The 144,179-nt window shown below is 41.3% G+C and overlaps 5 protein-coding genes and 2 long non-coding RNA genes across 8 annotated transcripts; 3 read left to right on the forward strand and 4 right to left on the reverse strand.

Annotated features, from left to right (window-relative positions):
• Positions 1-4,870: 4,870 nt before the first annotated feature.
• Positions 4,871-12,155, reverse strand: si:ch211-220i18.4 (SRSF protein kinase 3). The gene is made up of 12 exons (XM_053425463.1): positions 12,109-12,155; positions 10,484-10,587; positions 9,719-9,827; positions 8,874-8,961; positions 8,600-8,687; positions 8,262-8,368; positions 7,408-7,576; positions 6,965-7,041; positions 6,396-6,503; positions 5,732-5,801; positions 5,463-5,555; positions 4,871-5,055 (listed from the first exon to the last, which is right to left on the reverse strand). Exons 1-12 carry the CDS (start codon positions 12,153-12,155, stop codon positions 4,871-4,873), a joined length of 1,245 nt encoding a protein of 414 aa, XP_053281438.1.
• A 3,272-nt stretch (positions 12,156-15,427) lies between these two features.
• plxnb1a (plexin b1a) lies at positions 15,428-80,128 on the reverse strand. Its single transcript, XM_053425464.1, has 39 exons — positions 79,845-80,128; positions 51,829-51,914; positions 50,148-51,021; positions 49,711-49,953; positions 48,422-48,604; positions 45,520-45,648; positions 43,606-43,706; positions 42,929-43,061; positions 42,631-42,787; positions 42,399-42,507; positions 41,479-41,587; positions 40,382-41,164; positions 39,181-39,279; positions 38,854-38,976; positions 38,041-38,134; positions 37,731-37,900; positions 36,773-36,924; positions 36,582-36,687; positions 35,555-35,691; positions 35,288-35,461; positions 34,304-34,526; positions 33,968-34,210; positions 32,742-32,918; positions 31,836-31,984; positions 30,856-30,956; positions 30,522-30,739; positions 30,044-30,222; positions 28,497-28,563; positions 27,829-27,975; positions 27,292-27,466; positions 24,959-25,062; positions 24,724-24,808; positions 23,785-23,957; positions 22,201-22,361; positions 20,843-20,990; positions 20,434-20,498; positions 18,455-18,530; positions 18,245-18,319; positions 15,428-17,881 (listed from the first exon to the last, which is right to left on the reverse strand). Exons 3-39 carry the CDS (start codon positions 51,009-51,011, stop codon positions 17,777-17,779), a joined length of 6,537 nt encoding a protein of 2,178 aa, XP_053281439.1. The 5' UTR covers positions 51,012-51,021; positions 51,829-51,914; positions 79,845-80,128; the 3' UTR covers positions 15,428-17,776.
• Positions 80,129-81,955: 1,827 nt separating this feature from the next.
• On the forward strand, positions 81,956-96,311 carry zgc:171775 (STKc_p38 domain-containing protein). Its single transcript, XM_053423821.1, has 12 exons — positions 81,956-82,189; positions 84,816-84,945; positions 86,212-86,270; positions 86,552-86,663; positions 88,335-88,364; positions 89,235-89,282; positions 89,386-89,500; positions 89,606-89,677; positions 91,769-91,848; positions 92,016-92,094; positions 92,791-92,964; positions 93,153-96,311. The coding sequence occupies exons 1-12, from the start codon at positions 82,056-82,058 to the stop codon at positions 93,212-93,214; spliced, it is 1,095 nt and encodes a 364-aa protein (XP_053279796.1). The 5' UTR covers positions 81,956-82,055; the 3' UTR covers positions 93,215-96,311.
• Positions 95,813-101,415, reverse strand: LOC128441738 (keratin, type II cytoskeletal cochleal). Its single transcript, XM_053423820.1, has 9 exons — positions 100,740-101,415; positions 98,580-98,788; positions 98,403-98,463; positions 98,194-98,289; positions 97,861-98,025; positions 97,619-97,744; positions 97,238-97,458; positions 97,055-97,113; positions 95,813-96,900 (listed from the first exon to the last, which is right to left on the reverse strand). Exons 1-9 carry the CDS (start codon positions 101,259-101,261, stop codon positions 96,623-96,625), a joined length of 1,737 nt encoding a protein of 578 aa, XP_053279795.1. The 5' UTR covers positions 101,262-101,415; the 3' UTR covers positions 95,813-96,622.
• A 2,999-nt stretch (positions 101,416-104,414) lies between these two features.
• Positions 104,415-105,399, forward strand: LOC128441740 (uncharacterized). The gene is made up of 4 exons (XR_008338757.1): positions 104,415-104,471; positions 104,729-104,803; positions 104,976-105,107; positions 105,194-105,399. It is a non-coding gene; the product is annotated as an uncharacterized LOC128441740 (long non-coding RNA).
• Positions 105,400-107,064: 1,665 nt separating this feature from the next.
• LOC128441737 (keratin, type II cytoskeletal cochleal) lies at positions 107,065-118,417 on the reverse strand. 2 transcript variants are annotated; one of them, XM_053423818.1, is made up of 11 exons: positions 118,390-118,417; positions 112,785-112,822; positions 111,877-112,647; positions 109,777-109,985; positions 109,600-109,660; positions 109,391-109,486; positions 109,058-109,222; positions 108,816-108,941; positions 108,435-108,655; positions 108,252-108,310; positions 107,065-108,097 (listed from the first exon to the last, which is right to left on the reverse strand). In XM_053423818.1, the coding sequence occupies exons 1-11, from the start codon at positions 118,406-118,408 to the stop codon at positions 107,817-107,819; spliced, it is 2,046 nt and encodes a 681-aa protein (XP_053279793.1). In that variant the 5' UTR covers positions 118,409-118,417; the 3' UTR covers positions 107,065-107,816. The 2 variants fall into 2 exon arrangements, with proteins under 2 accessions (XP_053279793.1, XP_053279792.1); XM_053423817.1 differs by lacking the exons at positions 112,785-112,822; positions 118,390-118,417 and having other exon boundaries at positions 111,877-112,740.
• Positions 112,628-116,455, forward strand: LOC128441741 (uncharacterized). Its single transcript, XR_008338758.1, has 2 exons — positions 112,628-112,707; positions 115,637-116,455. It is a non-coding gene; the product is annotated as an uncharacterized LOC128441741 (long non-coding RNA).
• Positions 118,418-144,179: the final 25,762 nt, after the last annotated feature.

Here is a 144,179-nt window from a genome sequence, read left to right on the forward strand (position 1 = left end):
ATTGACCAATCGTCAAAGTAAAACAGGAAATTGTGCAACACAAGAAACAACAAGACAATAACAAAACTGTTGGCATAATCCTTCAACACATGCTATTTTACTTTAGATCAAAACAGGCATATCATGTAATTGTTTTGTGGACGTTGAGGTCTGAAAGGAGCACCAAACTCAAACAGTTTGTTTGAAAAATGTATTCTGCATATGTAGAATTTGCAATTATATACTGTGCACAAATGACACTCAAAGACCAGGGAACTAGACAAAACCCTCTCCTTACTTTCATATCAACCACACCGACCTCCACTCCCTGTGAGAGCCACCGACCAGCGAACACCCTGAAAGAGTTCCTGTGTGACTATAGGGGTTGACGTGGAGGCAGTGGTAGTTTCTAGCTGGAGCCCCTTGGCCACCACAAGTTCCTTCCAGAACCTTGATGTCCCGGTTTGTTTTCTCTCCAGTCAGAGCGTGGTGGTGTGTCGGCTGGTCAACGGCCAGAGTCTGTCAGGAAGGAAGAGAGTGTCCGCAAACTCTCCTGCGGTCAGTCACACATCCAGTGAAGTCCGCCTGTGTTTGTGTGTGACGCGGAGAGATAGAGCAGATTCCCCTATAGGTCGAGCGGCACTTGTACTCCATCCACACACATGCAGTTACAGCTGGAGACTTCCTGACTTTGCCCTCAAGTATGTGAGAAATGTTTCCACATGTATAACTAGATGTACACTGGTCAGCCACAGCTTTAAAACATTGACCTGACTTAATGTTGCGGCTGAGCGATGTTACATACAACTTAAAAACATGTGCCTGTGATGAATACTTTTTGGCTATATTGTGGTCTTTACTTCATGCTATTTGTACTGCAGCCTATACAAACAGCTAAAAGCACAAAATGTACTGTCCATTTACTCTTTCCATTCCCTTGATCTGTCTCGAAGTCTGTATTAACAGGAAATAGATTTTTATGTTTCATGCATTTCTGACGCAGTTTCATATGGCTCAAGCCAATTTCCTACATCTGCTCAAAGTTTTGTCTATACCTAATAATTCCACCAATGTCTGTCATGTTTGAACTGGTGATTTGGACACACAATTTCTTCAATACCAAACAATTACATAAAAACATTGCCTTGCAGTAAGTAAGGCCTGGACAGTGTACTATCAGTCAGTCTGTGCACTGAGTTGAAAATGTCTCCTTTTACATCCTCAGATAAACTACATTAGTGGACGGCAACTGGCGGATAGCGTTTCAAAAGTCGGATTAATGTCCTGCCAGATCATTTTGATAATTTCATTATTTCACCATATCAAGCTGAGACAGACATTCACAGGTGTAATGAGAGCTGGTTTCTGTCATGGCAACAACATTCATAAAATCGTTTTCTCTTTAGGAAATTGTCTACGAAAAAAAGCATTATTCATTGTTGCTGCAATGCTTAAATCGAGGGGAATTACAGAGCTTTATTTTGAAAAGTTGTGAACTTTGGTCTGAAGATTGTGCCAATTGTTTTATATATCTCTGACACATGAAAGACGTGTATATAAACTACAAATGAACAGTAATTAAAGCAAATTGTGTTTCATTTTATGAAAAACATTGACTTTAAAAACACATAATCTGGTTGATCATATGCAACCATTATTACCACAGGCCAAGCAAACAGCCCAATCCAAATAGGAGTGTTTAGAGCAGAAACTTGCTCTAGTACTTTGACAATGTCACCAGTCAGGAAAGGTTTAACTTTAAAAGGTTTATCTTTAGTAGTAATAGACAGAGAGGAAGGGGAACATGTGTACAGTGTGTTCAAAAGAAACAGTTAAAATTAAGGTTGGTTTCTGACGGACACAGATACAAAGAAGTGCAGCTGGTTTGAGGCCAGCGCTGAAGCAATCGGCCGTCCGTTTGGAGCACCCACGCTGCCTTACACAGCGAGTCAGGCCCAAAAGTAATATTTAGTGATGCATGGGTACACAGCCAAACTCCAAACACACCTCGCTCTGAAACAAAAGTTGGACGCCGGAGAGAAACCAAAGAACAAAACATGTGGACTCTTTTTTTTTTTCCCTCTTCTTTTCTTTCTGCCCAGTAAAGATGTGAGACTATAAATATTAGCCTACTACGATCTACTGGGCGATCACAAGGATATTACTGGATTTGACTCGACAGTCACGCAAGATTTAGTGACGAAGCCAGCAAATTTTTTAATACAGAGACGGAGAGATTGAAAACGCAGGCTGGAAGATAAGACCATTGTGTCTTTACATTATTTTTTTCACCATGTTGCATTCAGTGAGTAACGTTCACGGATGCTCTCTGTCGCTGGTGTTTGCTGGCTGCTTGTCCCTCATCCTTCTGTTGAGCAGCAGATGCTCAGAAGCGTCTCTATACCACAAAAAAGGTAAGAATTTGTTCTGTTTCTCTCTAAAAGGATCTCTCTGAATCCCTTCCACACCCTGGCCCCTGGGTTGCTTGTTTTGCCCAGAGAGCATATATCAACACTTTCATTGTGATTTATAGCCTCAGCCATTAAACCGACCCAAACTGGCTGACCACAGACTCTGTCCTCCATACCCTGACCTTGCATTCAGCCCTGTGGGGCTCTCCACAGCAGATCAGTGTGTTCCTATTGATCCCCTCCTCGAGGTGACAGAACTGCCCCATGAGGAAAGCTCCTGCAGCCCGCAGGAATGGGAGGAGAACTTGCTGTGGCTGATAGATTTAGCCATTAATGGGCCTGACCTCGTGCACCAGGGCTTTATGTATTCTGCCAGAGGGACGGACATTTATAGTCTCTGCAAGGTTTCGATATAAAAGACGCACATAATCACCGAGCAGGTGGAGTGGAGAAGATAGCTTTGAGAAACTGTATCGCTCATTTCATTTTGTTCACAGGCATCTGCTCATACAAAGACAAGTTCTACAAACCAGGAGAATCTTTCCGCCGAGGCTGTGACAAGTGCTTCTGTCATGACTCTGGATTTTACTGCTTTGCGTGAGTAGACTATTAAAATCAGGTCATAATAATTGATTTGGGTTATATAAAGCATTGCCTGTGGGCATTCAAGGGTTTTTCATGGATATCTCGCCTCTACTCTCCTCATCCCCTCGTCCCCTCGTCCCCTCGTCCCCTCGTCCCCTCCTCTCCTCCTCTCCTCCTCTCCTCCTCTCCTCCTCTCCTCTCCTTGCACCCTCCAGGCCGATGAAGCCCACCTCGTGGCCAAAGAAGTGTCGTCTGGTCAGGACGCAGTGTGGTTACACAGTCGTTTATAAAGAAAACCCACTGGTGGTGTGCCGAGCCTACAGTTGGATAGGATGACATACTGGGACATCTAACTTTAAATGATTTAAATATGTGTATAATATGTATGTGACTTTTGGACATAATTACCTTAATGATATGTTTGTAAAAAGTTTAAGTGACGACAAGTCAAATCATAATTTGATACTTATGGTCTTAAGATTAGAGTGTCATCTTTTGTAGATTTCTTGGATGACAATGTTTTGTTAATTTTTTTGTTCAAGTGTTTTTGTTAATAATTCAAAGGTCGGCACAGTAAAGTGTGGCACGGCAAAGCACAACACAATTTTGGTCTGATGATCATTTTATCAGATCTGATATTCACATCTTGATGAAGAGAGTAAACATGAGCAGCAGCACATACTCCCACATTAGTGAGATGTCGGACCCTGATGGGTAGCACACAATTTATCTAATCTTGGACGGATGGAGGTTGTCAGGCAGCGGGTCATATCAGCCTCACAATATGTCCGATGCATGTTAATGTGTATTTAAACACATTTAAATTTGTGTAAAAAAATTGGTTGGAAAATAAATCAAAAATTGGGTCGCGGACCCCCTGTTGAAGACCTCTGGCCTAGACTTTATATTGCTTGCTATTGAAGGCTTATCGGACATAATAAGTGAACTACTTCAAGAGTTGGCAATGTTTTCCATAAAGTTGTTTTTATTTTTAACGTTGTAGTCAGCACCAGCATAAGAGCTTAAAAATCTCTGTATGGATTGAGTGAACACCTCTCACAACACTGTCATTTCATCCACTGTTTACATGAAACTTTTGTTAAGTGCGTTTGTTAAGTTTGATCTCTTTAGCTTCAGTCAGGTTTCAAATATGATCAGGAGTTTTGTTCTTAAAGCAGCAGGAGGCGCCCTGACACAACATGTTTGATCCTTTATCCCTTTATGGAATATTTAGTGATACTATTTTCTTAAATAAAACATTCTGAGGAAGTATTTATTATGACACCCTTAGTTTGTGCTCGTACACATTTAAAATCCCTCTAATAAAAATGTTTTCACAAAAAAGTGTTTGATCTGGGTTCATATCAATAAAATAGATTTACAATAGACTTCTAGTTGCGCTGTAATTATTCTGTCTTTATCCCTTAAAGCTGTTTATTACACTGTACAAAAGATAAACAATAAATCGAATCATATTAGTGACATTCTCTTATTTGTTTGGTGACATTCAATTTGACTGAATAATACAGTAGCTGCGCTCAAGTTTGCATCAAACTGATATTTCCACAGTGGCTCACAGTGTCATAAGAGCTTCTACTTATTGGACTCGATAAGGTCAAACAATAAAATTTAGCGACACAAAAAAATATCTAAAAGTATAATGCGTAGCAGGGCTTCACTGGAGAGGAGCATCTTATTCCTTATTCCTTATTATTATTCCTTCCCTGATGCTGAGTAAGGACAACTGAAGGAATTCCAATACCAAAGCAACAAAAAAAGTGTTTTCTAAAAATTCAATGGTGGCCTAAAATGATCCAGTTCTTGCTGTTGACAGCATCTGGCTGTGAGGACTGTGGATAGGGATGAGGCCCACATGACGGCCTTCCACTGGCCTATCAGGAGGTCAGCCAGGGGTGGTGAAGGCACTCTGCAGCAGTGGCCCTCTTCTTGGGATGATAATCCAACATGGGAAGAAGGAATTCAGAGAAACCATGGGCCTCCTCCAACCGGAAATGGTATTTTTCCACGAGAACCTCATAAAGGCTCCAGAGCCTCAGCGGACCGACACAACGCAGGTCACCTGGTGGGGAAAACATTTGGTTTCACCACAACTACAAATGCAAATGCAAAGCCTAGCACATAGATCCCTAAATATGCAGGATTTTTTTCCTCAAGATCCATTAATTATTCCCAGAGAAAACAGTGAATTTCTTTTTTTTAAAAGACCATCCTGGATCTGCCCCTTGTCTGGAGCTGCACCACATTTTACTTGGTTGTTTCCTGACCAATACCACATCTTTCTACCAAGTTTCATCATAATCTGTCTGTAGCTTTTCTGGTAAGCGTCCTCACAAACAACCCAACAAACAAACAAACAGGGGTGAAAACATGACCTCCCTTGCACAGGTCATTATAAACAGATTTGCAGTGAAAAAGATGAGTGGAGTCGTACAACCTAACCAGGTCCAAAATAAGTAGGAGTCTCACCTCGGCGCCCGAAGTAATCTGCTGAGTATTTGCCCGATAAAGCAACAGCTGGTGGGATTTTACCCAGGAGCTCCGTGATCAGGGCTATGTGGTCTGAGAAGGACGTAGAGAACAAACACATGCATGAAAGCTCGAGACACTTGATGCTACACTACACACAAGCATGCACTGCTAAGCAATTACAATGCAGCTACAGTGTAATCTTATATAATCCCGTGCCAGTACTTGTCACACTTATGTTAATGTCGGCACACTGTAATAGAGTTTACCTTCCTCCAGGGAAAAGGACTCGCGGGCTTTGGGTTCAAACAACGTGTCTCCAGTGACAAACTCAAATGCCTGAGAGAATTATGAGAGAAAACCAACGGTTAAGATGTGTGGCCTTATTAATCATCTATAAAGAGGAATGATCTCAACCATGACTGTTGACCCCATGTTTTGTTTGTTTATGTCTTTTGTTGCAATCTGTATCAAAAGATTTAGACTACAGGATTTAGTATGGACATCCATGATTCCCAGAGGGTGACTCCTAATAAACGTGTAGAAACTTTTCTATAAATTTCTTTTTTCATGCTCATAACATAATAATCCCTGCAGATATGAATACCTTTATTTTGACACCACACCCTGGTCAGTCATTACATTTACTTCACCTTAACTGTTATAAAACAGTTGAAACCTATTTAAGAAGCTGGTGCTCTTTTCAATTAGAAAAGGTGAAATACGGGGTTCTTCAAGGCTCAGTGTTAGGTCCATATTTGTTTACTTTGAAAAATGTAATCTCTCCAAAATATTAGAACTAATGCTGTTGTTTGATTATGCTAATTTGCTCTCATAAGAAACAAAGAGTCAAAGCAAACATTTAAATACTGTATAAAGTTAGAGTTTACTGAATCAGGCTTCGCATGTCTTTGCATGGTTTTTCCCTCTTACCATGCAGGCAACACTCCAGATGTCAGCAGGCGGACCATACTCAGCTCCCAGTAAAACCTCTAGTGAGCGATACTGTCGCGTCTGGATTTCTTCACAGAAATGTTTGTACTGGGCCAAGAAAGAAAGAAAGATAGAGCAGGAAAAAAAGATAAATTGTAGGATTTCATTTTAGTGTGCGACATCTCTGGGTTTCTAGCTTTAAAGAGCATAAGCATATGAAACAGTGTATTCTGAACATATGGGTGAACGCTGTGATGACTATAAACCATCCCATTGGAATCAAGGGGCATTGCCTAAATCCACAAGAGGCTTTTTCAGTCACTATTTTCTGCTTCATCTTCTCACCAAAAGCAATGAGACTTCTGTAACTTGAGGTTTTTTCTGTGCTTTTCTCATTGACAGCTACCCAAAATAATTGCAATGGTTTCCATCCCGTTTGTTTTGAGAACAGCTTCTTCTATTCAACAAACAAATAAACAAAAACAAAAACTATCACCCACTATTAACACTGGGCTAAGGTGATAAATCAAGCTTTACAGTGGCCGTGTGTAAAGTATAGAGCTACTGACCACCCAGCAGGAGCTGCCCAGGTCAGCAATCTTCACTTTAATTTCCTTCAAACTGAAAGGGTTCACAGGCTGCTTCTCTGAAAGAAACAATAAATCATATAGTACAACATCTTATTCATTCCAAGAGGAATGATTTGTGCCACATTCAACTATTAGTTCATCTGTGATATGTCTTTGCTTGAGAACAGGTACAATTATTCTGAAAACATTTACTTATATCTAACTAACATATTTTGACCTAACATTTTAAATATATCCAACACCTTAGTGCTACACGCAGCACATATTGTTTATTAAGTTTATACCATTACATTGGAATAAACCAACTTTGTAATCTGCTTTGTAAACATATTTGATGAAAACATCGTGCAGCTCAATATTAAAACCAGAGAATATGCTCTTAAAGCCTCCAGCACTTGTAGCAACAACAAAACCAACTGTGCCTGTTGACTTGGAGGAAGACTCCTTCCCAGTCAGCAGGGAGGAGGAGCTACTGGCCCCTGCTGGTGCGTTTTGGGACTGCTCCTCCAGGCACAGCATGATGTTCTCTGGCTTGATGTCAGTGTGGATGATTTTACACCGGGTGTGCAGGTAGTCCAGGCCTTGCAGAACCTTGTGAAAACACAGAAGGGCTATCGTGATGTTTCCTTCTGTAGTTTCATATTAAGTATAGAGACACAACAGTGTTATCAATCTGCTAAGGGCTGCTGAGGTGATGAGACCAAGTACACAACATCCGGTTGGTGACGCTTCCCGGTCAGCTCTCTCTCTCTCTCGTTGGTGCAATTCTCTTTCTGACTTGATCATTGTAAATATTAAACATGTATGATATTTATGAAAAGAGATCGGGAGGTTTTGTAATTATTGTTTTGTAAACCCCTCACACCTCAGGATATTTGGGCAGATAATCAGCACCGATTGCTCTCTGGAAAAGACCCCTGTGAATGTCCGAAAGGGCAAATCTGGTCTAAAATTGGCCCATTTATCCTCTAGCAACCATAACCTAACCCTAGTATGCTAATTACTGTATTTTACTAAGTGTAGTATAATTTATAAAATTTATCTTTGGAATTTAGATTTAATTCTAAATTATGAAAGATATAATCTTGTGCAGCTAGGTGGTGCTTCTGCATTATAATATATTTACTAGATTTACAAACAACCAGCATCCAAAGATAGATCCACTCCTCTTCAGTGAAATGCAGCAGCCTCTTGGTACAATTAATGTCCTGCTGCCAATAGGATAATATTTTCATTTGGGAGGCTTTTACTTTTGTTAACAACTCTTGTACTTTACCTGAGTAAGAATTTGTTTGACCCACAGTCGTGACAGTCCTGGATCCCCAAAACATAGCTGCCAGCATCTGAGATCAGGCCCCAGAAGCTCAAGCACCAGGCACATATCTAACCACCCGGTGTTAAGGTCAGAAATACAAACCAAACCTATGTATGATGTAATACTGTAGTGTATCAGTGAGCAAACATACAGAGACACTTGTTTTACTAGATGCATTTACTTAACGCTTGCGTCTACAGTAGACACACGTGTACTGTACACAAGCACACACCTCCGAGCATTACAGCTTCTCAGCACTCGGTGTCAGGTTTAGAAATGACAGGCTGTAAAAAGGATACGGACCCCGTTGACCCCAGCCAGCTTGAAGTCATCGAGCAGCTGAACTATCCTTGGCCTGGAGGGATGACGGCTCGTAGGGCCACACGCCTGATGACAGAGAGGAGGAGAGAAAGGAAGATGAGGACGACGATGAAGAAGAATAGGGAGAAATACAGAGGGTAAGATGGTAGGAGAATGAGGAGGAGCATAAGGTGAGTTATTGGCATGAAAGAAAAGCAGAGAGGGAGTTAGGCAGAAAGATGTGTTAGAGTGGAGAAACACAAAGTAACTTACACATCGTAGGAGAGCCAGCTCATCCTGCCCCGCCTGGGTGAAGCCTGCTCCACTCTTCAGCACCTTCACAGCTACGTGTCGACCCAGCCTGCTGACATAGACACCACATCAGAATACAGAACCGTCCACTCTGCTGAATCCAAGAGGAGCTGGGATGTAGAGTCATACAAACATGTTTTACATCTTGATCACTTTAAAATCTTTCACAGGAAAAAAAAATTACAATCACTGCAATATACAGGTCAAGTTCAACTCTTTCTCTTTATTCATGGAAGGGACTGTACACGAATATCAGAGGGTGAAAGGAGGTTAGAAAGGTGAAGGGGGTTGTTATGTATGATACAATCGGATACAATCGGATACAATATGGTAGGTACAACCTGTTACAATGCCATATGATTTGATATGATATGGTACAGTTTATGATATGTTATCAAGACTATACAATACTGTACAGTATGATACAATCCAATATGTTACTATACTGATCAATAGGAGACAATATGATACAATATATGTTACGCTAAGGTACAATATGATACTTTTTTGATATGGTATGACATGATGAGATATGTTATCGATATGATACGATACAATACCATATGTTACACTAAGATGTGATGCAATACGGTATGATGTAATTTTAACTTTTCTTCTTTATTTTTAGTAGTCCATACAAGGTTGCGAAATTAAATAAAACATATGTACCTTTCCCCTCATTAAGGATTTCTTTTTCTAAAAAAAAAAATATATAAACATAAATATATATACATCTTTTTTGTATTTAACATACAATTGGATACAGCCCCTGTCCTCAGCCCTAAAGGTAAACTTAATAGCCTTACCTGTTGTCCAGACACAGCCAGACAGTGGAGAAATAGCCCCAGCCAAGCTTAGACACCACCTGATACCTTCTGTTGAGGGTGTCACCGATCTGGACAGGGTGGTACCCACCTGGGGAGACAAGAGACAGCCGAAATAGAATAATAAACCAGGCAGAATTATTTTGCTCGTCAATATGAGACTCTTTAATTAGCTTTAACTTTGACCACAGGGTGTTTCGCTATGTGACTAAAATGTCAAACCTTTTCATATACTCTTTTTTTTTTTTTCTGTGTTTGAAGAGTTGTTTTCTGCCATTACAGCTTCCTCTTAACAGTACCATATCTGTACGGAGTGCTACATTCAAATCTGCCAGTGGAACACGGAAAAAAATGATGCATGACACACCTGGACCAGCCCCATGTCCTGGAAATTGCGGGAGATCTTGAGGTTGAGTCTCAATTTCTATTAAAATTTAGCCTGATATAAGTTTAAGTTTAAAGAAATATGTACCACATTGTGGTTCAAAGTAGTACACATGTATTGTAGTACTACATTGTAATAAAAATTTGCAGCTGACCAAAGACTCTCTTATGATTATGATTATTTATTTTAGCATTGCAATAGCACTACAACTCTTTGGATGCAATTGATATGTCTGACATGTCATGTATGCCGTAGAATGAAGAGGTGTACAGCTGCAGTTGCTTGTAAGGCTGCGTGTAAAAGGTGAAAACGCGATGAACACATCTGCAGATGATAGAGTGAGCTGAGAGACTCTTCCGTACCATAACAGTATTCTCCGGGGTCCTCGGACTCCAGGCTGTCCTTTGGGTCCAGCTGCTCATGGCATCCAAGGGCTTTGAAACTATTAGATGACCCAGCTTCACTCCTACACACACACACACACACACATGTGCACAGGCATGTCACGTGAAAACCTTGGTTCAAGTCTTTAGTTTAACTGCCTGTACAGCAAGTGCATGTGAGTGTGTGTCAGTGTTGAGTTGCTGGGGGCAGCTGGGAGAGTTGAACTACTTTTAGAGTTTCCCATAGAATCAACCTGCCATGGAAACTTGTCCTGCTGCCTGGACAAGAGCACGCAAGCAGCGTCGGAAGTTGCACTATTTCTGACTCAGCTCTAAATCATTTTGCAGTATGTCCTCTTGCAACCTGATAACTATGCAACCCAGCTGCTTGGATAATGAATGGACTGAGAGAGTTTGCACCACGTCATGTCTGAAAATACAGACCGCAGGTCTGATTTCTGTTTGGCTGGAGGGACACACTTGGGAGTTTGACGTAAGGTTACGTTTGTTTTAAGATTCACTGTAAAATGTCTAATGTGAAGACCTATCAAACTCTGAACTACCATTTAAGTTACCTCCATGATACCTAAAATAATGCTGGTTCTATTTGTGCACTGCGTTGCTCAACTAACTGCTCTGATATGCATCGCTGTGACCTTGGGGATAAAAGAAAAATGTTTCCGAGCATTCTGATGAGATCAAGCCAGAATATAAGGCGCCAATGACACATTGAATAAGCAAGAAGAACTGTCTCCTTCATTTTGAGTCTTGTTCACAGCTGGGGACATTTTATGCACTTATTCCCTCTTTAGTTTAATAGTTGCTTCAAGTGTTTCAAGAGGATTGTGTAGGTATCTAGCTACTAATTCCTCAAATGTATGTCTATCTGTCTATCTGTCTATCGATCTTGCTACCCATTCAACTTCACATTTCACATGCCCGAAAAAAGTCTAGTACCAATTTGGTGTGATCTGCACACTCAATACTTTCATCATTAATAACAATTGAATAACAGGTGACCAGTGCTCAGTAGCAGTCAGTGGGGGTGTGGTAGAGGGCCTTCAGTCTGTGGACCAGGTTGAAGATATCTTCCTATACGTCCTCAGATAAACTACAGCAAAAAAAATTAAAGCATCGGACTGAGACACGGACAAACAGGACAGGTACTGATCTTTGTCATGACAACAATGATAGAATCACTTCCTGTTTGGGAATTTTAAAACTAAAAAAATTTGATTTGTTGCAAAGCTTTCCATCAAATTGATGAACAGAGCTTTTAGTAAACTTGGGACTGGTGATTGTGTCGGTTGCTTAATTCACTTCTGAAATTGAAAAAAGCAAAATTAGCAGCAGTTCAGTAAATCATTGAAATGTATGTATGAATCACAGAAATGATATGTAATGAAGAGAATTCTGTTTTATAAAAAACATTGAATATAAAATGTCGACATTGCTGATAAACCAGGAAGGATGCACACAACGTCTTATAAATTCACTCTGCACCATAGACTGTTTATAAAAAAACGAATGATAGGGGAAAATTCTTAAACTGTAGCTTTGGAGCATTGACACAGGACGAGAGAAGAGATTATTATATTACTCACCTTTGCTGCTGAGCAGCTGTATCAGCTGAGTGGCGACTCCTCTGCATGGTGGGTTTCAGCCAACCCAGCAGATACAGTCTGCAGAGAGCTGGTATCGAGTTAAACAGAGGAAGATATGTGTCGTCTGCAGAGATCAAATCTCAAAGTGAAGAGAGAAACAAATGCAGTAGCAGTAGTGTATGAAGCTGCTGCACCTTTTAATGTTGTCCACTTGAGAACAGTTGAGCAGGTTAGAGAAATTAGGGGGAGGGTCCGGCTCGATCTCTCAGGAGACTGGGAACTGCAGCAGTAGCAGTCAGCAGGATCTAAACATGGAAATCCCCAACAGCCTCCTAACTCACTGCCTATCAGGCCTCTACCTGCTCTGCGATGGGATTCACTCCTGGTCTGAGTCAACCTGAAGCTCTACTGTTTCCCTCCATCTGGAGTGCTCTTCCTCCACTTCTGCTTCTCACTTACTGTGGGAGAGCCACAGCAGAGAGCACAGGGGCTGAAGATGAGAGGAGTGTCGCGTGAGACCCAATGGATTGAGGAGGTGAGGGAGCGACAGCTGCTGAACCTTTTCTCCCACCCTCGTCTCATGGGGAGTTTGGCCTTTAGGCCACTGGGATCAGAAATGACTAAACCTGGCTCAGGAATGATCTCAGTCTTACAACACAATATAAAATATCACAACAAAGGTTTTCATGGGCATGTTACCCATGATGAGGTGTGAATGTGTTTATATGTATTTATGTGATTACTGTAACCTGAAACCCTTAGTTTACTTCAAAAGCTTCAAAGAGAGTTTAGTGAAATAAGAAATATGTGGTTCTAAATAAACATCTGCTTTAACCTCCATCGTGCTATTATGTGTGTGTTTGTGTGTAGGTGTGTCAGTCAATCTATCAAAATGAATATTTATAGCCCATGCTCAAGAAACTGCCATTCTTTCCATAGCCAAAACCTCACTGTTAACACTCCCTCTCTGACATGTCCCACATTCTTTAGATACCAGGAGAGGGGGCAGCTGGGTAATAAAGAAACAAGTTTAGATAGATAGAGGGAGAGAGAGAGAGAGAGAGAGAGAGAGAGAGAGAGAGAGAGAGAGAGAGAGAGATAAAACACTGATGATGTTGAAGGAAGAGAAATGAGAAGTGAGAAGGTAATATGTGTGTGTGTGTGTGTGTGTGTGTGTGTGTGTGTGTGTGTGTGTGTGTGAAGGGCAACTCAACCTCACGTGAATAACTGCCCTCTGTCAGATGACATGTTATCACAGGTTCTTATCTGGGCCCTTAAACTCTCCTGACCTTAGACATCACCATAGATGGAGTGGCGTTACCTTGCACTGGGGCCATGATGTTATATATATATTGATACAATAGGACAAATTAAACCTACATTGTCTGAACTTTATATCTGCTGTCGCAATGTTTTTATTTATTCACCAACCCATTCACCAACCTATTCACAAAGTACAATTAAGACCTATATGACCATGTAAAAGTGGGCGGGTACAAAGTGCTTCTCCGAAAGTAAATACAAAATATAGATTAGAAAAAATAGAATAAGAAAATGAGCCGTCAAATGTAAACAACAACCCAAGAACAAAAGGAGGTTGTAAATTAACATTTATACACACACATGCACAGACTCCCCCTGACCTTCAGTTTGACCTGTCTGACCCCACACAGACTGAAACCTGACCTGCATTCATTTGCTATGATGATGCTGCTCATTTCTACACTAACCCTAACACTTGAACACAGACATCACATTTCTCATTAAACTATTGCAGAAGGGTTTATATTTCATAGATCACGCTTCAACCAAAGCACACACACAGCGATCACATGGTACTCTGGATGGCAAATGATGTGTTTAGAAACAGTTTATGTCTTCTGTTTCTGACAAATAACAGCTGTGTCTGGATAAAACAGGCCTTGGAATGTGAATTATTTGATAAGCCAACAGACCTCAGAGTGAGGCCCACACCAGTGTGAGGTGCTTATATGTCCAGATTTATAGTCTGCTGTGAGAGGTGATGTGCAAACATGGAGTTCCTCCAGTCAGGCTCCCTGACAACAGGAAGTATTTAACAACTTGGCTGACACTAAGCGAGTAAGGAGCTTTTTTCCTATCGTGTTCGAGTGCATGGTCTTTCAGTTTAGGCGCATTACTTGTTGAATTTATCAAAACCTGCCCTTGTACTCAACTAGCCCCTGTTTGCACTTACATTTGCTGAGCTTCTGCTCAACAGTGTGTTTGCACTCAGATAAATTGTTGCTCGCACGGATTTCCTGCCCTCCAGCTTCAGCCCTTCTCCACACTCGTTTTTTTTTTCTGTGCGCTCGTGAATTTTCTACTCTCAGAATTCTCCTCTGCTCCTGGATTTTTTTGTGAAACAACCCTCTAAAAACTCCAAAACAGATAGAATGCCAGTTGTAGTTTTGATCAATGGTCAACAGTGATGCCGGTAACGCGCTACTTAGTAACGCGTTACTCTAATCTGACCGCCATTGAGGGCGGGAGTGGATGAACCCTGTTAAAGAGTAACAGCCCGCACGGGACACTCAGAAGTATAACGAACGCAAACGGGCCAATTGAGTGCAAGGGAAGGGTTTTGATGAAAAATAATACAAAATCTGAACATAAATTCATTAAGTCATAATCTCAAACTGAAAGGCCACACTTTTGAATAAAGATAGAAAAAAGCTCCATAAGCATGAGTTTCAATTGGTGTCAACACACAGGGTTAGTCTGGAATTAGTCATGACTCACATGAAATTAACCAAAGATATTACTCGCATGATGTGATAGCATGGATGGTCTTATTTTTCCTCTTGTGAGTGTGTTACTGTTGTAAGAATTATTAAATCTGCAGCTTTGAGTAATTTTGCAGCTGTAAATTTTTCTGTAAACAGACTTAACTTCAGCCCGGTTGCAACGTATGATAAAAACTCACTCTCTCCGTCAGTAAATCTACGGTGGCCAACACATCTCACACAAGCTCGTTAACTGTAAACCATATGCAAAGGCCACAACACAACTGCCATAGCAGCAACACTAATGGACATGCCACAGCACAACTGCAAATGACACAACACTAACGCAAATGCCACAAAAGCAAAAAGCCACAACACAACTGCCATAGCCACAACACTGATGGAAATGCCAGAGCACAACTGCCATAGCCACAACACTAAAGCAAAATTTACTACACGAATGCAAAAGTGACATAACGGACACAACCACAACGGAAGTGAGTGACAACAGATTCTGACAATGGCACAGTGACACAATCTGCTCAGTGTAGCAGCAGAGTAACTTCACACATCTGTTTACACTGGGACCACTTTATTGCATCATATTAAGTTGTTAATAGGTTCATCCTATCAATTAGTCAGAGATCAGCAAAGTCATGATTACTGGGGTGTTACTGGAGTTTGTTACTACAGCACAGAGAAATGGTAAATCATCAGAAGTGAGCACAGCAAACAATCTTGACAATCTTTCTTTTTAATGTACAACTTTACAAATCATATTCCTCTTCTCCCTCTAAAATGGATGCAACATATAAAACTGAAACTTTGATTTTGACTTGACTTGATCGGCAGATATAAACAAACCATGAGGTCCAAAGATAACTTTTTACTTTTCTTTAAAGAAATAAAAAAGAATGCAGATGTAACATCTGAAAGAGAGGGACATGAAACCATTATTATGTTTTATTATTATTTATCTATGTCTGAAAAATGATAACAAACAACATATGCAATAAAATAAATAGACAATAAATTAAATTGAAAAAAAACAAAAACTAGGAAAAGTCTTTAATGGCAGAGAAACTGGGAACAGAGGCACCTTTGTTTATTCGCCACATTGACGGATTTATGGTCTTGCGAGAAAATGAGCGACTTTATTTTGTTTAGGATTAAGAATAAAAGCTTTGCACTACTAAAATCTGCCATCTGCTCTCACTTCTAATACATGAATGCAAATTAAAGCTCAAAATAAGGGCACATCTTTTGTTGTCAGTGTGAAATGTTTTTGTGAAAACCAGACACCTTGCAGCAGTTCTGCTAACAGACGCTTCCTTCATTTACTTCACCCTGAAAAAACCCCCAGACCTTTACACCGATGGCTCTTGGTCACAATTACAAACTAAATATACACGTGGAGCTGAATCAGCTGCAAAACAGACAAGTGACCACGAGGAGGAGCTGACCGTTCACTGGAGACGGAGCTGCGTGAATAAACGTAAATCCAAAGTTACAACGTATGATAGACAGTAACAAACATGTTGTAATGAAATATGAAAAAGATCAGTCCAAACTTAAATTAAATAAATTGGACATGGCAACTGAAAAGCATCTACTATAAAACACATATATGAAATAACTGTAAACTTATGTTGTTAGATTCAATGTTATTTTACCACAGTAACCTTCGGGATTTATGATTCATCGGTAAGAAAATCATATTTTCCCACGCTTGTCTAATGTCATATTTTTTGTACTGATACCGGAGTATGTCTGACACAATACTTTAATTGGCAGAGAAAGATAAAATAAACAATCTGGAGTCAATTTCTTTGTGCATTATTATTTATCTGTGCATTTATCTCGTAATAAGTCAGGCTTGGTCTTTTGTGGGTGATAAGATCCATCGTTTTTCACGTTTATGGTGGGAAATGATTGGTTTTGTCAGCATGTTGTTAAAGTTAAAGATTGCATGGTTTCCTTCAGGACGGATCAGTTCATGAGTGGAGAATGAGCAGCTCAGCCAAACTGTCTCAGGTCAAACATATAAAAAAAACTTTCATCAACAAGGAGAAGATTCACAATAGCAGTGGGTCAGCGTGAGAAGAAAGCTAGATGTAGCAGGTCCTCACAATAAAGTCAACTCTGGTTTTCAGTTTAGACTACACAAGGCCAGATCTGTTAATTACAGTAACTAGTGACAAGATTAAAAACTACCTGTATTCTGGAAAACACTTCCACGAAGCAACAAACTGTCCAACAACAGCTGAGTGACCTCACAGAGTAAGACTTGGTAGAATGATTTAAGGAAGTTAAAAGCAGAATAAAAAAAGGCATTCTGACAGTGTCATTATCTGTTTCATCCATTGTTTAAGACTTTTCACGTAACGTGGTAGAAGTTCCACAGTTAAGTTAAAGTTCGACTCCTTCTTTCCCTTTTCCTCCTCGTTCCCGGGTTTTCCCAACCAGCCCATCCGCAGCGTCCGTTCCTCAGCTCTAAAATAAAAACCCTGTTGTGAACATGTTCGCCATGATTCATGGAGTCAGAGGAAGAGGGGAAAGATCTATGTTGATATCCGTCTCCGTTGAGTTTAAAGTCATCGTGTGAAATCCTTACGAGGAGAGGTGTCAAAGTTCAGAGGAAGTTTCTGTTTCCATGAGCTTCAGTTCCCATTTTGTCCTTTTTTTCTCTTCACAGCTGTGCTTTTTAATAACTCCCTTGGAAATGTGTAGGGAGTAATAAACATGGCTGGCGTCAGTGATCCTCTTCAGATAATTTCTCACTTCACATACAGTCAGTACGTCAGAAATGACAGAAGAATCACAAAATGTGCCCTCAATGTCTTCTTCTAACTTTTTCTCTCCAGGAGACAGATCGTTGTTTCACCACTGTCCTCTCCTCAAGGTTATAGGAAGAGTCCATCGAGTCACAAGTCGGTGACTTTGTTTTCTACAGCGGCAGCGATCTGCTGCAGCCTGTAGCCAAGCTGCATCTTCTGAGCCGTGGGGTCCTCTTCTAGCGCTGTGATGATCTGACAGGAGGGAGGAGAAGGTGGATGAAACTCTGAGCATTTTTAGATTTCAAAGTAATAGTGTGTAACTATCTCAATGGAGGTAACCCTTTGCGTCACTAGCGGAAGTGAACGGCTGAGGGGATTTAAGGGAAATCTATACACCTGTTCAAAACCTCCTCTTGTGGAAAGCCAATCAGAGCTTGGCGACTCTTAACTTAGTCTGACAGGCTCTTTAAAATACATCCCAGCACATTCACCAAACTGAGGGTCAAATAGTGACATATTTAACAAATGACTGTATATCTATTGCAATATCAGCATTAAATGATTTTTACATGTAGACTACAGTAAAATGCTCTCTAAACCTTTTTTTTTACTCACTTGATCATAGTATTTGTTGATGTACTTATACAGCTCGTGTAAAGCCACCAGGGAGTTGACCTCAGCAGCGTAATTCTGTTTTGGGGAAGTAAAAACAAGAGAGGTGAAGAAATGTTTTGTGGAAGTTAACCAGATGGAAAGATCCACAAAATGTTTGTGTGTTCAAAAATGTATTCCTATGAAAGAGGAAAAGGGGAGTGAGAAACATACATGGGAGAGTTCTGCTAGAGTGGAGTTCATCTCCTGGTCACTGGCAGAGATGGTCTGACGTATGTCTGCGTAATACCTGGAGAGAGAGGGAGGGAGGGAGGGAGGGAGAGAGAGAGAGAGAGAGAGAGAGAGAGAAGCAGGGATGAAGTTCATGTAATTATTGTCGAAAAGAAAACAACAAAATAACACTTTCTGTACTTTTATTCTTTTTTAACAGTGTTGGGAAGTAACAAAGTTCTGATACTTTGTACAGGATGTAAGTAAATTTGTTACGGGTATGTATTGAGTATGAATTTTTGACAACTTTCCTATTGTTAAGCTCAACATTTTACCACAAATATTTGGACTCATCTCCTTAAATTTTCAAAACATACTCGTTACTTTGGTTTTAATTTATCTGAGAGGAGTTATCTGTTTTGTATCATTGAGCACGACCTTCCTAACATCATGATTTCAACAGAAATGGAAAATAACACCAGAATGAGCTGTAGAGGAGCGGCTCACTCTCAGTGGATTCATCACTACAAGCGACAGATAACATCGCACATTCGAATTTCTTATTCTCAATAGAAAATATTCATTAGAGTAGCAGTTCTACTGTTGAAATGAGGTGCTGATAATAAAACAGACCATTGATAAGGAAATATATGAGGTTAATATTTCATGTACAGATATAAAGCTGCCCTGGACAGAGCAACAGGGCTATGACAGAAGTTTATTTGAACACACTTTGAGGACACTTCTACATCAAGTTGAGAAGGTCGACTAGTGGAGGTCAAAGTCAATATTGTAAGTTACTTTTGAGGATGTTAATCAGTCAGTGAAATCGCTAATCATGTTTACCGTCCCTAAACCTCCATCTTAGCAGATTGGACATGGGCCAAACTAAAAAGACAAACTTCTCATCACATAACATTTTCTCATAGATGATTTTTGTATTTTAGGTTCTTCTTATCATACTGATACATTTTGGGAAGTTTATCATTCCAGTAGGTTGGGTTCAGCCAGTTATTTGATGCTGTGAAGAAACGTGAAAAGGGTGAAACTTCATGCCTGACAGCTGAGACGACACACGATTGGTCGACACCAAAATCACTACTGTGCAGACTCTGGCTGCACAAACGTAAGAAGTTAAAGATGGCAGCACCCATATTTGGGATATATACATATATATATATGTATATCAAAAAATTTTAACAGGAAAAAATACTTATTCCCCCGCACCACAGGACACAAATCAAAGCATTACTAGGTTAATTGGGTAGAATCCGCTCTTCTAGTCTTTCAGCAGCTGAGACCCACAAAGTAATATTGGACTCCTTGATACCAAGGACACAAGCAGTGAGCAACTCCAAGTAAACAAGACCAAGGAACGCGAGAATCCAGTTGCTTACTGATAGTTCCCATATTTGGGATATTTTAGCATATTGTTTGTACAATGACAGGAAGTGGAGACGTGTCTTCCAAATTTATATAAAGTCTTATTGGAAAAGGTGTTAAGTAAAAAAAAAAATTCTACTAATAATTTGTGGCTTTAAGCAAACACAATTGTTAGGTCGGGCACAAGACATTTATTTATTATTCCAAGATATAAAGGGCGTGGGATTTTATTCACCACTTTAGATCCCTTTATCCCCTTCCATGCATTGGTCTGATGAAAAAGAAGTGTGAAGGCTTTTTATGTTATGAGTCACTTAAATGGCTTTTAAAATGCACACATTCCTTACATTAAAGATCTCGTCTAGCGATGCCTCGATACTGGTGTAATCTTCAGCATTTAATGTGCAGCAGACAGCAGTAAGTGCAGCAGTCTGCTCTTAGACCATCCATGCATGGGAGCCCTGCAGGCTTAGTCTACACTCTGTCTGGCACCGACAGATTGTCCTCGGCCCTGCTCTCGTTCCCTCCTTCCTCCTCCCCCGCCCTGGTGTTGTTTTATGCCTGAGGTCAGCGGGGCGCACTGGCTGCCGTACTCTTACCTCTCCACCATCTGTTTGTAGCGTGGGATGTCTCTGGCATACAGCAACTTGTTGATGGGAGAGTCCTGTGGGAGGGAGACGAATGGAGAAATGTCTTCTGACTATTACATAGAACACGTACTCCAATTAATTCTTACATTTCAATTTGTATTATTAAACAATAGTAATTACCAGACATTATTTACATTGTGATAAACGACCATTAACTATAAGATGTCATGTTCCAATCACTTCTTTTATCCATCCCCTGCACAGAGATATGGTGATTCATGTTGTATGGTCACGTTCATCATAAAGTCATCTTATCCTGCCTTCTCTTTTGGGGTTTGTATATGTAATAGCAGATCCCCAGTGTTCCCAGTGAACAGTATTCTATTATATTGACACTGTTTTGGCTTTGTCAACTCACCCGCCCCAGTTTGTGGTCGGCGATGGTGCAAGAGTCCATGAAGGTTTGGGCAATGACGGACAGCACAGCATCCACATGGTCTGAAGTCTGCACGTCAAAGATGAACTGTGGGTTCTTAAGGATGTTGATCCAGAAACGCAGAGGTAAACTGTTTGGACAGACAGGAAAGAGGGTGCACGTATAAGTAGTCATTCCAGCCAAAACATATTATTACATATATTAAGACAAAAATGAAGAATGTGGCTCATCTTGTTCTTATACTTTAGTGTAGGTTTAAAAAAAAAAAAAAGTAATTTCATCTTCTGGCTCATCAACACCACATTCTGAGGATTATGCAGGACACTGTCTATTCCACAGAAAGAGCCACTATACTAGTAAATTGCCTCTTTATTGCAGGAGGGAATGTTTGGTCGTGGCCGACTGCCAAGCTGTGGTTGGGTTACATCTGTGTAGTATTCAAACAGAAGCTGCATCCTTAAAGACCGATTTTGTCACAGTGCTACAACTAGAATGTACTATTAAAAAGGTTCCTTTAATTGTGCCAGACAAATATGCAGGATCCTTCCCAGCACAATCTATCCCAGGTTTCATTGCGCTTCAGTGACAAACGATTTTTCCAAGAGGAAATGGTGCCAGCAAGCAACAAGACGTCCATTGCTTGAGTATCACGCCTCAATTCAACTTTACAGCTAATGACACAAAAAAAAAAGTGGCATTTAAATATTCTGGGCGTTTCTGACTTAAAAGTTGCTAGGCAATAGCACTAAGGGCAAAACAAGCTGGTGACGGTGATCACGGAAAGCCTCCGTAGACCACACAGTCATATTTCGGTTTGGCTACACAGGCCATGAAGGCTGCTCTCTTCATTGACTGCGTGCTCCGAAGGATTCAGATCCTGAATTGAGACACAGGTAATCAACCTCTTTAATCCAGAAGGTACAAACCAATCTACGTTGAGCATGGGTCCTCTTCTTCCTGACTTCTGCCCATTTCTTAATTTTATTTTCCATTGTTCTTGTATTACTATTGTATTTCTCATTTAATCTGGATTTTATTCTTGTAATTTGGGCCCTAATACTGCATTGTATGATAGATCCAGGAACCCCTGATATATAAAAATACATGACATATTAGACACATTCTATAATATACCTGGTGTCAAATGAAACGAACCTTGTGTTTATATATTCCAACTGTTGTCCATATGTTCAGTGTGAGTCAGATGTTCTTTGACCTTTGGATGAAATTACCCTTGTGTGTGTTTATAACATTTCTCATACAGCAGAAGTTGGCCTGTGTCCCCTTCCTCTCGTACCTTCCTTACTTATGGTAGCCTGCTGCTGCTGCGGGCCGTTTACCTGTTGGTTTTCCAGATGTGGATGGTCTCGGGGTCCGTTATGTTGTGCTGCAGCGCCTGCTCATCCAGCAAGTCGAAAAAGTATTTGACAGCCAGAGGTACGGGACGACTGGTGCTGAGGATCGCAGTGAATAAATCATCCACAAACTTCTGCAGCGTTCCCTGAGACAGAGCAGAGGAAGACGAAGACATAAACAAAATGTGAAACAAAGATCAGGTGGTTTCTTTAAAGGAGCACTCTGCTGATTTTACACATGACAATTAGTTTGTGAAAATGTTTTCTGTGGCTCTGGAGGAACTTTGTCATGTTACCCTGATGATGTCATCAACGTTCAAAGTTTATATAGTGGATTGTGGTATGGGTTTTAGAAATATGGGTATTTTTCGAGCAGGGTCTAATATATGACACTTTCCAACTGCATTATGGGAAATATGTATTCAGTGTTTTTGGTGCTTAACCTGACACCAGACACTGAAATTGGTATATCTCTGTCATTCCTCTCACATTATTTGTGTACAATACATATTTTTTCGTAGACCACTGTAATGTTTACACCACACAAGAAAAGTTTGCAAGAAAAGTAAAAAAGATATTCATGCAATATATTAGGCCAAACGATACAGGAAATTAAGTTTAATACCAAATATTTTGTAAATCATGTATCTTCTAAATTGTTTCTTGTTCAAAATAGCACATAGGCTAATTTAGAACCATTGAACCAGATAAAATGAATTGCTTAAAAAGAATGGGAGCTCATCATAGTGCAGTAACTCCCTGTCAGTTACACACAGATGCTTTCATACATTCACTCAATCCAGATGATCTCTTGAAATTATCCAGAGATGATTTTGTGAGAAGACAAATGTCAGAGTTCGAGGAATTCTTCCTAACATGCCACAGACATGAAACTGGAAAAAACTAAAAGAATACAAACATTTCAGGATGAAAAAGAGGAGCGATACGCGTAGACGACAAAGTCACACATGTCAACTTGGAATGAAGCAACAGTTGAGAGCTTTTTGGTGATAAGGTCAGACACTGGTGTCGATGTGCTGTAAACAAAAACGTGATTCCTGCAGCAGAATTGAAATGTGGTGTCCTGTCTGCTGCACCACCCCTCACCTAGACACTCCAGAGATCTGTCTGTAGTTGTGAGTGTGACTGACCAGAGATTCTCCTAATGCCTTCTTAATATGTTGAAGGCAAACTCAGGAGAAAGTCCGGCCCCCGTTGTCTGGACATTTTCCAGAGTTCATTCTGAAAACGGCTAGTTTCATACGTAAACTGAAAACACTGCGGCCTACTTACAGTAAGATGGAAAACTCTTAACATTAAGGGTCAATATAGTGCATGATCAGTCATACTTTTGGAAAACCAATAGTAAAAGTTTTTTAATGTCCTGTTAATAATGTTGTGTGTAATCTATCTTATTATCTGAATACACAAAAAGGACTTTAAAACATTGTCATTTGTGCTCCTTCAATTGTATTAGAAGAATGTAACCATCAACCATGTATGTTATATTAAGATATGAAACATCTCTTCAAATGGAGTGATTGATACCATTCACATCATCTCTGTTACCTTCATGGAGAGCAGTCGTGTGAGGTAGATCTCGGGGATGGCCTTGGCTCTCTCCCCGCCCCTCTCCCTCACACTTCCTCTCCTGTGTTTGGGCAGCTCGGACTCCTCATTGGCTTTCACCAGATGCCAGAGCCTCACTCCTCCCTCCTCCCCGTCATCCAGCATAGGGGTCTCTGGCAGGACGACAGACAAATGAGTGTATTCTTCTCGGCTCGGTTAAATGTACACGCAGGCTGAGTATAAAAAATTAAAAAACTGAGGTATTTTTGAAGCAGCGTGATGTGGTTACGTAGTTATTTCTATCATTTTTTAAATAAGAAAATAATCAATCATGTCTAAAAAAGGAGAAGGGAGAAGTGAATCCTGATCGAGTCCTATCCCTTGCATGAAACTGAGGTTGTTTGTTTCAACATGCAAACATAAATTCTCAGTTTTATAATCTCTGTGATCAACTGAGCCTGAAATGATGCAAAGATTTCAGCTCTGCTTTTTCTAACTGATTCTCATCCATACTTCATGTGTGAACACAGTTAAACAGCGACCTCCTCTGGCTGGTCAGACTATGTTCAGCTGATCACCATCTCATCCTACATGATACAAGATGCTTGCAAGAAGATCTGCACTGATCAACATTCACTCATCCAGTTGACAGGACATATCTGTTTCTAATGCATGAAAGAGATGAGGCTGTGATCGGTGTGAGGAGATTGAAAACACATCTACACTGCCTCATTATCTCTCATGTTGGAACCGTTCCTTCAGAAAAGAAAGAGAAAATACTTTAGATTTTCTCTGAATTGAGATTCCCTTTAAAAGCTGAAGGATAAATAAGAGTAGAGGCTTGAATCTTAGATCATCAGGTAAAATAACATCTGTGATTGTCTGAAACAGAATAATATTTGTGTGTGTACGACTCATAAAAAGGTGCATGAGACGTACTTTCTCCAGGCATGTAGTCATGGCTGTCGTGGAGGTGATGTTTGGTGTTTCTGGGGACGAGGGCGACCGTGGCTCCATCAGGGACCTGCGTTACACAGCATTGTATCATAACTTTCCCACAGCAGGAAAAACTGAAGCACCACTTCACAGACACTTTTAACAGCTTTATCCTGCACATGAATGGAGGTAGCGTGTGTGTTTGTGTATTTTTTGTGTTTCTGTGACTTGCCCTGACCTTGTAGTGTTGCAGTGTATTGAGGCGCTTCCACGAGCCTTGCACTACAGACGTCAGGTCCTCGTCTGAGAGGATTAGGTGACCTGCAACACCTGCACGCCACTCTGGAGGGACACAAATGTTGATGCAACGTCAAGTAGTGTGCATTTCATTGCAGATTCAGTTTGTGCTTATAGTATATGACATATGTTTCTACAGATGCCCCAAGAACTCATCAGACATTTTAACTTTTAATCAAATTTAGATATTCAGGTGCACATGGAAAGGTCTGGTAATTTAATTAAAAGATGTAATGATGTTTGCGTCCCAACAGAAATGTATTTCCTGCAGTTTAATGAGTTTCCTCATCAAGTTACACTGAATAAATATTGTATTCTTGAGTATTCATAACCAAACTTGAAACCAGTCCACAAGCTAATGTGATAAACCACCCTGTTTGATCTAGTACTCACAATGTCTTAACCCTTTGATACACAAGCTATGCAAACCCCTTCTAAGGCACAACACGGGTCAAAATGTACCCGTATTGACCTACAATGTTATTTCATGCACAGCTGAGTGTTTCTTTGCTATATTTTTGGAAATCAATTTATTTCATCATTTAATATTCAAAGTTTTCATTAAATATCTTGTTTTTGATTACCAAAAATCATTTCTATCTTTTTCAATTTATGAACTAAAATGTATTTTGCATTTTTACATCAAGTTTACACACATGGGTCAAAAATGAACCGATGGAGTTTCAATTTTAAATATCTTTGCAATAAATGTATTTCATCATTCAGAATTCCAGGAATTCCTCAATTAACTTGTTTTCGATCCTCACAAATTCTCATTTTCATTTGTCCTTTTCTACTTTTTTAATAAAAATCATTTTTGCATCACTACACTTCTAAGGTAGCCTGGATGCCAGACGAATTTAGCCCCGCCCACAACATTTTAGGTCGGGCAGTTCGGTCTGGAGTCGCTCCGTTGAGGAAAAATTATGCCCGACTGGGCCAATCAGATTGTCAGGGCGGGCTTTATATGATGATTGACAGATGATCAACGGTAACGTAATCAACCACGTCATCAAAGTGCCCTTGGGTTGAATTCGTTTTCAACAAACATGCCTGCCGCTGGCGAGCTGAGATGTGTAGATGCTGCCATTGAGTCTGTTTTAGAAGACATCGACAGCGCATTCAGTTTGAAAGAGGAACACAGAACGTGGAGGCGACGCCAAAGCACCGCGCTAATCCCTATCGCCCCGGCGCTTGGCTGTTCACAACGGACACTGAAGCGACGCTGAACCGCCGGGCAGCGCTAATAATATCACCCGTTGATCCAGTAGATCGCTGCACGGCTTTGTGCCGGTCACACCGGAGGCTGAAGCACCACGCTGCGCCAAGGCTGCCTCGCGGTGCTTCAGCCTCCGGTGTGACCGGCACAAAGTTTTAACATGGGAGTGGATGGGAGCCAGCTGTTATTTAAGGCTTGGCGCTGCGCTGAAGCGTCCGGTGTGAACCCGGCGTTAAGGCCAATGTATGCTTCTCCGTTTTGATGAACACGGACAGATAGGACCGCCCTCTCCAACGTGGAACGCCCTCTCCGTGCCTCTCCGCGGCTCCTCTCAGAGCTTTTCGTGCAGCTCTCATTTTTCTAACTACACGTCGAAATGGCGGACAGCCCACGGATAGCACTTGGCTGTGATTGGTCAGCTAACGCCAGCATTTCGGGACATCATTATTTCCGGACCTCAAACTTCCTGTTTCATTCCCTAAATCACAATAAACCTAAATCACAACTACGACTCTATGATTAATGTGACAATGTGTTAAGCCAGCGGCGTTGTCCGGCTGACGGTGGCTGGTTAGAGCACTTACAGCATGTGTGTACGGTCACATACGGTAATAACGAACTTTGATAACGGGGATAGCGGGCTAGCCACCATGCTAACAACGTCAGGCTACTTCTAAGGCCCAACATGGTTAAAAAACGACCCGTATTCATTTCACATGTTATTTCATGCATGGCTGTGCTTCTTTGCTATATCTTTTAAAATCTATTGATTTAATCATTTAATATTACAAAGTATTCATTAAAATATCTTGTTTTTGATTACAAATCATTATTTTCATTTTGTCTGTCTTAATTTTTGAACTAAAATAGTTTTTGTATTACTACATCAAGTTTACACACATGGGTAAAAAATGACCCATGTGAGCAAGTGTGAATTTGATAGGAACCTTTGATTTGTAAATGTTTGTAGTTAGCAACATGTTTACAGTGGACAACTTTTCACATGCCACACTTGTCAGAACTACTATCAAAGGGTTAAAATAAAGTGGACTTACCGAGATGTAACGAGTCAACGTGTGGCCTCTGGGAGAAGGAGGTTCCCTTCCAGGCCTGCTCCAGGAGCTTCTCCTTCACTTGGGTGATGGTGTCACAGTCCAGGACTTTGGCAGGTACCGTCTGGGTGAGGGTGCCTCCGCTGACAGCTGCAGCTGGCATCACAACATTTAGCGTCTGGACAGATACACATGGGGGTTAGTGATAAAGAGTCCAGCTGTGTGCACGTGCCCATGGACTGAATTAACCTTGTCAGCTTAATCTAGACTTTTAAAAATGTAGGATGACCTTCGCATGCATTATAAATAAATTGTATTTCACCACTTCTGGAAACAAGTCAAGTTATTTCGAGATTGATAAACAGATAGACAGATGGACGTACAGAAGTATAGATAGAATAAAATGGGGAAATTGTTTAAAATATACAATGGGTTACCTTGATTGTATGCTTATGACTGTTAATCAGTTTCTAATAAACCGGACAGGATACATGGGCTTCTCGCCCCAACACTGACACTTGTTAACATGTGTGTACTGACCAGCGTGCGGTACTCCACGTCCTCTCGTAGCAGCCGGTTGTCGTTCAGTGTGTACTTGGCTTTTCCCGTCACAGCGTCCACAGGTCCCTTGTCCACCTGGTGCTTTATCGCTCTAAACAGCATGTAGAACGACTCCCCTGCTGATTCCTGGTCAGGCAGAAAAATGCAAGGTCAACAATGTCCGACTCCTAACACAACAAAAGTTTATTCAAGAGATGCAAGAGATTTTCAATGAATATGGTTTCTCCTCATGCTGCTCTGACAGTGATGAGCTGAAGTTCACCTGTTTTAGTGTCAGTGCTGAGTTTTTCTGACAGATTATAGATATCAGCATCAATAGGATTTTCTACTGAACAGATGTGTCATTTCAATAACATCAAATATAATCATTGACTTCGGTGGGAACTCTTCAGCAAACAAAGACAATAAAATTGGCTCCAGCCCCAAAAACCATTTAAGGGTAAGTGGTTTACATTTTGGGTAGATGGGTGGATGCCAAAAAAAAAAGAAAAATTTTTTAAAAGTCAGTAGATAAAATAATTTTAATATCTTATATTCCACGAACAAATATTTTTTCTATCTCTTCTCTCAAGTTTTTTCCTATTAAACCATCTCTCTCTAGTCGAAAACATTGGTTGTGGTCAGGTTTGAAATACTGACACACGTACCCTCAGGAAGGTGAAGAGACAAATGGACATCCAGTTCGTCAGGAGCTTCTCGACAACAGATTCAGTTCTGAAAAGGAGAAGAGCTCATGTAAACAAGTCATTTGTGGTGGAGGAAGCTCTGTTACCCCCTAATGAAATGCTGTGACCACATTCAGGGAAAATAGTTCCACTGTTTTGACTCCACTGCCATGTGTCAGTACAATTGAGGACTGTTATCTCAACTTCAGTCTAATACAAAGAGGATGTCGCTGTTGACAGTGTAGCATCCCTCTGGGAAGGGAGTCAGTGAGGAGGTCATTACACTGGTACAGTTCACAAGCACGTGCTGTAGAAGAGAGGTGAGATGGAAAAGAAGTGGCCTTCCACCAATGTAATAGAATTTCTCCTGGTGTGGATAGATAGTCTAACTACAGATACAAATCTCTCTGTAGTGCCAGAGCCTGGTGTTATTCATCATTCATGACAAATAAGAACAAACTGAATGACAATCATAGCTCTACTGCTCCATGTAATCCTCCAATAAAGTTCAATCAGGAATACTTTTTGCGTCTCATTCATTCACACAATTCTCCTCACTCTCCTCGTTTCCTCTGATCAGCTGACTGGTGGATGTTTGGGGTAATCCAATCAGATTGCTCTATGATTTCAATCATCCAGTCATATATTTTCTGTCAAACCTTTTAAAACTGCTGTCAGCTGTCATTGCAGTGATTCAGTGCGACCCTCCTCCTCCCCACTCACCTCCAGTCTCCCTATCCAGAGCCCTGGTGGAGCCCAGCTCAGTCCACTCATCTGATTTCATTCACATCCTCAACATTTTCTTGATCCCATCATCCACCACCAGTGTGAAAACCAGGGTGTGTTTCCGACACTATGAAACCACACCCCCTTTCAACCTTGATGACATCACAAAGGGTCTAACTGCTAACGACCTTCTGATTACGCGTGGTGATAAAATGTGTTCCTACTTCATTTGAAGTCTCTCCTGATATAGGCAGAGATGTGCGTTGACTTCAGCAGTTTCTTCATCTGAACCATCACTTTCTCTTTAAGACTCTTTTCCCTAAAAACTGCCTATTGAAATCTGACCTATAATTAACACTTCCACATTCGATCTGATGCATATATTTTCGTTAGCAGGGTACGTACCACAGGCTTTTAACGTTGCAGATATGAAAGGTTTTGACACAGTGAACTATATCAAACCTCCCCTTCACTTCTGAAATGCTCCAAAAAGCTGTTGCTAAATTAATTATAGCATTTATTATGTTATTAGACCTAATACCACTGCTATTAATACGATCTTTAAAATAACTATCTCTTCCTTGCCTAATTCGCTTCTCTTTCCTCTTCTTCCTATTCTGCCATTCCCTTCCTCCAAGCCGACCAAGGTGGCTGCCCATGAGTGAGTTGGAGGCTTAGTATCAAGTTCACCAAGTTGCTGCTCACAGTGAGAGCTGTTAGGTTTTCATATTGTCATATTGTAAGGTCTTGACTTTGGGGCTGGGGATTTCATGAAAAGTTGACGGACTGATTGTCTTCCTCACCTCCTGAGCATCAGTTTGGGGTTCTTGGCCACGTACTGCTCCACCAGATTGTTAAGCAGCGTCTTCAGGATGTCTGTGAAGTACTCTAGTTTACCATGCAGGGCTACAGTGAGCAGAGAGGCCACGTACGCCCGATCCCTGGGGGAAAACGTCCGCTGCACCTCCAGCGTGTGAATAAACTGGACAGACAATGGAAATGAGGAATAAGAAACTGTCAGTAATTGCAAAAATGTGTTTTGTTAAAAATCTATCATTCAGTTAATTAAGGAATAACAAAAAAGTTATTAATTTCGTTACAACATCCTAAAAATAGTATAAGAGAGGCTGAAAGATCAAATTCAGTATTCCTCAATCTCAGAAAAAGGAGGAAAATACTGATATGTGGATCTTGATCTTTCACATTGACAAACTGTGGTTGTTAATGACTCTTCAGCTCATCCAATTCTTTATTGAATGAAACATAAGTCTAGAGGCGGACCTTGGTGAGAAACAGTTTACTGTTGAGCAGGTTGGACAGCTGAACCAGCCCCTGCTCCACAGTCTGCCTCCGACTCTCTGGAACATCCAGATCTCGCCTCAGTGGCGACTCCTGGTGGCCGGGGAAGAAAATGCGTTCGGCATACACCCGGTAATCCAGGAAGGGAATCCCCGAGCCCACCAAATCACTGGACATGTCCATCATCTCGGTCATCAGGTCTGAGGCAGGGGAGGAGAATGGAGATGGATGAAAGTGAAGTGTTGTTCTTTTGCTCCGACAGTGACTGAGCTTGTTTTTATTTTATTCAATTTAAGAGCGCAGGTTTGGATTGTACCTGTAAACTCCTTCTTACAGCGGTCCCTCACACTGGTCTCCAGGTTCTCCAGCTGAATCTGCACCTTCTTATAGTCCCTCATGGCCTGTTTGCTCTTTCTCCTGACAAACAACAACAATCCACAGACAAGTGTCATTTTACCTTCAAATTTTGGCTGAAGTGAAATAAAAGCTAAGGCTAAGGCACACCTACCTATTGGACAAAGGCAACTGTCTCACCCAGTGTTTCAAATGCAGTGTGAGTGTGAGTGTGAGTGTGTGTGTGTGTGTGTGTGTGTGTGTGTGTGTGTGTGTGTGTGTGTGTGTGTGTGTGAGGAACAGCCAAGGGGCAGGAGAGAACGGGGGGGTTCTCTCCTGCGGTGGTGATTAAGGGTTTTCGTTTCAGCATAGATTTGGAAATGAGCATTACTTTCTAAATTCTCACTCACGAGGGGGCCACCCACCTTTGAGCCTTAATGGTTTATATTGATATACTGGTTTTAAAGTCACGATGAACACTCCAGGTGCTTTACAGTATAGTTTCTAACAACACAGTTGCAAAAAGCCTCTTAGATTAAAGGGTGTTCACTTTTCATGAATCTATTTATACGCAGAGACGTCCCCGTCTGTTGACTCTATGAAAGCATTGGTCCTGCAAGGTCCAAAGCAGTTTGAAATACTAGGTGGTGTTATGAGCCATGTTCAACCTAGAAATTTAGATTTGGTATTATTTATTTTTGATTAATGTGATTATAAAATCAGCATTAAGGAATTTACTTGAATATCATCATATTGTTTAGTTTACTGCTAACGAAAAACACATTTTATTGTGCAATATTTCTTTAAGTAAAGATATACAAAATTAACGTGTTAATAAGGAAGGAAATACAGGTATAGGAAAAAATGGCTTCTTAATTGAAAATCACATTTCAGGTTTGCAAACAGCAGTTAAGGACAGCATGGTAAAGGTATTAACAGTGAAATACCTGTGTAAGTGTTTACCTGTATATGAGCACAATGATGAGCACAATCATAGCCACTATGGAGGCCCCGACCCCGACTCCCACCTGGGCTTCCAGAGGAAACGTGGACTGGGCCTGGCTGTCGTACTGCACTCTGCCCAGTGAGAAGTTCAGGTTCCCCATTCTCACCTGGAAATCACAGAGAGAGAGTTTGAAAACAATGCTGACAAGTATTGGTGTGGCCATCAAAAGACAAAAACAAGAAGAGCTTTTATTAAAATTCGTTGGTGTAAGACAGTTTTAAAAGAGCACTTTAATATTATTATCCTTTCTTCAATATTATATTTTTCATTATTATCTTCAAAATGTTCTTATTATTTCCAATGTGTATAATTTATCATCAATTAGTTATTTTCATTTACAGTAATTTGTATTCATGTTTCCTCCCATCTCCCCCTCACATGCTATTTTACACTGCTTTAGGTCATTTGTCTGGGGAAATTCTGCCGTGCTTTCTATTATTTTCGTTTGGAAATCGAGCCGTTCTTGCTGTAACCCTTGCTGCACTGTTGTTTTTACTGCAGAAATAATCTCAGATGACATTTTTGCCGTACTAAGTCTTCCTGTGGTCCACCCTGTGTCAAGTGACCAGTGTGGTGCTGCTGAGATCTTTGTGTAAATAATGTTACTTTGCATGTTTGGGGACAGAAGTGCAGCCAAGAAAGCAGGAGCAAATAAATGCTTGTAAAAAATATTTTGAGTCATTGTCCTTCATGCTCTACCCTCATCTGTCACATGAGACAGGGATGTATGCACACAGGCACTGTTGTTCCTCTGTACTGACTTGCTCCTTAATCCTTGTTCTCCATCCTCTTACCCAGGCTGCAGTCGCGTCGTAGCGAATGTAAACGTGCTCTGGATTCAAATGTATCTCTTGTTTACTCACAGTGAATTCAGGCAGACTGTCCATGCCGTCCTGTTTCTTGCCGGCAGCCAGTGAAGGCTGCTGGGCTGGTGGTTCACAGTACAAGTGGTTGTGGGTCAAGGTTTTCACGGCACAAATCCCCTCCCCTATCCGAGCCTCCACCTCATGCTTGTTGATGGCCAGATCCAGGTTCTCTCCCTGGAAGATACAAAAACAAAAACGGAGTGACTCAGAGGCGAGGACTTGACTGCACTAGAAGGGCAGTTCACCTGATACAGACTAATTATTAAAATGCTTGTTTCAATATAAACATTTTATTTATCTTTCACCTGGTTAATTCATGTTACTGGCTTCAATAGCTTTCCAAAGGCCCAAATTAAACTTTAGTTATCTGGTTAACATGCACACTGTGAGCTGGTGTGTGTACTCAGCCAAAGATCTGTTTTCAGGAAAAATAAGCCGTATTTTGTAAAATATAGATACGCGTACAGAGTCTTCTAAAGCTTACGGAAGAACCTGAGCAGTACCAAAGGAAACCATAGGGGGGCAGTTTAGCCAATAGAAGAAATTTCAATTATGAATGTGCAGGCAAAAAATGAGGCGGATTGTGAAAGATTCATGGCAATGTTAAAGACCCAGATGTTTAAAGGAGGGATCACTTTTGCGAAGGCTGCATGAATGCGCCTCAATGCTGCTGCTGGGAAATAGTGTCACAAATGTAATCAATCAGCATTCCATATCTATTTTGGCTGCTTTCATTTGTAATTTGTTGTATTTATGGCCTGTAACACATTTGTTTATGTCTGACACTCATAATAATTATATTTCTGCCATCTCGGTCCAAGAGAAGCTAAAGGTTCCAAATAAAGGATATCATTTATAGATCTTACTACTTGTATTTCACGTTACAAATGTTGACGGCTTAGGACAAAATGGATTTACATAATTTTCCTTTCAGTTGTGGAAAATAATAAATACAATATTTAAAAAGTATATAGTGTATTACCTTTGAAAGGTTTAAATTTAGTGAAGGTAGATAAAGACTTCATGTATTGAAAAGGAGAAGGGACTCGGGACCCTTTAGCATACGAGATCATCTCCAGAATTTATTACGGGTTGCAGAGCTGATAACAGAAACACTGACATTCAGATTTCTTGTTTTTTAAAATGAGCTCATGTCCTTAGAGTCTGTCTCCTAGCCTGGGGCACGTTAGAGATGAAAGAAGAGGTCCATTATTTGCACCCACCTCTACAGAGATGATGCTGCCAGGTTTGTGGTGATACGGTTTGCTGGGGTCGTTCTGGGTCAGCGGGTAGAGATCTGGGTTGGACTCATAGCTGAAGGCTTCATTTGCCACAGCGCTAAAGTCAAAATGGAGGCTGTCTAGCAAGAAATGAACTTTGACCCTGGCTCTCCTGGCCTCTGGTCCCACTTCCGGTGTCGGACACAAGATGAGGGAGGAGCTGTTCACTGTGCAGCGAGACTCGTACTGGAGGAATGAACAAAATGATTAAAACCCACGTAAGAAGATGATGAGTATACATATATAGAGAGAGTATCTCTCTGGGATTAAACCTCATACCTGTTTGACATGACAGAGTGCACCCTGAGGGCAGTCTGTGTCCGGGACGATCCTCCTCCATCTCTTCACAGGACCGTGGTGATCTTTTCTTCCTTCCTTCCTCCTACTGAAGCTCCTTCTCCTCCTGGGAGGGAGGGTATCCGGAGGACTGAGGGTCACTCTCATTTTTGGTTCTTGGACCACATCCAGGTTCTGACCAGAAACTCTGATGATTCGGCCTCCACTGCAGGAGAGTGATGGACAGTTTCATGTTAGGACTAGGTATAAACAAATGTCAGATTAAATCGATCTTCAATTGAATAATCTAATATTGTAAATCAATATTGAATCAAATCAAGACCTAGTAAATTGGAATATAATCAATTCGAGAAATCAGCGGGTGTACCGAGCTCTATTTCATGGTTTGTTCAACACTTCATAAAACCTTTAGACAACACTTCTCTCCCACCATTTTATAGTATACATTATTATATAGATACATTTATTTATAAAATAATGTATGTATAATGTATTTAAGTATTGATATGGCATGCCCCAGCTTACAGCCACTGCAGCTATATTACTGACTGTATAAGTAGCTTCATTCATCATTTCAAACTTCTGACGGTGATCTTACAGGAGCCTTATTAACCTGCACAGCACACAGGTTCAGTTTAAACAGTGAAGGTACTGGGCACAGGATAAATCCAGCACCATCAAAACTGTCCAACAAACATGGTTCCCTCTGGAGAATCACAATATTGTTGTGAAATTGATTATTACAATAACTTCTCAGTTTTTGCTGCTTAAATGTTATAATATTAATACTGGTCTATACTTAAGTATCTAGTCACGTTTAATTAATAAAAGATCAATTATTAGACAACAATGATCCATAGATTCCATTAATATTTATTCTGCCTCAGCCAGTGTATTTGGGTGTAGGCCTGTTAACAGTATTTGGTGGGTTGTTTAAATCCAAATAGTTCCATTCCACCACTGCACCTGAAAAAGCTTCTTGTTGGCGCTGCCGTTGTGATGTTTGGGTTGGGGGTGTAATGATACACCAAACCCTTCAGGTGGCGCTCTGCCCCACCAAACCGCACAGTGACGCTGTGTTCTCCGGTTCTGTTGCTGCCTTTGGTCAGACAGCTGATCTGATCCTCCCGGATGTTCAGCCTGAGACAAAGACATTTGACATTTTAACACTTCTACTTTAAACTGGGATATAATAAAAATGTTTTATTACTATGATTAGCAAGAGGCACTTACACCATACAGGGGACTCCGCCAATCAGGACGCTGACCTCACTCGGGTGTCCAGTCCTCAGCCTGCGGCCTCTGATGGTCAGAAGCGAACCCCCGGCCTTGGGTCCTCTCTCGGGGAAGATGCTGTTCAGTACAGGATCCTGATGAAGGACGGACAAGAAGGAGGAGAAGAGGGAAAAAAGGATTGAATGCAAAGATACACGAGAGAGAGGGAAAATGTATAATCAATAATTTGATACTGAGCGGGTGATTTATTGGCAGGATAAATAAGTCACTAGGGCATTCTGGGAAACACGAGAGGGTTTCCTCACAGCCAGCTCGTACAATTCATGTGCTTGTCACTTGGGCCAATCAATTAGTCAAACCTCCCTTTTCCTGTGGTGTTAATCAGGAGATGAGTTATTACGTCATTGTGCTGCAGTGGTTCTATTACATTTCTCAGAGCACAATTTCAGCTGAAGCCTAGTTAACAAACGCCCTGTCAGAGATGTTGTTTGCTTGATTGGTCAGAAATCTTCCGTGGGAGCACTTTTTTTAATGGTTAAACACATGCGGACGTTAAACAGCTACATTTATAGACTGTTAAATCCATTCATTCTCAAAGCTGATTATTCAGATGAGGCGCATCAGGACCAAAGGAAGCCCCCGTCTCAGCGATGGTCCTTTTCAATGTGTTTTGGTCCAAGCCCAATAGTGATCACTGTGTTCCTATATACAGTATGGAACTGAACCACACTCAGGGGAGAACATGGCAGAAATCAGAATGACCGCCGCCTGTGAAGTTGGAGCTGTCTTTGTTTTTAAAGTGCTTGTGAAAATGTCTTTCTTGTCATGTCCAACAGGAATAAGGGCAGGGTGATAACTTAAAGACTGGGGACGATTTACGTCAGTTTAAAGATAGATTGACATTTAAATAGATTTGTAGTTACCAGGTTACAACAGTGCATGTAAAGGCAAAGTCCGAATCTTGGCATAATTCGATTTTCAGCATTACATAGTTCCATGTCAACAGACTAACAGCTGCGTTCACCTGGAAGCTGAAGATCTGAGCCGACAGCCCGACACCTCCTCCCCTCACTTTGACTGACACCTGGCCGCTCGTCTCTCCTCTGCTTCTTGTTGTCTCACACACGATTCTACAAGATAAACAATGTTATGGATAAAAGAATGATGGTAACATTTTACAAGCAGTGATTGTGTTCAGGTGTAAGGATGACTTGCCTTGAGGAGACTTCGTATCGGCTGTGGATGACGCTGCAGGGAAACCCGGCCACTTTGACAGAGCTCTGGATGTCTTCAGCCCTCTGGCCGAGGTTGGAGCCTGAAATAGTCACGACTGTGCCTCCCTCCACGGGGCCGGAAACTGGGTCCAACTGAAACACAATCCCCTTGTTTATTTCTTTCTGTTAATGATTTGAGGTACTTGAACTTAACTTGAGTTCAATGCTACTTCATATATATATATAAACATATATATGCTACTTCATATACTCCTATAATTTAGGAAAGATTGTGTGTATTTCACTGCATCAATTCGATAACTTAAGTCACTTGCTTTGCGTGCCATAAGATTAACTTGATAAAAATAATAAACATAATAACTTGGTAGGGAAATGTGCTCCTCTGAGTTCATATTGATGTTGAAGTGTCAATGTGCAGAATGTTGAATTTGCAGAGTTTGATACAAAAAAGCTCTTTTCACCCACATCTATGGAAGGGGTTGGAGTTTCTCTAGCCTATTGTGAATCAAGGGGACTTATTAACTTATCTGGAAACGATCAGTAACCAAGTCGCACAAGTGTTATGTGCAAACTTGAAGCCTCCAGTTCCACAAACTGAGAATGGACCTTCGAGTCAAGTAAGACGCATCTTGTACTCAACATTTCAAATTATTATTTCAAGCAGAATCTTTTTCCGTGCAGGATAATGACGTGAAATCAACAAGAGCAAGGTTTTCAAAATCAAAAGGAGTTCCTGGTAAGTACACATCGAGAAAAGAGACCGTAAAACCAGTTCAGCAGTCAAAACAATATCAAGTTGGACAACTTTGCTCGGACATTTCTAGCACAAATGGACACACACAAATACAAATCATTATGTTGTGAATTATTTCCCTATTTTCTCTCGATTCTAATACTTTTGCAGTGACACTCTTCAAAAAAGAGTAAGATGTTCTTACAAAGTGAATGACAGGTGCAGGGCAGGTGTGTTTGATCTCATCTGTGCAGGAGTCCTGGTAGACACAGCGAGAGCTGGCAGCACCGCCACACCACACGCAGCCATACTTAGGGTCAGCCGTCCGACATCGGCTACAGTCCGACCGCCCCACTGAACAGTTGAAGAGAGTCACTGAAACAAGGGGGAGACAGGAAAAAGAAACAATATTACAATACTTACATATGAAATATGTAATATATATGTGCAAAAACATGTGATGTCTCATAGAGGAGAAACACGCAAGAAAAATAAACACACTGCACTGCTCTCACCGTACAGATCCTCAGCGCTGTCGATGAGGAAGTTGTTTTTTCTCCGCACGTTGATCATGGCTGGGTATTCCTCCAACAAGACAGAGTAGGCGTACTGAAACAAACATACACAGTAAGAAAAACAACACATTAAGCATTACATGTGATGCACTATACGAGCTGATGATATGCACAGCCATGTGTAAAGCAGTTGCGATATGTGTCACATTATCAGCTCACGGGAGCTAATGAAACACGTACATGCAAACCCACATAATCACCCTTGACAGATTTTCTGTTAATAAAGCATGGCGCTGCTTCATTGGTGTAACGTTTGTCTGTGACCTGTGTTGTTCATTATTTGTCATCATTGTGAATAGCACCAGAGGGGTGGGGTTCACTCCATCAGGTTGAGACAGACAATCAGATTAGCTATCGACAACAGTTTATGGATTTATTCTTGCATTGCTGCAGCACAAGGATGACTCAGATTATACATGGGCAGCTCATGAAAGACGGTACGTTGCATTTCCAGACTGTTATACATAAAAGAAGGGAATGTGTGCAGTTTGCATGGGACCAACAGACACAGTGGTGAGGACAAAGAAAAGAGTTCCATCTATAGACATTTAAATTATCCATTCCAATATTAAGAACAGTGATGTTGGACACATTTAAGACAGCACATGCAGGACAAAGACATACTATCACTTAGAACAACAGCTAAAAGACACTAAGAGGTCACTGCTGTGAATTAATCCATTTAACATCCTTGTCAAAATTGCAAGACTTGAAGGGTTGAGATGAATTATGACTATACAATCATTTCCTGACCTGGTGCGGCTGGCAGGTGATAAAGAAGACTGATGGCTGGGTAGCATGCGGCTCTACTGCAGCGTCCACCACCACCGACTGATTCTCCACGTCCAACACACACTCGTAGGACAAGTCCCCGTCCTGAGTGTAGACAACCACAGACAGACAACACAAACTTTGTCAGCAGGGATACAAAGTTAGTCTGCCAATGGTAGAGGCTGTAATTCATGCAAAAACAACAATTTACTTTAACAGCCAACAAAGAACCATTTTCTTAATTCTAACTTCAGATGAATACTCTTCACAATTGCAAGTCTAATATTCCCTGCTGGATGCTAACATTACCTGAAACAGGTTTAGATGTTGTCCCACCAGAGTGATTTTCCTCTCCACATTGACAGGGAGCAGGGAGGAGTCCTGAACCTTCTCCACACACGGACATTCCTGATGATACAGTGTCAACCATTATAGCATGAAATATCAACCCTCTTGTGTACAGCCATACTTCTTACACACGCATCTGGATTCATTTAATTTTAAAATAGCCAATGTTTAATAACTATGGGCTTGTACATGTGCACTGAGAGTCACTCCTTCAAAACTAAAACTAAAATATTACAGTTAGTACTGTATCAGGTGTTTGTTGTGTCCTGCAATTTGTAACACGGCAGATTCATGGATAATGGGGTGGTTGTGTCATTCTTAAGTTTCATGTTGTATTGTTGCTCTTTTTATTTAGTAAAGAATGTATGTATCTGAAGTGAAAGAGTTACAAAAAAGAAAAGGGACAAGAAATAAAAATAAATAAATATGGAACTTAAGAAAAAAGCCCAAAATAGGCTGCAATCAACACAAGTGTGTGCAATATACACACATTAGACACACATGGAAATGTTTGTGTAGAAGAGTTGACTTCAAAGACAAAAGGGATAGCAGCTTAGCTGTCCCTATAATGTGTGTTGTCTGTGTAACATTTTTATTATTTGCTTCGAGCATTGATGGAGGTGAACAGAGAGGATTTGGTGAGGGAGGCTGAGTCAATACGCTCCATCAGATGAGAGCCTTGAATTTCCCACGTCCATCCTCACATCTGAAATTATATAGATTTTCTGGCATTCTCTTCTTATTGACAGGCAAATCGTTTTTTGGCTAATATAGATAACTGCATTCTGCCTTGTCAGCATTAGATTGTACATTCAGTGCAGATCAGGAATTCAATTCAAAATATAAGATCCAGTAAAGTGTTTTCAAGGGATGGTAATTTTTTTAGGCTATTCACTTTCACGTCTGTTGTTGGAAGTTAGATGAGAAGATAGATACCACTCTCACTTCTGCTTAAGAGTTTCTGTACGTTTGGAATTTCAGGGGTGAAAACATCTTAAACTAGGCTAAGCCTCTTATAGTTTCATATTTAACAAACAAAGTGGAATATGGTGTTCAGCTTCTCATTTAACTTTCCGATGGAACAATGTGCATCTTTCCTAAACTGTCTAACTCCTGATTCAAGCACCTCCACACCAGCTGCACACATGGTGTCTGCACTCACCAGAAAAAAAGAATCAGTCGTAGAATCGGACTGGTAGTCTGTTTCAGAACCAGAGTCTGGGTCAACAACGGTTTGTGGTGATTGTGTATAGACGACCAAGTGTTCGCTGCCATCCGCAACATAAGTTGTTGCAGGCTCCACCTCAGTGTCTCCCTCTGGCTTCTCCAACTCAGTCAACCATGCAGGTGAGTCAGTCTCTTTAGAGTCCTTACTGTCATTAACAGATAGGTCTATTACAAGAGCCACTTCGCTGGACGTAGTTGAACTCACATCTGAGGAAGAGCCCACTGCTTCGCCAGACAGCTCTAAGAGTCTCAGCTCAGGGTCTACCTGGCCACCAGTACCGCTGGGTAATGCAGTTAGATCAGTGAGATTTAAGTCATTCTCTGTTAAGCCTCTTGTGGGGGCACCATCTCCCTCTGTCGCTCTCTCCACATCAGAAAGGGACCCGTCTAGGGTCGTGACATCGGTGTGTACGGTGGTGACCTGTGTCCTGACAACGGGGGAAGTTGTGGCCAGGGTAAGGGGGTCTGCAGACTCAGCATTAAGGCTGGTGGGTGATGTCACTGTGGTGGTGGCAACTGAAGGGGCAGCTGCTGTGGTTGGGGGAGGTATCTCTGTGGGTGGTGGCTGTGCTATTGTGGTTGTTGCTGTTGTTGTTGCTGTTGTTGTTGCTGTTGTTGTTGTTGTGGGGCTGGATGGTGTTGTAGCAGCCCGTGCAGTAGGGGGTAGAGGGGTCAGTTTTCTGGTGGGTGGTGGGATGGTGGGTGTCGGCGGTTTGAACTTAATGATGGAGAGGCACAAGTGAACATGCGGGGAGAGGACAAGAAAAAAAAGGCAGGGGAGGAGAACAAATTAGGATAAAACAAGGGTAATGCAAATACAATAAGGAGCAACGTAAAGAGACATAAGGAAAGGTTCATGGTAGAAACAAATTATAAAGAGGCAAAAATGTAAATAATACAAAAGAAAACAATGCAAACAAACAACACATGCAGTATGACAAACACTGGGTTTTATCCTAAATACACTGTACACAACCCTGAAATCCACTGTGCCTACAGCACATCTAAATACAGTCAAAGACGTGAACTCACATTCTGGTTGTAGATGGTGACTCCGTGGCTGCAGGTGCGTTGGTGTGTGCAGATGTGCTGGTGGATGCACCAGTTACACCCCCAGTGACTGCTCACGCACCCTTTGCATCTGGACGTGCAAGCAGCAGGAGGGCAGGTATGGAAAGAAACATATAATAATAAAAATACAAAAATACAAAATACAATCCTTACAACATTTCATACTATGTTCAAACATACTTAATATTATCTGAATAAAATATTCTTTGTCTTTCACTTGCACTACCAGGACTTTTACTTGTTAAACAGTAATTTCTACTTGATATTCACAAACTCTACCCTGTAGCAGAAAATAATAATTTCCCTTACACTATTATCTTTAAATTTGAAACTATACAACACCTATTTGGTGATCCTGAAAATGTCAAAATAACAGTTTATAGATAATTAATGAATATAACGTTTTTGATTTTGATTGCTCATATAACAGCACATGTCCTACACATGTAAACAGCTGTATCATTGTAAAATACAGAGTTTAGCCATACATCAGCTCTTAGCAAAGACAACAGGATCAGAAAGGCTTGCAATTGATTATCCATGTTGCATTTAAACAGGTAGCCGAGGCTGATGCCTGCTGTTATCGTAAAGGGGGTCATGTGATAGGATCCTGACGAATCAGCGAAAGCTACATTATGTTTGAAAAGACCACAATGTGGTTGATTTTGTTGTCTACTTCACAGTATCCAACATCTACATTTCTGCATTTTCATACGAAAACGCTGCCCCAAAGTTTTCAAACTAAAACGGGTCCAGCAGCATTCCCAAACATCAACGTTATCTGCTCTTGAGTTCTGCGGACAACAGGCTGATCCGTATTCAAACAAAAATGGGGCAGTGTGGATGTAGCCTAGACTTGACAGTGACATTTGTGTACTCACGGCCTGCGTCCCGAGAGCTCCTGAACCAAGCTGCAGTTGTAGAAGGTGAATTCTGTCTCTGCCACCGTCACATTGATGAAACGTAGTGACAGGGTCACCATCACAAATTCTGCAGTGAAACAAAGCAGTGGTCTCCATATGACAACCTCAGAAACCCTCAAATATCAAACATGTTTTGTGTATAAATGTCCAAATAAAGTTGACTGATTGGGCACGATGAAGATGTTCTTACCATCTCCGTAGCCAATGGGGGGGAGGCTGCTGGCATCGGGGGTGGAGCATGTGACACCAGTGTTAGTGAGCGAAGCTTGACTTTCTGTGTCCTGGAAGAAGCAAGAGTAGGACTCTACATCTCCTAGACTGGGGAGACCAGCGACTGACACTGTAATCTGTGGGAGGGGAACAGAACGGGAAACATTCATTCTACCCCCACAACAGTGACAGAGATCAAAGCAAATTCAATATTTTTATAGAAGCACAACTCGAATGGTTAAGACAGTGAATTAGTCCCATGTGTTCCCTTGCATTACATCAGTTTTCTCCCCGCGGCTGATGTTGTAGAGGCTGAGGTGCTGAATACTGAGGCACTGCTGCGTCTGGTTGAAACTCCACAACCACTGGCCCTGCTGGGACCCTCGCTGACACTCCCACTGCTGGCCACACCTGAAATACCACAGAGACAAGGCCAGAGTGTGTTGGTGCATGAGAGAAAACATCTTCACAGGTCCACCCAACCCAGGACCCATATTGGTTTTGGATCCGCATTTTATGCAGTCAGTCAGGCCCCAGGTCTCTGTGTGTGTGTGTATGTGTGTGTGTGTGTGTGTGTGTGTGTGTGTGTGCGTGTGTGTGTGCGTGCGTGTGTGTGTGTGCGTATGTGCGTGTGTGCGTGTGTGCGTGTGTGCGCTAATAGTACAAGGGTTGTGTTTGTCGTCCGTCACCATGTCATATTTCAATCAGCAAAGGGGGGAAAACATAAAACCTGAATGTATGAGTCTAAGGGGAGAAAGCTGCCGATCTCCCGGCTGTGTTTCTCGGTTTGTAACAGGCCCAATCCCAGCTTTAAAATGATAGACGGGTCCTGGGTCAGGTTCGGATAGAACATTCCCGTGTCTTTCTGGTTTCGGGCAGATATTTTCGACCTGTGAAGGACTAATTTGCAGTATATCTCCCATTACTCTTCAACAGCATATGCACACTGACGCACCTTCCCTCCAGGACACACCAGCCACAGTAGGGGTCTTTAGCAGACAGACAGGACTGACAGTCGAGGTGATCTCCACATTCTGCCACCGGGCGCTTCTCTACCTGAAAACAACACATCAGTGACTGGGTCATTATTCAGAAGCATATTTCCATCTCCATTACCAGTGGCCATCTGCGTAGTTTCACCTTCTCTTGTCTCCAGCGTGTAATATGCTACTGCTTCTAATAATGTAAACATTCAATTGACTTGTTTAAAACAAAAAATTCATGAAATTTCTACAGGAAAGGAAGGACTCCATAACACCATGGATTTCTTGGTTTGCCAACCTCATAGTGATATCGATTTACACACCAACTGAGTGAGCTGAAAGACTATTGCTTCATTATTAAATCCTTGTGTTCAGACAACTCTCTATATTGCAGGTGTTACATTTTCTATATTGTTTGCTAAAGGGTTCAAATCCAGATTCGGCCGGGGTTTTTCCATGTGGAGTTTGCATGTTTTCCCTTTGTTTGCCTGAGGTACTCCAGCTTCCTCCCACAGTCCAAAGACATGCAAATATGGGTTAGGTTAATTGGAGACTCTGAATGGACTGTAGATGTGACTGAGTGTGAATGGTTGATTGTTTCTGTAGGTTTGGCCCCGTGATACGCTGGCAACCTCTCCAGGTTGTACCTCAACTCTCGCCCAATGTCAGCTGGGATTGGCTCCAGGTCCCCCACATAACCACCCGAAGGATAAGTGACATAGAAAATTCATGGCTAGATGAATGTTTGGGAAAATATGTAAATAATGACATAACCAATCAAGTCATCAATGATGAAGTACAACTACTTATATGATATCAATGGACTCTCTTATCTTGAAACTGAGTATAGGAAGTAATTTTATACGAAAGATAACTCTCCCAACCTAATGCCAAGTAGGTGGTAGGTCAAATCCAACCTGGACCCTGTGTTTATTGGGGAAGTTTAATGTTGCCAGATTCAGAATAACAAGTTGAGGCTTTAACAACAAAGCCTCAAACAACAATACGTTAAGAGGACACTTTGTGGACTGTTGCACTTGCCCCACAAGAGAACATTGTAGCCATGGTGTGTCAGGGCTGCTTGCGGAAGCGACCAAAGGGAACAATTCCAAAAGGTTTTGTTAGCTCCATTCACATTCACATACCCCCCACATATATAAAGATTGGGATCAGGGAGAAATATACCAAAATGCCCCCTTTAGTAATGTATAATAATCAAGACACAAAACCACAGCTCACATATGACATAGTGCCAGGAGCTTGATGGCAGCTTTTATAATCATATTTTTTTAGATCCACATATCAATGGAACTCTATCCTGCAGGTCTACATTTGGATTCAAGTGTGAAGCAGTCAAGCTGTAAAACAAGTCATTCAATGTAAAGATGAACACTTTCCCAAACTCATTCATCAGCATCTATAGCGACACACACAGAGACACTCTGTAGGGAGTGTGCCAGCACAATAGAGGCCACTTTCCCTAATCAATACCATTGTTAGGTCTGTCCTTCCACCTCCTGCTTACTGTTGTACCCAGCACAGTGGGGTTAACGACCTTTGACCTCTGACGCCAGCTGGCCTCTCTGTTTTCTTTCATACTCTTTAGCCTCTTTTTCAGCTAGAGTCACTCAGCTTGAGGAAGTGTCAGAGCCGAACACTGAATGACAAACCATGTTCAGTCTCATGTATGGAGACATCTGGGTGAGTGGATGAATGAACTAGAAGGTTGTGACTCTGTATACATCTGCTGAGTAGTTCAAAACATAGGAAACCTGTGAAAGCTTACTTCCGAACATAAACTGCTGAGTTTCTCATGTTTATTTTTTACAGATGATGATATTTACAACCTGTCTAAAAGTGTTTAATTACATGCGTTGTAGACTTACATTGGTTTTGGTCATGATGTAGATGTGTGCTCCATTCGGATCCAACAGCAGGTCACTGTTAATGGGTGAGTTGGGATGAATGGTTGAGTTGGCATACACCTCCACCCTGCCATCTCGACCAAGATACACCTGGAGAGGCAACAGAAGACAATTTGAAAATGTGGTATAATAATATAAATATATATCAAAAGGATTTATACTGTATCTACAAACGGGCATTTTTAGACAAAAGCATTCCTGACACTCCAGCACTAAAATGAAGGGGCTGACAAAAAGGAAAACGAGGCAGGGGGAATATCATCATCAGCTTACAGCTCCGAAGCAAATCAAATCACACTTGTGCAGGATCGCAGCAGAAGTGGCCATGAATGTGATTACCACACAGTCAAATCTAATATGAAGCACAGGAAGACACCTCTGGCCTAAGTGATTCCCAGGCCTTCAAACTCTCATGTTACCTCATGCGAATGAGATTAGCAGAGGTTTCCGTGCCTCCTTCCATGAAGCCGTCACTTGATCACTATGAGCAGAATGGAGAGTCCCTGTCCCATTAAGAGGAGGCACTCACCACTTAATTCTTGGTGACTGAAAAACCATTATGCAGCTTGTTGATTTGCATGTGGTATTAAATATTAGAATATGATGATGTATTAAAGGATATTTGCTCTTTTTTTTAAGTCAACACATCTTTAACAACATACACATGAACACTGACGGTGTTAATCTGTGGAGGAGGTGTAACATCATGAAGCGATTTCTACGTAAGAGGTGGAGGATGTCCTCAGCAATCATTTTCCTGTGTGAATGTTAGTGGCATGTTGTAAAATGTACAGCCTCACCCTCCACAGACAGTTATCACTGGATTGCTTTCATACTCAGTCAAGTCAAGAAGCATCTTTACCTCTATCAAGGAGGTTATTTTTTTGTCTGCATGTTGTTTGTTAGTTAGTTAGTGGGATTATACAAAAACTGATATCCAATGACATATTCTTTAACATTGCAAGTATTTTTTAACATTTCTATTGATTTTTCAGAGAATTATTGATTAATCTGTATTAAAAAACATCCGACATGTTTAGATGACTGATATTTATGAGTGTGTGCAATTTGGTACAGATCCAATCTAAGGGAATTTAAACCGGGTTTAATCAGGGGCCTTTTTGGCCTTGGCATAGGTGAACACTACTGAGTGCAAACCTAGTTTGTGTGTTTATTTGTTGATAAGCAAGATTACACAAAAGGTCATGGAGAAAAAAGTCTGTATCAGGGGGCAGATCCCTAAAGATTTACACTTTCTTTAACATTAGGAGAAAGAGTTTTTAGACATATTTGTTGATATTTGTGATTTGACAGTTATGACTCAGTTTTTGGAGTTTATGAGGACTCTGGTCATGTGCAGAGGGAGCACAGGCAGAAGTAAATGTTTGTGGTATCAGTCTTGTTATCAAACTGTCAGCGAGAATATTTCAAACAATTTTGAACTTCTCCTTTAACTCCAACACTTCCTTTGATGGTCTGAAACTGAGATTAAATTGGCTTTAATTTTGTCCCCCAGAGACACACACACACACACACACACACACACACACACACACACACACACACACACACACACACACACACACACACACACACACACACACACACACACACACACACACACACACACACACACACACACACACACACACAGTGGTGTATTTGGATGCTGTGGAATTTGACCTGCTGTGATACGATAATCCTGTTACAATAGCTTACTTCAGATGGCTACACTACATGGGGTGCTGCTTTGATCTGCTCCCTAAAAATATTGTGTCTGGCTCCATGTCGCACACTCGCTCTCTCGTTCACGCTCTGTCACACACACAAACACACACACACACAAACGCACGTCTGTCTTTAGTTGTGAGTTCACTCATTGACATAATGCATTCCCTAGCTGCTTACCCTCACCTTAACAATCCAAACTTAATGCCTAACCCTAACCCTAAACCTAACCATAAAACCAAGTCTTAACCCTCAAACAGCCCATTGAATTTGTGAGAATGAGACTAAATGACCTTGCAAAGTCAGAATTCCCTCACAATGATGGGACTTAAACTAAATTGGCTCTCATACCTATAGATAGACATGCGCTCGCACACACAGTACTTGAACAGCTCATAGCAGAGTTATGTCCCCGAACCCTGATTCTAAGTCTCTACATGTAACTATCAGATCTATGCAGAAGGTGGTGATATATAGCTATTTTTGGTAAAGATGAGACCAAAAGCCCAAATCTATTTTGGGCCACATATTCCACCAGTCCTGTAAAAAATCTTACTCCAGTAGCACAAAAATGCATCAAGTTTCCAACAATCACACGCTGAAGCCCAGAGAACAAAAAGCAAATGCATTAAGCATGGGATCATGTCGGTATGCCGGTATGTGTATGTTGGAACACTGTGAATGTCAGAACGACTGGAATCTTCCAGGCTGTAGTCACATAGCGATGCATAAATACTTGGACAAGCAGCATAGACTTGGACAGAAAAATGCCTGAAATGAATGGTAAAGGTTTTATGTGGTGTCAGGTGTGTTAGCTTTTCTGAGGAATGATTCATGGATATCCTTAAAAGGAGCAGATGATAACAGCCTCAAGGGTAAGGCAATCCGGATCACAACTTTCAGTAAGCCCCAAAACTTGTGCAGTGAATCAGAAATATGGAAACTACCCTAATAAGACATGTCTAAGGGTCTAAACATTCCCACGATACACAGATCTATTGTCATCCCTGTGATGCACTGTTTGTCCTGGGGCATCTCCCTGCCTGCCACCTAGTGCATGCCTGGGCAAGATAAAGGGCCCAAGGAAACTGGCACAAAAATAAAAACATGTATATCAGCCAATGGGATGAGCTACCTTGTGTAGAGTCCCTTTGGCGTCTCCTAGGAAGGCGATGCTGTGTCCATCTCTGACACTGACGGCCACAGCAGTGAGATGGACAGATGAGGTGTGCCACGCGCTTTTAGCTTCCAGAGGTACCCGGCTCGCCATTGGACTCGGGGTGTGGTCAGAGCCACAGGGATACGCCTTTAGGGTATTCTACAGAAATCAGGCCACAACAGAAAGCTTTGTTAAGTGGTTTGTATTCTATTGCCCAAGAGCCTTAGAATCCTCTTAATTCATCGTAATAGGATTGCACCACAGGTTAAAACACACTCATTCAGAGACTCTTTGGGTTGGGCCAAACAAGCACTTAAAATCCTGCTTTAGCCCTTGCCGCAGATAATTGGCCTGATGGAGAATACAGAACACAACCTATTTTTTTTTTGTCTATTTTTGTTTATTTAAAAAAAGAACATCGCTGGGGGACTGTTATAGATTACATCTTTCCTGTCTTCTTTTTATTAACTTGTCCCTGTTTTCCTTTGTTCCATCTCCGCGTTGTTTTTCTCCCTGTTACTGTCCGTGCAACAATCCCTCTATTCCTATGTTTCCATTCCCCCCTTCCTTTCTCTCACTCTCTGTCCTCTTATGTCAGTGGGTTTCAAAAGAGCTCCAATCCTTCCTTGTCAGAGCTCATTAAGCAGCGGCCCAGCTGATTCAGGGTTAGTTTGGTTTATTGATCCCTAACGATCCCATTAAATGGTTCTGAGGGCTGGCAGGACCAGAGCGGATGCAGGGCAGCGGGGTGGGGGGAAGAGGGGGAAGGCGGCACTGGAGGGCTGCAGCTGGGCAAAACTACTCCTGGGGCATTTGTAAGCACTGGGGTTTTTCAACAACTCATTACAAGACTTCCGACCCTCCATACAGCCATGATTTAGTCCTGTTTCTCTACCTAATCTGACTGTGAAGCAATTGCTTGTTATTTGGTTTTATGTTCTCTCTGTTTTGTCTTTTTTTAGAACACTGAAACCAAGTAAGTCAATACACTCAAGGTAGGAAATAATTCATAACGATAACCCAGGCAATTATCCGTACTGTAACAACCACAGACAGGAAATCCTGTAGCAGACAATTCTGCTGATGTTAGCAGAGAGAAAAAGTAACTTCAAAAGAGCAAGTTATTGACAGAATCCTTGTTTTAAAAACCCAGAAATATTAGCTTTTCTTCCATTAGAGAAAATGTCAGCATCGCAATCAGGTTCATGTTGAGGCATTAACACCAAAATATAACATACACACCCCTTACTCTCCTGTACGCTTACCAGGGGCAGGTTGGCACAGCTGGACTTGACCTCGTACTCTATGTAGGCCACCTCTCCTTTTCCCTCCACCAGCCCATCCTGGGTGTAGCAGAGGTCACGGGTGGAGTCAATGTGTCGGTCAAGCTCATCCAGAGGGTAAACGCACAGGGCCGAGGCATCCAAGGGACTGTTGTTTATGGAGCTGATGTGGGTGGAGAAGACTCCCAGCAGATCCTCGCCTTGCTGGCCTGCACCTTGTCCCACCTGTTGCAACAAAAGCGTGGGAATATCTTGGGAAAGTTACACAGAGAGTATCGGTGGAACATTTGACGGAAACCAATTTCTGAAAACAAGACTTTAAAATCATACTCTCTGACAAAAAGGAAAGTAATTCAACCACTGCTATTTTGCATTGTTGATCCGTGGACTATAAATAAATATATAACAAGTAGAAGTACCTGGGCTGCCTGGAGTAGGTTGTATGTCCTTGAGGGAGAGGTTGGGGATCGGCAGACAAGAGGAACTTCCACATACGAGTAGTAGGAGGTGTCATCCTGGCACACTCGGGCGGCGTAGGTGCGGTACTCCCTAGATGCAGACTTGATGTCTCGGCGGTAAAACAAGAAGTACACATATGTGCGCCGTGCGAATGCCGTCACAAAATGGTGGTCATATTCCGACAGGCGCCCGGCTACAGCCAGCTTAGCTGTCTCCTCGTAGGAAAAGATGGGCACTGATGACAGGTGGCGGGTTGAGATGGGTGGGTGGCTGGCGGTGTAGCCCCTACCCACATACATGACTGTCCTTTCCCCGCCACGGAAACCCACCACCAGCCCAACAGTTGACACGGATGGATCATTGGCCGCAACATACTGAGTATCCACAGGCCTCTCAGTGGAAAAGAGAACCTTTTTTATTGATGACAGCCTGCGTTTCTGGCAGGTGCCCTGGTGGACGCTGCCGCAAGTGATCAGCTCCGACGCCCTAGGGTCCACCAACAGTAGTTTGTTGTGATTACTGGTTTTCCTGGCCTGAGGACAGTTGAACTCAGTGACCGGGGGAAGACAGTCTTTGCTGTCGCTGACGGGGCCAGTCAGCTCCTCTTGTTCCAGCCGGAGTCCGTCTAATCCGTCCAGCTGAAAGATGTGGTCCCTGGCCCCCACGTACACCGTCCCCACAGAGGGGTCTGGGTGGAGGACCAGGTGCTGGAATTCGGTGTCATTGCGGGAAAACCAGGGGTAGGAGCGACCATGGGCGGAAACAAAGACGATGGGGATGAGGAGCAAGAGCAGGGTGGAGTTCAAAGCCTTCCCATGTAGCATGGCAAATATTCTGAAGGGAAAAACAGAGCGGGGTTACAGCGCTGCACGAACAGATGCCTGAGGTTTAACATCAACATTTAATGAGGCTAAAGCGGCTTCCATGTAGCTGAGTAAAGCACAAGTTTAAGAGTTTTGGAAAGCTTAGGTTTAAGGCTGAGAAAACGATAAGATGTGGTGAGCTAGCAAGAAAATGCTCTTATTACAAACAGGAACACACACACACACACACACACACGCACGCACAGAAACACGCACACGTGGTTGATATTCCATTCAACCTCAGAAGAAATAGTTTAAGATCATGTTCATATTGAGTCATCTTCTCCGGAAAAAAAAAAGAATGATACTTGTAGGAAAGCCCAAAGTGTTTTCAAGCTGCCCACTGTCTAAAACCAATTAAAAACACTTCAATCCATAGCACTGACTGACAGATATTTACAATTTAAACTTTAAACATCCCCTGACTGTGGCATTTCACTTCCCTGTACAGCATGCTGTAATGTCTAACATGACAAAAAAACTGAATCTAAAGGAACCATGCTGGGGATATGTTGATTATTTTACGTCAATTAATTTCCATACAAATGCACACCACTCTACTGTTTTACACAAAATAGTTTATTCCCTCATTTTTTGTCCTTAGCTGGGTACCAAGTTGGTTGTTCAGTGCCTCGCCTAGTTTGAGAAGATGAAAGTGTTGCCAGTACACTATCACTTTGTATTTTGGTATCTACAAATATATGTAATATAATATTGCCAACCTTCTTCTTTAAATGCAATTTGCAAGATCCAAATACATTTGGAAATAACATCTCACCATCTATTGTCTTTGTTGAGCAGAAGTCTTCCTTCACCTTATCACCTGGAGTCATATCCCACACTTGTCTGTGAATGATTCATAATCTGTAAAAACAGAGAGAGAGACAAGAGTCAGACTGAGACGTGACTCAGTGACAGACGGTGAGCAAGATACACGATGACTCTCAACACCTTGTTTTGTCAGAATTTCACAACATCTGGTTCATGATTACACATGCTCAGTGTTTATAACTTCCCTGTGCACACTGGATGACAAGCACCAGCAGCCAGACTATCACTCACATATGGAACATTCAAAACAACAACAACTCACATTTCCCATTTCCAAAGCCATCACTCAACACCTCTGAGGAGAGTGCTCTGCGGACACTGAGAGCCTTCGCATTAGAGATAAAAACACCTTTAAATATTGAAGAGGTTCCTCAGACCTTTCCCTGACCTCACTGAGAAGAGATCACATACAATTAAATAAATATGTGCTGTATGGAGCAAGCTCTAAAAAAGCCCTACTCGGATTTCATATTAAAGTCCTGTTCAGATTATTTATTCTCCACAACTCAGAGAAAGAAAAGAAGAACATTGGCATGTGTTTATAAGTGTGTGATATTCATAAAAATGCAATATTGAGCTCTGTTACTTTGAAGTGTGAATAGATTGCTATAAGACATTAGACATGCAATGCCATCTCACCTAACTGTCTATCCCCTGGGGCTGCAATCAGGACAAAGACAAGGAGGGGCTGAAAGGGAGGAGACCGGGAATTTGTATTTGTGCGTGGGTGTGAACCTGTGTGTGTGTTTTTGTGTGTGGGTGTGGGTGGATATGACCCGGAGCCATCAAAGAGCAGGTGTCTTAGTATGTGTCTGCTAAGTGGGCTGAGTGTCTCAGGCCTGCTCTTTACTTATTCATGAGCAGAATAAGAAGTATAATATGTAATAACCTCCACGCCCACTGTCAGAGGGGTTGAGTTCAGTGTGTGTGTGTGTGTGTGTGTGTGTGTGTGTGCGTGTGGGTGTGTCTGTTAAACAGGGCTGAAAATTCACACAGTCCTTAGAGACAGTGGAGGAAAAGTCTTCATGACAATCTTGAGCTCTCAGATATGAGCTCTTTTTACAAAAGAGCTCATACTCCCCACCAGAACTCCCCTCCGCTATGTTGTCTCCAACGAACATGTTTCTATACAACTAAACTACACCAGCAAATAGGCTTTGTTGGAAACATAATAACTGGTCTTTCAGTTGGAGACCAGGACTCATTTACGTTCAGATTTTGTAATGCTTTCATTCAATACTAAATAGCCCCTGCTTGTGCTTGGATTTCCTCTGCTTTTGCTCAAACTCTGCTGTTAGAACAAAGCTTTAGCTCTTCTCCTCGTGCCCATGCTGCTTCTGTGCGCACGTGACAAGTCTGCTCTTGGATTTCTCCTCTGCTCCCCAACCAATAGAATGCCAGGTGTAGTGATGACAATCGTACCTCCCTTATTGTGACTGCAGCCTCTCACGAAAAGCCAGTGTAGCAATAAAGCCGTTGAGAGTGGTACTACATGAGCCCAGTTATAGTGACCTAAACTCTAATGGAATTAAAGCCAAAACACAAACAGAAGTGCAAAGAAGCAGCCTGAGTACGAGCGCTGAATATGGAGCGCAGAAAATATTTCTGAGCAACAAAATATCTGCGCGCAAGCCCACAATCTGAGCACAAGCAGAGCGCAAGCAGAGCACATCCAAGCATAAGTAGGGGGTATTGGAGTGCGACCACAGGATTTTGACAGAAAGCATTACAAAATCTAAAGTGAAATCTAAAAGTCCTGCTCTTAAACTGAAAGACTACACTCTTGAATACAATTTAAAACAACTAAATCTTCTGGATCATGTTCAGAGGCCAACGATTTTTTTATGAATGAAGGGTTACACAGCCCCTGAGCAGCCAGAGGGGAAGATGATGGTACAGAGTGCATGAGTGTTACATAAGAAACCAGGCTTCATATCCAGTGTCCATCTGTGGTTAGGTTTAGGCAACAGAATGACTGAGTGACTAAGGTTTCAAGAAGATTGTGGGATTATTTTTGTGAAATGTATATGGTCTGTTTTAAACCAGTTCTGTAACTTTCCCTTCCCTTAACCAATATAATAATGCTGGTCTGGAGTCACTGCAGGTAGATATTGTTCAGCTTGGTTGGAAACTAAATTCCTCATTCTGTTAACAGGAAATAAAATCGGCTTACAAGTATGTTTCAAAGTAATTTCCTGTTGCAGACTTCTATGTTAACGTTTAGCTCATTCTGTGCTGTACAGCCTCACAGAGAAGCTGGCTCAGTAGATGTACAAAGTGTAGTTGTAGAGTGGTACAGAGTGAAAGCTTCCTGAGCTGCATGTTCCCCACTGTTAAAGAATTCCTGGAGGTGCCATGCACTAAATCCTGGTCTCAGTACGGTTTTGACATTTTTGTCCATCAGTTCAAGGAGTGGTCAGCGATTAGTTGCGGCCATAAAAGTCATCAGCTAAGGTTGAAGTGCAACATTTTTGAACTTTCGGTGCACCACAACTCCACAACACACAATATAAAATATATATAATGTGAGGCACACACAGCAGCTGTTGCCCACAATATTGTGAATGTGCCTTCAGTCCATTCCATTAAGGATATTAAAGCATAACCCACAAGTTCAACAGCTTGACCTCAGTCAACACCAGTAAAGCAACCTTTCAATCAAAAACTCACAGAAATAGAAAAGTGAGCGTTTCAGAGCATTATTTCTTAGCTTTATTTCAGATTGCCTTCAGTCAAAAACTGCACAGAAACAGCTGGAGTAAAAAGGAGAGCAATCGTGTGAATGGGTTGTATTTATATAGTTCATATATACTCTTCATGACCACTCAAAGCACTTTTACCGTGTGCTTTTTGTCACTCACCAATTCACACACAGAATCTTAGTGCAGCAATTTTTGTATCATAGGTAGTGATTTAAGGTTGAGTGTTGCCCAGGGACAATTCGCCTCATCGAATGGGGAAGCATGGGATGGAACCAATGACAATCTGGTTAGTGGATAACCTGCCCAATCACAGTTGAGTGTTTTTATCTGCAAATAGCAGGAGCTGGGCAAATGTACATGTGAGCAAGGGGCTATTTGAGAGAGGGGGCTGGATTTTGTGGGAAAATATATTTTTATGATAGAAAATGAGACCATCATGCCACTGACAACAACTAAAGCAATTATGAGGCTCGAGGGATAAGGGACAATACAGTGCTTTCTTGAGCAAAGCATTCAGTGGGTTCAATTACAACTTTAAACAATTACAGAGTCAAGTAAGCTTCAAACTTGTTCAGTTGGATTTTTGTTCTCATAACAGAAGGCCTGGGAACTATTCTAGACAAATTCTCACTGCTGCTCTGAGCAGGCGTCCTCACATGCTTTTTGACCGCTCTTCATGCTGCAGTCAACATATTTATAGCCTTGGGGACTTCCTCTTACCAACCAGCATTGATAGCTTCCGAGGAACCACCATGAAATCACAATGAATAACTGTGGTGTGGGACAAGATGAGATGGAGGGGAAGAACACAGACACAAGAAATCCAGCTGTGCTCGATGAAGTCAAAGAGGGGAAGTCCAATCTGGAACATTTCTCTTGACATCCAAGACCTTTTAAGGCTCTGCGACATTTTCACTTCATCCCTCATCTAAAGGAGAACTCTTTAACTTAGATTGCTCCTTACTTGTGAATTTTGAAGGAAGTTTGTGAATTTACAGTAGCATGAATCAGCACGCTTTTACTTCTGAGCTGATAGCCAGAACAAATACATTATTCTTGTAAACTTCACCAGTCTTGTGAAAGCGAAACATCTACTTTTCCTTTTCATGAGGAGGCGTTTCGTAGTAATACAAACACCTCTCCCAGCCTTCAGAGGGGCGGTTCCTCCCATGCTGTTCACCAACAATCTAAAGAGTTCATCAGTTGGGTCTGGTATGCGGCCTGTTTGTCCATGGGGCACAGTCCAACAAACTATAAATAACCACTAGTTTAGACCATTAGACTGTCAGCTGAATTGGAGAGGGGATGTGGTGGTCACAAAGCCACTATGGAGTAAATATTCACATTCAAGCAAAGATTAAAAAATAAACAGACGATATATGAGGGATCTCTTCAGAGCTACAAATATTTCAGGGTGGAAAGTTTGACTAAACTCTCAACTTAAACCCAGAACTATGACTTTCTTTTAGTTGAGAGCAGGTGGGACATACCCACACCAATAAACAGTATGTGTGTGTATGTGTGTATTTATTGATTTCTATTCGCTCCTCAGACAGTGGACCCATCAGTGAACCTTTGCCCTAACCATCCCCATCGCTCTCACGTTCTCCCTCTGCCCCTGTTAATTAATCACTGAGAGAGTCTGCTGTGCAAGTTCATTTCTAAAGCTGCTAATGAGCCATGACAGCCCACTGGAATGCCTAAGACTTCATAAAATATGTGAGGTCAGCAGCACGGGGACAGTGGGGGACAATGGGCCCGGAGCCATGGAGCACTGCTTTGTGTTGTTATGTCCTGGTGGGTCGGCTGGCGTCTCGCCCGGGGCCCCGAGACTCTGCAACACGAGCATCTGTGGATCCCGTCCAGAGAGAGTACAGTAGAGAGGGTAGCAGAGGGTCTGTATGAGATCAGCTAGGCCATCAATGACAACACACAGGATACCACTGAGCGGATAAAGAACAGGCACACGCATCTGCCAGTACACACTTGTAACTGATTTAAAGGCAGACAGAGTTGGCAAATGTGTTTGGGTGACATTCAAGAGGCTGATAGAGTCCCGCTAAGAACCACGTCATTGAAATGTCTGGCGCCCACAGGACGGTTTGCTGGGTTTTCTCTAGTGAGTTTTTAATGTTGAAGGAGACTGCTGATCATACAGATGACTTCAAGTTCAGAAAATACACTTATCTGCTGGTTTTCAATCTAGAAATCTAGCAAAAACAGCCCCACTGCAAACCACATTTTGCACTCTGTGTGTGTGTGAATACACGGCAGTATCCTGTTCAGAAACAGAAGACATCTGAAGGGAACTCCAGTCGTCAAAGTGTGTGCATAGCCCACCATCGCTCTTCATCGTAAAGTATATAACAGAATGTTTTATTATTTTCTGAATGTACTTTGATCAGCAGCAGTTCAGCTCACTCAATAGACTGCTTTTGCTAATTCATTTAATGTTAACTCAACATTTACTTGCAGTTTGCTCCACACACTTGTGTCTGATCTTTGTTAAAAAAAACAAATACAATAGGTGAAAACCTTGAAAACAGTAAGCTGACTTGTCTGGGTTTTGATGCATCATTAATTTTACAGTTAACACTGTTTGGTCAGGCATTTAGGTTAAAATGTATAAACAACTTTGTTTCTTTAATTATAATTAATGTGGCCCTGTGTCTATTAGGTAGAGTGCACTCAGTGCAATGTCAAGGAGCAGGTACGATTGCAGTCAACCAAGACTTTCTTTGTTTGCATTTATTGCCCAACTCATGGGCTGTGTATTAGTTGCATTCAGTTATATTTGTGGCAAGTTGACTCAGTTGACTACAGTCAGACTATAGCTTGTCAAAGTAAAATGTTACTCAAAAGCAACAAGAAATTTACTTTGGCTCCAGAAAACCACTGATCAATGTAATTTCACTGAAATAAACTGATTACACTGCACAATTTTGCTGTTACAGCTGGAGTTGTGCCCAAGCCCTAAAGACAAAATATAATAACCAGCAGATCTCCAATCTTGGAACTCTAATCCCATCATGCTCGGCTAAAGCATGAGTTTACGCACAGCCACTGTAGTTGCTGGTTGTTTGTCCATAAGATGGTTATATTAGTGAAAGTGCTAATATTATGAGAGACAGATGTACACAAGTTTGGCCCCTCTCCATTTCCGTTGCCTTCTTTAGGGTCAATGGCCATCTCTCTCTCCCCTCAGTTCACATGCAGACACAGAGGGTCTCTCTCTCGCTGCCTCCGGTGTGCTGAAGGGGGTCTCTGTCTGCTGCTGGAGGGAATAGTGTCTCTTTCACAGCTCTCCGACCAAGTGGCTGCGATCAACGGACACAGGATAAAAGCCACTTCCCTTGGAGAGAGACTTCACGCACATATCTACATGAGTGCCGAGACACAACACACTTTTTCATGTGCACGCACACGCACACGCAAACACACACTTCGCTCGATATATGACAGGATCCTTTCACCCTGGAGACAGTATATCTATCACCGGGAAAAGCAGGTGTTAAGCCTGGCTGCTTGGTACAACATGACACACACAAACTGACATCCACTGTAAGACCAATGGGCTTTCATCTGCTGCAATCTGTTACTGATGCTCTCTATCCTTCAAAAAGCAGCTTATATTAATTAAATGCATTTTCACTGAAGAACAAAATTCCATTAATCTGCTTCAGGCTACACACTGTCAGTTGACACTGGAATAGAACAGAGCCATTATTAACGCTAATAATCAAACTTTGTCTAATGAGGAGAAAAAGAGAATTCATGTTTTTTTTTATTCTGAAGATGTTTCTGGGAACTCTTTACCTGCTTGTGGCAGCTAGCAAAGCGTAAACTGCTAAATATCGGTTGTTAAAGTTGCTGAGGATGGGTGAGGACATACAGTGCCAACATTTTTATGAAAAGTCTCTTAAACTAACATTACAGATAAAACATATTTTTCTTAAAAATATGTTTCGGACATTAACTCAAGAATCATAAACCAGATCATGGAATAGCATGTTATAATAATGGTTTCTTTTTAATCTATTTATTTCACAAAATATTGGTTAATTAACTAAATGTCTTTATTATTAGATATTTCTTCATTTTTATAATGAACAGTTTGGAGATTTATTTATGTTATTTTCTAAATCATCACAACTGGCATATTTTGTTATCCTTAATATGCTGTATAATATACTGTTGTAATACAATGTGGATCTTCATATTTCCACTCAATATGGACGGCAGTCAAAGAGGAGGGCAGATCGAGAATTTCTTTGCAAGGTGCAACTGGTTTCTCTGAGCATATGATCGAAAAGCCTTTGGACCTCTGACCTTGACTACTTGGGAGAAAGGGGAGACTGGTGCTGTCATGGAAATATGACAGACTGGAACTGATGGTGCTGTAATTCTTCAGTTCAACATTCAACAGGCACAGGGATCAAAGAGCAGTCAGGAGGAAGCACACGCAGGGGGTAGATGGGCTTAATGAAACGGAGAGAAGGCAAGAGAGAGAGAGGGAGAGAGAGAATGAAAATGATTGACAATAGCAGCTGAGGGCCAATTTAACTTTTTAACTAGAGAAGAAGCAATCGACCATAAGCCCCAAGTGCCCCACCAGAGCAGTCAAATAGAGCCTTCTCCAAAGCATGTATAGTTTGCGCGGTCCCAAGGATACATTTAAAATGTATTCAATATGACAGAGCACGAAGGGAAGGGAGACTAAAAGGCTGATTCAGAGTCGTCTCATTGTCATATGTTATCCATTTTGATAGTGCATGTTTGAAAATAGTGCGATGGGAAAACATGGTCGTCAACCCAACCTACTTCAAACAGCATATTGTCAACCAACTTGAATAGGATCATACAATTAAATTAATAGCAGAGAGTTAGTGTGTGTGTGTGTGTGTGTGTGTGTGGCCAGTGGTCAGACCCTTACAAAGAGCCTCTGCTGACAGCGTTGGGCCACAACAGCATGGACAGCAGCCAAAAAATCCTGCCACAAGTACAGACTTCATTTCTCTGTACTCCCGCAGGAAAGTCAGCCAGTCGGCCACACCGAGGATGACAACGTGAGAAACGGACAAATGGATGACAAAGCAACAATTTTTTTAAAGCATGGGCTGGTGGAAGCAGCTCATTGCAGGTGTACAATTTGTTTGAATTCATTATGCTATTAAATCTTTAATACTTTCTATACATCTATATCTTCAGCCTCAACTATGACCTAGGACTAGAGACACTTTTTGTGAAAGTGTGAATATTCCCATCATGAAGCTTTTTTCTTGTTACAAAGAAAGCTTGATTAACATGTAATTATCTAGACGGCCGCATACTGCCATCAAGGCCCAACAGTCTCCTGATGAAACCACATTTCATTATCTACATCCATTTTATTTGGATCGGCACTACATTTTTCAAACTGATTTCACACCTGTTTTTTCTTTAAGATCCTTGAACCATTCTCAGAGTTGATAAACGCCCTGTCTCTCTGAAATTTAAATCTTGGATCCACCCGGTGACTAATATCCACACCAAAATGTGGAAATCTTCCTAGTGTCGTGTTTCACTCCTCCACATAATTCCATGCAAATTGGTTAAGCAGTATATTTGCACAAACCTGCTCTCAAAACAACACAGAAAACATAATCTTTCTTTGATCCGCATAAAAGTTGTTATGTAAAATCGAAACGGGATTATGTTTTGTAAACAAACAAGAAAAATGTAATTTAGTGAGCTGCATTTGTTGAATTTGGAAAAATATATATTGGCTGTTTTTCCCTACATCCAGGCCGAAATTAATATCAAGCAATTAGACACTGACCAAAGTAAAGTACTCTGTAATTCTTGCGTAAACCACTGAGATAAGTAGTAACTGACTTAAAAAGCTCCAGTGTGAAAGATTTAGGTGAAAGAGTCTATTGACAAAAATTTAATATTGCGGTTTCACGAGTGTGTTTCATCTAAATTATACAAATTGTTGTTCTATTTACTCTAGAATGGGCCCTTTTTTTTAAAATACTTTATATCTACATTAGGGGGGGGGGTCCTCTCTATGGAGGCCGCCCTTATTATTGTAGTAGCCAAACCTGGACAAACTAAACACCCTTTTAGTTTTTATGAAAACTGAAGGTTACCACAGGTTCTCTTTCATGTGTGGAAGGGGAGGATGAGGTGAGGGGTGTTCAGCTGCAACATGAAACTTCACCACTAGATATCACTAAATTCTACACACTGCAACTTTAATGTAAAAGAAAACAATGTTGATTCAACTCAAAGAAAGTATCTCAGTCAAACCTGATCATTTTCAGAGCTGTTACCATAGTAAAGGGGGGGTAAAAGATGGACAAAGGAATTTACATTCTGTTTACAAAAAGACAAAGCAGGCTTCTCTGTGGCTAGTTTGGGGTTTGGAATCAGATTGGCCACATGCTCGATGAAGCATCACGTCATCTAGGACGTGCTGGTCATGGTCATTGTGTGGCAGAATGCTAAGGAGGTGGCAGTGGGACGTGCGTGCGTATTCATTTGTTTGTGGATGGTCTGCATACATTACCACCTACGGCTTGTACAGCCACATCTCCACTGCAAGTCAGACGTGCACGCTCGCACACAGGCACGGTTCTTTCACAGCACTCAATAGCCTGAGAAAGCCCTTTGTCGTCCTTCGTTGTCGTGACGACGTGCCTGGGTCGGGTGAATAGAGAGTGGAGGTCCAGCTCTCCCGGTCCGTGGGCATTTTAATCCGCTTGTCACACTGTCTGTGGTCTAACAACACTTTTGCTCGTCTGCTCTCTCTCTGAGACCAGAGACTCTTTTCTTTTTTTGAAAAAGCAAATTCTCAGCAAAATCACTTTTGTCTCATTTTATGATTCAGAGCTCTGGGAAACATCAAGACAGATTTTCTGCTGCAATATTAAATTACAGAGTTGACCATGAAAACAAAAAAGGCCATATCCTGATACAAGACCAATGATAGTGAACCAGAGTATTATTACTAATAAGCCTGGACTGAGAGCGAAAAATCTGGTCTGCTGTGCCCCCATCCTCCAGTTTAATAAGTCGTATGGTTATGAGACGTGCAGTATGTCTTCTCAAAATCCATGAATAAGCCGAAAGATACCCGCCATCTATTCCCAGAGGAACTTTCCTACTGGAGGCTTGAGTTTGGAACTGGGATCTGAGCACATCAATTGTTTTATTCATGAAAGCGTTTGCAGCTCATGACCCTCGGCGAACCTGTGACTCATAACATGCTAAGTGGAGCCAGTCCTGTGTCCCCTTTTGTCTCACCCTTCTCAACAAATCCTAGCGCCTGTCTCTCACCCTCTCTCTCTCTCTCTCGCTCTCTCTCTAACGGGCCTGGTATCTCAGGCGCCTATCTGGATGCCACACATTTTCTAAACATTAAGTCAGGGATTCTTGGCGGTTTCTGTCCCTGCTCAATGACTGGTGCAAGACGCTGCAGGACTGTATCATTACATTATTACTTGACTTTAAAAGTCAAGTAATAATGTTTCTTTAACAGGAAATAGCTGGAACAACACAACTAAGCTTGTCACTGTCAACTATATCTGGGTGTTTCTGGGGGCTATAGGCTACACTTAAGAACATTTTAAAAAGAGATGTATAATGTATATGTATATAATGTATATTGCAACTTGTTTCATCCACATCTCTAAAACTCACCAACACTCTCTTCAGCTTTTTAGGTGAAATCACTACTATATACAACCATTTACAGTGCTCAGAATTTTCTGAAATTGTGTTCATTAATGGCATCTAAAAACATAAAATAAATGATGTCATATACATGCGTGGATAACAGCGGACATTAAGGCAAAAACAAATGTACTAGATATGAAAACCAGTGCTTACGGACAATTGGATGGAACCACAGGCGCAGTATGCAGGCACTTTATTAATTGGTCACCATTTAACTTAATTGGATTTGGCTTCAATGCTGTTAACCCCTGAAACTCCCAAAAAAATTTGTGGACTCAAACACTTAAGTAATAAAATGTGTGGGTAAACTTTCCCTTTAATACCTACTAGCAAGCTAGGCTAACACTTCCACAGGTAATGTGGAAGCTAGTTAACCTAGCTTGCTATCAATAACAACATGCTTTAACCTCAGCACTCTGAACATTATGCTGTTATGAGCAACTGGTTCATAGTCAGCAAATATTTTTGGTCTTGAGGCACTGCAGCCTGAAGATAAATGACCTTTGGCTGTTGTAACTAATATAATCTAAGGGAAACTGATATACAAATCCATTTGCGTATTAGTTGTATGTGTTTTGGAGCAGTGCCAAATGGTGCTTGTAGTTAGCAGAGTTGGGAGTGGTGACCTGAACTTGCGACCCTATTGGCAGCCCCGATGAAAGAGCTGTTGTGGGGTCAGTTCTACGAACACACTGGCTGCTCTGTCCGTCTGCTGCAAAATAGAGTCAGCGTGGGAGTCTGAAACCATTTGGATGTTGAGAAATGGGCTAGGGTGTCTGACCTGAAACAGATGAAAGTATCTATCAGGATGAAAACTGGTAACTGTTTCAAACTCAAATTCGTGTTGCTGATTTATAGAGATGCAGATATAGTTCTTAAAGCTGTTAGCTGCTTGGTTGCTGGGCAATATCTGATGGTTAAACCACAGCAAAAACAACACAATAAAGGTTTAATGCCTTAATACCTCACTGGCATGGCTGGTCACCTCTGTGTGAATGCATGCAAAGACCGCCCACTTTCATCCCAGACATGTTTTATCTGCAGCCAGAGCACCCATGCAGACATAATCTCACAGAATCACTAAAAAGGGAGCAGTGACAGGCGTTCCTAATTCCCGTTTCATTCTGAATCACACTCTACAGTGCAGGAGTCCAACAGGACTTTTGGTCACTGGGTGGCTACTGGTGGGTACTTCCTGGTCGCAGCATGGAAACGGCTGGTTAAACAGCTTTAAAACCACGATGCTTTCATGAACTCCAACAAAAGCCACCTGGAAAAGGCTGCCTGAATAGAAACAAATCAATATAATTGATTCAACTGTGTTCATCAAGGAACATTGATTGTCTGGAAAATTTGTTTAAAAGTGAAGTGCAACACGGACGTCATGTAACTGACATCGTCAATGATCTCCTATGAAGAGATCAATATTTAGAAGGATATAACTAACAGAAATATTATGGATTTAAAAAAAGACCTACAGTTTCTATTATTGTCCCAAACGTTAATAAAAACTGATCCAGATCCAGAAAACAACATTAACAAACAATACAAGTTTAATGTGACTTAATACTCTAAATCCGGGCCATCAGCTCTCTAAAGCTTAAGACTACTTAAAGCAGGGCCTTAAGCTTAACACCAATGTTAGCGTGTTAACATGCTCACAGTTACAGTTGATGTTCACAGTCGTTGAATGCATTTGCACATTCACCACTGAACTGTCTGCAGACATTTCCCAGAGGAACTTTATGTTTGAGCACAAGAGTCAGTTGGAAATAAGACAGTCTTTTGTCCAGCCCTTACTGTGTGAAATACACCACAGACTCTGGGACATATTAGTGGAAAATTATTGTGATTTGTTTGTTTTGTAATTATGGAAAATACAGCCAAAACAGCAAACGGTTTTCCGTGGGTTAGCATTGTGGCTACTTTCAGACAAGAACTGAACTTGTATGTGGGGTTGTATGTGGGAATGCTAATGTCCCACATACAAGAGCCTCGAAAAGATAAAGAAAAAAAGAATTCAAACATTTCATGGTGAAAAGGCAAGGCCGTACATGGAGAGGACACACACAAAGATGTCAAGACAGCTTCAAATGACAAGGGCCGACAGTGTTGTTGTAAACAAAAACATCTGATCTTCGCAGCGGAATTTATAAGTTACATCCTGCCCTGCCTGCTGCGCCACCTCTTTCCTGAACGCTTCAAAATGTCTTTGTTGTTGTGAGTACGTCCAATCTCCTGCAGTGTTGTTCATGAGTGAAAGGCAAACTCCAGAAAATGTCCAGATGCAATTGTGCAGACATTCTCGTTCAAGTCTGAAAACAACTATTACAAGTACTAATACTCTTTCCCGTTTCATTCAGTATGGATCTCATTTAGCTTTGGAAAATACCATACTGACAAGAAAAGGAGGAGCTACTCTGCCTATAAAATGGCACAATCATAATATTTTGACCAATCCCTATTTCCTCTTTCTTTTTTATTCAAATGATTTCAGCTCATTTAACACCCTTATAGTGGGGGCAGGTGGGAGTGACAACCTGCCCTTCTGTCGACAAGCCATGTGACGGACAACTTCATCAGAGAGAAAATGGACCCCCCCCCCCGTAGACACGCCTTTGCCCCCCTTGATCAGATTTGGAAGAGAGGACAATCTGAGCAGGTCTTTAAGAGTGGGAGGTCTTCAATTGTCAAATGCTTAATAGACTGTGCTCTCTCCATCTTGCTCACGATTATGCAGACCTACAACACAATGAACACACACACACACACACACACACACACACACACACACACACACACACACACACACACACACACACACACACACACACACACACACACACACACACACACACACACACACACACACACACACACACACACACACACACACACACACACACACACACACACACACACACACACACACACACACACACACACACTACTCCACTATCTGAAACCCTGGCAGAAAATCAAAGATGATTGATGAGTGGAGCCTGGCTGTTCTGAAGGTCTAAGGTGTGTCATTGTGATCTGGGGACAAATAATTCATTGACAAAGGTTTGGCCTAGGAAAAAAATCCTCAGGAAGGCATGGAGGGATATCATTAATCACATGGAGTAGCTCTTTTCATTCACTTGTCATCTTTTTCAATCAATGAAAAGCAGCGTCAGGATCAGGATATGTTAAAAATCCACCTGGAGGTCCAGTTCACAGAGGTGACCTAGTCTGCTTCAGGCGGAATGATTTTTTTCCCTTTAGCATGTGTTAAAGCATAATTAAATATGACGGGAGCGCCTCAGACAATATGCTACATTAAAAGACGCCTTGCTGCCATCGCCGACTGTGTCTCCAAGTAGCGTCCATATGCCTCCATATGTAGCGTGTGGCTACATATCAGCAAATCTAGACAAATGCCAACCAAGCTGCTCAAGGAGTTATTGAGAGGTCTTTGTTCAAGAAAGGAGCACAGGCATAGACCCAACACTAATATGGCTAATGGCTTAGGGAACCCCACAGCTTCTTTAATTGGAGCTAGCTATCCGTCGTCCAGTGGGGAGAAGGTGGAGAGCCCGAGATAAGAAAACAGCAAAGGAGAGGGAGAGCGAGACTGGGGAGAGGGTAAGGAGCCGGGTTTAACTCTGATCTTGAAAAGAAAGGAGGGGGAGTGAGGGGCGTGTGTGTATGTTGGGGTGGGGTGGCTGTGTGGGGAATGCCTATCTGAGGACGAGGTAGCCAATCAGAATGTCCCCCGAGGTCTCAGGACACCTGGGATCATCAATGATTGATCAAACTAGAGGGTTTAACCATTGGAGAGGTGGGTAAAAATGGGAGTGAAGGGCAAGAAATACAAAGGAGTGTGTGTGTGTGTGTGTGTGTGTGTGTGTGTGTGTGTGTGTGTGTGTGTGTGTGTGTGTGTGTGTGTGTGTGTGTGACAATGAGAAACAAAGAAAAAAGGAGGAGGGGGGGGGGGATTCCACTACGAGAGAAACAATAGAGACAACATCAAAACTGACCAAAACAAAACCCAATCGGAACAAAAGGCATCAAAGGATCCAGATCCAGTTCACTGTATCTAAACGTGAGAGGATCCATTGTGGAAGCAGCCGCTCCCATCAAAGCCAAACCACTGCAGCTCTACTGCGAGACCCCCCCCCCCCCCCCCCCCCACACACACACACACACACACACACACAAGCTTCTGGCTCTGCTCAGATGAGTGAAAGACAAATAGAGTATCAGTGGCATTTCTGTGAGATACTGTATATGCGCGAACTTTGAAATGGCAATGCAATATTGTTCTGACATTGATTGGAATGTAGTGTCAGACCAGTTAAAGTATAGAATGTTAATTGACATCTTTGGTAGTTCTGACATCCTGATTGATGATTAATCCTGCGTTATGTCGCTTACACATTAATAAGTCAGTATGAATCTAATAAGGTATTACACAATGAGAAAATAATGATAATTCAGGTGCCCATTTTTCCAAGAACATTATTTCAACTTCCACAATTGAATAGTTTATGATGATAGTTTATGTACTTTTACGAAAGAAAACACTATATAGCCAGCAACACTGACATTTATTTGACTATGATGCGTTTTGTCTTTATATGAAGATCCATTATGGACGGCCATGGCTTTACCTCCAAATGTATTTTAACTGTCATGTAACATGTTCCGCTTATTGTTTCACAGCCTTACACTTGGCCGAGCAGTGAAACCTGTTTGTGTTGGTAGCTGGCGCTCGGGTAGAGCAGACTGGCTCCGAGGGGTTGCCTGGCATTGTTGCTGAATCTTTGAATAAAGACCTGAATCCACTCCCTGTGTCAGAACTGCTGCTTCCAAATGCATTATTAATGAGGGTAGCCCAACTGATGCCCGGGATTAATTACAGTAGCTCTGAAGATTACGCCCCCCCCCCCACACACACACACACACACACACACACGCCCATCCCTTTCTTTTTTTTTCTTTTACACTTAACAAAACCATGCCAGCAATATTTTCTCTCTTCTCATTCAGGATCAGAAATAAAACATAACAGTTTGAAAGAGTCTTGACAGTGAAAACACTCAAACAGGCATTACTGTCTGGTTAAATCATTCACACTCCACACTCTGCAAAGCTTGCCCCAGGTTTTTCTTTTCGATTTAACTTAGCAACAGTGGCACTGTGTTGTTGTCACCTGCTTGGTCACGGAGAAACAAACCTAAAGGCTGAGAGCTTCTTCTTTGTTGTCCTCTCTTGTCGTGATGCTGGCTGACAAGTGCAGCTGCCTGATGCATCACAGTAACATAGCTAATGTGGTGAAGTCCTTTTAATGGAGGCTTTTCTCATTTGTGTTTTTCATGTATATATTTCATGAATAAAGTGTCCACACCAGCTGCTAGATGCTTTATATAAAAAGATCTTGTGTGAATTTCTGTTCATTATCGCACTCTGTGATTTTTCATATAGTTACTTGAGGTATATTTTCTACTTGTGCATGCGGAAATTTATTTTCTTACTTATATTTTCACATCTGAAGGTTATACATAATGCTAATTGAAACATAAACAAAGGAAAACTCACTCATCAATGATGCATTCTTTTTGTGCAAACATCTATTTACTAATAAATTGATTTATAAAAACAAAGAGATGCTATGTCGAAATTTGGTGCAATTTGGACACTTCATACTTATCAAAAAACGTTGAACAAACAGTTGACCAATGCTCTGCAGCCTCAGCAGCTGCTGGAAGTCATCAACCCAAGTGACGTTGTCTGCTACGACAGCAGGTGCATTCTCGACAACCGCAACAAAAAGTGATTCTCCACTCCGGGGTTCTGCGCTCCTGGTCAAGCTTCACTGAAAAACAGGCGAACAGCTCTTTGTGCAGCAGCGGGGCCACAGCTTCAGGGTTCTGAAGACTGACTCGTTCCAAGCCGGCAGGTTTGGAACACCAGTTCCGTAAAGAAAACACAAAAACTACAATGCGTCTAAACTCTGACAGAATGTAATTCTCTGTGCTACACAGAGAAAACACCAGCCTTATCCTTAAATTGAGATGCTATTACTATTTTGTGAATCCATTATTGTCATCCCACATTCATTATGCTGTCATTTGGATGACGTGATTGCGGTAAAAACATTCTCGCTAATCATGCAAAAAACAACCCAGAATGTCTCAACAATAGCTGACGACTGGGCGATCACCATTTAAATGTGGCGGATCTTCCATCCTCCTCATTCATCATCATCCCAACACACATGCACGCAAAAAAAGCTCTTTCTCGCTCAGTGTGGGTTGTCGTTGGTTTCAATTAGTGGACCCAACATCTGACACGGGGGCCACAGCAGTCTCTATTGATTGGCTGAAGCTATAGAAATGCATGTGTCAAGGGCAACTGGGGTCAAACTGTGAACCACGGAAAGAGAAAAGATGCAAAGAATGACAGGAGGGAGGGACTGAGGGAGGAGGAAGAGGCAGACGGACATGGCCCATAGACATGCCTCTGTAAGAGGAAGATCCATTTAGATGGGACATGAGGCCAGAAGGCTGTGGTTTGTGTGTGCGTGTGCGTGTGAGCGCGCGTGTGTGTGTGTGTGTGTGTGTGTGTGTGTTGAGAGGGAAAAGCAGAATTCAAGAAAAGTGGTTCCTAATCTGGAAAGGAAAAGAAAAGTTGTTTGCTATGGGGTTTATGTGAAGTTAGTCAAGAGTAAAATTTTAAGTTTGTCTAGGATTAAGAATCATGTGTTTTTGTGTGAGAGAGCGCGAGAGAGCGAGAGACAGAGAGCTTGGTGGGGGGGACGATTCAGCAGCTGGACAAACAGACTTCATCCAACTACTGTTCAACTAATGGATACCACAAACAGCCTGGAGCAAGCAAACACACACACCCACACAGACCATAGCAATAACCTGTGGTCTGTTTCTCATCTTGCCATCACCCACTTTCATGTGAAAGCATGATAATACAACAATAAGCATGGAGCATAGCTTGTGGCCTGAACCTGGAGGGAGGTATCGTTTGTGCAAACCCAGAATAACAGAAAAGCTGAAGACCCCACCTGGAGACGCAGAGGGAGCAGCTACCACCTGTCTATAACCAGTGGCACCGAGTCGACAAGTTCAGTAAATGAAAGTCTCCATGGCAATGACCTTGAGGGAGGGGGGGGGGTCTGTCCAGAGGTAAAAAAACCTGTACAACCCACTGATGAACATGTCCCACTGTATCTCTTTGAATGTATCAGAAAAGGAAGAGTATTATCATGTGTTGGTTACAGAGTTTCAGCTTGAGCAAGAAAGCAAACTAGTGTATTACATAATATCACACGAACCATTCAGCTATTTTCTTACAAAATTCCTCATTAATTAAATGATGTACAGACAATAGGGGTGGCAGCACAGGTTGTTTATTTATTTTACCATAACAAAAGATAGTCACGTTTACAGTTTCTAACACGGACAATAATACCAAACAATTCATCAAAAAGTCTTTACATGAGAAAGTTTACAGCTGAATGTTAATCTTTTCCTAAATATGTGAATCTGACATTTGTTTCAACTGAAATTTGGATCTGTTTCATTAGGTGTATAAGCATAGAATGTGTGTGTGTGGAGGGGGGGAGAGAAATGTCAGGCTGTCACACATTCTGGTGTCTCTAAAGATCTGGTTACAGTGTTGGTGTCGTTCCCTTCTGTTTTCTTTTCTCACTGTGTGGTCAGCTGTGCCATCACCCGCCACTTAAAACTAAGATGCACGGACACATGTGCACGCTCACAACCACACACAAATGGAAACCCACACAGTACAGCACAGTACTGAAATATGATCTCTGGAGTCTTGCAGCAAAATAAATAATCTAATGCAAATTTCATTAGAGTTTGTCACTGATCAGTGCGAATGAATTAACCATTACTCAACTCCCTGCTGAGATTTATATATTTTAAAATGTGATTAATGAAAACCAATCATTGCTACACAACACAGGGATAAGTATAAATCCAAAACATGCTCTGCATCTGGGCCGCACTTCACTATAAATAAACATAGATATAGATAAAAACATCATCACACATTTTAATTATGGTTTTCAAAACTTATTCTATATTGACTTGATGTCTGGCTGTTCTTTATGTGTGGGATCAGGTTTATATAAAGCAGCTACAATCAATGTGTTTACAACATCAACCGATCAAATCACAATGTGAAAGGGGTTACCTAAACTATGTTTCCAGATGTTTCTAATGAAAATAAACCCAGAGGCATAATAAAATATTGTTTGACAATTCACATACTTAATTAAATTAAATACATAACTGATTTAATTGAAAAGAAGTATGAATGTATAATGAACATGACTCTTAGTTGCTGCGCTAATTTTAATAACAACAAAACTGTGCCAGCAAACTACTACTTCCTACTTGGCATTAGAGATAATTTAAAAGCCATAGATAATTTAATGGTCATAAGTAATACGTGATTTAAATTAACTTAAACTACTGATTTCCAATTCTATCTTATATTTTTTATTTGTATAGTGAGCTGCATTTTAAGAATTCATGGTGAATCAGCATGACACACACAAATGTATTCTCCAAGTCTCTGATTATTACGATTTGTGCGGCAGCAGATGTCTGTGGGACTGACCTAGACATGGACATACACAATTCCAGCATAAAAACAATTACCATAGGGGTTCATGTGTCCTTATGTCAATAATCTGGGCTTCATGTTAATAAGCAGGCATGTTTCTACTGTGGCTCTCAGCCAATCCTATCAGACAGACCTGAGGCGCACTTTTCGACTACCGTAGTTGAATCGCTCAAACAAACCATCTAAATGATTTCCTCTTTCTGCTGCAGCAGCTCCATTTGGAGCAAACACACACAAACGCGTGGTCTCCTCCGCTCCATTCTGCCCACACGCCAAGGTCCTTTAGTAAATTATGCCGCTCAGCACAGCACAGCATCTATCTCCACTGCTCTCCTCCTCCAATAAACACTGAGTGAGCAGCCACTTACAACGCCGTGGAATAGTCTGGCAGGGAAGCATCTATCTGTCAGTTCCTGTGAGGCACGGAGCAGGGTAATTTAAAGCCACTTTTCAGGTTCAATACCAACCTTCCGGATAAATCTCAGATAGAGTCAGATCAGCATTTCCTGTTGAGCTACTGTTTAACAGTCGGGGGAAGGCCAACATTTGTAATACACCTCAGCAAGAAGCGAGAGCTCGGACTATTCAATTTATGTTTTCAATAGTAACACCACTTAGACATACTTAACTCAATGAAAAGAAATTGCGGTAATTGATAGTTAAATTAGTCATCATACTGCTTTTTGTGTTTCCCTTAACAGACAAATAAATGTAGTATCTACTCATTTCAAAATAGCACAACTATTTAATAGAAAAACACTAATAGGCTTTACAAAAACTGCAGCAGAAACAGTGACACAGAATCTGACATATGGCTTTCTATTTTACTATTAAATGTAACATCAGAATTTATTTTCTATCAATTAAAAAGCTAACTTGACTGCTGAGTAATTGTGACAAACTTGCATTGGCAATCATTTGCATGTGGGAGACACAGATGTTTCTTTTTATTAAAAGGTTACTTCCAGAGTACTGGCAAAGAGAAGCCCTGAACTTAGTTGATGGTGAAAATTTCTAATGACTGCTGCATACATACTGCAAGTCTTACACTTGCAGTATGTATGCAGCAGTCATTAGAAATTTTCTTTACAAGTAGCACAGTCAATAGATGCATGTTGACAAGAAGTCAATAATTACCGAGATCAATATTTGTCTGACATTTGTGTATTGAAAAATGTCTCTGAATCTAGATCACAATCTAATGTAGAACAACGATATGGGCGTGTCAGACTACAAAACTTTTGTGTGGAAATAAATTTATTTCAATGGAAATGAGAGACTTACAAGTGCAAAATCAACATGCACATATTTCACATCATCACAAGTTAAACTTTGGTGAGACATCCAGTTTCATTTATCTTTTGTCTGAGTGTAAAGAGACAGCGACTAACAGAGAACAGGCTCATTACAAGAACCTTTTCTCCGCTTAAGTAGAACTTATCGAGTGAAATGATGACCAATGCTTAGAGCTAAATGCCGCAGGAAAGTTAACAGTGCGGTGCACAGAAATACAATTCGTAAAGATGTGTAAGTGACTGGGCCTTACCAGGCTGCTTGAAGTGCTTCAGGTTGAACACTAGAGTACAGAACACGTTCAATGGCAATACGTTTTATGAGTTATGTGATTTTTCTCTTGGTACTCTAGTGATGAATGTTGATTAAACCTTACATGTTGGTCTGGTAAGAATGTCATGTTGGCTCTTGCCTCCTATGGTCTCATAGTGGCCTACAGCAGTATCCCCGAACAAGAAAATGCCTAAACATGGGTTCAGACATGCTTTTAAATGAACCAGCAGCCAGCGTTTCTACCCTATACAGTTAGTGGACTTCATACTGGGTGGCCAGCAGAATAACCCCAGAGGTATTATGGTTTAATCTACAACCTTATTACTTTCCCCCAGCTTTCCATTAATCAGTGGGGGGCTTAGGAGGATTTTTCAATCACTATCAACATCAAAGCATACACATCTGAAGTACTCAGAGCTTATTCTACAGTGAAAAAACTACGATATTGCTCTTAAAAAATAACTGATATGATAGAATAAATGTAATATCCCACATTGGAATAATTGAGGTGGAGGTGACACTGGACTCAAAACAGACATGGCTAAAATAATGTCATTAATATCAGCCAGTGCTTAACAAAGGCAAAATAAAACTCAACAACACTGTTTTTGTGATAACCAATGAGCTAATCAAGGATCCTGGCCAGATGTGGCCCTGCAGGAAAAGATTATTCTCCTTCCGTCCCCTTGTCTTGAGTAGCCTTAGGGGGTTTAACCCATCCACTATCTATCGGGATCTAAATTGACACTTTGAAAATCCCCTTTCACTGCTGATAAACCTGAGGATCAGATCAACGCTCATGTCACAGCCAGGCCCTGCAGACAATGAGGAAAGCAAAGCTGACTTAGCAGTAGCCTCCGGAGCTGCTTTCTGTGTGTACAAACAAGTAATCCCAAATCCATTAGCTGGACTGACAGCAGAGTAAAGCAGAGTCAGGCTTTTTTGATCAATTGTTTCCCAGAATCTTATCTAGACAATTGTGCAAATGATATTGATCCTTTATTGACCATTGGAATTCTAAGTCCTTTGTTTGCAGAAGTTATTAATTCAAGCCTAATCTTAAAAAGAAACAATGACACAAATCGAATATTGATGGTGTGATGGGGTTGTGCTCTGATTACATATCAGCAGGACGTTAACTAAAGTTGACAATGAAGTCACAGCTCATTTCAGAAATCTCTCAGACAAATGCAGGGGCATTTCTTCAAGACAGGGAATGCTCCACCTGTGCATCATTCCGATCGCTAGCATTGCCGTACTGGGTCCAAAGGCAACTGTCCAGGGGCCTGCGGTTGACAGGGGGCAACAGCTTATGCAATAAGAGAGTTTATGTTTCTGGCTACCACCAACTGGGCCCACATATGTAGCAGCCCAGCAGTGAGGGCTCAAATATAGACGGAAGTCAAACAGACAGAATGACAACTGGGATTCAAATTAACAAATGGTTGGTTTGTCCTACAGGTTCAGCTATCAATCAGACCCTGATTACTATCAGACAATGCAAGGTCATCAGTAATGAACCAGACACGTGTACCACAAATGGAAGAGGAATGTATTCAAAGTCGGTCCCAGTGTGTACAGCAGAAATATGCATTATTATCTGGTTGTAATTTAGTTCGAGAGGAAAGAAACAGCTTGAGTTTCCACTGCGTTGGCATCAGTTCATCACACAAAAGCTGCAGCATTTAAAAATTAACAAGATCAAGACTTTATGTTGATCTCATGTGTAGCAATGCTTTACCCTGACTACACAACAAAAGGAACATAGATAGTATCTGCTCTGATTCTACAGTGGATTGGCAGGGTGCTGGCGCCTGAGGCAGCAATATAGAGGGCAGCTGGGGGGTTTAAGGTTTTGTCTAGAGGCTGGGCTGAGGCTCTCCAGGGAGCTGGGTAAGCTGGGTAAGGGGACGGGGCTGGTGGCTGAGGCCAAGTGCTGGTGGCATGGCACACACACAACTGTCCCACAGCTGAGGGCTGCCTGAGAACAATAAAAACCACACCCTGTGGGTTTAATATGGCATGCCTCCTTCTGACCTAATGTAAGAAGATTACACATTCAGAAAGGATTGCATTAGTGACGGTTAATCTTGACCATATTGTTGTATTAGCTGCTTACTTTTAGAATCCAATCAGCAAATGGATTCTGTGTAACTTGGGATGCTGCTACAATTCATCTGTCCCAATATGACATTCGTGAGGATGACAGGGTAACAAAGTGCTGTCAGATTGCTGAAGAGCCCAGCCATTTAACTACAGTATATTATTTTAGATTAACTGCTTGAGGTGCACCTTTGAGGGACAACTCAAAGAAATGGGAGTTTTTCCTAGAATACTCGACGCCTTTGTCAAAGAATGGCAGGGAAGGACAAAGATGGAGAGCAAGAATACAATGTGCTACCAATGAGCTGCAAGACACAACTGCAGCTAGCACAAGTGTGACGGCTTTGAAAGGTAACAATAGTGCCTAATCTGCCTATAATGAGGTGCACTTCAGTCCCCCATGACAAAGGGCTGGTAAAGTAAATATACTTCAATATTAGCAACGTAAATGTACTGCTGTACCTTTTTTTAAACCTGGAACATTCTCCTCATCTCGAATCTGAAGGTAAGCAATGTTCAGGCTTTCAACTGCAGAAGGCACTGACTAATCATCACATATAGATGTAAAAATTACTGCGGGAGATACAGTAACTGTGTCACTTTAACGGACTACTTTCTATATCACAACGATGCAGTACATTGCAGAAAACTTTACAAGAGGACGTGGATCTGCCATCTAAAAGAGCCAAGTCTACCACTGACAATGGGAGAAGCTTGTCTACTGTCATGTCACTGTCATGAAACTAATGATGTGTAACAGGAGAACCTCTTCACTTGTCTAAATTCAGAAGAAAGTGGATACTGTTGGAGCCATAAGCTGTCTGTAGTGACAGAATCTTTTCAGGGGCTTTTCTTATCTTGTCACTCTGATTTTTCCAGCCCTCACATCTGTGGCTTTCTCCACACTAGAGTCCCCTTCACTGCTCCAGGTAAGTGCAAGTTAGCTTCCACTTTGGCCGTAGAATGGTGCTGACATAAGACAGAGAACAGACAGACCAATCACAATGGGTCAAGGAATACTGAAAACCTCCCACCCGTGAACGCTGATAAATGTTTTTAATGGGGCCCAGCCGGACGAAACACTGCTGAGGAATAACCAATCTGTGGACTTCAGCAATTGTACAATTAGTTCAGGCTGAATTCATCCAAAGATGCACTTTCATGACAAAAATCAACCAATGCTGTACCATGGCCAATAGGATGAGGGGATGAGGGGGATTTACATCTAAGCACAGTGGATCGAGGCTGCTGCTAATGACAAGAAGTATTTATTAGGCTGCCAATCTGACCGTCAGCCAAACTCCCTCGAGGGCTTACTGAGGCATGGGATCCAATCTATCCAGCAGATAGCAAGCATTTCTGAACCAGGGTCAACCGATTGTGAGGCATTTTGACTGTGCTTGTAAAAATTATGAAAAGAAGTGGCTTGACATCATAGAGGAGGTGAAAATATAGGGTTAGGATTCACACAATGCTGTCCATTTTCCTTATCTTTCATGGGAAGCCTGTGGCTACTGTGGTGCCCCAGCAAATGTGCTCTGTCTCCACTCCCACACCCCAGTACAACACAAACACAGTCCACACACGCACACACACACACACACACACACACAAGAATGCACCATGAGGGACCACCAGCTGTTGCAGTGACCGATACTGGGAACGCCCAAAATACTTCTTTCATCAAATTTTGACATGAACATTCTGTATGTTTTCAAACACTTACAGGCCTACGATCGGAATGGACCTTCTCTCAAGATGTCTTCCAGCCAATCATAGGCTTTAATCAAACGTTTACCATCAAATCATACGTGACTCAACCATGGAGCCGCCAACACAGTCGTTTACTGACAAGAGCTTATCAAGACTCAGCGTTTGATCCCATCCAATCCGAGTCATTTCTTTCCTGTCTTCATGCATACACCCAGCTGATGCCTATGTGACAGAAGTGCTACAAATATACAAATATCCGAGATGACTCTCCTCCTGCATCTCACAACCTCCTACAGTATGTGACACCTGAGATGAAGAACTGTAAAGGCTGCTAAGGAGGACTCACTTGGAGTCTCATTTTAAAGGCATTAACACTTCTTTCCCTTTATTGTATCCCCTCATTTCCAGTTCTCACACTGGTGAAAGGCAAACCACTTAAACCTACATTGTGCCTGACACTTGACACCCATAAATCATAATATCCCGTCATTTGCTCCTCACATGCCCCGCAGTCTTACTTTTATTATTCATAGAAAGGGCTGGAAAGTGGTCGCTTCAGCTGCGGAGTACGCTTTTCAGTGGCCAGCTGCAGCTTCAAGTGGCCTTCGACCTATTCCTCTGTGTGTGTCTCTGAGGGGTCTGGGGTCTGCATGGTACCCTAACCACTTCCTGTATGCCACCTTAATTAGGGTATTCACCCTGCATTTTGATTTGATTTCAAAAGCTCTGCATAATATTGTTTTAATGTTACACAAGGATTTTGAAGCCAGAAAATCCCAAAATTGGCTGAATGTTGTAGGATATTAGCCAATGAAGAAATATTACAAAATACATAATCAATTATTTTGTTCATTGGGTATTTAAAAGAAACTTTTCTTTCTCACTTATCAATTGGCAGAAAATTATCAAGCTTGTAATTTTTTCCTTCACCAACAACCAGTTTTAAAATTTGTTATTTTACTTCTACATATGTGTCACTTGCTAATTAAATTGTTCGCTTTTCCTTTCCTATTGGTATTTCTGGCACAACTGCTAATGTTCATTCACCATCTTTTTTTAAATTCTAAATGCGTGTCAATGTACATCCAGTAGGTGAAACCAACAAGGGACAGCTAACCAAGTTAGCTAGGTTAACTTGTTTTGTTTAAGAAAGGAGACATACAATTACATACATTTACCAAATATCATAACATGGTTAAATCAGCCTTTTCCATTATAGCCCCAAAGACAACCAACAGACTCATGAAGCTAAAGATAATATAATGAAGAAGGAAGCTGTCTGTAAACTTGAACTAGCTCATGTAGTTGACATTAACAGCTCTAATGGCCAACACCATATACTGTTTATAAATATTGACAACATGACAGCTTCCCAAAAGGGAAACCAAAGCATCTTAAATGACCCCTGGTGGTGGGCAGCAGCACAGACAAACTATGCCTCCTCCATGTTAGTGAATGGAGCCTGGACCAAACCTTCAATGTCAAAGTAATAAATATTTTTAACAAAGAGGGTTTCTGTGATTTTAGGTGCTCATTTTTGGGCAAAATTTTTAATAACATTGATGCTTAATGTGAAAAATCATGTGTGTAATGGCCGGGCCTTTATAGTGGGGCTCCATCCCCCAATCGCAAATGTGCAGCTTTCATATCCAAATTATTTGGCTTCATTTCTGAGTCGTGGTAGGAGGTGGCGATACGTCATCCATCTTTACAGTCTACATTTACTTTACTGCAACAGCAATAAGCCATAGAGTTTACAGATCATTAACGTTATATGGCTGGTGTGTTTTATCAAGAAAGTACCCTGCAATCATTTATTAATATGAAAATAAAAGCTTTTTGCTTTTCTATCGATTTTATTAGATGCTATTTCTATTGGATTTGGGCACAAAGCAAAAAGTATAACATTTTTACAATCCATTTGACTTAACAACATTGATAATTATTATAGTCAGTTGTTTTTGTATTTTTTCAGTTCCATGCTCCATACAGTTATTTTAGTTCCTGTGGCAAAAAAATAAATATTTTGTAAAGAATCTAAGTGCTCCAAACACTAAGGTTTCTGATAATGCCATAACCATGCTCACTTTCATTCATCCCCCACAGTCAAGTGTGGGTAATGTGATATCGAGCTTCTTGAACAGACTCTAAGCAAGCAGATGGCCAGCTTTTCAAAAACGTCTGCATTCTGGAACCCAAAGAAGAAGAAAAAAAATGGTGAAAAGAGGAATAAAAGTTCAAGGCCGGGCTACACAACCTCAAGACTCTTAACAAAGGTTGTGTGAAATGTTGCTATCGAGCTATTTGCCCCCATAAAATATATTTTAGAAGAACTGCTCTTTTCCCACAGGACTGACTGTTTCTCATTTAGACCAGGAAAATACTTGGATGTTGTGGAAATTATATTTGGAGAGGCTTTTGACTTTCGATTAATCTGTAAGCTTTTTCTCATATTGCAAGATGCAATCGGACAGCTGTGAAGAACAGAGGGACCAGCTGGTGAATTCAACTGGATCTCAATTTTTTTAACTAAAGCAGTAACAAAGCCCACACCGGAGAGCATTAGGACTTTAGAATCAGCGAGCTCGTACACTGCCGCCTCATACAGGTGCACAGCAGAGGCTAAGGGGGATCCTCTGAGGGTCAAGCTTCACTGAGTGGGTGAACATCTTAGAACGCTGCTCATGTCTCTAAACACACACTCCCTCCATGACAGGGGCATTGTACCTTCTCTCTGCTACATCGGGAGAGGCCACACTGACTTTGACACTGTGCCTTGAAATGTAAGGAGGGTCAAGTTGATCATTTTCGGAGGAATGATGGAACCGTGTCACCCCTACCCGCCACGAGCACCGAGCAAAAAAAAATTCACCATCAGCAGCCAACAAATCACTGAAAATCCTTAAGACCTGTGAGCTCATCCTGTCAAGTTCAGCGAACATGGTAAATGCAACCATCTCTGGTTTCTAAATGAGGCAATAAACAGGCAGCTGTGTGTGTCCAGCAGAATGCTAGCAGGTGAACAAGGCATTTGACATTTGGCTCACACACATTCCTGTATCAGCTGACAAAAGAGTGTGGCCTGAACCCCACAGCTCAGTATGGTCCAGGGCTACTGTATACTGTATATAGTGTGTGTGTGTGTGTGTGTGTGTGTGTGTGTGTGTGTGTGTGTGTGTGTGAATAGGAATTATAATAATTATTATAAAGATAATCAAGGTGAAGGTAAAAACAGATCCTGGAGTTTACAAACTGTCTGCTCTCTCTCACGCACACACAGACACACGCGCGCACGCACACACACACACACACACACACACACTTCAGACTAACCCAACACATCATGGATGTAACCACATGTATGTTAGCTCGTGTTGTGTTGCTGAGGTGAATACTTGAGTTAAAACTAGTGCTTATTAAACAAGTGTTTGCTCATGAAAGCCACAAATAGTTTCTTAAGCATCAATTCATTTAATGACATGTTTATGAATGATAACTTCAAACGTACCTGTCGGCTGAGTAAAGTGCGTGAATCAGTCGTCCATGATGCTGGAGGAAACACATCCACGCCAGCAAGCACAAAGTAGGTGATGAGGTCCAGCGCTTGTCCCTCACCTCACACAGTTTGTCCTCACACAACGACAGAAGACGCACACTGATCTAAAAGTACAAACTCACTCCGACTCCTCAGTGTGTGCATGTGTGTATGTGTGTGAGAGCGTGTGAGTGAGTGAGTGTGTTCAGGTCGGAGCTATGGACCAGTCCCTCTGCTGCCGGGATCAGGACAGAGGAGCGTCTACACCTCTGAGCACCGGGCACCACGCGGAGTCAAGCCGGACATGGTGAGGCAGCATATCCGATGGTGTCTCCTTCAAAATAAAAGTTCCCAAACGGGGGTAAGGTCTTGAGGAAGCAGACGCAGCCTCAACCCACTGAGAGACATGTGGCAGCTTCTACAAGATGCTTGGAACAACCCAGCAAGCAAGTGCATTGAAAAGTTTGCACAGTGTGTGAGGGAGGAGTTGAAAAGGTGGGCACGGGAAATTTGGATTTTAAACCAGGGGCGGATCTACCAGACAGGGGCACTTTCCACTTCGGCCAGAGTATCGGAAAATGCCCAGATAGCAAACAGGTATCGGCCACTGCAGGCGATGATTCTGAGTTTTTGTTAACAAAATTGATGGGAGCCCACATTTGCTTGTAAACTAGCAAATGTGGACCAAATACCCTCAAACAAATGTAGTCTTTTTCTGGCAAACAAGCAGTGCTCTAGGCAATGTGTAATCTGGACGTGAATCTAAAGTGACCCATTTGGTAAATGGGTTGAGATGCGGTATCATTATGGCTCACTTGTAGCCCAGATCTGGCAAACAGGAGGCCAAGGTCTAACTTTCCGGAGGGATGCGGACTGGTAGGTGTATTTTTTTCACCTGCTAATAACAATAAAAAGGAATATAACAATTTTTTTAGAATTTGTAATTTCTAAAACTCTTTTGAAAGTCAGGCGAGTAAAAGGAAGATGGCCAGCCGCAAGTGGCTGGAGCGTACTATAAAAATAACAGTTTTATTTTGAAAGTGCTGCTCAGACAGAGTTGCTCCTGTCTGTAGGCTTGACACTGTGGGTTGTAATTTGATTGTATTGGAAAACACAACAGTGGAAAATGTATTCGTGCGTGCTGACTGTTAAGCAGTGAGTTAGGATTTAATAAGCAGTTTGGTGAATACATGCTTGTTACTTGTTAGTATGTGTTACCACGTCAATATGGTTCTGATGATCATGACTTTTAGTTATGTCAGTAATAACTACTGCCTGAGTGCCTGTGTCATTGGTTGTCATTTTGTTATATAGGGAAATGTTGGGGACATGTTCTATTTGAATCCCTGGATGTGAATTTATTCAGGATAAAAAGGAACAATAACCAAAAGCCGAGACCCTCCTCTTCATCTGTAAAATGACATGTGACTGCCCTCTGCCGGTCGAAGCTCACCTCTGCTTCAGAGCGAGCGCGTTTTTGTGTGCGTGTGAGTTTGTTTGCGTGTATGTGTGTGTGTGTGTGTGTGTGTGCATGTGTACGTGTGTGTGTGTGTGTGTGTGTGTGTGTGTGTGTGAGTTTCATACACTTCATTTTGAATGATGGATGGATGGTCTATACAAAGTGTGTATGTGTTAAAAGGTTGGGGTAAATGTCCATGCTAATAATAGTATAATTATGATTAGGATTATTATTTATCATAATCATAATCATAATGCACCTGCCTCCACAAATTTGCATGTTTGCAGTGGATATGACTGAAAACATCCATGTTTTTTCCAGTGGATTAAAAAATGTAGCAGCATACACACGCACACACACACACACACACACATACACGCACCAAATCATTTTACTCTATCCTTTTGGTTAGAAACGTACTTTCCTGTACATTGAAGTACATGGATGGATATTGAGATATTTTATTTTATTTATATATTTTTATTAAGCGATTTTACTTATTATTCATATAGTTATTTATAAAGAATTGGATAATGATCACTCATGTGATCGACACCCATCAGCGTGACGGGGGGAAGGCTGTGGTCACACGGGGGCGTGTCCTACCGCTGCAGTTACCTTTCTCTGCCTGATCTCACCTGTCAGGGGCAAACTCCACAGGCTGCAAAAAAAAAACTGCTCCAATACTAAAATCCCGACTGTGAAACCAAACAGAGAACAGTGAGATGGAGTCTCCGGTGAAGGATTCTTCCGTCAGAGCAGGTTTTCACAGACTGGAGATCCAGGAAACGACGTGGGATGTCCCGGAGAGGTACGAGACGCTGCGCTCCGTGGGCTCCGGAGCTTACGGGACAGTCTGGTGAGTTCCCCCGGGGAAGGGAAGAGGACTTCAGATACACTCTAAAATACCTGAAAGTGCAGTGCACACTATCCAGGGCCTCACAGGCATCTGATATATATATATTTTGAATGATCAAGAAGGCAAATCATTTTAATTCATAAACCACATTGCATAAGCAGTGTGCGGTACAGGCACAAAACAAGAATTTAAAATGTAAAGCATATTTAGAGTGAATAAAAGAGTTAAAGACATTAAGGCAATAATAGCGATTTCTAAGATAACAACATACAAATATAATAGAATATAATGATGGTATGACCGCATCTAATAGTTTAGTTTAAGACACTTTGCATATGCTTATAGAATCAGAAAGTATTTATTGCCAAGTAGGTTTACACCTACAAGGAATTTGCTCTGGTTATTGGTGCATACAATGAACATAGAAACATAAAAACATAAAAACACAATAAAAACAAAACACATAAGAAAAGCAATAAAAAGAAACAATATATATTTAGTCACTATTTACTTCTTATTTACTCCCTTTTTCTAATATTTATACAAAGTAACATTTATTTAGACATAAACATATCTAAATAAAAATATATAATAGATGAAAGATATAAAAAGTTAAGTAAAAAGTGAAATGCAAGATGCAAGACAGTGAACAGTGTCAGATTGCAATATGCAATGTAATGCAGTATAATATAATATAATATAATGTGTTAATTTAACACATCCTTGAGGTGTGGGGGCGGAATAAAAGTCAGAGTCAGGTGGGGGTCCCGGGCCTTGTTGATAAGGCCAACTGCAGCTGGGAAGAAGCTGGTCTTGTGGCGGGCGGTTTTGGTCCTGATGGCCCGCAGCCTCCTGCCCGAGGGAAAAACCTCAAAGAGTTTGTGACCCGGGTCGGAAGGATCGGCCACAATCTTACCTGCACGCCTCAGGGACCTAGAGGCAAACAGGTCCTGTAGAGATTGAAGATTGCAGCTGATCACCTTCTCAGCAGAACGGATGATACGCTGCAGCCTCCTTTTGTAGGCATTGGCAAACAGGCTTGTTGAGACACATGAGGTATTTAAAATGACGTCTACCCATCCCCAACAGTGGAACAGTGGGAACAGTGATAAACATGATCAAATGCACAAACATGTGACTGTTTATTGATTTTTCATTCTGGTTTCCTTTGCCGTCAATATTCAAATGTTTGGAATCACAAATGATTTTCTATAGGCTGTCTTGACTTTAGGTCAGCATTCCACTCCTTGGGCTTGTTTTCTCAGAGTGGCCATCATTACACTGACATCTGCTAACAGAAGCACCTTTGTCTGCCTGAGGCAAGCCAGCAAGTCAATGCAGGTCCTGGGATACGACAAGAATCTCCTCCACTGACACAGAGCAACTCCCCCAGGAATCCCAGATATCTCTGACACAGCTCAATGTAATGACAGGTCACTGTCACGAGATCTTGTTAGAGATATGATGTTGTTTGGTCAGAAAAGACTTCAGGACTGAATCAGGACTAATCTGAATGTTTCATATACGATCATACCGTACACGTTTCACTCATGCTTGATGTTTTTTTTAACAAGGTTTATATTTAACAGGACCAGTTCCACATACCAGAGGTCCACTGTGGGTTTTTTCACCAGACCAACTCCCACAGAAGATCTAGAAATCCCAGAGCACACTGTTCTGAAGGAAAAAGGAAACTAACTACACAGCAAAATAATGAACTGATTCATCAATTGGTCAATAGTCATATTATTGCCCGAATTTGGATAGCTATTACTTATTATTTATATCATTTATCAAGAAAACATTTGTTTGTTTTGTATGATTTATACTGAATAAGACTTTGTCATTAGGTGTGTTGTTTGGACAAAACAAGCACTTTAAAAAGCTCACATGGACTTTAAAATGTTTTTTGATGAATAAATTAATTTATTAAAATGGCGTTAGCTTCTTACCATTTACAAATTCATTTTTTGTAAACATAGTAATATATGGCTCTTGTGTATTTTTCCCATCTCTATTGGTCTTTCAGGTTGAAGGCAGGACTTAGTGATTTCACTTTAAGATTTTGTAATGCTTTAACTCAAAACCCTGTGCTTGCACTCAGATAGCCCCTGCTTGTGCTTGGATTTACTCTGCTTGTTCTCAAGCTGTGTGCTTGCTCTCACTGTGCTTTTGCTGCTTGCACGGATTTCCTGCGCTCCAGCTGCAGCGCCTCTACTTGTGTCCCCGCACCCACACTGCTTATTTGTGTGCTAGAAATGTCTGCTCTCCCGTTTCTTTCTTCTGTGCTTGGATTTTTTTGTGCATCAGGTCTGTCCGATTTCCCCAACCAATATTGGTAACAAATGATATTGTCCCACCCTTGTTGTGAGTGTGTTAGCTTAACTTTTTTGAGAGTCCTGTGTGTGGGGCTAATTTAGCTAGGTTCTGTTTGTATGAGAGGTTTGGTACAAAATAAGATACTGATTAGCTAATTGATTGACTAAACAATGTATTTAAAAAATATATATAAACTGATAGATAACAGTCTAATCTGTGTTTGCAGCTCAGAGTGAGAGAATATATGAGCAACATCATCAGCCTGCTGTGAGTCCTCTCCTCAATGCTGCGTTTTGTTCCCCCTCAGCTCTGCCACGGACCAGAAGACCAAGGAGAAGGTGGCCATCAAGAAGCTGCATCGGCCTTTCCAGTCCCTCATCCATGCTAAACGGGCCTATAGGGAACTCAGGCTGCTCCGCCACATCCAGCATGAAAACGTACGTGAATGTGACAAGAAGTGGCCCCTGATTGAATGTGGAGTGACAGGAAATATGTTATTAACATGCTAAAATAAAATTCTAAAGCCTGCCAAAGGTGGTAGTTAGGTTAGGTAGACAGGAGGTGATGCTCAAGCATGACAAGAATCTTCTTTTCCAACAGGTCGGTGCTATGATTTAGTATATCATTGTTTTAAGTCATATTATAGGCTGACTCCATATTGCAAAAAGGCACCACATTTTGATCTGATACTTCAAAGCAGATGCAGAGCCAGAACTGAATGGTTCAAATCTTTCTCAGTAATCAAAGTCTTCTGCCATTTTTATTCTCCCAAAGTTCCATTTTTAGGTGAAGCAAATTTTGTTGATCCACAAACTCTCTAACGCTGCCTGACAAGTGAGCAGTGTTGTGTATTGTTGCAACCCTCATGGTTCAGTGTTTTGGCTGAAAGCCTTTGAAGTATTTTACTGGGCTCCTCTCGGAAGCACACCAGATTCATGTGATTTAACCTCAGTACTTCCGCCCAGGACATTCTGATTTTTCCCAGTTTGTTTGTTGGTTTATCAGCAGGATTACGTAAAAACTACTGAGTGGATATCTATGAAACTTGGTGGAAGGATGGGAGTGAGCCCAAGAATGAACCCATTAAATGATTCAGTTAAAAAAAGTTAAAATGTCACTCTCCTTAACTTTGCAGGATAAGGTTGTTTTTTTACAAATTCTCACATTTCTCAGAAAACAATGCGCGGAATCTGATGATAATGTGGGGGGTGATATGGAGTCAATCCCAGCTGCTAAGTGAAAAGTGGGGTACACTCTGGAAAGGTCGACAGCGTATCACGGGTCAACAGACAGAAACAAACAACTATTCACTCTCGCGCTCACACCAACAGTCAATTTAGAGTCTCCACAAAGCTAAACCTAATTGGCATGTCTTTGTACTGTGGAAGGAAGCTGAGTTACCCAGAACCCACACAAATATGAGAACACGCAAACTCCACACAGTAAGACCCAGACGGAACTGGGATTCGAACTGAGAACCTTCTCACTGTGAGGCAACAGTGCTACAGTTGCAAGGGGCTGTTTGCTTTAAATATAGAAGCTGTAGAAACAGAGTTGCAGTGTCAGAGATGTAAATATGACATTCACACCAGATGTTACCATGGAGATGTGCAGTGTAACTATTTCTACCCTGTATGTGATCCCCTGTAGAGCCCCAGACATGTGTTTTCTAACAGATCTGTATATTTGTTTTTTCCTGAAAGGTGATCTGTCTCCTTGACGTCTTCACACCGGATTCCACACTGGAAAGATTCACAACCTTGTGAGTTGACGGTCACAAACCATGTTCTTTTTGTCGAAGTTGTCGAAACCTGTAGACTCCCTGTGTGCGTGTGTTTGCATGTACGGAGCGTTCAAGCAAGGATACGTGCGGGCAAGATTATTCATGTTTGTTTTGGTATTTCCTCACCATAGAAATGGGCTCATGTTATCTACACTTATGGCCACTTCATGTCCCCAACTTTGGCTCTTTGTTTTTTATGTGTGCTTATTCATACATTCCTTCTCACTTGTTATTTGTCTCTCCTCCTCTCTTCTCTCTAGTTACCTAGTAATGCCATTAGTAGCCCAAGACCTGAGCCACATTATGAAGAGGAGAAGATTAACTGTTCGCATCATCACATACCTGTTCTACCAGCTTCTAAGAGGACTCAAGGTATGTGTTGATGTTTTTATTCTCTTAAAGTATTATATTACATGATTAAATCTACATACACACATGTCTGCTCTTGCTGTTAAAACATTTAAGATGTCTGAGGTTTGCAATAAAACTAGAAAAGGTGTTCTCAAAAGGGCATTACTATTCTCAAAAAACAAAATCTCGAGCAGTTGAAATTTCAGTTCAAGACAAAGTGCTAAGGATAGATGTAGTGTGTGTATACTGTAAATAATGCCGGATGGTAAATTTAAACAGTGATAACAGTTAAAAAAATACAGTTGCATTAAAAGTGTCAGAGTACCATTTCATTATAAGTCCTTATTAAATGTTCAAATGGTTCGGCAAAATTATTAAAAAAGCACATATTGTTTTAAATCAATCTATCCCTTCGTTCACCCATCCGTTTTTTGTATCTTTATTGAGCTCGTTCCATTACAGTATGCACCAGACTAAGCAGAGCAGTGCGCACAGATTTTTCCTCCGTCTACATTCTCCAGCACGTCCTGACGAATCCACAGACATTCCCAAGTCAGACAGGAGATGATGATGAGAGGTGACTGGGAGGCTCTGCAGTGATTATACACTGACCAGCCGCAACATTAAATCCAGTTACCATTTTCAGTTGGCTGAATTTTGTACTTTCAGCCAGGTGACCTTTAAGAGATGTGACCAAGAACCAGTCTGGCTGAAACCTAGAGATCCACTGATTAAGATTCAGGGAGGCCACTACGCACTGTGAGGTCTTGTATAGATTTTAGGATTAACATCTGAGGTCTTTGTCCAGAAGAACAAAATCCTAACCACAGATATATATATATATATATATGGCAGCCCACTACAACATCCGCATTATTAACGCCACACAAAGAACAAAAAGTTAAATACTTAGAAGCCTTTAGTTAATGCAGCAACTCCCTCCAGTTAGAGAAGGGTCTTGGTCTCAGACACGACTAACACATTACTGCAAGCCAACACAGTGAGTGCTGGAGGTCACAGTCCCTCAACTTCAGAGAGCAGAGCGGAGAACCTGAGAATCTCCTTCCCACCTGGACGACTATATGAACAAAAGCAGCTTCAAACTGTTTTCATATAAAATACAAAATCTATTTTAATGAAGACAGTTTGAAGCCATCTGCTGTTTGCAGTTTCAAATGATATAATTTAAATATGGACTGAATCTACAACTCTGTATAATTCAAATTACAATGTATCAACAGAATTACTCTAAACGCCTTCTGGTCATAAACTGCAGAAGGCATCAAATATTTATTATAAAAGAAAGTACAAGGTCGCAGCTTGGAGCCATGTGTCGACCTCTCAGTATACACTGATGTTTTAACATCATGGTGAGTATACTGCTTTCAGTTTTGGGACAAAAACAAGACTAATGTCTGAAATGTGGTCAATTTGTCTTTGAGTTTAGCATCTTTGATCTTGAGATATTTTCCCCTTGTTATATGTATACATGCTTTAACCACTCGTCAAACTCAGCCCTGGCAATGAGCTGCAGGCAAAGATAGTGGTGTGTAATGCTTTTTTTATACAATTCCACAACATACCATTTAGAAGAAGCCTGTGTCACGTGGGTCTGTCTGCTATGTGAACAAACTTTACTGTGTATACTTGTTTATATCTATGGTCTATAATCTGTCTTCTCCTTCTTTACAGTATATTCACTCTGCAGGCATCATTCATCGGGTTGGTATATGGACCTTTTTAAAAAACACAATTCACTGTAGTCTTAGCATGTCAGGTTATCAATGTGTGTTTACATGAGTTGTACACTTAAAGGAATAGTTTCGTTTGCATTATGTAACATGAATATGATTATAGTCTCCAGTAATATATAGTTTAAGCTAAATTTAAATAAATTTTACATGAGAAAAGTTTGAGTTCGGGGTGTTGAGAGAAAGTCTAAATAATGACCTCATAGATAGGTGCATATTTGCATAGGAGAAGTGTTACATTTGTGATTTCAGAATTAAAGTAAATGCCAATAACAAGCAGTGGCTAACATTTTACATCATAGAAAACATAAAACATAAACATAAAACACTGATATGTATGTCAAAGCTGCATTTTATGCATTCAGGTCAAACGGGAAAACATAACCTAAAGAAAGATCATTTTAACAAGGGGATTGTTAAGTTAACTTTTTATCTTGCAGGTATAACTCCTAACCAATAGAGGGTGCCCTCTGAGCAGTACAACAAAATCCTGGTTTCACATGGTTTCATAACTTTAGAGTTTTGCCCATGCAGCTCTAGACTTCTCTGAGTCAAAAAAAACAACAAACGTGACACGTTTTGGCCAATCTGCATAGTTTTACTTGGTTTTAGCCGTAACAAGTCGGTACAGTCAAAAGTTTTCTAATAGGTTGTCACATTTTCTTATTTATTTCTGAATATGGTTTTATCTCAGATTATTTTTACTGATGCATATTTTTTATTTTTTAAGTAGTTATTCATTAATGAAAGGCTGAGCTAAGCTAAGCTAAATGGCTGCTACCTAAATTGGAGTCTCACCAGACATTATGCGACTAAGAAAGCTGATGTGGTTTGATTTTAGGATCTGAAGCCTGGTAACCTCGCTGTGAATGAGAACTGTGAATTAAAGGTAAGTTGAGAAGTTGTGATCTAAAAAACAACAAATTCTTTAACTTGAACTTGAGAAATTACTTATGCTTCTCTTTGGTGAATTAAACTGTAACTATTCTCAGATCCTGGATTTTGGGTTGGCGAGACAGACAGAGAGTGAGATGACTGGTTATGTGGTAACACGCTGGTACAGAGCACCAGAGATCATATTCAACTGGATGCACTACAGTCAGACAGGTGATGAAATCATCTTTCTTTATCCTGTCATTGTTTCCACTATTGCAGCATTAAATTGTGACAAAATATTAAATGGAACTGTCTCGCTAATGTCCTCCCTCTCAGTGGATGTCTGGTCAGCCGCCTGTATCCTGGCAGAGATGATTACTGGCCAGGTACTTTTCCCAGGACACGACAGTATCCTCACATATTCAGCTCAACTAAAGCAATGGGAAATTCACACTGCTCCTTCCTTATTGTTTAAAATGTAAGGTAAAGTAAGAAAAGAATTATGGGACCTAAAGGATTTTTTTCACCTGAGGGTCAGCTTTGTTGTCATGCACAGACTGTAATGAAGTTGTGTTATGGCCTATGTGGGTGAGGGAAGTCGGAGAAAATAACAGAAAGTTACCTGATTATGTTGTTAAAGGGGACATATTATGAAAACTCCACTTTTGTAGTGCTTCTACACGTTAATTTGGGTATCTGGCATGTCTACCGCCCCAAAAACTCTGGAAAAAAACAACTCCCGCGGTTTGTTGTGGTTCCCCTATGTCAGAAACGATACGCTAGAGTGCGTCGAATGGGATTACGACCGAAATAAACGTCATAGTCACACCATGCCCATGTAGGGAGTCTCGCTACATGGCCTTGGCCGAGCGAGCTAACGCTAGCGGGGGAGCTCCCCTAGCTCCCTGGGGTCTCCCCGGCTCCCCGGCTAGTGTTAGCTCGCGAGGCTAACCGGGCCGGTGGAGCCCGGCTAGCGTTAGCTCGCTACTGCTACCCGTCAGACATAAACAAGGGACCCCCTGGACACCTCTAAACGTTGACTCAACAGTGTGGAAGGATGCTGCTGCTGCGCCTGCTCAAGCTCCCACTGCTCCCACTGCTCCCACTGCGGGGCTGCGCTGGGGAGCTGGTGCTCTCACAGCCAGGCTCACCGGGGGTGAGGGGGGCGGGGCACTCAAAACAGGTCAATCTGAGGAGGGCTGTTTTAGACAGGGTAACAAGTTGCTGTTTTAAATAATCCTTGTTGTATTTTGACCAAAATATGTTTATATGTTATATGTTTCATTAAGACCCCAAGGAACAATATCAACTGTGGTAAAATGGGCATAATATGTCCCCTTTAAGGTAATCTTGAACCGCTTTCAGACTAAACTGGATAACATTCTACAGACCCCTCCACTGCATGAGATAATATACATGGACATTCTATGGAGTTTTCCTGCCAGACCCCGTGTAAAGAGAATGTCTGAATCCATAGCTGCTTTCAGACATGCACTGAACTACAAAGTACCGCAGTATTTTCACCAGAGGAGGTGCATGAGTGAATGCAAAAGTCAGAGTGGAAATGAATACTTCTACTACCTCTGGCTCTGCACCTGGCTGCTCCACCTCTCACTTAAAGGGATAGTTAATACAAAAATGGAAATTCACTCATTATCGACGCACCACAATGCCGGGGGGGACCGTATGACTCCACAAAACACTCCTGGAGTCTCGGGTAAACTTTGTTAGAGCAGAATCCAATACCACGCAATAAAACAACAAGGTGTTGTTTTTTCTTCTGTTTTATTACATCTGAAGATAGGTCACTAGTCAGCTACCCTGTTTACCCCTGAAACTGCTAAAGTGTTTTGTGGACTCAAACACTTCACTTCTCAAACATCTACTGCTGCCTTGATCATCGGCGAAATGGAATGGAATGGACCCTGAAGACAGGGGGGGGGGTTTTGGAGCTTGATCCTTCTTAGGATTATAAATCATATATAATTTTAACATTATTTTTACTATTCAGCTTTCTCTTTTGAATCCAGTGCATTACTATGGAAGCCCATTTCCGCCACTGTGATGAAGAAAACACAAATCCTATATCTCATAATTTTGACTTAGTATCTCATTATTATGAGATACTAAGTCATCATTATTATTGTAGCTTCCATACAAAACAACTAGATTCTAGGCTTCTAGAATAGGCGGTTGGCTAGGGCACAAAATGCAGAGAGGGCGCCAGGCTATAGGCTTGTGTAGGTCAGTCGTCTGTGAAGACCATCTTGCAGTTTTGCTTGTGTATGTTGTGGGACCTGGGGGGATGCCGATCTGAAATCTCGCCTAGGGCTCCAACCTTGCCAGGGCCCGCCCTGCAACCAACCATCCAATGTGTAGAGCTTTAGACATTTAAACGCACGTTAAAGCTTTGGCTTTGATGCATGCGACTTCTCTGACATGAAGTCGTCACAGTGCATATGCTGCGCATTCAGAGGCTTCCTTAACCAGCCTGTTCAGGTATCGATCAGTTGAAAAAGATCCTTCGCCTGACAGGAACACCAGACTCCTCCCTGGTTCAGAAGATGCAGAGTAAAGACGTGAGTTTTGTTGTGTCCACATGCCTCATGAATCCCAACTTATGAATGCAGCACATTTCAAAATATGAGTGGAGAATAACAAACCAATATTTTAACAGTCACCAGTTTTTGATATTTTATGCTCTTTTCTTTGTTAGAAAATGTAACCATTATTACCTCTTTTACAGGCGCAGTCGTATGTTCAAGGTCTCCCTCCACAAAAGAAGAAAAACTTCAAGGATGTGTTTCCGTCCATGGAGGAAAATGGTGCACTGAACCACTTCTACTTATTGACGTGAAATGAAATAGATTGAGCTTAGATTGGAAAGAAAAGCTTATTTTGAACCCAAACTTCTTCATCACGACTTTGTTGTAGCATCGTCACCTATATTATTTCAGTCAGACCAATAACGTGTGAAATGCTTATCACAATAGCGGATCATTGAGTTTAATGTCTTGGTTCCGAGTTCATCACTCCCCCAGAAGCAATTACATTAATATAACGGGGAATGATGAGCAGATATCTTTAACCACTCTGTCGGAGCCTACGGCTGGATGCCGGGCTGGTGATGGGACTGAATTTAACAGGAAGCGATACTGACACAGGGCAGCAATAACACTGACAAGCAAAGAGAGATGGGAGATCTTTGCAGCTTCAATAGACAGCCATCTGGGAGGGTGTGTATGATAGAGGAATGTATAAAGTGGGTATGTCACATGATTAGAGCTGCGCAGCTCGAGTTGAAGAGCTTGTAAGGATCAGTTCATCTCTCCCTGCTGTGTATTTATAACAAATAAGAGATGAGGAGATGCAGTGAATCTTGAAACTCTGCGAGGGGAGACATTTTAATTCAAAATAAGTTTTGTGACAAATAAACAGAAAAATCATCTTTTGTCACCAATTAGTGGTTGATCAATTGTGTGTTGATTGAAATGTTCTGTTTTCGGTCCTGCTGCTTCTAGCTGTCGACCTGCTGGAGGGGATGCTGCTGCTGGATCCAGAGACGAGGCTGACAGCGAAGCAGGGTCTCCCCCACCCCTTCCTGGCTGAATACCATGACCCAGAGAGTGAGACGGACTCTGAGCCTTATGACGACTCCTTCGAGAGCCTGGAGCTGGCTGTTGGCGAATGGAAGAGTGAGTACGGCTGTGCACGAGACGCTGGAGTTGACAGGCACTGTGGCCTCCTGATTTTTGCCACACATGTATGAAAGCTAAACAATGAATAAATAATCGTATTCTTATCTGAAGAGTTTGGACATTAAAAACAGAACGTCAATACTAGGGGTGAAATAAGTCTTTGCGTTCATTTTTCATCCAATCAGGTCTTATCCACATGGAGATCATGACCTTCGACCCTGACAACCCCAGTCAAACCGCTATGTAGGATGCTGTGATGTTTGGTTTAATATCCACATGTGAGGTAAAGGTCAACGATTCAGGGAAACAAATACAAAAAAAGAACATTAAATATATCCTGTCCTGTTTTGTGCATCTGACATGTATGTGCAGTTGATAAAGTTGATGGTAGCAATAAGAGCTTGATGAATTAATGAATTTGTTTTACCAAAAGCATATAAACTTTAATATAAAATTATTTTTATCAATGGTTTGCATTAATTTCACTTCACCCTCATCATGTTCATTTTGATGTCTGTAAAGATTGTCAGTCGTCCAGGTCACCTGTTTGTAAGTGCTGTATGTGTCAGGACATTGTTGTTGAATGTACAGCAGAAAGGAATGATACTGTACATACAAAGCAATACAAATAAAATAAAATATTAATGGTCAAATAAAGTAAAATACATAGATTCATAATATACATTTAAAAGGGGAAAAGTCTCAACTTTTTAAACCCCCTGTTGTAAAATGAAAAACAAATTCTCATAAAAACAAATCTGTAAGTGTTCTTTTTGCAATTAGAGTGTTTTTTCAACTAGTTGTGAAAGAAAATGATATAGACTTTTTGTGCAGCAGACACCTGGACTGAGTTTATTCCATCAGACTTGTGTGAGATGGTCGAGTAAAAATGCAGATGCCTCCTGTGTGGATTTACTGTCCGAGTCCCTGAATGAAAGAAATAGCTTTTACTTCTCAGGAAGAGTCGGTTTCTTCAAATCCCACTAGATCAAATTGTATATGATGTGTTACCCAGATTTTTGTAAAGATTTCATTGAGGAGTCTTTGATATGAGAAAGGTGCATTTTGCAAACATGTTTTCAACATTAAAAGTGGAGCAGCAGCTCACAGACTGAAATTGATTCATGATTGAACCCACGGTTAAAATTGAAGCTTTTACATCAGTGTGATAGGATCCATGTACAATGACCTGTACTGCTGGCAGCCGCCAGGAGGCAATCTAGTTTTACTGAAGACACTTACTTGTCAAGTCATCCCTCTTCAAAGGTGCAGACTGATGACGATTGAAATGCAAGTTTTACATCTTTCAAGCTGAGAAACATATCTTGCTTTAAAAGGTTCTAACATCTCAATGAGAACATGAATGATTCCTCTTTGCCAAATGTGCCCACATTATTGTATATATTTGATCCACAGTGAATGTTTTATGTTTGTGTGATTTCAGAGATGATAATAATCTTACAAATGTGTATTTATAGAGGGTACAAAATACAATAAAACAATAAAAAGAATAGACGGAAGACATGTACCATGTGTGCAGTGTATAGATCCCAAGCAGGCAGCAATATAATTTTGATATTGAAATAAATATATTGTGATTCATTACAATATCCCTATGACAAATGCCTGGTTAGTCTTAATAAGCTTTATAAAAAAAAATTATTTACGTTATTCTTAGCATATGATCATAATACTTAAGACCTATAGGATGCAGTGATACTTCGGAAAATGCATTTTTAATGATACATGTTTTTTTCTAACTTCATTGTGACACACACACACAAACACACAGGGGTAAAGTTGCCAGATGTGAGATTATTATCATCTCTGTACAATGTAGGATCAGTAATAATATTGGGAGTTATAATTATTGATCTACATCTGTGTATTCCAAGGCTTGTTGTGATGCTATACGTGAAAATATCATGAGAGCTAGATGAGAACTAGATGAGAGCTATCTGTAATGCTGGGGTCAGACCACATTCTCTTCGTCTATTGTGTCAGTTTATGTGACTATAGAGTCATAAATTCTTGCCGTCATGGCCAAGACACATGACAGCAAGAAGAACCATATGTTGTTTTTGACCAATCGCCGTTGGCCAACTTTTCTGTCGTGTACGTGACGTCATAAGGAAAGGAAGCACTCACGATAGTCTTCCAGGTCAACTAACACTGCATCCGAAATCTGTGAGTATGATGCAGGATTTCTCGTGTTTGGAAAAGCTTAAAAACCTAATTGATCCGTTTCACCTTGAAACACCGACAACATAATTCCTCTTTCGCATTGCCGTGTCTTAATTTGAACATGGCTTCCTCTCTTCTGGTCAAAACCAAAGAGGAGACAGACCCGTAATTGAAGATTAAAGAAAGATCAAACTCTCTTTCGATTATGTGAGGCATTTGGGCTAAACTCGGGCTTATATCATGTAATCTGACCCCAGCGTTAGCAGCTCTGTCTTGTTTGCATCTACACTCTTCTTCTTCACACTTAATGCTATTTGAAAATCATTATACTATTTTCACTGTTTATACTTATACAAATAAACCACAGCAAATTTCTTATATGTATAAACCTACTCGGCAATAAAACCTGATTCTGATTAAAGCATAATGTGCTGTTCAAGTAGACATTCCATACAGCTAAATTAGAATAATGTGAATTTCTTTTGTAAATTCTAATTTATAACAGAAGACTATAACTGTACTCTTACCAATACTACTCAAGAGTAATATTACACATGGATCATCAAGCTGGTAAGGGTAATTCAACCATGTTGTTGCAAATACAGAGTTCTAGTTAGAAAGAACTAACAGTATCCAATAAGAACAAAGAGAATCTGCCAAATATGAACAAAGATTTATTCCAGATGTTTTGGTGGTACAAATTCACAATAAATCGGATTGTTCCAGTCAGCCTTAGCCATGTTTTTTTATTCAGGGTGAAAAGTAGAAGTTAAGTCATAAACACCGTTAAAATGCTGAAGCGGAGAACTCATTTTCTCTCTGACAGGAGATGAAAAAGAGGATCCCGAAAAAGTGTTATATGTGGCTGCTTTTGATGATGTCGAAATGCACAAGATTACGTATGTGTGACAGCAGATGAGACATTTGAAGAAGGAAAGTTACAGGTGTGACACTACATGTGCTCGCCTGCAATGAAAGCCTCATGAATTAAAGACATAGCACCACACCCACTTCTCCTTCTGTGCAAATCGTAGAACTGCTGTTGTCTTTTTGTGTGCAATGATTGTTGCCTTGTAAGGATTCTCTGCCATGATACTACAAGTATCCTCCTGTCTACATAACAGCATATCCAGCAACCAAAAGACAGCGTGGCTGACTGATCAAAGAAGAAGACTGACTCACATACCCGCTGCTTTTACATTCAATCTCTCTGAACTTGAATGTAATCTCTGACTTTTTGAGAATGTGGTGGAAAAGAGCAGCCACACAGGAGCCAAATGCAACAGAGAGCTCTACCATTATATGGATCTGCTATAGTGGTAAATGGTCGAATGGAGCATTTTTCTGAGACTGCTCTGTGTGTGCAGGGAGAGATGTGGTGGGATTAATAAAGCTTTTATGAATGGGGCATGGGGAAGAAAACAAAATGGGGGAAGACGAAGGTAGGAGAGGAAGACAACTGCTGTTTTCATTAACGGCGGCTAGAGTATGTGGTGGTGGATTTTGATGACATTGTGCCTCCTCCTCCTCCCATGCTCATGCCGCTTCCGTAACCACCGCCAGTGCTCATTCCAAAGCCGCCGCCGCCGCTGCTGCTCATTCCAAAGCCGCCGCCGCCGCTGCTCATTCCAAAGCCGCCGCCGCTTCCCATTCCATAGCTGCTGCCACCTCCATAGACAGTGCCGCACGTGCGGCCGCCACCGCCGCCTCCGCCGCCTCCGCCGCCTCCGCCGCCTCCGCCACCTGCACCTGGTGATGAGAATGAGATTAGTTAAGTACACATATCAAGTCAATTGATAGCTTCACTAATCGCCTACCCATCCCCAGTTGTTAGATTTACCATGAATACCATAGAACTTGTGTAGAGATGATCTGAGTTGTAAAGACTTAGGTCAACACTTACCATAGCTGCTGGATGAGGTCTGCATATGGATGGTTGCCTGTGCAGGACCGGCGGCAATTCTGCAGAGAGTACATAAATGAGCAATCTGAGCTGTTGACGATGCTACCGTCACAATGAGGCTCAATGCACTCTCTCATTGTTTTTCGAAGATGAAATGTTTTGTGAGTCCAAAGTGGCATTTACCTGATCTCCTCTCCTTCCAGTAGTTTCCTGTAGGTAGCAATCTCAATATCTAGAGCCAGCTTGACATTCATGAGCTCCTGGTATTCACGGACCTGGCGGGCCATGTCCTGTTTGGCTCTCTGCAGGGCCTCTTCTAGGTCCCTGATACGGGCCTTGGCGTCCTTGACAGCCAGCTCACCTCGCTCCTCAGCCTCAGCGATCTGGGCCTCCAGGTTGGCACGCTGAGAAGTTGGAAAGTTGGCAGACGCTTCAGGTTTGATATTTCTACATGTTCATCTGGTTTTTAACATGTTCTGGAAGCCTGCATCATTTTGAATATTTTGTGAATGAGTCTATAAGTCAACTGAGCTCAAGCTAAACCACGTGTAACTGTGAGCTTACCTGTCCCTTGACTGACTCAATCTCATTCTGGAGGCGTGCAATCATACGGTTGAGCTCAGCAATCTCATTCTTAGTGTTGCGGAGGTCGTCTCCGGCCGAGCCGGCATTGGTCTGCATCTCCTGGAACTGAAGGAACACAATGAAAAATAGCAATTATTACAGGCTCCACAGACATTTCTGTGCAGGTATGTGTGTGTTTTATATTGGAGTTGTTGGTATGATTGCTGTCTCTATCTACCTACCTTCTGCTCATACCAGCTTTCCGCATCAGCACGGTTGCGGGCAGCGATCTCCTCATACTGTGCCCTGACTTCTGCCACAATAGCATCCATGTCAAGGCTGCGGCGGTTGTCCATCTCCACAATGACTGAAGTGTCCTTGATCTGGCCCTGGAGTTCATTTAGTTCCTGGAGAAGAGACAACAGTAATTTATTCAAATTATATTGAAAGTATGAGTAGAGCCACGACCGAAATCTGTTACTCTTGTTTGTGTTGTTATTGTTTATCTGTCTCCACTGGTTGCCTTCATGAAACAACAAACCTAACAGGACTGAGGTGTGGTTCATTTAGCTTACCGCCTCGTAGACACTTCTGAGGAAGTTAATCTCATCCTGAAGGGCATCAACCTTGGCCTCTAGCTCAACTTTGTTCATGTAGGCACCGTCTACATCCTGTAAGTGGAGAAGAAGGAAGTGTTCTGCATTGGTGATGGCTTGGAGGAAAAGCAATGATCCATCCTTGAAGCTGGAATGCCTGGCTTTAATGATTGCAGGATTTCTCTCACCTTCTTGAGGAGCACAAACTCATTTTCCACACCAGCACGCTTGTTGATTTCATCTTCATATCTGATGCAAACAAATGGAGGAAGAATGAGCTAACGGAAAATGTCGGTAGAAATCAGGTCTTGTCGGTCTGTTCAAAGACAACACACACTCGGAGTCCTTCCCTGGTGTGAACTCACTTGTTCTTGAAGTCCTCCACCAGTCCCTGCATGTTTCTCAGCTCTCCGTCCAGCTTGACCTTCTCGTTGCCGAGTCCATCCAGCTGTCTGCGCAGGTTTGCGATGTAGGCCTCGAACATGGCGTCGATGTTGGAGCGGGAGGTGGTCTGCTCCTGCAGCAGGCTCCACTTGGTCTCCAGCATTTTGTTCTGCTGCTCCAGGAATCGCACCTGAAAGGTAAAAATGATTTCAGAAGTTAAGATCCACCAACTGCTGGATAAAGATATAGCTTTGAATATGACTATTTTATCATAACTGCTAATAAAAAAAATCTAATAGGAAAGGCAAATAGCCATGGGCACCTGCTATGTGGCATGAGTGCAGGGGGACTGGAGGAGGCAGCATCAGTGCATGAAACAGCAGCACCCTCCTTTTAGCTAACCACTGTTTTTAAACACAGCTGTTGTCTTTAGTTCCATTCTTCTTCTTCTCTCATTTTGCTCTCTTGTCCGTGTTCCACTCATAAAAGTTTCCTTAAATCCCAACCCCCTCTTCCTGCAGATGCAGACGGCCGCAGGATGGATTATATTAGCTATTCCTTTTATTCATGATTTGGCTTACTTCTCTCCAGGAGAACAGAGAGGTTTGTCATCCTTATTTTACTTTACTCACATGATCCATCGAGCCACACCTATGTGTGACTTTACCACTCTAAAGGCTCTTGTAATAACCAATGCCTTTCAGGCCAGAGACTTTTGGTTCTGTCGTCACTGGAGAACTGAAAGAATCTGCTCCTTATGTCTTCTTTGCATTTGCATAGAGAAGTTGTGTGTAGGCTGCATTGCTCTGTCATCAGAGTTACAGTTTTATGTGTGTGTGTGTGCGTGTGTGTGTGTGTGTGTGTGTGTGTGTGTGTGTGTGTGTGTGTGTGTGTGTGTGTGTGTGTGTGTGTGTGTGTGTGTGTGTGTGTGTGTGTGTGTGATCGTGTAATCGTGTGTGCATGTAAATGGCCAGATGAGGTGCGCCTTGCCACACCTCAGCCTTGCCCCACCCCTTAAAGCTCTGGCATTACCGCTCCCTCGCCTCAGGGAAGAATACTTTCGCTGAGTGAACTTGCCTTTCTCATCCCTCAGCAAACTAATTCTTCTGGCCTGAACTCAATTACCGCCAGTTCAGTGAGGATGTTTTAAAGATATATCATTTTCTAAAAATATTTAATTGAACTGTTAATAAAAACGTTGACATTCTCCCCCATTGTGACCACTACTACGGCCTGTAATGATCTGAATATATATTTGTGAATCATTTCAAACAGATGGAAGACCAGATCCCTTGTGTGAGGACAGATGAGGTGTGGCAGACAGGGAAAGCTAACTGAGCATTTTCTTGAGTAGGGTGTGGTTAACTTGTTCTTCATTTGTAACAGAGAGAAAATGTCCCCCATCTTATTATCAAGAATGTCAATATCCAGCTTGGTTAGATTAGGAGCTCAATTATTGTGTCGTTATATTGTCATGTATGATAAATAATGCATGTAATGAAAATATCGTTTGAAGCGTACGATTTTTTTGCGATGCATTGCAAATATTTGAAGTCACCTTCCTGCATCACTGTGGAACGCTTGTCAAGCCTTGCTGCCATGGGAATGGGGTTGATAACCCGATCCCTTTCTCCCCTCAAACTTAGAGGGACCAGTCACTTGATACTCTAACTCTAATGTTTCCTGACTCTCCCTCCACACAGCGGCAGCTGGCAAGTGGAGGATTATGGTCAAAAATAAATTAAAGGAACACTGGTCCGCTTTCAATTTCAGTAGATGAGTGAGACAATGCACAGTATAGCTGACAAATCTAATTCATGCTAATAATATTATGACTAGTAGTTTTGGTTTTCAGAGCTAGCTCTAGCTAGGACCACAGTGTGGCTATTATCCACGTTGGGATCAGTTGCTGTGTAATATTTAATGAGCCCAGGTGGCTGTTTAGAGACAGCATGTTGCAGCTATCCACACTTGCACAAACCAATTAACTCTGTGTGTATTCATTCATTTCCTCCAGTTCAATCATATCAGCATCTATTGTTCAACAAGAGTTACAAACACTCTGACAACCACATTTAAGTCTTTGAAATGGTGTGGGACATTAAGACATAAGCTGTTTCAGTGACCAAAGGGACTCTTACCTTGTCAATGAAGCTGGCGAAGCGGTTGTTCAGACCCTTGATCTGATTTTTCTCCTGGGTACGGACAGACGAGATGTCGGGGTCAATCTCAAGGTTCAGGGGAGCCAGCAGGCTCTGGTTGCATTGGACATTTGCGATCGTGGGGACGATACACCCACCACCGCCGCCGCCAAATCCACCATAAGCACCACCAGAAGAGAAAAGAGAACTACCACCACCACCACCACCACCTCCATAACCACCACCACCAGCTCCAAAACCACCACCTACAAAACCTCCACCGCAACCAGCTCCATAACCACCACCAAAACCTCCACCACCACCAAAACTACCACCACCTACGAAACCGCTACTTCCCCCTGACCTCATCATTGAACTGGAAGAAAAGCTTTTACGCGCTGACCCCCCGCCATAAGTAGCAGATTGTGAAGAAAAAGATCTTCCTCCTCCTCCTCCTCCTCCTGCTCCTCCAGAACGGACGGAACCGTAGCTGGTCCTTTTGATTGATTGAGTGAACGCCATGGCTCTTCTGAACGGATTCACAGAGTAAAGGTGGGAGCAGACAGAAAGAGAGAGAGATTTGGCAGAGCAGTGGAGAACACGAAGAGGTGAGTCAAGTCCCTCTAAGTATCTTCTCCCAGTGTGCCATGGATTTTTATCTGCCTCTGACAGCGGAGGAGGTCCCAGTAAGCTCCACCTCCTCTGCACCTCCTCCTCATCCCTCCACCAATTAACTGCATCCTGGAAGGTGCATTTGCACTTAGATTTGGCATGGAGCAGCTGAGCCTGTTGGACAGGTAAGAGTGCCACCCCTGTAAAGCCTGGAGCTGGCTGTTTGTGAATGGAGGAGTGAGCACGGCTGTGCACGAGACGCTGGAGTTGACAGGCACTGTGGCCTCCTGATTTTTGCCACACATGTATGAAAGCTAAACAATGAATAAATAATCGTATTCTTATCTGAAGAGTTTGGACATTAAAAAAAGAACGTCAATACTAGTGGTGAAATAAGTCTTTGCGTTTCATTTTTCATCCAATCAGGTCTTATCCACATGGAGATCATGACCTTCGACCCTGACAACCCCAGTCAAACCGCTATGTAGGATGCTGTGATGTTTGGTTTAATATCCACAAGTGAGGTAAAGGTCAACGATTCAGGGAAACAAATACAAAAAAAAGATCATTAAATATATCCTGTCCTGTTTTGTGCATCTGACATGTATGTGCAGTTGATAAAGTTGATGGTAGCAATAAGAGCTTGATGAATTAATAAATCGTTCTTACCAAAAGCATGTAAACTTTGGTATACATTTTTTTTTATGAATGGTTTGCATTAATTACACTCCCCCCTCATCATGTTCATTTTGATGTCTGTAAAGATTGTCAGTCGTCCAGGTCACCTGTTTGTAACTGCTGTATGTGTGAGGACATTGTTGTTGAATGTACAGAAGAAAGGAATGATACTGTACATACAAAGCAATACAAATAAAATAAAATATGAATGGTCAAATAAAGTAAAATACATAGATTCATAATATACATTTAAAAGGGGAAAAGTCTCAACTTTTTAAACCCCCTGTTGTAAAATGAAAAACAAATTCTCATAAAAACAAATCTGTAAGTGTTCTTTTTCCAATTAGAGTGTTTTTTCAACTAGTTGTGAAAGAAAATGATATAGACTTTTTGTGCAGCAGACACCTGGACTGAGTTTATTCCATCAGACTTGTGTGAGATGGTCGAGTAAAAATGCAGATGCCTCCTGTGTGGATTTACTGTCCGAGTCCCTGAATGAAAGAAATAGCTTTTACTTCTCAGGAAGAGTCGGTTTCTTAAAATCCCACTAGATGAAATTGTATATGATGTGTTACCCAGATTTTTGTAAAGATTTCATTGAGGAGTCTTTGATATGAGAAAGGTGCATTTTGCAAACATGTTTTCAACATTAAAAGTGGAGCAGCAGCTCACAGACTGAAATTAATTCATGATTGAACCCACGGTTAAAATTGAAGCTTCTACATCAGTGTGATATGATCCATGTACAATGACCTGTACTGCTGGCAGCCGCCAGGAGGCAATCTAGTTTTACTTAAGACACTTACTTGTCAAGTCATCCCTCTTCAAAGGTGCAGACTGATGACGATTGAAATGCAAGTTTTACATCTTTCAAGCTGAGAAACTTATCTTGCTTTAAAAGGTTCTAACATCTCAATGAGAACATGAATGATTCCTCTTTGCCAAATGTGCCCACGTTATTGTATATATTTGATCCACAGTGAGTGTTTTATGTTTGTGTGATGTCAGAAATGATAATGATCTTACCAATTTGTATTTATAGAGGGTACAAAATACAATAAAACAATGAAAAGAATAGAAGGGTGACATGTACCATGTGTACAGTGTATAGATACCAAACAGGCAACAATATAATTTTGATATTGAAATAAATATATCGAGATTCATTACAATATCCCTATGACAAATGCCTGGTTAGTCTTAATAAGGTTTATTGACTTTTTTTATTGATGTAATTCTTAGCATATGATCATAATACTTATTTCTTTAAGACCTATAGGACGCAGTGATACTTCGGAAAATGCATTTTTAATGATGCATGTTTGTTTCTGACTTCATTGTGACACACACACACAAACACACACAAAAACATACACACACACACACACACACACACACTCACACACACACACACGCACACACACAGGGGTGAAGTTGCGAGATGTGAAATTATTATCATCTCTATACAATGTAGGATCAGTAATAATATTGGGAGTTATAATTATTGATCTACATCTGTGTATTCCAAGGCTTGTTGTGATGCTATACGTGAAAATATCATGAGAGCTAGATGAGAACTAGATGAGAGCTATCTGTAATGCTGGGGTCAGACCACATTCTCTTCGTCTATTGTGTCAGTTTATGTGACTATAGAGTCCTAAATTCTTGCCGTCATGGCAGTGTTAATTTCGTTGACGAAAACTATAACGAAAAAATATTCGTTAACGACCCTTTTTTCATGACGAAGACGAGACGAAGACGTAACGAAAACTGATCTTTGAAAATAAAAACTATGACTAAATCTATTTTAACTTTCGTTGACGAGACGAGACGAGACGAAAATGTTGGTGGTTGACTAAGTCACAATAATTTTTAAAACATCATCGTATCAGGCAGGGGTGGACTGGCCATCTGGCATACCGGGCATCGTCCCGGTGGGCCGTTGACCAAATGTGGGCCGGTCTTGTCCGCTATGGGTTTTTTTTCGTTTTTTTTTCTCTTCTTCCTCTCTAAATTCCCTCCAATTGGGCCGGCCAATTGGCTACAGAGGGCTAGCAGTGTGTTGCCAGCATCGACACATATTATTGGTCTATTGTTTGTAATGGTCAATCAATCATGGGCTGACAGGCTCAGAGAGCCCTGACAGTGCTGTCAATCACAACACAAACCAGGGTGGGGCGGGACCTCATGCCATTGGCGGGGGAGTCGCGGGACGGGCTGCTGCTGAGACAGAAACTTAAATTGGATAATAAGAGTTAAAAAAGCCCGGGTGGCGCTGAGAAGCATCGAAAAATAAAGCTGAAGTCTCTGGAGGTGGAGGTTGCTAAATGTGGCAAACTGACGGACCTATTTGGTGCCGGGTTCACCAGCCCAGCAGCAGCAGGTGCGCCGGGAGACGAGCGAGGAGGACTCGACAAAGATGAGCGAGTGGAGGCAGACATGGTAAGTAACGTTGGCCTGGGGCTGGCTAGGCTACATTTTTGAGACATGTCCAAAACAAAGTAGAAAACGTTTTTGATTTTTGTTTCAATATGCCGAAATGTGATATTATGGGTTATTATTGTTCAGATGATTTAGCTAAGCTAGCTAAGAGCTGCTAACGTCGTTTACTGTTGCCATAGCTGTAAATAGAGATGAGAGTGCTTATGTGTTGATCCTTAATGGTGTGATCATGTACACTAAATGATCAATTATTACAGGTTGTTGTGATATATTTGAGGAGTCGCTCTCCCTCTGTTTTATATGTGGACATTTGGGACCACTGTTAGAATTTGGTAAGTTTATCATGTATTTTTTAATGTATAAATTCATACTTCATAATTATAATAATTTTCAAAAGGTTTTAAAAGAAACACACATCCAAAAAGTTCTCAACTCTAGGTGCAGGACAGAGGAAAACATTTTCTTTATTTTTCAGACATTATAATGTATCCATGTCCTTCTCAGGTTGACCACTTGACATGTGAGAGCCTGAGGAGTTGTTCGCCCTCTGTCCATGTTCGAGGACTTGCTCTCTGTCTGCCTCCACTCTCTGCCTTCACTGTACCAAAGTTTGTCTGTTGAGTCTCCTCTAGTCTGGTGAGTTTATCATTTTTTATGTTTTATGAAATCATACTTAATTTGTGATGATTAGAGACATTATAATGTATCCATGTCCTTCTCAGGTTGACCACTTGACATGTGAGAGCCTGAGGAGTTGTTTTCCAGACACAGGTAGACCTGGCAGGGGCGTCACCCTGGGCCTGCCCTTTTGGGCTGGGCTTCAGCTGCAGATCTAAAGGCTGCTTCCAGGGGCATGGGGCCCTCAGCCTTTGTTTTTCTTTGCTTCTGCACCTTACAACATACATCACACCTTATTTTCACACATCCAAACACTTCTAACACCACTGACGCGTAACATATTTTACACATCCCACTACGTAGTTAGAGCTATAGGGGTTTGGGGTTAAATACATTTACTTTTGGCTTGAGAGGTTTGTGTGTGGCCTCCCTTCTTGTTGCCATCTTTGAGCGAGGTGGTAACAGTAGTATGCATGAGAGAAGACGCCGCGAGATTTGTGGACTTCTATGTGGTGTCCGCTGATAATGTAGTGGGCTGGTCTGGACAGACAATGCCAGGGCTGAATTTTTGTCCCAGTCCACCCCTGGTATCAGGCCGTCATGAAGTATCAGTAGCGGGCGAGTGAGTCTATGTTTCTGTGTGTCTCTCTGTGTGTGTGTGTGCCTGTGCGCTCCCAGATAGCGCACCGGTCCGTAGCTCCGCCCCCCGCCCCGCGCACTCGCTCAGGGAGACACAGTGAAAGCAGAGCTCGTTCTCGTGGAGCAGCCGCTCAGTGACTGACTGCTTCTTAACTATGGAAACAGTGAAAACACAGAGTTTCTCTGGTCTCAGCTGGTCAGAGATCAGCGCCGCAGCTTCTTGATCAGAGCAGAAGCTGCAGCTGGTTTGTACCGAGCTGCAGTTTCTGTGTTCGCCTCCAGTCTGACCTGCTCTCACTTTTGGTTTTCACATTTAAAACTAAATATATATTTTTAAGCTATTAGGCTGCAGCTATATGTTTTTATAGAAAAGGAGTTTAATGTGGCTATTAAATGTGACTAAAACTAGACTAAAATGTAATTCGTTTTCGTCGACTAAAACTAGACTAAAATGTAATTCGTTTTCGTCGACTAAAACTAGACTAAAACTAAGAAGGATAAAAACTGACTAAATGTGACTAAAACTAATTTTCATTTTCGTCAAAAGACTAAGACTAAGACTAAATCAAAAATAGCTGCCAAAATTAACACTGCGTCATGGCCAAGACACATGACAGCAAGAAGAACCATATGTTGTTTTTGACCAATTTGCCGTTGGCCAACTTTTCTGTCGTGTACGTGACGTCATAAGGAAAGGAAGCACTCACGATAGTCTTCCAGGTCAACTAACACTGCATCCGAAATCTGTGAGTATGATGCAGGATTTGGACATGTTTGGAAAAGATCAGGGTTAGGGTTAGAATCAAAAATCAAACTCTCTTTCGTAGAAGATTTTGTGAGGCATTGGGGCTAAACTCGGGCTGATATCATGTAATCTGACCCCAGCGTTAGCAGCTCTGTCTTGTTTGCATCTACACGCTTCTTCTACACACTTAATGCTATTTGAAAATCATTATACTATTTTCAATGTTTATACTTATACAAATACACCACAGCAAATTTCTTATATGTATAAACCTGCTTGGCAATAAAACCTGATTCTGATTAAAGCATAATGTGCTGTTCAAGTAGACATTCCATACAGCTAAATAAGAATAATGTGAATTTCTTTTGTAAATTCTAATTTATAACAGAAGACTATAACTGTACTCTTACCAATACTACTCAAGAGTAATATTTCACATGGATCATCAAGCTGGTAAGGGTAATTCAACCATGTTGGTGCAAATACAGAGTTCTAGTTAGAAAGAACTAACAGTATCCAAAGAGAATCTGCCAAATATGATCAAAGATTTATCCCAGATGTTTTGGTGGTACAAATTCACAATAAATCGGGTTGTTCCAGTCAGCCTTAGCCATGTTTTTTTATTCAGGGTGAAAAGTAGAAGTTAAGTCATAAACACCGTTAAAATGCTGAAGCGGAGAACTCATTTTCTCTCTGACAGGAGATGAAAAAGAGGATCCCGAAAAAGTGTTATATGTGGCTGCTTTTGATGATGTCGAAATGCACAAGATTACGTATGTGTGACAGCAGATGAGATATTTGAAGAAGGAAAGTTACAGGTGTGACACTACATGTGCTCGCCTGCAATGAAAGCCTCATGAATTCAAGACATAGCACCACACCCACTTCTCCTTCTGTGCAAATCGTAGAACTGCTGTTGTCTTTTTGTGTGCAATGATTGTTGCCTTGTAAGGATTCTCTGCCATGATACTACAAGTATCCTCCTGTCTACATAACAGCATATCCAGCAACCAAAAGACAGCGTGGCTGACTGATCAGAGAAGAAGACTGACTCACATACCCGCTGCTTTTACATTCAATCTCTCTGAACTTGAATGTAATCTCTGACTTTTTGAGAATGTGGTGGAAAAGAGCAGCCACACAGGAGCCAAATGCAACAGAGAGCTCTACCATTAATGATCTGCTATAGTGGTAAATGGTCGAATGGAGCATTTTTCTGAGACTGCTCTGTGTGTGCAGGGAGAGATGTGGTGGGATTAATAAAGCTTTTATGAATGGGGCATGGGGAAGAAAACAAAATGGGGGAAGACGAAGGTAGGAGAGGAAGACAACTGCTGTTTTCATTAACGGCGGGTAGAGTATGTGGTGGTGGATTTTGATGACATTGTGCCTCCTCCTCCTCCCATGCTCATGCCGCTTCCATAACCACCGCCAGTGCTCATTCCAAAGCCGCCGCCGCCGCTGCTGCTCATTCCATAGCCGCCGCCGCCGCTGCTGCTCATTCCATAGCCGCCGCCGCCGCTGCTGCTCATTCCATAGCCGCCGCCGCCGCCGCTGCTCATTCCAAAGCCGCCGCCGCTCATTCCATAGCCACTGCCGCCGCCGCCGCCTCCGCCACCGGCACCTGGCGATGAGAATGAGATTAGTTAAGTACACATATCAAGTCAATTGATAGCTTCACTAATCGCCTACCCATCCCCAGTTGTTAGATTTACCATGAATACCATAGAACTTGTGTAGAGATGATCTGAGTTGTAAAGACTTAGGTCAACACTTACCATAGCTGCTGGATGAGGTCTGCATATGGATGGTTGCCTGTGCAGGACCGGCGGCAATTCTGCAGAGAGTACATAAATGAGCAATCTGAGCTGTTGACGATGCTACCGTCACAATGAGGCTCAATGCACTCTCTCATTGTTTTTCGAAGATGAAATGTTTTGTGAGTCCAAAGTGGCATTTACCTGATCTCCTCTCCTTCCAGTAGTTTCCTGTAGGTAGCAATCTCAATATCTAGAGCCAGCTTGACATTCATGAGCTCCTGGTATTCACGGACCTGGCGGGCCATGTCCTGTTTGGCTCTCTGCAGGGCCTCTTCTAGGTCCCTGATACGGGCCTTGGCGTCCTTGACAGCCAGCTCACCTCGCTCCTCAGCCTCAGCGATCTGGGCCTCAAGGTTGGCACGCTGAAAAGTTGGAAAGTTGGCAGACGCTTCAGGTTTGATATTTCTACATGTTTATCTGGTTTTTAACATGTTCTGGAAGCCTGCATCATTTTGAATATTTTGTGAATGAGTCTATAAGTCAACTGAGCTCAAGCTAAACCACGTGTAACTGTGAGCTTACCTGTCCCTTGACTGACTCAATCTCATTCTGGAGGCGTGCAATCATACGGTTGAGCTCAGCAATCTCATTCTTAGTGTTGCGGAGGTCGTCTCCGGCCGAGCCGGCATTTGTCTGCATCTCCTGGAACTGAAGGAACACAATGAAAAATAGCAATTATTACAGGCTCCACAGACATTTCTGTGCAGGTATGTGTGTGTTTTATATTGGAGTTGTTGGTATGATTGCTGTCTCTATCTACCTACCTTCTGCTGATACCAGCTTTCCGCATCAGCACGGTTGCGGGCAGCGATCTCCTCATACTGTGCCCTGACTTCTGCCACAATAGCATCCATGTCAAGGCTGCGGCTGTTGTCCATCTCCACAATGACTGAAGTGTCCTTGATCTGGCCCTGGAGTTCATTTAGTTCCTGGAGAAGAGACAACAGTAATTTATTCAAATTATATTGAAAGTATGAGTAGAGCCACGACCGAAATCTCTTACTCTTGTTTGTGTTGTTATTGTTTATCTGTCTCCACTGGTTGCCTTCATGAAACAACAAACCTAACAGGACTGAGGTGTGGTTCATTTAGCTTACCGCCTCGTAGACACTTCTGAGGAAGTTAATCTCATCCTGAAGGGCATCAACCTTGGCCTCTAGCTCAACTTTGTTCATGTAGGCACCGTCTACATCCTGTAAGTGGAGAAGAAGGAAGTGTTCTGCATTGGTGATGGCTTGGAGGAAAAGCAATGATCCATCCTTGAAGCTGGAATGCCTGGCTTTAATGATTGCAGGATTTCTCTCACCTTCTTGAGGAGCACAAACTCATTTTCCACACCAGCACGCTTGTTGATTTCATCTTCATATCTGATGCAAACAAATGGAGGAAGAATGAGCTAACGGAAAATGTCGGTAGAAATCAGGTCTTGTCGGTCTGTTCAAAGACAACACACACTCGGAGTCCTTCCCTGGTGTGAACTCACTTGTTCTTGAAGTCCTCCACCAGTCCCTGCATGTTTCTCAGCTCTCCGTCCAGCTTGACCTTCTCGTTGCCGAGTCCATCCAGCTGTCTGCGCAGGTTTGCGATGTAGGCCTCGAACATGGCGTCGATGTTGGAGCGGGAGGTGGTCTGCTGCTGCATCAGGCTCCACTTGGTCTCCAGCATTTTGTTCTGCTGCTCCAGGAATCGCACCTGAAAGGTAAAAATGATTTCAGAAGTTAAGATCCACCAACTGCTGGATAAAGATATAGCTTTGAATATGACTATTTTATCATAACTGCTAATAAAAAAAATCTAATAGGAAAGGCAAATAGCCATGGGCACCTGCTATGTGGCATGAGTGCAGGGGGACTGGAGGAGGCAGCATCAGTGCATGAAACAGCAGCACCCTCCTTTTAGCTAACCACTGTTTTTAAACATAGCTGTTGTCTTTAGTTCCATTCTTCTTCTTCTCTCATTTTGCTCTCTTGTCCGTGTTCCACTCATAAAAGTTTCCTTAAATCCCAACCCCCTCTTCCTGCAGATGCAGACGGCCGCAGGATGGATTATATTAGCTATCCCTTTTATTCATGATTTGGCTTACTTCTCTCCAGGAGAACAGAGAGGTTTGTCATCCTTATTTTACTTTACTCACATGATCCATCGAGCCACACCTATGTGTGACTTTACCACTCTAAAGGCTCTTGTAATAACCAATGCCTTTCAGGCCAGAGACTTTTGGTTCTGTCGTCACTGGAGAACTGAAAGAATCTGCTCCTTATGTCTTCTTTGCATTTGCATAGAGAAGTTGTGTGTAGGCTGCATTGCTCTGTCATCAGAGTTACAGTTTTATGTGTGTGTGTGTGTGCATGTGTGTGTGTGTGTGTGTGTGTGTGTGTGTGTGTGTGTGTGTGTGTGTGATCGTGTAATCGTGTAATCGTGTGTGCATGTAAATGGCCAGATGAGGTGCGCCTTGCCACACCTCAGCCTTGCCCCACCCCTTAAAGCTCTGGCATTACCGCTCCCTCGCCTCAGGGAAGAATACTTTCGCTGAGTGAACTTGCCTTTCTCATCCCTCAGCAAACTAATTCTTCTGGCCTGAACTCAATTACCGCCAGTTCAGTGAGGATGCTTTAAAGATATATCATTTTCTAAAAATATTTAATTGAACTGTTAATAAAAACGTTGACATTCTCCCCCATTGTGACCACTACTACGGCCTGTAATGATCTGAATATATATTTGTGAATCATTTCAAACAGATGGAAGACCAGATCCCTTGTGTGAGGACAGATGAGGTGTGGCAGACAGGGAAAGCTAACTGAGCATTTTCTTGAGTAGGGTGTGGTTAACTTGTTCTTCATTTGTAACAGAGAGAAAATGTCCCCCATCTTATTATCAAGAATGTCAATATCCAGCTTGGTTAGATTAGGAGCTCAATTATTGTGTCGTTATATTGTCATGTATGATAAATAATGCATGTAATGAAAATATCGTTTGAAGCGTACGATTTTTTTGCGATGCATTGCAAATATTTGAAGTCGCCTTCCTGCATCACTGTGGAACGCTTGTCAAGCCTTGCTGCCATGGGAATGGGGTTGATAACCCGATCCCTTTCTCCCCTCAAACTTAGAGGGACCAGTCACTTGATACTCTAACTCTAATGTTTCCTGACTCTCCCTCCACACAGCGGCAGCTGGCAAGTGGAGGATTATGGTCAAAAATAAATTAAAGGAACACTGGTCCGCTTTCAATTTCAGTAGATGAGTGAGACAATGCACAGTATAGCTGACAAATCTAATTCATGCTAATAATATTATGACTAGTAGTTTTGGTTTTCAGAGCTAGCTCTAGCTAGGACCACAGTGTGGCTATTATCCACGTTGGGATCAGTTGCTGTGTAATATTTAATGAGCCCAGGTGGCTGTTTAGAGACAGCATGTTGCAGCTATCCACACTTGCACAAACCAATTAACTCTGTGTGTATTCATTCATTTCCTCCAGTTCAATCATATCAGCATCTATTGTTCAACCACATTTAAGTCTTTGAAATGGTGTGGGACATTAAGACATAAGCTGTTTCAGTGACCAAAGGGACTCTTACCTTGTCAATGAAGCTGGCGAAGCGGTTGTTCAGACCCTTGATCTGATTTTTCTCCTGGGTACGGACAGACGAGATGTCGGGGTCAATCTCAAGGTTCAGGGGAGCCAGCAGGCTCTGGTTGCATTGGACATTTGCGATCGTGGGGACGATACACCCACCACCGCCGCCGCCAAATCCACCATAAGCACCACCAGAAGAGAAAAGAGAACTACCACCACCACCACCACCACCAGCTCCATAACCACCACCACCTCCAAAACCTCCACCGCAACCAGCTCCATAACCACCACCAAAACCTCCACCACCACCAAAACTACCACCACCTCCGAAACCGCTACTTCCCCCTGTCCTCATCATTGAACTGGAAGAAAAGCTTTTACGCGCTGACCCCCCGCCATAAGTAGCAGATTGTGAAGAAAAAGATCTTCCTCCTCCTCCTCCTCCTCCTGTTCCTCCAGAACGGACGGAACCGTAGCTGGTCCTTTTGATTGATTGAGTGAACGCCATGGCTCTTCTGAACGGATTCAGCTGGGTTAGGTGGGAGCAGACAGAAAGAGAGAGAGATTTGGCAGAGCAGTGGAGAACACGAAGAGGTGAGTCAAGTCCCTCTAAGTATCTTCTCCCAGTGTGCCATGGATTTTTATCTGCCTCTGACAGCGGAGGAGGTCCCAGTAAGCTCCACCTCCTCTGCACCTCCTCCTCATCCCTCCACCAATTAACTGCATCCTGGAAGGTGCATTTGCACTTAGATTTGGCATGGAGCAGCTGAGCCTGTTGGACAGGTAAGAGTGCCACCCCTGTAAAGTGATCCGGGCTCGACACACCCGAAAGGTAAGAGAGGAAAGGCATCATGGCCCAGGGCAAGAGGGGAGGGAAGACATTTTGAGATAAAAAAAAGTAATCTTTACTTCATTATCTGGGGCCTCTTCTTGATAGCGGTGTGTGGCTGGAGGAGTAAAGGAGTTGGGTGTGGTAATATAGTCACCTTTCGATTACCTTTTATCGTTTTGCTTAATTTATGCAATATAAAGACATTTACAGTTGAAATTGGTAACATTTCACAAGATTTGCAGAACACATTCTGGCCAGTTTCTGCTGCATATGTTTATTGTAAATACATGTCTTTCCGAAAGACAACAGGATTTGCATGATGCTTCTAAATAAATAACCACAGCACAATACAATTTGGAAACGCGTAGCCTCATATGAGGTCCAATTGAGTTTTTTTGTAAAAGTGCTGTCTTTGTGATCCTTCTGGATAAACATTTGCTTTTTCTCTTGCCACTGACACTTGTCATTTCTGAGGCATTATATTAGGCAAGATTCAATTATTCTTTATGATCCTTTTTAACTCCTTTGTCTCCCAACCTTTTTGTGATTCGGGATTCATCAAACAAAATCTAGAGTGGGACTTAAATTCCTTCGAGCTGCTCCAACTGGTACACACTAATAGATATCAGTTCCCTAAATGTGCCTGAATTATTTTCATCAAGATCTATAAATGAATGAATGAAATTTGTGAAAAAGTCAAAATCACAATGTTTAAAAAGTGGTAAAATATTTCTTGCATCTGCCCATTTGTCCACAAACAAAATGGACCCTTTATTGGCCCATGTGCCAAATTTCTACCATGTTTCTTTTCCTGTAATCCTGCTGACAAATAAACAAACAAACAAAAGGACTGGTGCAAAAACATAACCTCTTTGGTTAGTAATAAACATCATTTCAATAAGTCATATAAGATGCAAACAAAATAAACGTCACTGTTGAGTTAAATCTAATAAGTTTAATATCTGGGACATAAAACATTAATTATATATCTATTCCTTCTGATAACTTCTATTGTATTTGGATTGAAGCAGAAATCTCAGACTTGGACTAATGGAAACACGATTAAACTAATACAAAACCATATGCATGACTAAAAAACCCCGGGGGTCACTTGTAGTGGTGTTACTTTTGTTGGTGGGTGGGGTTTTGCCTTTCAATTTCTAATATAGTTGCACCTTTAACAAAAGCAGTTGAAGATTTAGAAGTAACATTACAGTAGAAGATGAGTTGATAACTTTCAAGAGGAAACTGGTTTTGCAGAAGGGTTTGACGTGACAAGGTGTATAATTCCACCACCCTGTTGTTTATTTGTTCAGGCCTGCAACTTGTGGTCACCAGAGGACTATACTTCACACCCTGTTTCAATAGTCTGCTATGGTCACCACAATTCAGTGATTCCATTTATTAATTGAAGTTACTCATGCACCCTTTTAAATGCTTCAGTACATTTTAAGCAAAAGTTTAAAACCTTGGATCTCTGTTCCTTTACTATCAGGTTGCAGCTGAGTGAACGTCAGGAGTTAAAGCAGATTTCTTGTTCAGACAGAATAGGAACTGTCTGTACCTGTTAAAACCCTTCGTAACCACTCTGATAAAGGTGTTGGCTTCCTCGACTCTGTGCTGTAGTAACATCACCACATGAGCTGTAGGGCACAACTCAGTCACACCCTAAAAGAAAATACCAGTGGTTCACTTTCATTGCAAGCACTCTCTCATCTAGGACTTAACCGTACTAATAAGTGGCAGACTGAGTGTTCATGCGTCTTTGGGTTGGATAAACACTGTCTTAGGAAACCAAATGTCGAAAAATGTTGCAAATCGCTGTTGTTTATTAATTGTTTACTTTTAATATAGTCTCATGGCGTTTCTGCAGTTGGCCTACAATTTACAATCAAGGGAAAAAAACAAGTTTAAGCAAAGAAAAACATGTTGATTTCACAATGTCACGGCTGACAAACAAGGACACCAATGGTGTCTCGAGTTTTTCCCTTTACATCTCACTTTATGCAATTCCCTCTGCCATGAGGAATGATGTGTAAAATGAAAGCTGACGAGAGCACAAACGAGGTGCGTTGCCATTGCGCAACCAAAATAGGAAGAAGACTTCAGATGGACCTTGTCCTGATGGCTGATTTTATACTAAACTGAAGCATAGCGCTGATGAATTAGTAATATGGTTACTTATCAACATCATAAGCCCCATTCAAACTGGCCTCACCATATTTAATATTCATGCTTTTCTATTGAACTGATATTATTTACTACTAGACTCGCATAGATTTACATAGATTTACTAAGAATTGTCAGGATTCAAGATTCAGTGTTTAATAGCCAAACATTGACAGAGAGAATAGATAATCGTGGACTTGTTTTGAAAGGAGGTGCACCTATGAGAAGGGCCATCACATCATAGCGTCTGAACACTATTTGCCAATAAGAATGCATTTTCACAAATGACGTGCTTATTTTTTCTGAGCAGCAATTCAGAAACATTGAAAAATCACTCTTTGCCTTAAACTCGCAGAATTTACCTAACTCCTGTTCTTGCGATTCTGCCTCATTTTGTATTCCTTTATTTGTCACCTGAAAGATTGATCTGCTGCTTCTTTCTATCAAAATTATCAACACATCAACAAGGGCAGCCGAGGCAACGGTTATACAACTTGGTAGTGGCAACAATGCTAGTGGCCATACAGATATGCAGGTATTGCTTGAGGTTGATTTTTGATAACAGAATGATTCAGAATTGTGAACAGGACACCATAATGTGTACATGGGTGTGGTCTCATAAATGGGTATTGTTTCATTTTTTACCATTGCTGGAGCTACATTGATACATTTAAAATGGTACCGGTGCTTAATTTAAATTAGCTGTGTTCCTTTATTCCTTCTTCTTCTCTCGGATTAATGGTGGATTGCAAATTACAAGGTGCAAACCACCCCCAACTCTAGAAGCTGTTGCCAACCGGACACGGCCGCTGTCTCGGCTCCCCCCCACTCTCGGACATTTGCTGCGGGTCCCAGCGTTGGAACCCTTACATGAAATTCAGCCAAACTTTTGACCATTTAGCTTTAGGTATATTGTTGTCATATCAACTTGAAGCTCCAGCTACAAACTATGACACAGATCAATGAAGACTGCTTTTAGAAGTCTAAAGCTTTGCAAATGGTACTCGTCATTTTCTGCAAATTAATCCATAGTTTTGAAAGATGCATTCCCTCACCAGGCTATGATCTGTAACCTGCTAGTCAATATGCCATGTGCGAGCAGACCAGGTGCAGAAACAGGCTCATTGTGAGCCCGTAAATACTATGATAAACCACTGATTATTGGATGGCAAGGATAGTTGATGGCTCCCAGTAAATGTAATTGATGTAAACTAAAGTGTGTTGTGTGCATTTACTTTAAAAGTGTCATGATTCTGACCCGGCTTCCCGTATGACCCATTTAAAGACTGTTTTAGTCCTTTCTGTTTATGCACCTCGTAAGAAGATATCAGCGGATTCCTAGGCTTAAAACAAGATGTAAATGACCTTGTTTCAAATCGAATATGAATGTCGGGGCTTGGGGACATTTGGATGACATGAACAAACAGTATGGAGGCATGTTATTGTTCTCTGTTGTTTTATTACTTCTGAACACTCTGTATGCAATACCAGATAAGCATTGGTGAATGTTACAATCTTTGTAAAAACTGCTAAAGTAAGTTTTTTGAAGAAATGTCTAATAAAACGCTTGCTGAATGAGTCCCATTGTGTGGAACCGCCTTCAATATGATACATGTCTGATCTAATGCCACCATTGACAGGGTGACATCATTTCTGTCCCAGAACCATAATAAACTACCAGTCAGCATGTTTGACTTGGCTAAGGCACAAACCAGATTTGGTAAAATTTAGAAGAAAAGGTTTGGGTTGAAATAAGCACCTGATGTAGAGGTAGGGAAACATTGTTGTGACTTGAACACATTCAGTTGACTTGTACAATTTTTCTTTAGAATTTCTTCTTTGCGATGTCACAATGTCTACCACTACAAGAGCTTTGTTGCTTGCACATAAACAAAATACATTATGAGGAGGTTCAGGAGACTTCATTAAGGAACATTTTCTGCTTTGCTCTTTGCACATGCCGTCAAACTTAAAGGCAAAGGAAGAACTGTATTGTTCCAGGATAGAGACAGATAAAGGTAATCAAATGTTTTAAATGTTGGTGCAATTTTATAACTTTCAGTTTGGGAAGTGACTGTCAACCACAATTTTTGCATATTCTAAGTAGGTCACAGCTTGCAAGAAGCTACCTGCAGACCAGTGTCTTGAATGAATGAGACAATTTTGACAGGTGCACACTTTTGGACAATGGTCTCAAGTCCACTCCCAGAAGTGTGCTGGACCAGTGGATAAAATCCATGTGAAAGGAGAGACAAAACTGAACAGCCTTGGCAGCAGACTATTGAAACTCTTCCTGAAAATGAAGATAAGTTATTTCATGGCAAGCTCAATTTACATTGAAGTCTTGAATAATATGATTTACTTAAAACAACTATTTAAAATTTTAATTTTAAATCAAACCAAAATTTTGTTTGATGTAAAATCTATAAAACAATGCAAATATTCAGATTCACATAGAGTACCAACTTGTCAAACACAAAAGAGTCAAAAGGTCACATTTTTAACCTTTTCAGAAAAGGTCATCCCCCACAAATTACAGCAGATTATGCCATGAAAGCATTTCACCTTTTCCAAAAAGCAAGTTACACCCACAAATCTAGACATGACTATATTTCATCCCACATGATGTGACGGGTGACATTTCAGGCTTCAGGCTAGTCAGAACATGTAGTGGAATGTTCACAAGCTGATACTCTGTGAGAACCAGCCTCAATATGGGAGTTTACTGAAACCTGGCAAGAGCAACAAGATAAACTTTTACCGTTTATTTATTTAAAAGGGACGGTGTACATCCAAAGTTAGTCTCTCAGTATCACACCTGCGTAGTCCAGTGAGGTAAATCAAGCCCATTGGAAAACACTGAAAATGAAACGTCATCTCCTAAATACATGTAATCACCACATAAAAAAATATTCATTATAAAGGTTTATTGGTAAATTCATGGCCAAAGACAGAATGAGTGAACTTTAGAAAGTCTACATAACTGACCGGCTCCTAACGGCTCTGTAACGTCACCTTTACCACATAATTTAAACATTGCGATGTCAGAGTGTCTACCACAAAAACAGCTTGAATGAAGAAAAAAAAATTCTCTGCTTTCAGTGCATGCTTTCAAATTTAAAAGGGGGAAGGAGGGATTAAGCCTTCACTCTTACAAGATAGTGAAAGATGAAGGTAATCTATCATTTTTTATTTTTCTCTGATGGGTGTCCACATTATGTGCATATGCTGGAGAGAGGAAACATACGTTTGCCCGAAGCGACCTGTTTACCCTTTAAGAAAAAGGCTTCAGGTCCAAAACAAAAAAACTAAAAAGAATTGGTTTATCAATAACCAAGTTTCGGTGCCACGCCTTAGTGGTGAGGTAAGCAAGGCCCATTGTAAAAACACTGAAACATCATCTCTTTATTACATGCAATCATTGCATTTTTAGCATGAGGGATGATTGATAAGTTCATGACCAAACGAGTCAATTTTTGAGAACACAGACCCGTCCTACATTTATACACCTACTTCTGTGCCTGTGGAGCATGTGGATCCTTCTCAGTTGTAAGCGCACCAGGGCTTGTTTTTACAGTACAAACTTGAATATCTTCTAGCAGCTGCATGTTGCCAAAACAGAGGCAGGGGAGGGGCACATAACCGAAGCTCCACCTCTGTGGAAAAGCATGATTACTTAGGACGGAGAAGGTTGAAGTCATGAGGAGAACTCTTAAAATTCGTATCACATACTCAGTCAGATTGTGAATTTGATCGTGTAGATGCTTTATCATGTCATGCATTCGGTGTGTGACCAGGTTTGATAACAACTGCCAAATCAGCTGACTGTAAATGGCTTAATAAACAGAAGATGTACAATGTTAGGTCTGTGTTGACTGAGGGAACAGACGCCTGATGGAGCCAACTGTTCCAACAAACCATCTGTTTGATTATTAAACCACATAGAATCTGTTGCTGCTTTCAGACATGCACTGGACTGTCTTATTATTGTATATCTCATATTTTATTTCTACTTTCTATCATATTTTATTTTACTATTTGTACTCTGATGTATTGCATGTTACTGTTTTCTTGTTGTACCTTATACTTGTGAAGCACTTTGGTCACCCAAGTTGTTTCAAATGTGCTATATAAATAAAATTGACAGTGACATAGACTGAACTCGGCCAATCCTCTGCACATTCTCCTGAGGGGCTGTAGGGGTGCAAATGTTAGAGCCTCCAGAGTTTCTGTGGACTTTCTTTGTCCCAAGTATAAAGTGTGCAGAATGTCAGGAGGAGCAGATGTGAGAACACAACAGCAGATCCTCTGCAGTAGGTGTGTTGATCAGGGTTGTGACATGCGACATATGCAAAACTATAAAAACCACAGTGCCATTGGATGCCTACCCTACGCCTACCAGTGCAGTTTCTGTTTACATACTTCTTGTACTCTTGTTCCATATTAAGGTCAGTGTGAGCAGTGTCAGATATAGCCGTTTCAGACTACCTGTATGCCAAAATGTACAAAATTTTCTTCTTGGGAGTTTTTTTTTATGCTGGATTCTGTGACATTACATCAGTCCAGCTTGCTTGGGTATGACCTATACTTTACGGTTAATATTAGCTAAGCGATCTGTGTGCAATTGATTATAACTGATGCAAAGTAAATAATCCAAACTTATAAATAAACTGCATTCGAGAATAAAGCAAATTCAGTTAAATTTTATGAAAATCATTGACTCTTCATTTGAGATTAACCAGGTAGGATGATCACAAAGTTCTCCAACTTTATCCTGCATACAACATCTAGCACACAAACAATACAAACGCAAACAGGAAGGTTTTGAATGGACAATGTCAACAAATATGAGAATGTAAGTGTTTGCCATCACATCGTCAGATGCCTGCTGTAAAGATTGATAGGCCTGCAATGTGCTAATACATATTTAAGAAAATAACATGAAAGCTATGCTTATGCATTAGTTATTTAAGTCTTATTACAGAAAAAAATGTTTCAACGTCAATATAAGTGCAAACCTCTGCAAAGTTGTCTGTCCTGTTCTATGTTTTTGTCTTGCCACGCTGTACATTAAGGTGATTGATACATATTTTTATGTATATAAATCAAAGGGTTTAATTAAAAAGCATTTCAATAATACACCTTTTGTTGTTTCAGTGGATCATTATTGGACTACATTGTTTTTCTTTTCTGACATCAAAGCTACTGAGCTCCTGCTAAAAAATGTCTGTGACTTCTAGGTGTGGTGCAGAGTACAGCTTCATATTAAATGCGACTACAAGGGAGTGTTAATGGACTGAGTCCATCAAGCCTGAGGGACATTCTACCAGATTGTATAGATGGAAGATTATGATGGTTGCCACACCTACAGATGAATCTGGGAGAATCACTATGAGGCTAACGACCATGAGTGCAGTGTTCCTTCTGTGCAGGACACATTTTTAAGACAATGCAGCAGGCACCAGTGATCACTGACCTTAACATACAACCCAAGATTGTTAGGTTTTGAGACGGTATGGGTAGTGTACTTTGGATAGTCGTGGACTGCACATGATTTTAACTGAAGAAATAATGAGCTTATTTTATTTCAATGTGTCCTTGCATTGCTCAGATATTGAGGCTGTCTGTAAAAACCTTGAAGATAAAGCTGACTTTAGGCTTGCGGTAATGATTTTATTCAAAACTAACCCTTTTTAAGTAGGCTACTGAGTGCAGAGCGACAGATGCTAATAACTGCATATAAACCTTGTCCTTTTATGGCTTCTTCTGCACGCTATGAAAAAGTACCATGTGCAGGGATACACAATTCTAATCTTCTGCAACCACACCCAGTACTACAACAGCCAAAGGGCAAACTGCAGAAGAGACGAAGGAGAACTTGATGGTAGCATTCTTTGCTCGTCGACGAGCAGAAAATTTTGTAGATGTGTACACGTGTATCATGCATATTTGTGTATTTGCACACAGAAAAAAACATTTTGTTTGCTATTTTATTTAAATTGTAGCCATTTGTATTCCACCCAGTCATACTATGCGTGCATGTGTGTGTGTGTGTGTGTGTATGTGTGTGTGTCTGCGTATGTTGGTGTGTATCAGAGCATTGACTGTTAATGAGATCTGGGAAGGACGGACCACACCCTGGCAACAATACCTGCATCCTGAATGTACAAGAGTAGACTTCATCAAACAAGGGCTTAAACTTTGAAATAAGAAAATCTGCAAGCACCGCTGCAGTCACTCCCACGTACTCTACGTCCAAACATTAGCTAGTGTCAACATGTAGTACGTGCCCAGATATTAGTTTTTGGAGCTTTATGAGTTTACTCATGTGGGTGTCACAGAGCTGTTTTATATGCTCACCATGTTAATTCGTCTTCAACATAACCTTATGTCACATTTCTTACAGTGATGTAAGTATTTACAAAAGTGAAAATATGGCAGTGTGATTAGCTGGCTCGACATGTCTGGATCCACCAACCACAAAACCTTGTCAGATAACGCAAACACAGAGGTGAGGATCCAACCTCTTACGTAACCAGCTGTAGTATTATCTGTAGTATTATCTGCGTGTCGTCTGAAAAGCAGATACACACATCCTACTGCACTGGCAATAACATTTTAGAACCGCACAGTTTTTAACCAAGAAAGAGAAAATGACAATTTTATTATCATTCAACAACTAAAAGCTCTCATAAGACTTTGGCAGCATGCCAATGGCTAAGATGCTTGGTATGTTATTGTTGGAGTTTCACCAAGTTTATGAATCCTCCTCTGGGGCATAAGCAGAAAAATAAAAACAACTGAACTTCTCAAGTAGCAGCCGACGCGACAACGTTTAAATCATAAATACAAACTGGTCGAGTAAAAGGGTTAGGGTTAGGGTTAGGGATTATATGCAGGGTTATGCTAAAAATGAACTACTTGGTACAATGTGTTCTAAGACCACATCATAGGGCAAAAGTGTGCGTCCCAGTCACCCACACTTGAAAGTGGGGGTGATACATGCAGTTGTTCATTTGAAGTATGACATCTCAAACATGAAGATATTATAATTTCTTCTGTCATTTTGGAGCAGTTTAAAAAAGTTAGGAACATAAGACTGACATGTCACTACACGCACACACACAGTTCATATAGCGAACCTGTTTGCAAACTGTTTTGGGATTCATATCTGGAAAATTTATATTTTATTAATGGGTAAGTCGCTTCATGCTTGAATTTCCTTACAGGCCAAATTTAGATGTGTTTTTTAAGAAGTTTGGTTCTTGACCTCTACAGGTCAGGTTGTAGAGGTCAGGTAAAGGAAAGGTAATATTTTCTACCAGGAATACAAACAGAGATATGAGCTGCCCTACTCGGCCTCTGATTGGCTTACTCTGATATTCTTATCCTAACTAACCAATCAGAAGCAGAGTAAGGCGGGTGATTTGTCACTCTCCTAGGAAAAAATTGTCTTGCAGGACACAAATGAGTGATGGGCACAACAGGCTATTTAGAAGTGGGTTTATGGTGAATACCTGTGTATACCCTGTAATAAGCTAGTGCAATCAGCTTTCTCATCAAAGCTACAAGCCTAGAACACATGAACACACACTGCATGACAAATGCTAGAAGCTGACTTTTCCTTGTGCACTCATTAAAGGTTGGACATGTGTGCAAACTTGCTGGGACACAACCAAATTCACGGGCATATTGAACTAAAAGTACCTCAGGTATGTTACATGTTCATGTATACACACTGTTTGTCCTGCATGACATTCATTTATCAAAGCATTCTTGTCGATTGTGCTGTGCATGTGAGAGTACATGTACCCCATAGATCAGGGGTGTCCAAACTACGGCCCGCGGGCCATCTGCGGCCCGCCATCCATTTTAAATTGGCCCGCCTCAGAAAAAAAAAAAAAAAAAAAAAAAAACTTACATTTTGCCACTTAAATGGCACATAATTGTAGCACTTTGTAGTTTTGCTCTATTTTTGAAGAAATGTACTTTCTTGATTCTTGTTGTTCTGAGTTTGTACCCTTGAATGCACTCATTGTAAGTCGCTTTGGATAAAAGCTTCAGCGAAATGAAATGTAATGTGATGGACTACTGCCCACTGTATTGAAGCTGTTTCTCAGAATGCCCCCCCCCCACACCGTCAACAGTCCGCTCCAGGGCAGGGGGGCGTGGCGGCGTGAGTGGCCCAGACCTTCGTATTTTTTTCTATATGTGGCCCTCGGGATAAAAAGTTTGGACACCCCTGCCATAGATGAATAGGACAGGAACCCATCCCGTTGTACTTGCTCACTCTCAGGGCAGAAAGCAACTTGCCAAAGTTCAGCTGTTATATAAAACATTTCTATTACATAAGCAGCTGCAAAAATCAAACATACCTCTATAGGAGGTTTCCCCCAAGCCCTGTTTAACCTATGTACTTTAGGTGGATCAGCGTCTACCGTGAAGGTTAACGCACTGCATTGATATATATCATGTCAGGCTGAAATGTTTCGGTATCAGTGTGTAAGCAGTGTGTGAGCCAGCTGTAACACCTGGGTTCGGTTTCATTCCAAGCTGTCACTGTGTCACACCCTGAAATAACTGCTGATGTGACAGCCTCAAAGGTACATAATGCCCTCATTCTCTCTCAGTACTTTTGAGTTTGCGAGTTAAGGACGTTATTGTTCATGAGATCACACAAGCTTCCTTGTCCCTCGTCGCTCACACAAGCCTCACTGTCAATCGTAGTATATTGTGCAGGATCCTGCAAGCCCTAATGTTGGATTTGACCAGCAAAACAGAATAAACTATTGCATATGATCAAATGTTAGAATTGTTTTTGTTTTTCAGTTTAATTGAGCCATATATAATAGATATACTAGATCACCTCATAGTGGGACCACAATCACTGTTCAACTTACAAAAACACTCCAAAAGGGCACTCCAGCAGGGATGAGGTTAACAAACATGGCCTGTTCTTTGTATATGTGCAATGCTTCATGATGGACGAGACAACAATTGACAAAGTGAGAGTACAAGCTGCAACAACAAACCAAATGTGTTAGATTAGAACAACGAATACTAAACCAACAGAGAAACAGCATACACAATAGCTTGTTGTATGAAATCAATAATTACAATATACTAACTGTTTTAAATATAAATATGATCTTTTATTAAATCTTATCTATATTGTATTTTAAAGGGTCGTCCATCAGAGACAAGTTACATGTTGATATTAATGCAGTGACATGATATGCACAGTCTCCTGCTCACCATTTACCTATTTATCTGTCTGCGTGGGTCTCAAACATCCAACATCGATTCTACCCTAATTTCAGGTCAGGATGATGCAGCCCTGATCCAACGGTATCTGCTATATTTATATTCTAGTTTTTGCAAGCTGCAGGTGGAACATCTTTGTCTTGCTGTACTGTCTTGGTGACCTAGTTTTGCAGATTGCACAAGAGACAAGGGCGATAGATGAAATAAATAGGATAGACCCCCTTACAGATGAGAGGGATTGCTTACTCTCTGCAACTAAGCAACCAGATGCACCTCACCCTGCCTGTACAACGCCTCTCAAGAACTAACCCAGCAGTCTGCACCTAAGATATTTCATACTGAATATTTCTTCTTTTCCCAGGGCTTAAAACCACGCTGTTAATGATCCTGATGAACAGGCTCTCCCACTTACCTTTTGTATTAAGGGCATGGCCTGGCATTCATCTTCAGTAGCATGGTGACTTCAGTATGACTTGCGTTTACGTTTCCCTGGGGAAAAATGCAATTGTGATTATGTACTTTTTGGATTGGCAATCCTGTTTCACTATTGAATTATAATGAATGGGGGAGATATAAACTGTGTTTTTTAAAGGCTTTAGGGCGAACATACTGCAGACATGATAAACAGATATCAAGCAACAGCAACTGCTCTTTGATTGGGTCAGAGTCGTATCTAAAGAAAGATTAATGGTGCATTAAGGTCCGTTATCAACTACAGGATGGAATGAATGAATAATAAATTACTTAAATGAATAAATTAATGACCACTCGGTTTACACAGGAATTGTCATCCAACTTTTGGCACATTGTACTGTGCACTGATATTTGACATCATATTGTACTGCTCCTATCCTCCTGTCAGTTTGTTCTCATCTGTCTGTAAGAATTTCAGCCGCGACACAAACATTTTAGTTTCATTGAAAAAGGAGTTGTGATCTCAGCCCCATGATTTATGGTCAGTTATGTTTTCTGCCTCTTCCACCCCACCTCTCGATTAAGGCTTGGTGTCCTCAGGCAACTAATGGATCAGAAAGGAATGACAAACACCTCAAGGTAAAACCACACCTCGAAGCATATCTGAACTGAATTCATTGGAATGGATTTCATTCGCCAACTTTCTTCTCCACCCACAGTCATTCTGAAAGGTCAGCAGGGAGAATTAGCCACATTGCTCCAGAGTCACTTTCATCGAGTGTAGTTAAGAGGGAGTTATGTGAGACAGTTGTGCCAAGACTGAAACTAAATATAAGGTTTATATCCCAAAAAATATTTTGTGTGGCATAGTCACAGTAAATGTAGAATTTGTCATTGTAATGTATTAGTCTTTTTTTATTTGACTAGTGTACTGCCTGTTTGTAATGGGCTGTTCTAGTTTCCTTTGTTAAAGCTATGGAGCTACTTTTATTGTGCAGAGTGAAGAAAGAAACCTTTGTGTTCATCCTACCTGGTTTATCTGCATTGAAGATTTTATAGAAAAGGTTTAATTTTATTCTTATTTCTGTTCATGTGTGTGGTTTTTATATAAGTTTTTTTAGGATAAACTGAGCTGGTGTAATCTTTTAATGAATTGCATTTCAGCTATTTCAAAATAAAAGTTGTGTTATTCAGCAGGATATAAAGCATTACAACAATTAAAATAAATTGTATGCTCTTAATTTAAGACTACTTGCTAAAGAAAGAGGGTGATATGCTGCCATGACAAAGATCAGCACCTGTGAATGTCTGTCTCGTAACGTATTGCAAACAGCGGAGAAGTTCTTCAACATGGATGACATTAAATTAATAATTGAAGTGGAGAAAAAAGACAAATGTTGGGAATGTTGGGACAAATGTTGGGACGCTGTAGATTAATGTTGGAGCAACAAGTAAGTATATGCTTTTATATTACTGGATTACAGCGCTTCAGCGTACGGTGTGAACAGCCAAGCGCCAGCGTGCTAGGGATTAGCGCTGACGCCACGCTTTGGCGTCGCCTCCGCGTCCGGTGTGAACGTTAGGGCGGGTAGACGCAGCAAATTAAAATGGTCAGGAGAAGTCCTTCTGCAATCGACTTCCACACTGGTCTGTGGAATGTTGCCTCGAGTTAAAGAAGAAACCTTAAAGGAAAAACATCCTTTCCTATATTACAATGCAGCTGCATCAGCAGATAGTGAATAACTGAAAACTAAGTGTATGGTTTTCCTGCACTGTGATTGTGAAGCAGAGAGGATTTCAGCATTTCAAGTGAAGCACTGTGTGTAGCCTTTGTCTTCAATCAACCTGTTTGAGTTGTTGTATTTTACTGCACATTCATGGGAGTTCATTCCTGCATCTCTTATTTCTGATTGTAACCACACACACACCTACAGACGCGCACAAACACTAAATGCTCACACTGTTCTGTTTTCATACAAAAGAAGCTCTAGACACACTATAAGAATCGGCTAAAGATCGATTTGTGTGATGTACTATTCACTACTATCAATTCATCAGTTGAGATTTTCATTGTGGTTATTTTCCTTTAGGGTTTTTGCACCACACCCTACTGCACAGAGATCTGATGCATAAAGACATGCTCCAACAAGAACTAAATCTACTAGTAACCCCTTTAAGAACCACTTCCCTTTTTTCCATTTGGAGTCAAATCTTGTTTCAAACTTAGTGAGTTATGCCGCTGCTTTGCCCGAACCTGCTTTCTGCTGGCAGTGGCAGAAACAAGCCTTGCCTACAGGCACCTATGAGAAAAGAGCAAAAGTTGTAATAACTTTGTTGGGTTAGTTTGATCCTGAGGGGGTTCTCACTTCTCACTTGCAAAAGGTCACAGCTGTCCATCAATTTATTTTTTGACATTCACGTTAATGTTAACTATCGTGTACTGACAGGGATGAAGGGGGGAAAGATTATTACATAAAGTGCAAACCCGCTGATGAGGATTCGAGGTGAGGAGTAAAGTTTATCCTAAAGGAATTCAAAGAGAAGAGTATTTTCATGTAGGAACAGAGACTTGTAGGTCAGTGGTGGAAAGTACCTACATCTATTTAATCTAATATCCTACTTAAGAACAATTTTTGATTTATCGTACTTTACTCAATCACATTTGAACAATGCTTTACTCGAATACCCCGCCCTAAACGTCAAACGACAATATTGTAATCTTTATTCAATACATTTGTTTGAGAATTGTATGGTTATCACAGCAATGTGCAGAACAAAAGCAGCATCTGCCAATGTTTAAATGTTACGTTGATTTCTGTCTGCCGGCAGAGGACAATAAAAACTTTAAGGGTGTTTTAACGGGTAATAAAGAGAGTGTATATTAGAGGAGGAGAGAGAGAGCGATAGCTTGGCAAAGAGCACTGCAAATACAGTAGCCCTTCTAAAGTAGACCACAACAGTTTGTGGCGGCTGTGGCTGAGGGGTAGAGTGGTCGTCCTCGAACCTGAAGGTCGGCAGTTCGATCCCCAGTCTGACCCATCTGCATGCCGAAGTGTCCTTGGGCAAGATGCTGAACCCCAAATGGCCCCCCATAGAATAACAAAGTGCTGCGAATAGATGCACTGTATGAATGTGTGTGTGAATGGGTGAATGTAAAACTGTACTGTAAAGTGATTTGAGTGGTCATCAAGACTAGAAAAGCGCTATATAAATACAAAACCATTTAGCTAGCTACTGAGAAGGACTGCAGCAGGCAGGCAGACCTCTGGCATGTGTCATCCCTGGCTATGCAGGCGAGCAGGGAAATAATAATGCAGGTTCTAATACTTTACTTCCTAAACAAATCTGTAATTGATTTAGTTTCATACTGCCAAAGGATACTTGATAAACCTTTAGAATAACTGAGGTGGGTGCTCTGACCATTGGGTTCCAGTTAATAATTCAACCTTGCAGTGAAATATAAAGTAGTTATTTTATCTTGGCCTCAACCAAATACAGCATTGCCATTTCTGCTTTGGTGATAATAGTAATAACAATATGAAATAATACTGTATTCCAATACTGTTATATTCATGGAAAACTTTTACTTTGAATGCAGGAGTATTGGAGTATTTTTATACTTTGGTATTACTTATAAAAGAAAAAGATGCACAGATTGCTGCATGCAATAGTGACAGCTGATGAGTTGTGGGATGACTGTTGTTGGAACACTCACCTAAATTCAAATGACACCTGTTCTACAATCATTGCAGCATGCGTGGTGTATTCAACCTGCTTTTTTTCCATCTCGGCTGCTACCCCACCTTTGGGGATAAGAATTCATATCCCCTGCTCTGTTAAAAATGCCTGGGAACAGTGCTCGTGCTTGAAAACAAGCAAAGAGACAGAAAGGTGTTGATAGAACATACAAGTTTAGCATTTAAGTTCATAAACGTACAAGTCTTGTTCTACAACAAAGCTTGACAGAAACCATACATCATATGAAGCTATTCTCCTAAGGATGGTTAATGCATGACCAACTCCGTCCCCTACATTGGGTTGGACAGAGACTGCTGCAGCCTGTTAGCTGTGAACTTAGATGACACACAGTTATTCCACTAAGCCAACACACCCATTAGTGCACCCAGATAAACAGTGAAGAGAGCGTTCACACCCGTTCCCACGGCTGCCTGGCATGGTTCTGAAAAGTTAGGAATAATAAAGATGATGAGTTTTTTACCGAGTCACTTCAACATAAAGTATAATATAATGAGGCATCCCAAGGATGGTGATGAGATCCAGCATGACCCGCATCTAATGTTTCGTATGTGGGCTTCCCATTCAGTTAAGGATTAATTTTGAGGCTCAACACTTCCACTCAATCAAAAACGAAAGGTGCTTTCAAAGATATAATATGTAAAAATGATCTCATTAAAATGACCAGACCTTCTACTAACTAGACCTGTGTTATATTTTGTTGACTTGTGTTCTTACACTATCCAAATTATTCCGACAATGTTAATGGTTCAGGATTATTCACGTTTGTTGCTTAACACTAATAAAACCTTAATAAATTACATTGCCTCAGTCGTAAAGTAGAGTTAAATAACGATGGTGAAGACAACAACTCCCGAGGTCCCACTCTGCTTCACAATATCATCAATCTATGATTTTTATTGTTTTGACTCGAGACACACCTAGCCGCCAAAGTTATATTGTGTTTAATTAAAGTTAAGGCTTGGACACTGTGTAACACTTCTCCAATATAATGTTGTGTCTGTAGACGCCTTTGAAAAGCAGCTGAAGCTAATTTATTCTAACACCCCTTTGTCTCATGTTCTGCTGTCTAGCTTTCTTAACGTGTTTCCTGTTTCTTGTCTGGTTCATTCACTGGTTTAGCACTTTATTTAATCACTTTATTTATTGTGCAGCACTCAAAGGAGGGGTTACCAGTAGGGTGTTGGACTACTACAGGAGGCAACTTGTTTGGGTCAAGGCTTTTCAATGAAAGAGGAGCTTTGAAAGTTTAGCAATCTGCCAAAATCTCAGCTTCCCATCAGGCATTTCTCCTTTGTGTCGAAGACAAACTGAGCAGTGAAGATGAGAGAAAATCAAACCAGATCATTTATTCTCTCTATTCATCTGTCATCAGTGCAGCCCTGTCCTGTACAGACTATGATGAATTGTGGTGCTTGTTGGCAGACCAAATACCTGCACATCTGTGCACGTCCACCGAGCCGCAGACACAGGGCGTGATTCAGGCTTTTAATACAAAAGAAAAAAACTTTCTCCTCCTTGTTCATGCTTCCAACACTCTGCATGCCCGTAAATGATGATGAATCCTATTCAGATGACATCATGATGTGCTGCATACTTCATAAGGTGCAGCACGCACATTCAATATGATGAAATGTTCCCTTTCGATGCGAATATCTTTGGTCAACAGACTTTATCGGTTTTAAACTGTCATTAATTATTCTGACAATTTCGGATGAACATCTTGAAACAGCAGGTGATAGCTACAGTTTACAGTATATTACGAGGTGCTCGATGAGTAAAATGTTTGAAATAGTACTCAATCATACAAAGTGTAAAATAGTCTAGTGCATGGTTGCTAGGGATCCTGACAACACAATGTTGTGTCTTGTTAAAAAGCAAAAAATAGTTGCGCTCTCAAGTTGCTACATGCTGACATTACTGCTCCACCCTTTTATGCATTCTTCATTCAAGGGCAATAAACTGATCACAATAGTGTGTGATAACATTTGTAGATAATAGAAGTATCTGTGTGAAACTACTTTTTAATATTTGTATCACTGCAGAACCTGCACTTGCATTATTCAAGTTTGCGGGGTGAAGGTGGGCACAAATACAAAAAACTGAATGTCTCACTGCAGTGGAATTTTTTAAACGGTTGTTCAAGTCTGTTGCCAAGGCGATTACTGTACACAAACTTGTCTCTGTTATATGCCCTACATTGCAGATGTAGGGCATTTATAATTTATAATTTGCAGTAACTTGCAAAGTTTTCTGAAATGCTGGTCTCACTAGTAACTGTTTATTTATTATATTTATTTGGTCAACTGTGTTTGGAATGAACACGGTTGTTATATCTGTGCCTTGGCCTCTTTTTAATTATCAAACCTCAATAAAAAATGAAACATTACTTCTAAGTCTGTGAACTGTAAAGGCTTGTTGCTGTTTTGTGAAAACAAACTAACACCTCAGTTTGTGTTAAACAACGAGCACACCCAAACACACACACCTAACATGTGGGGGGGGTCCTGTCAAAGAAGAGTTGCATACTCAGCTCAAGTGGTGATATACTGCCCTCTGGTGGTAAATAAAGTTACATACAGTTATACATCGCACCTGTGTGTGTGCTGTGCGTGTGCATGTTACTACTCCTTCGGTAGTGTTGCTGCACAGTCACAAAGAACAATTATAGTTTACCTGTTGTCTTACGCCTTTTTCTCGCGTTCTGCTGTTTTGTCTTTATTTTGTCACTGTTCAACTTAGTGTGTCTGAATGGGCGTGGTTTCAAGACTCCTGTTTCCGCAAGCTGAGCTTTATTATCCAATCAACTCAAGGAACCTGCATATATGCAGAGGCCAAACCGCGTCCCCTCCAAACCATCCTGCGGTGACTGAGGAAAACAACAGACTTTAGTACATGCAAAAAATAGTTTGCATGTAGTTTATTTATCAGTTTTAGCAACTATTAGGGAAAGACTTCGGGGGTAACGTCTTGATGGCATATATAGGTGAATAGATAAAGGATATAAAATAAATAAATAAAGTCTATCTGTTTCTGGATGACCAAATGAAACAGACAGTCACCTCTGTCACAGGTCAATGTCTGACCCTAGCTACCTTCTACAACGTTGACCAGGATCTGATGATCGAGGTCCAAATGCATGTACTTGGTGAGTCAAATCTTGACTAATATGTTTTTGTGCTTGATAAATATGTTTATACTGACTAATATGTTTTCACTCAGGTATCATTAAATATTATAAACATATTTATCAAGCACAAAATCAGCTAATACATTGTATTGCACGAGTAATTATTTCACACAGAGCAGAAAGACTAAGAGATGTCTTGCACAAGTGCAAGCACTGAACCAATACCCCCAAATGAGACCAAACTCTATTTCTCATTGAGGAGGCAGAAGCTGGAAGAAGATGGAGGTTAGCTTCCTCCAAGAAGATGGAGTTTAGCTGCCCAAAACCTTAAAAGAACTAAATGCTAAGGTGAAGATGGACAATGGTTCAAAAAAGCTCATGTGGAAGAATATGGCTGCCCAACCGTCTGACCGCTTTGAGGTCAGTTTTTAGCCTTATAGAGTTGCCTGAACATGGGAAACCCTCGAGGAAGCTTTCAAATAAAAAAGAAACATAACCACACTAAAGGCAAGGGGGCAATGCGATTCTAGTTCTACAACGAGATGGAGGAGATCTTGGGAGGTCACCACAACTTTGACTTCCCTGTTGTTGGTACTACAGATGGCTTGGAGATTCAGAAACCTGATTTGCTACTTGCTGACAACATACAGAAAACCAGCCTCCCAGCCCCAACCAGCCTCCTCTTATCTCCAACCAGCCTCCTCCCAGCCCCATCTCCATCTCGTCGTTGTTGAAAGTGGCCTTTTGGGGTTTCTGTGTGAAGCTGAGGCTTGAAACCAGTGCATACATGATGAGATGCTTAACCAGAGGAGGGCTTCCCAGCAGTCCTACGAGGCCATGATGAAAAGTTACAGAGAGAAGAATTTGTTTACTAGAGATTAATTTGTTTACATTTTTATAATTGGAGCTATACTCTATTTGCCTTCTGATAAATGTATACTGTTCCAGTAGGTATAGGTTCTAATTGTTATGCCATAGTATTAGTTTTATATTACATAATGTCCCTACTGCACCTACAGCTGGGGTTTACAGTTGAGGAAAAACACTAGAAAACCTTTGCATGCTCAGGGAATAACCTGTTTTTGGTGATACATGCAAGCAGTTGGACTGTATTTTTATTTTCATATTTTATGTTTTCAATTTTATTTCATGTTTGAGGATTTTCTTTATATTAAGCACTTAAGCACTACTTTTCTAGACTGTGTGGCCACATTAAAACTCTGATATATTTGTTAAATAAAATTATCATATTTAACAATAGTGAAACTTGTTTTATTTTCTTAGGCAAATTAATATTGATAATTCACAACATGATCCTATTGCTTCTCACATAATGTTGATGGTTCATCGTATTACAATGACAATCAATCAATCAATCAAAATGTATTTGTATAGCCCATATTCACAAATCACAATTAGTCTCATAGGGCTTTAACAAGGTGTTACATCCTCTGTCCTTAACCCTCAACAAGAGTCAGGAAAAAACAAAAAACTTAACCCTTTTAACAGGGGAAAAAGAACGTGGGAACCTTAGAGAAAGCCACATGTGAGGGATCCCTTTTCCAGGACGGACAGAAGTGCAATGGATGCCACGTGTAACAGAGAACATCAGAATAATACGAGTATTTACAACATTGATTAGAATAAACAGTTTGTAGCATAAGGGAAAGTAAATGAATTGAGTAGGGGTTGTCAGATACGGTAAGATGGTCCAAGATCAGCAGTCCCCACGATCAGATGCCACCATAGATCACAACACATTGTCATGATCCACTGCCGCGATCGATCAAGATCCACCATCAGTTGCCATCATGATCATAGCCCTGGATCTGCAGACGATAGAGCACAGGGACCCTGGAGAAGAAGTTCCTTTGTAATGAAGCTAATACAGTAGAAATTGGGCTGGTTCTTGTCAGGACACATTTGCTGCAGCATTTTGGACAAGCTGTAGAATCTTTAAGGACTTACTGCTGGAGCCTTGAAGTTGAAGTTGGTGTCTCTCTGTCTGGCGCATCTGAATTAGATATGTAAGTCCCTAAAGGTACAAAATACAATGTATTGTTGGTTGTTGGGCCTTTATCTATAACCTGACCTTGGGTACTGCTTGGAGAGAAGGGAGTATCTGTGGAAATACACAAACACTATTATCCTGTACAGATATAATGTAATATACATTATATACATAATATATAGTGGCATATACAGTAATGTGTGAGGACGGTCAAAAATTCCTCAACAGCGTAGACTCGTTTTTCTGCCTCTATTTGATACAGGACGTTTTTGAAATGTTATGTAAGTGAGAGAAGGTCGTCCTAGACATTTATTTTAAATGAGAATAAAAGGATAAAGATGACTCCCAAATTCCTGACTGTTTCATTGGAAGCAAGGGCAATGTCATCTAGCGCAGCTATATCATTAGATAATGTATCTATAAGGTGTTTAGGGCCAGATATTAGAACTCTGTTTTATCTGAGTTTAAAAAGAGAAATTGCGGGTCATCCATGTCCTTGAAACGTGCTTGAAGTTTAGTTAATTAATTACACTGTTCTGGTTTTAATGACAGGTAAGACTGGATGTCATCCGCATTGCAGTGAAAATTAACAGTGTTTCCTGATAATGTTTCCTAGTGGAAGTGTAGCAGGTATTAAAACTAATATTGCATTCAACCAAAAATCCCTCAGCTTTTGGGAATTATTGCTGTATATTGTATTGGGTGTTTTACAAGGGTTTGGTGCCCTCTATTGGTCGCGGGCAGACATTTGTTTATTTTCCCGGCTCTAGCCAGAATGCATTGCAGCTGGTCGAAAGCTGTATGTATTTTGTACAGCGCGACACTGTGTACATTTCTAAGCTGCAAGTATATTAAATCGTTAGAATGCTTCATTTGCTTGGATTATTATCATACAAGTCGAGCCGTTTCATCTTTTTTGGTTCATTTTAATTTGTGAGTTAGTTCAGTGTTTTAGCGACCTAGCAAACATGTATGTTTCTGTGCATGTGCGTTGGCATTTTGTGTCCTGAAGTATGCCTGTTGAACCGTATATTTTTTTATGTTAAGCATGTCCTGAAGCCTAATGAGCAACGCTGTGTCTTTTCTTCTGCTAAAATACTGAACAGAATCAGAAGGTGTTTATTGCCAAGTAGGTTTACACCTACCTGGAATTTGCTCTGGTTATTGGTGCATACAATGAACATAAAAAAACAATAAATACAACACACATAAGAAAAACATAAATATGTTGTGTTGCATAGGACTCTTGTTGTAAATTGAAAATGTGAATCTTTTCATGATGTGTGACTGTGGTTTGAGTGAATGTGATACAATTGTAAAACTATCATAGTTTTGTAGTAGTTTTGCATTTATTATTTTTTTATATAGGCCTTTTTGTTTTTACAAGATTTGTAATTGTATTCAGAATGCATTGGAGCTGGCCCAGAGCGGCATGTATTGAAGACGTCTGACCAACGCTGTTTCTTTTCTTCTGCTAAAACACTGACAGAGCACTTTTAGCAGCAATACAAGTCCTGTGCTGAAAATCAAGTCCCAGTCTTCAACTTCACAAACAGACACACAACGTGGGTATCCGACACAAAGGATTGACCGGTTACAGAAGCATTTATAATTCAACTTAGGATGTAATAGTTCTTATTAACCTCAATTTTAAAAACTTTAGTCCCAGTCATGGAAGATGTCAACTTGGTCCATCTTGTGCAGGTTGTCATGGTGATTTTCCTCTGGTGAGAATCTTCGTAGGACTGAAAGATCTCTACACAAATCCTGCGTCATAGTTCAGACCCCTGGACCCGCAGGCTTCCAGGATTTACCCACCTCTAAAACAAACATGCATTCCAATGGTTGTCCAATGTTTTGTTTCAGTTTGTGAAAATAGTTCATATTAACACAGTGCAGGAAAACCATCTCCTGCTAGAGTAGATGAGAACAGCCACTTTTAATGAACCCCCACAGGGAACTAAAAAGTCCAACCTATTGGAAATATGCAGTTGACAAGATGTTTAGTTTAAAATCTGATAATTTTTTTTAAATATAATATTTAAAATCAGGAAACAAGGGCACAAACAATGCAGCGATTAGAATGATTGAGACCCCCTGCAGCACCCCGACAGGAAAGCGGCAGCAGCCCAAAGCGAAGTACCAGCCAAGGCTCCATCTGCTGCCACCTTCCATCTGTATAGGAACAAATAATATAAAATATTCCAGGATTTCCCACATTTGAGCATTTTGTGTTCCCACTTCCCTCGTTTCTGTACCTCGAGAGCCCAAACTCTCATCAAGAGGAGGCAGATTTCCCCTCGAGGGGCGGGACTATAATTATAATTATTCATAAGTATACATCTCTGTAAAGGGTGGGGATTTCAACATGCAGCATTTGTTGATGTATATTTGTAAAGGGAAATCTTGTACCTATTTTTTAGAACATTATTCTATTTTTTAGAACATAACATAATTATTAATAAGTATGCAGTGTCATAACTACATCTCCAGCGTTAATATAACAAACCAAACCGTTTAAAAATCGGGGGGAATTGGGCAAGTTATAGTTATTTTAAAAAGTACATGTACCACCACCAACACAATGTTATGGGTGAGCAAGCTGCCTGTGGCAAGATGGCCGCCATGTGCGGACGTTCGACTCCATTGGCCGGCGACGCGGACGAGACATCTAGCCTTTATATATATCTATGATTGGAACCAGGTGTGCATATCTGAAGAGACACTGTTTACTTCCTCAACTTCTTCTTCTATGATCTGAAAGGAAACGTGGCCCCCTCTCCACCGCCACCTACAGGAGAATGAAAACAGGAGGAGGACACAAAACAACAGCACAAAACCGAACACAATACATGTATACATACAGAACACTGTACGTAACAGTCCGGTTCTCCAGAGACATCGATGTCAAATTCTGGGCAGGAAGTTAATCTACACGAGGGACCTTTTCAAAAAATCCGCGGGAGCTAGTCAGATAAAGCTACACACTCAAACTGTGGGCGAATTGGCGGGGACAGATATATTAACAGGTCGTTTTTGTGGCCCGTTTTTTTCGTTTTTTTCTCTTCATTCAACACTGGTTATTCACAGAAAGGGCTTCACACTCAGTAAGGAGTCTGTATCAGTGTCTTTCACTGTCATCACATCAGTTTGTTCCTCAGACTTATAATCAAGACTTAAGTTTATCAGAATAAGAAAGAAACTCACAAAGGAGAATTTGTGGATGTAACGAAGTAGTAATAAAAACATATTGGATTACAAAAAAAATTCATGGATGTAGACAATTCAAATAAACACTAAGGAAATAAATAATATGTAATTTGATATGTAAGTTAAAACAAGTAACGGTTCAGTTATTAAAAAGACAATTCGTAGACGTCACAAAGTAGTAATAACAACGTGATTTAATACAAAAACAATACATGGATGTAGACAGCTCAAATAAACACTAAGGACATAAATAATATGTAATTTGATATGTAAGTTAAAACAAGTAACGGTTCAGTTATTAAAAAGACAATTCGTAGACCTCACAAAGTAGTAATAACAACGTGATTTATTACAAAAACAATACATGGATGTAGACAGCTCATATAAATAACATGTATTTGAAATGTGACTTAAAACAATCACAGCTGAACTATACGATATTCGTTTTAAGTCACAAGTCACAATTTTATTTTAAATAGAATATAAATAAATAAAAATTCCTCCAGAATACCTACATTTTCACCACTTTCTAACTTTTCGGACTCTGATCATGAGACAGAAGTTTGGTGGTGATAGGACAATGGAGTTACACAGTGGAGTTATGACAACTTCGTCACCTTTTGCGAAGGATGAACCATCACCGTACCTCGTTGTTAGTGTTGTGTCGGTCGTAAACGTTTCGTTCGTTTTGAACGAATCCTTACCAGGACTCGGGAGTAACGAGTCCTCTCAAAGAGAGATTCGTTCATTTTCTCGTGGCCGCGGCATGATGCAGGTCACGTGAAAAAGGATCCAAAGACTCATATCCGGCAGATGAACGAATCACTGATCCGAAGACTCTGTTGGCAGAAGAACGAATCACTGATCTGAAGACACGGTCGGGATTCGTTCATCTGCCGGGTACGAGTCTTTGGATAATTTTCCACGTGACCTGCATAGGCTCAGAAGAGGAACAGTTACCTCATTCCATTTCGCGTGACCGCTGTTTTAGAAAGACGTGAATGATATTCGTCATACTGACTGGTTTTGTTATTTTCACTCTACACTTTCACTTACACCATACAAACTGTCTGAACTGTCTACATCGAATTTTCCATATAATATAAGACCATTTTACTTGAATTGCACATTTGTGTGGCAGATCATATTTTTTTTAAGAAAACCTCCTCTATTAAATGCAGTAAAACATGACAGTTTGTATGGTTTTAAATTGTCATTTATTATCACATTGGCATTTAAATTATATTTAATGTAATCTGTAACGTATTCCGTTCCATTAACTAATCTGAGTAACGTATTCTGAATACTTGGATTACTTCCACATTGAATTGCAATTTATAAGTGTAGTAATGCGGCGTTGTTATAGTCAGTGGAGCAGCAGCAGTTTAAGCTCTGTGTGCGCAGCTGCGGCGGGCCAGCTGGATGCGCTGGAAGGGAGCCTGCGGATCAGCAGCTCCGCAGATTCCCGTTCATGTGCGGGTGGTCGTGCAGCGGCTTCAGCAGGAACATCCCCCATGCTGAACATCTCCGTCTCGCAGATGTGCATATAGGTGACCAGGGGGCTCTGGAGCCTCTGGAGCCCCCCCCCCGGAGCTCGGCTTGCTTTTCCGGGGAGCGATTTTCAGGTCCGCTGCCCGCACCGCGGTCACCGGCGAGATGAGCTAGCTCTGTGTGTCCAAGCCGAAGAATCTGAACGATGAACGAATCATTGATCCGGAAACACGGTCGGGGGGTGAACGATTCGTTCATCTGCCGGGTACGAGTCTTTGGATCATTGATCCCCCCCCCCCGTTGAAATGACCGAATGACTCGAAAAAAGATTTGTTTATTTTATTGAACGAGATTCAAAGAACCGAGTCGGTAAAAAGATCCGAACTTCTCATCACTACTCGTTGTACAAACTGTTTACACGGTTTGAGGAAATGTCCCAATTCTGAGAGAGAGAGAAAGAGTCACTGCAGGAGTGGAGTTGTTTGTTTACGGCTCAGCATCGAAGGATTCATGGTCCATGTATGTCCGCGATACAGAACATTGGGTTTTAATGGCGTTTAATCCAACTTTGCCACCACGCCAACGTCACACAATGTGACGAAAAATCCTCAAAGTAAAAATTTGGAATCTGGCCAAAATGGCCACTAAATGCAAAATAGCAGGCTTCCTGTTGCGTTTTTTTTTGTTTGTCTGGTCATGATACAACCGTGTATTGATTTTTGTGAAGATTGGTCAATGTAAATGCGTTCCAGGGGTCTCGGGGGCACCGCTGAGACATTTTGCCACGATCATTAAAATTCCACCAGAATACGTACAATTTCACCACTTTCAAATTTTCTGCAAATTTTGGTAAGAATTTGAGCATTTAAAGCCCTCAAAGAGCCAATTGATTTGCCTGAAAAGAAAAAATAATAATCCTTACAATTTCAATAGGGCCTCACTGTCTGTCAGTGCCTGTCAGTGCTCGGGCCCTATTGAGAATAAAATTGGGCTTAGCATAGAACCCTGAGAAGTACCATGGTTACTCTACACACGGATGACTCATCATTAATTTGGGCAAATTGGAATCGATCTGTAAAATAGGATTTAAACCAGGTTAGGGCGGTTCCTTTTTGCCAATTAGCAGTTCTAATCCAAGTAAGAAATGATCAGTAGTGTTGCACTAAGATCTAACAGGACGAGGACAGACACAAACCCCTTGATCAAAAGCTATTAGAAGGTCATTAGTGACTTTTGCCAACATTTGATTCATAGAATTTAATGTTGCCCTCAGACCAAAAACGAAACAAGTTTTATTGCAATCATCAATAAGGTAAGAGTTCAGTGTTTCAAAACAGTTGAGTTCATAATTTCGTAATCCTGAGTCTTCAACATTTAAAGTCTTTTCATTTTTTATCACCCTGTCTTGGGCAGCCTAGGATGCTTTTCACATACCTCCTGTGGAGTCTGCATACAGATTGCGTAGGTTGCAAGCCGCCATTACAACCATGATAACAATGTCAAGCCGTGTGTTTTGCAGATTTCTCACTTTCCAACACCAACCTAATTCTCCAAAAGGTCTGTTCCACATCAGTCTAAAAAGGCTTATCTGTATAATTTTTTTATTTTGCCACTGCAAATGCTTGCAAGCTCCTCCGGACGAGTATTTTCAGCCTCCAGCTCCTACAGCTCGATGTGTTTTCACCTCAAGATTCTTCCGCAAGGCATTTACAGCCTCAGGCTCCTCCAGCCTGGTGTTTTCAGCCTCCAGCTCCTCTGGATGAGCGTTTTCAGCCTCCAGATCCTCCAGACGGGCATTTACAGCCTCCAACTCCTTCAAACGCGTAATTTCAGCCTCCAGCTCCTCCTGACAGGCGTTTTCATCCTCCAGCTCCTCCAGACGGTTGTTTTCAGCGTCAAGCTCCTCCAAATGGGCATTTATTGCCTCCGTCTCCTTCAGGCTTGCGTTTTCAACCTCCAGCCCCTCCAGACAGGTAATTTCAGTTTCTGTCTCCTCCAGCAAGGCGTTTTCAGCATTGTGCATCTCCAGATGAGGGTTTTCAGCCTCAAGTTCCTTCAGCTCGATGATTTCAGCCTCTAGGTCCTCTGGACGAGCGTTTTCAGCCTCCAACTTCTTCAAATGGGCATTTGTTGCCTCCGTCTACTTCAGGCTTGCATTTTCAGCCTTTAGCCCCTCCAGCCAGGCGTTTCAGCCTCCAGCTCCTCCATCCAGGCGACTTCATCCTCCAGCTTCTTCAGATGGCCGTTTTCAGTCTCCAGCTCCTTCAGACAGGCTTTTTCATCCTCCAGCTCCTCCAAACAGATGTGTTCAGCCTCAAGCTCCTCCAAACTGGCATTTTTTGCCACCGTCTCCTTCAGGCTTGCGTTTTCAGCCTCCAGCCCCTCTGGACAGGTAATTTCAGTTTCTGTTTCCTTCATCCAGGCGTTTTCAGCCTTCATCTACTTAAAATGCGTAATATCATCCTCCAGCTCCTCCAGACGTGTGTTTCAAGCCACCAGCTCCTTAAGCCTGGCCTTATTAGCCTCAAACTACTTCAGACTCGTCATTTCATCCTCCAGCACCTCCAGACGGTTGATTCCAGACTCCAGGTCCTTCAGCTGTGGGTTTTCAGCCTCCAGCTCCTCCACACGGTTGTTTTCAGCCTTTGGTTCCTTCAGCTTGGCGTTTTGGCCTAGGCCATAATGTACCCGGGGTATAGTCGAGGCTAGGCCCCTTTAACCCCAGATATAGTCCTGACTGGGGGTATACTGTGGCCTGTTTCACCGGCAAAATGTGCAGTGACTGCCTCGTTGTGTACGGGAATCCGCCTTTTCCAAAACTTTAACAACTCGAGCTGTCAAATTTTAAGACTTTCAACTAAAACTCCCGGTGACCGCGACGTGAGAGTGTGTGTGTTTACAGTTCCAGACTAGGTTTTTTGCCTCTCAAACTTTTTTCTATGAATGTGTATGTGAATGAGTGAATGGCAAAACTGTACTGTAAAGCGCTTTAAGTGGTCATCAAGACGAGAAAGGTGCTATTCAAATACAGATCATTTAACATCTACACCAGTGGTCTTCAACAGGGGGTCCGCGACCCCTAGGGGGTCCGTGGGGGTACTGCAGGGGGGTCGCGAAATGTTTGGTTGATAAAAATTTTCCCACAAAATTCACTTCTTCAGAACCAGAATTGTATATATTCTCTTTAGATACATATTGACATGCATCCAACATATTGTAGCTAACGGATAAATTGAGGCAGAAGACGTTATCTTTCAGTCAGCAATGCACACATTCAGCTACACACAGGAACTCTCTCAAGCTGGGCACCGGTTCACAGGCCCTTTCATGCAAATACGACAGCACAGGCACTAGCCAATCAGATCGCGTTTATGCTCACGTCTAAAGAGTGCGAAGCTCAAAAATAAAAGATGGCGGACCAAACTCCGTAGATGGTCGTATTTGAACCTAAAAGTTGTTTGTTTTACTTTTTTTTGATTGATTTTAAAAAATTTACAGAGAAATAGACACTGTACAATGTAAAAAAAACATTACTGTAACTGATAAATAAGTCTGAGAGGATTTGCGAGGTGTCTCAGCCACCTTTCTAATGTTAGCATTCTACTACCCACAAGGGTAGTATTGAATGCAACAATAACAGAGTAGCTATGTTTATACATGGCACTAGGCCCAGAATAATATAAACACTATTTTATGCAATTTATATAGTAGGGGGTATGGATGAGCGAGTACAGCATTATCTGTATCTGTATCTGTTAACCATATGAATTATCTGTATCCGTATCCGTACTCGGAGTGGGCGGGGCCTCCGAGAAGTGGGTGTGATTTAACCCGGAAGTGGGCTGGATTTAACCCGGAAGTAGGCCGGGTTGTCTTGAAACGGGCAGGGCTTTAACCAGTATGTTATTTTAAGCATGCAATTGATATGGGTTGATCAGAAATTGTTATATTTATTGCTGATTAGAAAACTATTACAGGACAGCATCAGCATTGAGCTTCAGATCAATGATTTTTGATCACAATAGCAAACGAACTATTTACAGAACAAGTTTTGCAACAATGAATACAACACATGCTGTTGCAATTATGAAGTGAAATGTAATAACAAGTGTTTTCATACTCAACATAACTTTCTTTTTTAACTTTGACATTTTTTTATGATTTTTTTTTTAAAATTTTTAAATTTTTAATTTCCACACCAGGTGTGTGTGTGTGTGTGTGTGTAAGAGAGAGACAGAGAGAGAGAGAGGGGGAGTTTGTGTGTGTGTGAAGCTTAATTTGTAATATTTTTTATACCACTACTACCTAGAAAGTGTCAGACACTCAGTGCGTGAAGTAAAATAAAACTGGTTAGAGCCAACTGACGGTTTAAAAAAAAAAACTCCAATGACCGGCAGAGAGAGAGAGAGAGAGAGAGAGAGAGAGAGAGAGAGAGAGAGAGAGAGAGAAAGAGAGAGAGAGAGAAAGAGAGATTTTTGATTTTTGAAAACAACTTTATTTGGTACTATTGGTTGACACAACACATTGAAACACCTAATAAGTTATTTTTAAAATACACGTTTAGCCATGAATAAATAAATAAAATCACACAAGATAATCAGCATAAACAAGTTCTTGATCTGTCACAGAACATAAAACATCTTGAAAACACCACAGATCATTAAAAGAGTCCAGGTCACCTGCTGCTTTATAAAAAATAAAATCAACCAATATTCTGGATTTTATCATGTTGATGCAGACAGGGACCGACTCAATGTGGACGTCTTGCTCTACCTTCCTCTTCCTGGTTATATACACGGCCATCTTAGCCTGCCCTAAAACAAAGTTTAAAAGCTGGCTTTTGTGTTTTTGTTTGCGAGTGTATTTAAAACCATAAATAAAAACCTGCTTGTTAAAAACCTCTTTAAAACTGGTAAAAACAACTTGTAAAAACAGAAACAAATCAAAGAGACGGTGACACTCATTAAAACAGTGAAAGAGGGTTTCTTTTACATTACAAAATGGGCATTTGTCTTCCACGGAGTTCTTAATTATTGATAAAAAAGCGTTCACCGCTATGACTCCGTGGAGCAACCTCCACTGGAGGTCTCCATGTCTCTTACTCAGTGGAGGTTTGTAAAGCGACCTCCACTGAGGCCCGGTTTCTTCTTCTGCGGCAAAATAACTCCTCCAAGGAGTGTCTCTCCGCCCGTTCAGCTTTTGAATGTTCAGTGTTTTTACCATTAGTCGGTAGAGATTCTTCCCGGAAGCTCCCTCCAGGGAGACCGGGCGAGCAGGCTGCACCAGAGGTCCAGAACAGTCCTTAAAATCCAGTGCCAGGAAAGTGGCAGGGAAAGGGTCCTCAAGATTGGGGGAAATAGACCCATCTTTAAAAGAGTTTAAAAGCAAGATGTCCTGATCCGCAAGTCTTGTCCTCCAGTGGCCAAGCACCCTCTCCATTGTCCGTTCTGATCGGATTCCAAGTTTGTTGGCCAGCCCTGTGGGGTCTTCCAGTTCAGGACCGGCTAGCTCCACCACCTGACCCAGCGTAGAGACCCCGGCAGCCTGCAGCAGTCTGAAGAGGGTGCCTTGTGCCCAGCGGGGGGGATCTAGAATGGTCCCGTGCAGGACAGGCTCTTGCAGCAGCCAGTGCAGGGAGTCCCCCTGTAGCCTTCGCTCTTTTTTTAACAGGTTCCACACTTTAAAAACACTCTTATAAAAACCAGGAAGAGATGGTGAGACTATTTTGTTATCATTCATTAAAAACAGAATAAAATCCAGACCCAGGCTGTTAAAATGTTGCAGGATGCACCGGGATAGAGGTCTCCACAGAGCGTCCCTTGGCCCGGTCAGCAATCTCTGTAAGAACTGAAGGCGGAAGGCAGCGCCCCTGCTGGCCAGATGGACCAGGCCCTGCCCCCCCTCCTCTATAGGAAGGAAAAGGACACTCTGTGGGATCCAGTGCATCCTGCCCCAAAAGAAATCTATTAAAACCCGTTGTACCTCTGCCAGGAGAGAAGGTGGAGGATCGACACAGGCCAGCCGGTG

The sequence above is a fragment of the Pleuronectes platessa genome, chromosome 6, assembly GCF_947347685.1.
Source record: "Pleuronectes platessa chromosome 6, fPlePla1.1, whole genome shotgun sequence".
Classification (NCBI taxonomy): Eukaryota; Metazoa; Chordata; class Actinopteri; order Pleuronectiformes; family Pleuronectidae; genus Pleuronectes; species Pleuronectes platessa.

Excerpts from the sequence above, each read along its gene's own strand:
- si:ch211-220i18.4 (XM_053425463.1), bottom strand. The coding sequence starts at position 12,155 with ATGCAGAGGAGTCGCCACTCAGCTGATACAGCTGCTCAGCAGCAAAG. Across the intron at positions 8,962-9,718 it reads TGGCTGTGTCTGGACAACAG|GCTGGGTCGACACGTAGCTG; the intron begins GTAAGGCTATTA and ends CTATGTCAGCAG. Across the intron at positions 5,056-5,462 it reads AGATTACTTCGGGCGCCGAG|GTGACCTGCGTTGTGTCGGT; the intron begins GTGAGACTCCTA and ends TTTCCCCACCAG.
- plxnb1a (XM_053425464.1), bottom strand. The coding sequence starts at position 51,011 with ATGCTACATGGGAAGGCTTTGAACTCCACCCTGCTCTTGCTCCTCATC. Across the intron at positions 30,740-30,855 it reads CTGTAAGAAGGAGTTTACAG|ACCTGATGACCGAGATGATG; the intron begins GTACAATCCAAA and ends CCCCTGCCTCAG. Across the intron at positions 27,976-28,496 it reads GTCTCTTCACCTTCCTGAGG|GAATCAGCAGGGGAGTCGTT; the intron begins GTACGTGTGTCA and ends CTGCCTGACCAG.
- zgc:171775 (XM_053423821.1), top strand. The coding sequence starts at position 82,056 with ATGGAGTCTCCGGTGAAGGATTCTTCCGTCAGAGCAGGTTTTCACAGA. Across the intron at positions 86,664-88,334 it reads AGCTTCTAAGAGGACTCAAG|TATATTCACTCTGCAGGCAT; the intron begins GTATGTGTTGAT and ends CCTTCTTTACAG. Across the intron at positions 89,678-91,768 it reads ACTTTTCCCAGGACACGACA|GTATCGATCAGTTGAAAAAG; the intron begins GTATCCTCACAT and ends CAGCCTGTTCAG.
- LOC128441738 (XM_053423820.1), bottom strand. The coding sequence starts at position 101,261 with ATGGCGTTCACTCAATCAATCAAAAGGACCAGCTACGGTTCCGTCCGT. Across the intron at positions 97,459-97,618 it reads TTGAGTCAGTCAAGGGACAG|CGTGCCAACCTGGAGGCCCA; the intron begins GTAAGCTCACAG and ends CCAACTTCTCAG. Across the intron at positions 97,114-97,237 it reads CTGGAAGGAGAGGAGATCAG|AATTGCCGCCGGTCCTGCAC; the intron begins GTAAATGCCACT and ends TACTCTCTGCAG.
- LOC128441737 (XM_053423817.1), bottom strand. The coding sequence starts at position 112,728 with ATGATGCCTTTCCTCTCTTACCTTTCGGGTGTGTCGAGCCCGGATCAC. Across the intron at positions 109,661-109,776 it reads GTGGAGGACTTCAAGAACAA|ATATGAAGATGAAATCAACA; the intron begins GTGAGTTCACAC and ends TGTTTGCATCAG. Across the intron at positions 109,223-109,390 it reads TCAGAAGTGTCTACGAGGCG|GAACTAAATGAACTCCAGGG; the intron begins GTAAGCTAAATG and ends TCTCTTCTCCAG.